This window comes from Melospiza georgiana, chromosome 6, assembly GCF_028018845.1.
Source record: "Melospiza georgiana isolate bMelGeo1 chromosome 6, bMelGeo1.pri, whole genome shotgun sequence".
NCBI lineage: Eukaryota > Metazoa > Chordata > Aves > Passeriformes > Passerellidae > Melospiza > Melospiza georgiana.
In genome coordinates this window covers 29,886,734-30,030,912 of record NC_080435.1, presented here as the reverse complement: position 1 = coordinate 30,030,912, position 144,179 = coordinate 29,886,734, and the positions used below count along the sequence as shown (strand labels likewise).

The 144,179-nt window shown below is 38.7% G+C and overlaps 1 protein-coding gene across 1 annotated transcript; it reads right to left on the bottom strand.

The window, feature by feature from the left end:
• Nucleotides 1-39,571: 39,571 nt before the first annotated feature.
• METTL15 (methyltransferase 15, mitochondrial 12S rRNA N4-cytidine) lies at nucleotides 39,572-120,140 on the bottom strand. Its single transcript, XM_058026410.1, is given in 6 exon segments — nucleotides 39,572-40,484; nucleotides 47,604-47,782; nucleotides 50,549-50,740; nucleotides 89,165-89,301; nucleotides 119,771-120,089; nucleotides 120,091-120,140. Coding segments are annotated over 6 exon segments (1,323 nt in total). The 3' UTR covers nucleotides 39,572-40,038.
• Between the last annotated feature and the right edge of the window lie 24,039 nt (nucleotides 120,141-144,179).

Below are 144,179 nucleotides of genomic sequence, written 5' to 3'. Positions count from 1 at the left end.
TACTGGAACAAAGCCACTCACAGTACTCTATCATCAGCATATTCTTTCTCTCTTAGTCTCAATGTTCACTTCTCCCAACTCCTGAATTTCCAGACACAAAGGCAGAAGTTGCATTAGATGTCAAGGGTGAGGCCCCAAAAATCTCCATCTGGTCCAGTGTGAAAGCCAAAGTGATGCCGTGGGTGTAAATAGAAATGCTCAAAGAGCTGATCCACAGAACATAATGTGTTGAGAAGGAGAGCAAGGCAAAAACAAAAAGAAAAAAAAATCAAATCAAATAAACCGCCCCCCCCCAAAAAAAAAAACAAACAAAAAACCACCCAAAAAACCAACAAAAAAACCACCAAACCCCAAGACCCACCTCCACAAAAATCCAAACGAAACCAAACAAAACCAAACCAAAATGAAACCAAATGAAACCAAACCAAACCAAAAGGTGCTCACCATCTTAGTCTGCAAACAGCAAGGACAGCTCTTCTTGCTAGCCAAGCCTGGCACTTGATTGTGGCTGCTCATGAGCTGTCAGTTCACAGCAGGACTGTGCTAAGTGACAAACATGGGCTGGTTTATCCCAGCCATGGGGCACAAAGGGGGATCTGGAGCACAGCACCATTAAGTGCACTCAGCAGAACACTGACAGGCTGCTTTTCTCATGAGAAAATGGTGAAAATACCAGGCCCTAAAAATGTTCCAAATGGTTTCTCTTTTCTTGCATTCATAAGGCAGCACATCTCTGCACTATCCTATTACATAACAGTGTCTTTTAATAGCATCCTCTTGTCCAGCCTCATGAGAAAGGAAACACATTCCTTTATAGGACAGTGGAATGCCAGTGATTAGCTCACATCAAAACCAAAAGTTGATGATCACTTGGTAAAAAGCACGTGGCTTTGCACTGCATATATACAAGAATACAGTAAATTAAAGGCTTCATTTATTGCAAATGTACTACCAAGTCCTATTTAATGAATTAGTAATTCTAAATTCTCAGCTAAACTGCAAGTCTATATTTCACTGTTCCAGGCCAGATAATCAATATTTCAGAGTACGCACAAGAGATGATGTAATATTACAATACAAACATCTCAAATATTAAGTAAGAGATATATATTTATTTTTATATTACCTGTTTCCATTCCTTCATATGTTTTTCTATATGTTATTGGAATAGTATTAGACCTATATTCAAGCTTGTTTTACAAAAAATATATTCATTTATGGGATCTAGTTCTTTCAATGGCAACAACCTTTCATGTGAGAAATAAGGGATGTATGACCTAATACAGGTGGATAGGCACAGAAAATTTGAGACAGAGAGGATGGTCTAAATCTGCCTAGCCCCTATCAAGAATTGTCATTAAATTCTGTAAAAAAATGGCTTTGCTAAACAGAGAAATAGAAGTTCCTTTTCTCATGTTCATTGCTCAACAACAATAAGTTAAAGCATGATGCGCAAAACCAGAAAACATTCCCCAGTTTATAGAAACAATATAAGGAAACTTGACATCCCACATGCTTTTGTGTACTGTCATTTTAGCCAGCATTAAAAATCAGTTCTCCCATAAAAGCACTCCACATCAGTGTTTCAGGTGAAGCTGCATCTCCATGCACAGCCCACCAACACCTCCTGAAAATGGGGAAAACTGGGCTATTCCAGCTCTTTCCAAAGCCCACTCTTCCTCTTTGCTCAATTCCATTTATCCAGGGGCTGCCTGGCGATGCAGACAGGAGAAGGCAAGTGCAAATCCCAGGCACTGCCAACCCCACCTCAAGCACAAGGGAACTCCTCCAAAGGAGCAGTACCTACAAACTGAAAAAAATATCAGTGTATTTCAGCTATAAACTGAAATAAACCCGTGGGAAGCTGCTAAATCAGTGCTCTGAGGAGGCAGGTGTGTAAAATATTGATATAAATAGTCAATAAATAGAAAGGTGAGTGCTAAACTGCTAAATATTTAGAGAAACTCACCTGGGGAAGAGAAGGCTCCAGGGAGACCTTTAGCACCTTTCAGTGCCAAAGAGGGTCTAGAGGAAAACTGGAGAGGGACTTTTGACATTGGCATGTGATGGCAGGACAAGGGGGGAAGCTTTAAACTGCCAGAGGGAAGGTTTCTATCAGACATCAGGAATAAATCCTTTACTCTGAGGTTGGAGGTGGATCTCTCCATCTCCTCCTGGATCTGTACATCTCCCCTGGATCCCCATGGGCTGGGGGTGGATCCCTGCATCCCCCCTGGATCCCCAGGGGCTGCAGGGGCTCAGCTGCATCACCCTGATCATCCCCAGGGTCTGCAGAGGAATCCCAGCTCTGCCCCTGGAGCACCTCCTGTCCCTCCTTCCCCACTGCCCTTGGTGTCTCCAGGTTCTTTCCCTCTCGTGTTCTCACTTTCTCCTCCTCCTCTCCTCTGGCTGGAATTAACACTGGCCCCCAGCTTTGCTTTGATTTTTCCTTCACTCTGTTATCCCAGAGGCATTCCCAGCACCTGTCCCTGTCCCAGCATCTGTCCCACAGCAGGGACTGGCTCTGCTGGGCACGGGGGAGGCTTCCAGCAGCTCCTCACAGGAGCCACCTCTGTGGCCCCCACTGTCCAAACCAGGCCATGCAAAACCAACATGAGCATATTTACCTGTAGGACCATGTAGTTGTTGAAAAGCAATATTATTTTAATAAATTTCTTTTTTCAAGGGTTAAATTTGGAACTGAATGCATGTGTCCTTGTTGTTTGCAATGGACTGAAACCAGCCCTGACCAGCAGCCCCAGCCCCAGTTCAGATGGTACCAATGCCTTGTTTCCAGCCCAGGCCCTAGATACTGAACTATCTTACAAGAAACTGAGAGAAGTTCAACTTCATTCCCCAGCACCTTGGTTCAGTAAAGATGAAATTTCCAAAAGCCTGGATTGACCTAACTCCAATCTCACACTAGACAGTATCAGCTATCAGGAATTGTAAAGCTGTGCCACAAAACTGTTGTAAAATACTCATTAAATTTCCCCAAACATACAATTTTACATCAAAAGCATTCATTTTCCTTAATGCATGAGGGGGGCAAAACTTACAATCATTATCTTCACAAACTTATAATCATTCTCTTTAAATAAGCAACCAAACTCTGAAAGGAAACCACTGTTTTCCTCCTGCATTTTCTGTGTAATCCCAGGCACAGTTATCAACACATTTCATCCCACAGAAGATGAAGAGAATAAAAATACAGAGAAATTCAAATGAAGAGTTTTCAAATTTTCTGTTTTAGAATTTTGCTCCTCTCATGCCTGTGAAAGGTGAAAATAAAAGCTATGTAAAAAGAAAGAAGCTGTTCAGCATCCTCCCCCACAATATGGGAAAATGATATGTTTCTTCTGAGAGCAGTGTTTTAGCACAGTAGGATGTTCTTGTGTTGTGACAAGATAATGTGTGTGTAAAGCACTCCTGTAATTTAGCTGTCACGCAGGCACAGCTACTCAGAGCATGTGTGCCGAGGGAGAATTAGCTTTGATCTGAAAAATGCATCAGATGGTTCCCTTTCCTAACACCAAATCAATTCTGCTGGGTAAGAAATTAATCTGGCCATCTCACACACAGCCCCTGTCAGAGTGTTTGATGATGCTGGGACTGCACGGAGCTGTTTACACGGGGAAAAAAACTCATGTCAGTACAGATAAAAACCACTTTTTAAGGGTTTTTATCTGAGTACTTCCACTTTGGAGCATCCTAGATATTTAAGGGCCATCAGGGTAACAATCTACCCAGTAATTTTTTCTGTGAAGGAAAAAAAAATGGAGTACTTCATCTTAAATAGATACTAAAGCTGGGAACTGAGAAACACATTTTCTGTAGCTTTTGTAACTTCAATATTAGAGATACAGATGTGAAAACAGATTTTTTTTTCACAATTGTGCCTGCCAACATTATAAAGACCGACTGCAACTCGCTGTAGTTTAAAGTGTTAAACAGCACAGCTGGTTTTAGGTTTTTTCACTAAAACAACTCTCCCAAAAACTATTTCACTTCAGCCTCTGAGTTTTTCAGCACATGCCTCTTCAGACAAACAGAAAACAAAAGTAATTCTAATTTCACCTCCTGCACATGCTCACTGGAAAGCACAGAGCCTTTCCAAGAAGTCCCAGTTTCTACACTGAGAATGCTTCAGCCTCTCAAGTTTAGCTGCTGCCACAATTTACCTGTCACTTTTCCTTTGCCACATGGGGAAAAAAGGCTAAACACCAGATCAGAAAAAAAATATCAACTTAAATAAGGCCTGACTCTCCAGCATTCCTTTCTGCCATACACATCTCAGCTGCCCTGAGTCTCACTTCCAGGCATGGACACATCTTTAATTCAGAACCAGAGACTGCCCACAGCCATTTAATGCAGCACCAACAATGTAGGAGCCAGCACAACAAATGAAAATTGCACCCAAAATCGTCCCTCAGTAAGTACAAGTTCGGCTCTTCCAGTTTCTGACTGGTTTCTGTTTCTAAAGACTGCTCTGATGGAGTGAAAACATCTCTCTTAAGGAATTCAGTCTTTAATGCCAGTGCTCCACTGCTGTAAATGGGTATCCCTCACTAGCTTTCCTCAGTTAATGAAAATAAACAGGGAATTTGTGCACACAGATGGGTTATTTCAGTGTTCAGGGCAACTCAGGCATCAGGGCAGGCCAGGGGGAATTTGCAGTGTTTTTTAAACCTTGCAGCTGATAGAGCAGGAGTGTAGGAAAGAATGAGGGCCTTGGTGAGCAGCCCAAACCAAATAATTTCACAGGATTTTACATCTCAGTATCTCTGACTGTATACATGTATGTGGCCATGAGCTGTACTCCTGAACAAATTATACCCTGAGCCCTGAAAGCCCCATACTCACACTGCTTTCCAAGAATTATTCTTGAATGTGGAGTGAACACACATTAATTGGGCAATGACCACACATTGTCTGCGTTTGTCCTTTCAGCCAGAGCAGGGAAGGCAGAGCAGTATTTCACAATCCAGCCCATGAGATTATTTTTCCAAGCCACAGGAATTAACAGCTCTGCCACCAATCCTTCTCTCAGAGGATCAGCTCTTTGCTGGTGTTCTCTAGGAAAATGCCATTTATTTTCCCCAGTGACACCATTTTCTATTAACTACTTATCTGCTTTCCCTCAGGTACCTGTGTTCTTTCTTCCTCACTCTGCAGCAAGAACAACCTCTTTCCCTGCAGGAAAAACAAAACAAAACAAAACAAAAACATTCATATAAATAAAATAAAGTAAAATTTCAAAAAAATCTCTGAACAGAAGAAAAAAAGGAACTTTAAAAAACTGTGTATGCCGTAACAGGTGTACATAGAACTATGGTAGAAACAGCTTTTTCCTTTTTTAAAATTTTTTATCTCTGAACAGAAGAAAAAAAAGGAACTTTCAAAAAACTATGTATGCAGTTTTGGGCCAGTTAAAAATGTAGCATTTGTATCTCCAAAAGTTTATTCTATATAAGCTGAAAACCAGAAAATGACAAAGTCAGAATCTGAATCAGAAATCAGAATCTGAGTAGGCAGAAAAATCTCACCAGCTCTGTCCACATTAGACATCCAGAAACAGAGTTGTTGTTTTTACCTTGTACAAAGGGTTTAATGGCTTCTAGACACACAGCACTGCCCTGTAATCAAAAAGAATTAAAGTGTAATTAATTACACCCATTGAAATGAATCTATCAGTTGCTCAATGGTACCATTTCCATCCCTAATATTCTGTGAGCTGGGTAACTGAACCAGGAATTGTAACCACAGCACGACTTGCTCTATGCACAGTGACCATCAGCTGCCTTTAATGGTTTGCACACCAAGAAAGGGCTGCAAGTATTCAAACAGCACACTACAATGAAGCTGGAAACAGGCATTCCCTGCTCCCTGGTGGAAAGGCAACTGCAGGAGCTGGAGAAAAACAACTTACAGGACAAGAGAACCTGGGCTAACTCACTAAGCATGGAGAACATTCAATAACCAGTGTTTGGTGAAGATTTGAAGTGACCAGCCAGAAAAGGAACCAGTCATTATTTGCTCCAGAATGCAAAGTTAGTTTATTTATTTTTTTGTTATTTTTAAGTAAAACAACACTCATGCACACATGGATGGATCTTTTAGAGTCAGTAGAGAGTAAAGGATGGTGTTGAAATTCCCAAATGATAATTCTTATATTAGCAATGTTATCAATACATTCTAAAACACCTGCTCAAACAACAACTTCAGAAGCAGCACCAATTCTTCCTTGCAGGGAAAGCTCTACCAAGCAGTTTGCAGTAAAACATATCTCAGGACAGTGAAAAGATTTCACTGCTCACGAGTGAGGGCTCAATGCTCATTTGGGAGAGCACTGCATATTCACAGCTCCCTGGAACCACCCTAGGAAATCCTGGAGGGCTAATCACATCAAGCATCTCATTTAAACAAGCACCTAGGGAAGGAATTCCTGTTCCCCTGCCCTGGGCAGCTCATGGCAGTGGTGTCCTGCTGAAACTATCACACATCTCTCCACCAAGCAGAAATGGCGCTTGTTTATTTGCAACGTGCAGTCATAACCTCACCAAAACCCCCACCTTTCCTGATTTCCTGTCTTTTGACCTTAAAAAAGCCCACCCCTAAAGGGCTGTGGCTATGATTTGGTTATCCACATTACAAAGGACCAAAGAAGTTTCAGGGCTTTTCCTTCTGCCTTTTCAGAGGCTCCTGAAATGCTTGAGCCGATGCCTTGTGTTGAAACCTCACATCTTGAAAAGCTTTGTTTTGTCTCTCTAAGTTAAAAGAGTAATTTTAATTTCTTCCTTCCCAGCATTTATGTTCCCTCTCTACTTGTTATAATGGCATTTCAATGTGTACATCAATAGATTAATTTAATTTTAGTGTCTTTCCCATGGCACAATCAGTAAAACTTTGCAGCCCTGCACTTTGCAAACAGTGCCAATCCTAGAAAAAACCTGCATTTCCTATCTGACAAAATTGTCCAATTCCAGGAAGAGCTAAGGGCTTACCACTTAAAATGGGAACTTTTATAAAAGACTTCCATAACTAAACTAAATATTATCTGGGCTTGCTGTCTCCTCCCCACGGCACTGAAAAAGTCTTCCTGCTTTTGTACTATTTAACTTCCTTTTTCTGAAACAGTTGGGAGAGATCCCTTACCTAAGGCAGCTACTTTCTGTCCCAGGAACTACCAGGGAAAACACTGTCTGAGCAGGCCAAGTAAAACAGGCCAGGAATACTTCAGCAGGAAATAGCTTAGGCAATTGAGATTCCAGTTTTGGGAAAGGTTCCCTGTTACTGCTGGACAGGATTTACATCTTGGCACTGCTTGTAAGCCATAAATCCCCATTTTGTGCACAATCCCTTTCCACTACGTTTTTGAGGCCCAGATAAGCGCTTTTGTAAAACTGACACATGAAGTGCTTCTTTCATTAGCATTGCAATAAACTAATATACAGGGGGAAAAAAATTATTATTACTTCCTTTTAAATGGACTTTTCTCTTGATCTAGGACTCATGAGATCTCTGAACTAGCTTCAGATGTGCTGTTTGCAGCCTTACATTATTCTCCATTATACAGCAGAGCAGCTTGTTCCATCTCATTCTTCAGTTACAGCTCTTCAAAAGGACCCAAAAAATTGGATGGAACCGTGGGGGACTGAATGGCAACCAGATCCTTCAATATAGTAGGAGTGTGATTTTCTCTGACTAAAGCTATAAAAGACATATATACACACAGATATATAAAAATATATAAATGCATCATGCAAATGCAAATCTTAGCACCAATGAGAACTTTTTTAACCCACTGAGCAGGCATGCACCTGGTTGAGAGGCCCACATTACACGTTCAATGTTTTGGATCTCCATTACACCAGCACATAACCTAATCCCAATTTTGTTTATAAAACCCCTAATAAAAAGCCAGGAGGTTGCTCCTCTGAGTCTGCTGTTCCACCTTTTATCCTTTCCTCATTCCTCTCACTGCAAGCCAAATAAAGAGCCATGATTTCATACCTGCCTGCCCCTGGTGGGTTGCCACCTGCTTTGCAGCTGGTGGCTCTCTTCCTTTGCATGGAACAGTTCTCAAACCAGCCCTTCCTTCTGGCACCACGAGGCAAATTTCAGTCCCACTACAACTTCGTGTCCAATTGCCTTCACAAAATCACAGCCACAACCCCAAGCCCTCCTGCAATTATTGCAAAAAGACGAAAAACCTGCAGCAGTTTGAGAACCTGCCTTTTTCGTCCAAGATTTAATGGTCTGTTTGCTCCTTCCGGAGACTGCATATTGTGACATTTTGCTCAGTCTAACAGATGCTACAAACAACTCTTCTTAAAGCTGTGACCCTTATTCTTGTTTACTGCTTTTGCATAATGTGAAAAGACATATTAACAGTCCCTCCAGTAACTGGGAATTAGTGCAATGTATTTATTCTTTACCTAAGTGTTTTTCCACATGCATAAATTTCCAGTGAACCTCAGCCCAATTGTAATGGAAACTCAGACTTATACCCTTGTATTCCTCCTGACTGTTGCATGATTTCACTCTTATTTTTATTACAGTCCTCTAACAGCAAATGTATTTTATTTGAGAACCTGAGAGGAAAGCAAGTGTGTTTTCAGGACAAAAGAATAAGGGCATTTCAGAGAAGATTTTACTGAAGAATCTGTTGTTACCATGATTAAACCTTCATTTAAGAATTAATGGGTATGCCAGCAGGACAAGTTCAGATATCATGACATACACTGAGATATTCAATTTCAGTGCATTAAGAGAATCTATATAATTCAGATTTGTTGCTTAGTATGTTCCAGTATGGGGGTCATTTTACACATGATTTCTAAAGTTTGCTGCTAAGATTTTCTTCCTCAAAACAAAACACATTAGCACCTTTTGGATTTCACCAAAGAAATAATTTAAATTAAGAGGGCAATTTAATTGTTTTAAAATTAAGATGGCAAATCTTGTTCCTTGCACAAATGCACTAAATAATGATGTGCAACTTGGACTCGTTAAAAGCACTTTGTAACAATTATCACCTTCAGCCTTGCTCACCATATTTTGCACTTATTGCAGCTGAAGTGCTTGAAGAGGCATCTCCAGTTCTGCTGTGATAAAGGCTGGAGATAAAGCTGGAAATAAAGCATGCTGATAAAGGAGGAGAGGTGCTGACACAGCCTGCTTAGCTGATTCTCCTCTCTGCCCTGCACCTGCAGCACCCACTTTATCCAACAAGAAACACCAGACTGGGCAGAAGCAGTCAAATGAAGTTCAGTCCACTGAACTCTTGAGAGAGCAGAGCACACAGCAAAATCCAGCACCAGGATGCTCTCCATACCTATAAATGTACCCCTTTACCCTCTTTGTCTCGCAGTCTCTTTCCTCTGACAGTCCTGTTGCTAAAAAACACTGTTTTGGTGTGGAATCTGCAGGAAAAGCTGCATTGTGCCCAGAGGAACAGATCCCTGAGCCACAAAAGCCCTCTGGAGTCTCCCTCTGCCTCCTGCAGCACCGAGGGATTCTCCAGAGTCAGCCAGGCTGAGGAGATCTCAGCAAATTTTTGTATTGTACCAACTGCAGGAGCTTCAAGGGGATTTTCATGCTAATGATTCTCTTTAATCTCCATATAATTCAGGCCAGCTAAAAATAGACCTTTCCAAACAATGAATCATCACGATTCCAAGCGGATGCAGTCCTGCCACAATAACGTTGAAATCTCTGTTCCAGAGCACTTTTCTTCACTCCCTGCATGTAGCCGCCACCCAACAAGCCACTGACAAAAACCAACACAGGTAATTTTTCCTCTCTCCTCTCACTTCAGATGTCAGAGACAAATAAAGAAACAAATCCAAGTACCATACTAATTTGCAGGCTAATTCCAGAAACTAAACAGGACTTCAAATTTTATTTTAAATTAAGAAAATTAATCATGAGATTGTCAAATCTCACAACAGTGGCCATGGCAATTTCTTTTTTGAAAGGAAAGAAAGGAGTATCTAGCCCCAAAGCAGGCTGTAGAGCCACTTTTGCTGCTGTTTAACCCTCCTGGAATGTGTAAGAACTCTGAGACACACACCAGCTGATTATGTGTGATTAATTAGCATCCATCTCACGTTAATTAGATCTGTCTCACAAGGTTTTGCACTGTGTAAATACACAGGTATTCCATGTGCAAAGACATCTCCTAGTGTCTTACTACCAGGAGACAAACAGCTTTGCAAATCTATCTCCAAAGGTCAAGCAGGCCTGTGCAGGAAAGGGTTAATTTGGTATTTGTTGTCTACAGCCCATTTTACTCAAAATACTATCTCCAAAGGAAGCAGAAACAGTCATGTTGAAATCCTAAACACAAATTTAACAGAAATTTTAAAAAATGAAAGACAATCTAATTGGTTGCCTTACACAATTCTTGTAGATGCTTTGAATTTTGCCAACACCCTTAAGGAATTCCCTTAAGACAAGTGCATAAGATAAAGGATTGAGTGCAATTTTCTTAGAAAGAAGGTGGAATAAATGAGCAACTGCAGAGCAAAGGCCAACTATTAATATCAGAGGTTTAAGGCTAAGGGAGATCCAGGCATTGGCTGATGAAAAGTAAGCATGAGATAAGCTTAAAGATGGTTTCCTGGACTTTTAAAAGCTTTCATGCATGAACTTCTCTGACATTTGCTTTTGGATCTTATTATATTTTATTTTGTTCATTTTCAATGGAAGTGAGCAGTGTGATCCCTGGGTTAACTCATGTACCTTGCTAGCAGTGAGACATATCTCTCAGCTTAGCCAAATTTCAACCTTCATGCTTCTTTAAAGGGTCAGTGTGAAAGGATGCCAGTGTCAGGTTTGGGTAGCAGGGTGGAAACAAACCCCCAGCAGTGTCCTGCAGCCTCTCACACACAGGATTGTGACCCACAGTCTGAGCTGAAAGGGACCCACAGGGACTCCCACAGTGAGTGTCCCACCTGGAGATGGAGCCCACAGCCTGGTGTTATCAGCACCATGCTCTGAGCAGCTGAACACATCTCAGGCTCCCTGCATAAGGAGGAGTTACAGACATTTCTAAGCCCACTCTGTTTTAAAATCACTTTTGAAAAGATTGCATTATATACACCAATGAAAGCAATGGGCACAGATGAAAATCACCAACCTGGAGACAGATGTCACAGCTGTGACACCTCAAACTAAACCAATTTCTACACATTCCTTTGAGTTTTCTTTCTCTGCATTACACATATTATTCACATATAATTCCCAGGTAAAGAAACAGATCCTAAAGGACACCAGGAACAGTGAAGCCCCCAAATAGAGGGCTTGCTACATCTCCCATAATGAAAAATGAAGCTTCCTAATGAAACTAGAGGAGGAGAGATTGGCATTCACAGGTGTTAGGAAGAAATTCCTCACTGTGTGGGTGGTGGGGCTGTGGTCCAGGTTGCCCAGAGAAGCTGGGGCAGCCCCATCTCTGGAACAGCAAGCTGCTGTGGTGGGTGGCATCCCTGCCCCAGGCAGGGGATTGGAGCTGGCTGACCTTAAGGTTGCTTCTAACACAAACCTTTCTATGTTTCTGTGGTTTCAAAAGGAGCCCATTTTCTGCTCAGCCATTTTTCCCAGTCCAGAGCAGAGTGGTCAGGGAGAGGTGTTAAGATCCAGTTGTTCAAATTGTCTCCGCCCAAATGAGGGTGCAAAAAAACCTGATATGCTGAAGGCAATACTAAAGATTTATATCTAACAGTAAATGGGGAGTGGGGAGGGAGTGATAGAAAAAAAAAAAAAAAAAGAGGGGAGAAGAGAAAGAAGGTGACAGAGAGATAATCAGTGGGTCCTGACCGCATCCCACTGGAGCTTCCAGCCCTCTCAGTGTGAGGGTGGAAGGGATGGTCAGTGATCCATCTGGGGCTGGAGAAGGCTGAAAACACAGAGTGCCCTGGGTTTACACTCACATGGGAATGCCCAGCCACCTCCTCTGGAGAGGCAAGTTCTTCTCTGGATGATTTATCCTTTGGATCAGGGCACACCTGGAGAGCTTTGATGGTCTATGACACCATGTAAAACATTGCAGCTGCCTCTTACAGCATCTCATAGGGGAGCTAAAATAATCCAGCCTGCACACAAAATATTCCAAACCCCTTACCTGCCTTTCCCCTTTGCAGCTATTTTGGCTTTCAGCTTTAGTTTCTTCCTCTTTCCTCTTCTTCTAGTTTTTCCTTTCCGATTATGGTTTCTTTCCTTTCTTCTTACTACCAAACACTGTTCTCTCTCCAAGCCAACAGTTCATGGAATTCATACCAATTCATGTGACATTCATAGAAGAATTAACATTCAAGTTTGACTCCAAAGTTTTGAGTTCCCCCAGACATTACTGCAGAGAACACCCAAGGAAGTGCAGTCACGTAGCATACCCCAAAGGCCTGAAGTAATCTGGCCTGAAGAATTCCCACTGAAGAATCCTTATTGGGCCTTACTGAGCCTTGGCACAGCCCCTCTAGAAAGGTTGCTCTTACATGAATAGCACACATAGGGACACACATCTCAAAGTCAAGTTCCAGCTGCCGGCAAAGAAGGGTAACAGTGAGTTCCTTCTGCCTTTCTGAAGGAGCAAAGACACCAGGGCTTCACTTTGCTCACCAGCAACTGAAACAAGGATTCTGTGAAATGTGGAAGAATTTAAGGGCCACCTAGTGCTTAGATGCACCTCCCTACTTTCAATTTTGTTTGTAATTTCTGAGGACCAAGAAATCCTCAGAAGGTAGGTATTCTGATGGTTTCTTGTTGTGTAAGATATAGGAATAACCATTTACAGAGTATGACCATAGGAATGACTCTTTAGACTCCCTTGGCTCAGACTAAGGATGATAATTTTAAAATTTCCAGATATTATGGCCACAATCAGTCAGAAAAAGCCTATGTGAGGTGGGTTAAGTTACTTTGTGTGTGTTGCACCTCAAGCACATCAGCACAGGGACCTAGCTTAGAAAATTCTGGTGAGCTACCATGTGCCTTTACCTCAGATGCCTTAATTTCTACATATTCCTTTGAGTTTTCTTTTTCAGCATTACCCATATTATTCCCCTGCATTACTTAAACCTGCTTACAAATTTAAACTCATACCAGGAAAGTCCTTCCTTACAGGTTTTTTTTTTCCTTTCCAGCTTTGTGTACTTACCATATTCATGCCATGATGTCCACGGATCATGACTGCAGAGATGAGTGGTTTGAATTTACTGATTATTTTCTATAAAAATGAACACTATCCTCATAATAGCCCTTTGGTAAATGATGTTCCATGTTTTTTTCAGCAGCATACATATCCCAGAAAAACACTAGAACACAAAAGGTGCCCATTTCTTTCTCACCTTACATTCCACTTTTCTTTCGTGGCATTTCCACAGTGCTGTAAGAAAACAAGATGCATTTTCCAGATTAAAAACAGTTTCTGAGTTGTGTCCCCCAATGGATGTTCCACTGTGCAATGTGTCACAAACAATCTTACAAGTAGCCCAAGAGAGAGAGAGGGAAATTCTACAATACCTTTGTCTAGATTAAATTATTTGTAATGGTGACATCTGTGTATAGACCATCTTAGGAAATATTAAAAATCAATCCACTTTGGTGAATTACTAATAAACATAAATAAATTACTCCATTCTAAATGAACAGAAATGCAAAAGAAAAAGGATTAGCCTGCCCTGCAGTACTTTGATTCCTCCCTTGTGCTCCATTGCTACCTAAACTGGATCAATTTAAGGATAAACCTCCTCCAACTGAAGGAAGAGCAAGTTCCTTTCCCTTCCTCTCCAGAGGGACAGCACAGCAACTGTGATGAACTGAACACAGCTCTTCCCACAGAAATTTTTGCTGGACATTGTCATTGATTCCTGGATTTGTAGAAAACCATGGTGCCAAAATAAATCATGTTAAATCTACTATTAAGGCACTTTCACTAGGAATGCTGTGAATCTCTCAGTCCATGGGGTGTAAAGAATAAACTCTAACAAAGATTTCCTAGAGCTGACCAGCAAAGAGGGATGTAATAGCTCTGGGACAACACAAGTAGTCTCCATCAGCATAAGTGCACCAACATATTAAAGATGCCTGAAATATCCCTGGTTTGCATCCATATAGACAATATCTATGTGAAATTATCAAGTTTTTACTTTTTCCTGCAAAAGTATATTCCTTTTTTTTTTTTAACATAAGAATGACATTTTTAAGCAATTTAAGATTTTAGGCTTCAGAAATCTGTATTACAAAACCAGCTCACATAATGTGAATGGAGTTTTAAAGCCCCTGATGAAAATTTCATAACTTGATTCCCTTTTGGAGGTGTTCCTACTACGTGCACATATGAATACTGACAGTTTGATTAAAAATCAGAATAACCTTTTTCAAAGCATTCTGGTCTTAGCAAAGGTGAACATATGCCTTGAGATGGTCAGAAAGCCACCTTCTTCCTTCTTGTCCATCCAAAATAAATGCAGCTTGCCCATTCTGAGTTTATTTTAATAATGCACTAACAAGAGCACTGGTGTGGGGAGCAGAAGCACAGTTTTGAGTGGTATTTCACACCAAGATACTACTGGTGGCCCTGTTGAGAGTTCCATACACCAGGGCATCTTTATCCGGTTGGCCTTATAGAACAATGCTATTTTTGGGGGGGGGGGGAAGGCAGGGGGAGGAAGAAATCTATTTTTCAAGTAACAGATGGATAAACAGATGGGTGGAAAAGTCCACTGAATAGTGTGTTGGCTGCCTGTCACTGCCTGTAGGACAGCCAATAAATATCATATGGATTAAACCTGTAAACTAACATGTCCCTATTTAATGAGTTCTTGCAGAACAGTGGGTGTCTTCTTGCCAATACCCATAGAAATGAAATGCCACCTTGGATAAGGGGAATTTTTGCAAGAAGACCAAACACCTAGGCACAGTTTACTCTAAGATGAATAACCAAGAGCAAACAGGGAAGGAAGCCCCGTGGTGAAGTGTGTGCATTTTTACAGACTGGCTGTGAGGTACTCCTTTTGCACATCTGGAACAGATTCCAGCAAATAACTTCACTTTCAGGACACAGTTTACACTTAGCATAATGTTTTCATCCTCCTTACACCTCTTTTTGTGAGGATTTTACCCTTTTTGTCTCAGGCTTGCATGAAGTGTTTAATTCAGTAGCCAGCCATGGAGGCAGCACCCCAGGCCAACAGCAGAGCACAGATTTCATCCTCTTCTGAGAGATTCTCTCTACTTTGTGCTAAGACAAAATTAATGGGAGAAAAGTGCTGAGGTGCCACAAAATTCCAGGTTTTCTGGCACTCAGGCTCCTCAGTGCCCCTTGCACTGCAATGATGACAATTTGCTGTGAGGGATGGGTGGCTCCTACTCACCTTAGAACGTTCATCAGCACCTTTGCTTTTCTTCCTGCCTAATATTCACTCAGTCATTTATAGGTCCTCTGAGACACAGCTGATAATTCTTTCCTCATTCAACAAACCATCCCTGATTTTACAAAGACTCTCCCAGGCTCAGCTCCACCGGCTGCAAAATGAGAGAGAGAGAGGAAAAGGCTGCACTGGAAAATCTGCCTTGAGAAGGAGTTCAGCTCTTCTGAGCAATGCCTCCCCACATTCAATCTGGTTCCTGAAGTTTTTCAGAAAATACAAAAGAAAACATTCAGGAACAATAACCACATGTGAATTTAAGCATTAACATCACTTTCAGTAATTTTTCATGATTTGCTGATTTTCAAAAGCTTCCTTGAAGACAGTATTCTTGAAGAGAAAGTGCAGGACTCGGTGCCATAAAACATAAAATATTTAGCTGTGCCTAGATGGAAAAATATAGAAAAAGAAAATGCAAAATATTTTTGTTCTGAAAAAATAATCTATAAATTCACTACCAAGAGGTGGGGTGAATTTAATTAAAAATTTCTAAAAATGTATGGACAGTTGCAAAATGCTGAGAACAGTATTTTGCAGCACTATCAGACGTGAAACTCTGGATGCACCCAACAGAATGTTTCATGACAGCAGGAAACTGATTATTATTGGAAAAGGGAATAAGAAATAAATCCAGAAATCCTGAATTGGTGATAAAAAAGATTTGACCTAAGGTAGATGTGGTGTATATTATCTTTGAAACTCAGAAGTACATTTTGGCATATGAAAGTATCAGCATGAAAGCTTCTTTGCCTTTACACATCACCTTTTCCTTGAGGAGCTCGAAATCCTGTAAAGAGGTTAACAGCTTTGTGACATTAATAAGTTTAATATTACTCTATTGATATGAAATGTAAAAAGTGTGACATAAGAGGAAAGAAACCATCAGCACTTTAAGACAATAACTTAAGAACTTTTTAAAAAAGCATAAAAGGACCTGATCAGTTTAGTGTCCCAAAGAGCTTGGAAAGGAGAACTGTGAAGAGCTCAGAGGAAGACTTGGGCTCCAGTGTTTGTCCTGCACCATCTGTTGGAGAGCCCAGACAAAGCCAGGGGCTCAGGGGTGCAGCAGAAGACTAAAGACAAAACTGCTCCAAGGTCAGCAGGTTCCTGTTGCCTACAGAACCACAGGGACACTGCCACAGGGTGCCCCTGGATCCCTGGAAGGGTTCCAGGCCAGGCTGGATTGGGCTATGAGCAACGTGGTGCTGTGGAAGGTGTCGCTGCCCATGGCAGGGGCTTGGAACGAGGTGACCATGGAGGTCTGTGCCAAGCCAGGCCATTCCATGGTTTTGTGCAAGGAAACACAAAGCACTGAAGTGATGCCATGGGGAGTGATGTGACCAGTCCCTGCTGAAGAAACTTCTCCGGACTCAGGTTCTTGATAAACCATGCTGAGAAAACCCCACATCCCCCCTGCCAGCTCTAAGGCACTCCAAGAAATTTGTTGGGACATTGGGGACTCGGAATTAGTTTGCATTTTTAAAAATAGTCTTATAGGTGCTTTTGATTGTTTTGTCATTTTGCGTTGATTGAGTTGATCCTTCAGAGAAGCTTTCTTAGTAATATAAAAAACAGGGAATTGTGCAGACCCTGGGTGGGCATTCCCTGGTTGAGGGAGACACAAGAACTTCCCTCAAAAAGCTGTTAGACCCCATTGGCTCCTTCCCCTGTTCCTATATCCCTGAGCCACTCTTTCCCTATTCCCTGACTGATCCTCATCTTTGCACTGCCCTGAGACCAGGGTCAGCCCCCAGGCCCCTAGGGAGAGAAAGCTGCACCCTCCTGTGGTGGTGTTCACAGGACTCCCAGGACAAGGGAAGAGATGAGAATCTTGACCCCATGTTTCAGAAGGCTGATTTATTATTTTATGATATATATTATATGAAAAGAAAAAGCTATATTAAAACTATACTAAAGAAAGAGAAAGGAGATACCAGAAGGCTAGCAAAAAAAGGAATAGAAGGATAATAATCTTGTGACTGACCAGAGTCCCAACACAGCTGGACCTGTGAATAGTCATCAAGTAGAAACAATTCACATGAGACCAATCAAAGATGCACCTGCCACATTCCACAGCAGCAGATAATCATTGTTTACATTTCCTTTCTGAGGCCTCTCAGCAGAAAAAACCCTGGAGGAAGGATTTTTCAGAAAATACGTCTGTGACACCCTCCATGTGTGTGTGCCTTGGACCTGATCATCTCACCACATGGCTGAATTCAACATCTGTGGATACCATGCAAAGGTGCTTTTTGCTTCCTTACCCTGGACCATGCCAGCAGCAATTCAGCCTGCTGCAGTGATGCCATGAGCAAACACATACAAGAGATTTCTGATCAGGATTTCCTGACTTTTCCTCCTCTGCCCCAGGAGCTTGCCCTAAGCAGAGGCAGGGGACAGCAGAGGATTTGCAGCCCACTGGTGCAAGGTGACCCTCACAGTGCTGCTGAGCCCTCAGTTAGAGCTGCTCTAACAGCCTGTGAAAATCCCTTTTTAGCTCCAGAGCCTTGACAGGGCTCCAGTGCACCCCCAAACAGGTAACTCCAGCTTTTAAAAAACAGCTTTCATTTTTCTTGCCTCTTTGGGCATGTGAGGCATGTGCTTGGATCCAGTCTTGCCTAGGGCTGGAGAGTTCCTCAGTAGCTGGGTACATTTCCTTAGGCACTCCAGCAGCCTTTGAGTGGCTGCACACCTGAAGGGGTGAATTAAAAGTAAAATATTCTCTTTTAGTGGCATGTAGCATGTAACCATGCATCTTGCTGTACATTTAGTCATCCCTCTATGTGTGAATAAGCTCTCCTGTGAAAGAGCTGCTCTACTCTGGGCATATTATTATGATTGACAGGATCTGTCAAAAACCATGGTGAGGTTTTTGGCCTCTTTTCCTTAACTTACATGTAGCAGAAAATGATTTTTTTTTAAGTAGTAGAAAAGTTAATAAAGCCACTAGAAAGATAGCTGACATAAAGAAACACAGGCACTATATTTTACCTCTCAGTACTGGAGAGTCTCAAATTTGGCCAAGCAAATCTTTGTCCAACTCATTCTTTTTTAAACAAAGAAGCTTTACACATCTGAAATAACTAAATAATTCCATAGAAGCTTAGATTAAAACTAAATGAGGCTTAGATGTGTTTCTGAACTGATTTTTTTCTCCTCATCTGGTTAGTATCTGGAGTCTTAGAAATGTCCATGTCCCAGTTGCTTAAGGCAATTCCAAGTCCCCAAATTTTGACAGCATCCAAGATTTCAAGCCACAATCATAGAGTAGGAATTTATTCTCCTGAATAAGAGCAACATGAAGCAATCAAGTGTTCTCAGCCTGCTGGGTGCATACAGATTTAAAGCTACTTCTGACTTGGAATTTTTGTGTCCCAGCAAGGATGGGTTATTCCATAGAACATCAGCCAAAGCAGGGCATGAAGTAATTGTTCACACCAAAGCACACACAGTGAAGATTATTGCTAGCCTTTCCATAGTCTTCTCCTTCTTTTTGATTGATTTTTTTTTTCTCAAGATCTATAGCTTTGTTTTCTCAGCTATCAGGATTTTCTCAGGTTTTTTGTCATTTGGCTACTTCAGGCTTACCTTTTCAGTGCATTGGGCGCCCCTAGTTTCTCCACCTCTGCAGCTTTCAGCCCAATGCCTGCTCCCAGCAGATGAGACCGAGATAACTCAGCTAACAGGTGATGAGATTGTTGTACAGGTTGATGCCATCTGCAGCTGAGCTCACCTGTGAAATTATTTCCCCAGAGATGTAAGGAGTCCCTCTGAAACTCAGCCACAGAACATACAGACACAGCACAATTCACAGAATATTCTGAGTTGGAAGGGACTCAAAGGGAGTCCAGCTCCTGGTCCTAGGCAGGACACCCCAAGAGTCACATCTTGTGCCCAAACACTTGGCATTGTCCAAGCCCTTCCAGAGCTCTGCCAGGCTGGTGCTGTGAGCACTGCCCTGGGGAGCTGTGCCAGTGCCAAAACACCCTCTGAGGGAAGAACCTGTTCCTGATATCCAATCTGAACCTGCCCTGCTTCCAGGCCATTCTCTGGGTGCTGTCCCTGTCCCACAGAGATCAGTGCCTGAACCTGCCCCAGCCATTCCTGGATGCTGTCCCTGTCTCACAGAGCAGAGATCAGTGCCTGAACCTGCCCTGAGCTCCAGCCATCCCTGAGTGCTGTCCCTGTCCCCCAGAGATCAGTGCCTGAACCTGCCCCAGCCATCCCTGGGTGCTGTCCCTGTCCCACAGAGCAGAGATCAGTGCCTGCCCCTGCCCTGGCCCTGGTGAGGATGCTGAAGGCCACCATGAGCTTTGGCCTCAGTCTCCTCCAGGCCGAACAGACCCAGGGCCCTCAGCAGCTCCTCACACTCTGCCCCCTCAGGGCCCTTCCCCGTCCTCGAGGCCTCCTTGGGATGTTCTCTAATGGCCTCATTTCTTGTTTATGTTGTGGCACCCAAAACTGCCCCAGCACTCGAGGTGAGGCCACCCCAGCTCAGAGCAGAGCAGGACAATCCCTCCCTTGCCCTGCTGGCCATGCTGTTCCTGATGTCCCCAGGTCAGGGCTGGCCCTCCTGGCTGCCAGGGCCCAGTCCCAGCTTGCCATGGACCAGGAGCCCCAGGTCCCTTTCCATGAGGCTGCTCCCCAGTTTACACATCCAGCCAGGGCTGTCCCCACCACGTTGTCTTATAGAGCATTTGTTGTCTTAGATATCAAGGGTTCTATTATCATTATAGTGCAAGGATTCCATATCCTCAGAGTTTTGTACCTCTAGATGTTTCTTGCAGTCATCTCCTCTAAGCACTGACTGCTCATGATCCTTACAGCAGCCGGATCCCACTCTTTTACACCACTGTTCTTATTGGCTACAGGTGTGGCCTGTTAAGATCAGGCCTGCTCCTAATCTTTAGTAATTGGTCCAGCTGCAACTCACTGGGGGATAAGATTACATTCTGCATTACCTTAATTTACCCATACTGTATCCCCCTACACCACCAGGCGCAGAAATTGGCACTGTCCTTGCTGAACTCCACATGGTTTGTGATTGCCCATCTCTTCAACACCTTGAGGTCTCTCTGCAGGGCGTCCCTGCTTTAGGAGAGTCAGCAGCTCCTTCCCATTGTGTGTCATCTGCAAACTTACCTGGTTTCTCTCCGAGTCCTGTGTGCAGCTCTCCCCAGCACTGCCAGCAGAGGGTCAGGGCCAGCGTTCCACACACACCATCACTGCCCATGTGGATCCTCTTCATGCACATCTCTCAGCACCAGGCTAGAGCTGACCAGCTTTGCAAGTGGTCTGGAGGACAGACAGCAGGATTTATGTGTCTGTGGTCACCCTGCTTTTCAGAACCCAGGACATTGCTCTGGCTGCCCTGGAGGACTCGAGACCCTGGCAGGGGGCTCAAAAACCTCAGCATGGAGTCACAAACACCTGTGCCTTTGATTTTAACCCATGGAAGCAATTACCAACTTTGTGTGAGGATTTACAAACCACAAGGGTTTGAATAGAATGATAGTGAATTTGTCACAAAGTAAAAAAGTAGAATTTTAGAGTTTTAGAAAGAAAGTTCAAAAAGCAAAATAAAAAAATCTAAGTGTCTCCTGCCTTGTTCTTGTCCTCCATCTTCTGCTGTAATGGTGGCACCTTTAGATTAGTTTAAGATAGAGACAAACTATTGGGAAATTATTGTAAATAAAGTACAGTTTTAGTATAAAAAGTTTATAAGTAAGTTTTAGTATAACAAGATAACACTGCCCCAAGGGCGGTCAATGTGCCTCAACCCGGCCTGCCAGACAGACCTCCATAAGTCTGAAAAAGAATGTATTAAAGAAGAGAAAATAAACAACCTTGAAAACCAAAGCTGAAGAATCCCAACTTCTTCAGATGCAAAGCTAAGAAAAAAAACTCTTTAATACCTCGAGAGCCACTTCCAGCAATAACAAACCCAAGACCTGCTGTCACACACAACTCCCACCTGAACCTGCCAGGAGTGTCCAGGAAGGACCTGGGCCAGGTTCTGTGCAGACACATCCAGGGAGGCTCCAAAGCAGCAGCTAGATCAGGCACAGCCTCACCACGTGAGGCTCCTGCTGTCCAAACACAGTCTGTTCATGTGTTTGGCCCTGAAACATCAAAGCTGCATTGCTGCAGAGACCACCTTCACCAGAATCCAGGTTGCAAAACCTGGAATATTTGGTTTTTAAAGTCTACTTTAAACACAATATATGCCAGTGCTATCAGTGCCTTGCAAAGGTGTGCAAGAGACTCTTATAATTTGAATGATCATAAAAAATACTTTCAAAAGTGTGTGTTATCATTTAGAAAAATTTTAAAAAGCCAACAAAACAAAAAGACACAGAAGAATGAGGTTGTAGTAATATACCAAATTATATAATTTAGTAATAATATACTATCTTACCACTGGATAAAATAAAAAACCTGATCAAAGTAGTCTTTGAAAAACACTGCTAAAAAGTTTGGCATTTAAAGTGACAGTAACCCCCAACATTGCTGGTTTTATTCCTACATATTTTTTTTCCTCTTAAAGCCATTGCAAATTTGTAGGACAAGATGGGAAGAACCTGCAGGAAAATACTTTGTAACATATGAGCAATGCAGGCTATGTAGGCTGATTTCATGTCTCTTATTTTAAAAGTCTTAGTGATTCACATTAGATTACTTTCTAAATTTATTTGTTGATAGAAGAAAAGCTAAAAAATCTCCAGAAAACAGCCTGCCACTCAAACCTCTAAAAATGAAGATAAGAGCAAGTGTGGATCATCAGGGTATTTAATTCTTAGTTTTTACCAAACTTTTGCCAATAAAATTTTAAAAATTCCAGCTCTTCCTTTATTTCACTTCAGGTTATTTAATGCTAAAAAATCATGACTGGAAGGTTTCATGTAGAGTGTTTCTTAACTTAATCAAATCAGCTAATGAGGAAAACATCCCATGTAAGTCTGAAACGAATTTTTGGGTTACGAGAAGTTCGACAGAAATTTTGAACTTCTGTGGTTCCTGTAAAGCTGAACCTTTGAAAGAAATTTCCAGATTACATTTTCAATGTACCAATAACAAATGTGTTTAAAGGAAAGTGCCAATTTAAGAATTGCACCTGAGATTACAAGCACGGTGCAGCGTGGTCTCCTCAAGCATCGCCCCGAACACATCCTTCCCTGTTCCACAGCTTTTCTGAGTCCAAGCTGTGATTCAGAAAGAGAAGAATAGTTCAGGGGCAAAGGCAAGGCCTGAGTCATGCAGGCTCTGTGGAAAGAGTTGGTGTATCATTAAGCAATAGAGGAGGAAAGAATAATTGATACAGCCATGGGAGGACAGAGCCCACATCTGTGCTCTGTGACTCAGCAGCGGCAGCGCTGCACACAAACAGCTCCAAAACAGGTGGGGTCTTTCCAGAGGAGATTTGGCAATTTCTTACAGCCCAGAACATCTCTGCAGCATCACTCACATGTCAGGGGAAGTGATTGCACTACAGGAGAGAGTTTGAGAAAACATAGGGCCTCTTTGTGACTTCTGTGTGCCATGCAGACTACAAACTTAGCACTACATAAACAAAAATCACCTCCTAAAGGGGAAAGAAAATTTGAAGCATCACAGACAAAGAAGCTGGAGTTTAGCAATGCCATTTGCCACCTCAGTTCTGCCATTTTAGTTGCAATAGTTCCATTATTTTCTCCACACCCCTGTTCACACATGGCTCTTTCAAACCACAGGCACATCACACTGCAGCAGAAACACAGACATTGACTCATCTTGATTTCAACTAAACATCAGCTGAACATGGACAGGAAACATAACAAACTCCTTGGCTTTCTGGGAAGAAAATGGGTGTGCTGGTTCCCACTATTTTCAAAAGAAAACCCCTACAGAACACGGCTGGGAAGAAGAAGGTGACTCTACCAACATTTTCCATTTCCAGCTACTGAGGAATCAAACATAAATACCAGAGGTCAACGCAATCTAATGACCTAAAATGAGAAATTGTCTTCTTTTATTTCATCCCCCTGTAGTACAGAAGAAATCTTTACATGATAGTTGCCATTTCTTCATCAAGTCTGACCGGAAAAGCCACCTATGCATCACCTTCCGAAAAACCTGGGCAGTGACATAACATTCACCCTTACATCTATTTATGCTAATTTTTTTTGCCTTCAAACCACCCCAGATTTGCTTCCATCTCTCTCTTTTTCCACGTTCCAATTATTTCTATTCCAACATCACAAATCTCTGCAATGGTCATTTGTGAGCCAGTCAGCTGTCACACGGGTACAGGTGCAAGACAATATTGTAATAAATGGATTTACAAGTGCAGTCCATTACTGTTGTTAGTGGCTTGTAAGCCCTTACATTTAAGGGCTTACAAGCCACTAATATAGGAACTTTCCTTCATTAGCCTGACTTCTTCCTCTTGAACTAAGGCCTTGTCTTCTCAAATACCCTAAGGATGGCCATGGTAAATAATGACTGTCACATTCATATTTTCTGAAAAATCCCTTCACCCAGGATTTTTCTCCTGGGAAGCTGAGAAGCTTCAGAGAAAAGGGAAAACAATAATTATCTGATTTGCTTCTCCTGTGTTTTGCTGCTTTGGAATGTGTTTGGAGATTGTTTCATGTGAATTGTTTTGACTCTTTGGCCAATCGTTGCCAAGCTGTGTCAGGACTCTGGAAAGAATAATGAGTTTTCATTATTATCTCTTTAGCATTTTCTAAGTATCCTTTCTGTATTCTTAAGCATAGTTTAGTTTAGTATGCTTTAATATAATATAGTATCATAAAATAATAAATTAGCCTTCCAGGAACATAGCCAGATTCATAATTTCTTCCTGCCATGGGGCACCACACAAATACAACAAATGACAAAATATTTCTTCATGGTGTGTGTATATGTATGCACATATGTCTGTATGCATACCACACCTGCATACACATACCATTAGTTTGGGTAAAACAGCACAGATATATGAACTTTGTGTCAGGTAAACAAAAAGTGCAGAATTCATCCAGAAAAAAATGAAACAGAGATGGAGGAATGGCCAAAACCTCCTCCACTTATTTTTCCTGTATCTTCATTTTGGGGTACAGAAAAAAACAGCAGAATTTTCTTTGCTTCTACTTAAAATCTGAAAAAAAACCCATGCTTGTTTTCAAACACATAGGCAACTCTATTTCAGCATTCTGACTGAAAGTATTTCACATTTTCCAATGGTCATCATTTGGAAGAAGTGCAATATTCTCATTAGCGACAAGCTAAGAGTTTCCAACAAGCTGTGCCTTAATTCAGTGACATGAAGGGAAGAGAGAAATAGAATTTATGCAGGGAAAAAGGAGAATTTGAGAAAAAATGCCCTGCCTCTTGGCAGGCAGCAACTAAATGGTACAACCACGTGAAAACTGCTTTGTGTAAGACAAAGTGTTTATCCCCTCAGTTTGCATCTAAAGACTTTAGCACCAATAAAGACTTTAAGAGTGGCAATTAGCATAATTTCAAATGAGTTACTTGAGCTTGCATTTCACTGCCTAAGTGATGCTTTACTCAACAGAAGGTGTTTCATACACACACAAACCAGAGTTTTATTAGAAATGTGGTGGGTGTTTTATATTACAGACAAAGTAACATGCTAATAAAGCTGGAGTTAGAGCTATAATACCATTTTGAGACTGTGCTGGTGCCACAAGAGTTTTGCAGCAGAAACTATATTGTAACTATATTAATAACAGCTCTGCTGTCAGTTAGCTCTCTGTGCTTGCCACTTGTAAATAGCTATAGATATGTGTAAGCCTACCCATATTTATGATCACTACATATTTCTGCTATTTACCCTTTTTCCTCATCAGAAATGACTAAAAGGTTAAGGAGATAAAGTGCACCAGAAGTTTCCTCATCCCCCTAATAAACACTGGAAGGTGAGGGAATTTAAAAATACTCTGTTTGCTATTTCAGATAACTCCAGCCCTGTGCAATAATCAGTACCACTTTTAGCAATGCCTCTCCACAGATTTTTTCCTCAATCTGACAACTTGACTTCCACTGTGAGAGGAGGACAAGCCCCATTACAGAGCACTGGAAATATCTGCAGCAGATGGATTGTTATTAATGGGAAGACCAGAATTTGTTTATAAAGGCAGAGGTGGCACAACTCTATTTTTAAATACAAATTTAATTCATTTAGAAAAGAATACCTGAAAGTTTAAAGAAAGTAGACTGCTGAAACAGGTGATAACACTGTTAGTTTTAAGACCTGGAAAACTTTAAATAAAGAAAGATACAGTTACTTAAACTCTGCCAATATGATAAAAGAAAACAATAATAAATTTCTGCACAAACATATTAAACCCACACATGAACTACATTTCAAGGAAAGGAATCTTTCCCAAAACAGCCACTTAGGTTAAATGGGAGGAAATTATGAAACTGAATCACAAATCTGTAGGCCTCCTGTTCATATTAAAAAGAAAAATAATAGGAACCAATCACCCACTCTTTGCTTTTTGTGATTGCTATTGCTTATTTATTTTTTTTTGAACCTAAGCAGGGAAAATTAAATTTTTCTACTAATGAGTATGTGTTGTTTCCTGTGAAACTCTAGTGAGGACTTCTCACAAGTGTTCACCACAGCTATTTTAAATTTACTGCGTGGGCTCAAACATCCTGAATGACCCCTTGAATGACCAATGAAAACACTCATTCTGAAAATACTTTTTAACAGTTTCAGCTTCTGTGCATCTTTAACACCCAGATAAGAGAAGCTTGCTAATAAACCTTTTTCCTTTTCCAATTTTCTCTTCACCAAATGCCTTGCTGTGGGTTGAGCGAATTACTGCCACATTAAAGCCACCTGCAGTGCTGGGCTGTACTTGAACAGCAGCACCTACTTACCCTGGCTGTTAACACCACTGAATATCATCATAACGCTCCTGGAAATATCAGTATTTAACCTAATTTATCCATTTGTGCAGAGATAGAGATGGGGACCTTTTCACAAGTCCCTTTCAAAGACCTGTGTTCATCCCAATGAAGTTTTCTAATTGATTCCCTGCAGAAAGCCAAATAAGGAACAACCACAGGCAAAACACTCACCAGAGCCCAACCTGCATTTTGCAAGCAGAACTGGTTACTTCTAGTAGAAAAGTTGGGTCAGCAAAGGTCTGGATGGACAAGGAGAAGGAGAGGATGCCTGGGTGAGCAAAACAGCCACAGGCAGCCTGCAGCGCAGAAAAGAGAGGTCATAAAAATAAAACCTGGCAAAATGCATTAAAAAAGGGGTTAAAATTTTAAATAATATGCTTATTTCTGCATGCAGACACACATTTCATAAACTGCTTGTTGAGCATCAGATAGAATCTCACATGGGTATTGAATTAGATTCTGAATATTTTTCCCTACACATCCTGGTGATCTGGAACATTTCCAAAATATTGAGATTATCAGGTATATATATATGGATATTTGGATATTTTTGCAAACAGGATTTTCATCTCATTTTTTCTGCATGATGGGCCTTGCCATGGACCCACTGGTGGAGAGACACACCTTCCATTTATTATTGCAACTTGTGCAGCTCATTGTGACAATAAAAACCAGCACGGCTGAGGGCTTTCATCCCTCCATAACCCTGGGTGGATTTCTCCAGGCCAGTGGTTAATTTTTTTTACTGAGACTTTGATACGTCTTAAGGATCTGTACTTTGTCCCTTAGAAACAGCTTTTTAATTAACTTATTTATTTATTGGTGAGTGTAGATGAGAGGAAAGAAGCAAGGGTAATAAGGGAAGCACACACTCCCAGCCTATTAACCTCTGCTATTGAGAAATGCTCCAAAACCCTCTTAACTTTCATCTTTTCTCTCTCTAGATAGAAATAACCCAATGTTTTACATTCTGTATGGAGGAGAACTGACATCTTTGCCAGCTAATATCTGCATAAAATGAACCCTAGATCAATAGGGTTTTCTATTTACAGACATCTCTCCCAGATGACTGATTCTCCAGCAGATAAAACTCAGGAGAGATGAGAAATAGTTGTTGAGATGCTGCTGGAGAGGGGCTCCATGGCCATTTCACATGAAAGACTACAGGGTTGTAACAGTCTTTAACCTTCTTGGACCAAGGCCTAAATCCCTGCATTTGCCAAAACTGTGCCTGTCAACTTCTTTCTGATTTATTTTAACGTGGTGCGCTCCTCTGCTGCTCATCACACACTATAAATCATTCTAAATAGAGGGATAGCTGCCATGACTGCTATAAAAAGACAATTGCAGGCATTGCAAAGAAAGCAGTTGAAGATAAAACATGAATTGGTATTTAATGACATTTTGACACACTTGCAAGTCAGCTGAGGAGCTATTTGAGTAGAATATCACTGATGGAAACCCAAGCTGCCCCAGTCAGGTTAGCCTGTTCAGGAAAAAAAGGTTGTGAGGGAGACATGGATGGTTTCCCCTGCTGCAACATAGCCAGCTAATAATTTTTTGTTGAATAAGGATTAACAGCTCTGCTTTAACTAAATTGCTCTCATTTCCAGGAGTAACATTCATCTGCGCAGCTTTTACTAAATGAGCTATTAAAACAAATTCACATCAAGTAATTACAGATTGTGTGTATTTAAGATCATTATTTTAAGTGAAATCACAGTTTTTCCTGTCACATTCAGGCATCTCAAAACCCTTCAGGCCTGCCTAAGCTTTATCCCTGGATTTTGCTGCAATAAGGAAAATGTTATTGTTGTGCCATTGCCCATTTTTGCCACCAAAGGCTGTCAGGGCATGCACTGGGCTGCAACTCCCTTGGGATTTGGAAAGGCAGCAGTGGCCGCAGTGAATGCAAATAGAGGTAATAAGAATTATTAAAGCCAACTGGATACCAGTCATACACATTCTAACATTTCTCAACTTTTCTCCCAACAACACTTGAAAGCCTTAGAGCATTTCAAGCTGCTGGATTTAACACAGGGACAGATCCCATATAATTGCCAACTGCCCACCAGCATAGCATGATTTGGGGGAAAAAATGGCAGCACGACTCAGGCAATTTGAATTCTGTCTCTGGAAGAGATATTCCCAAAGAAGCATCTTTCAAGTGAAACATTTCTCTCCACTGCAGAAGATATACCCCTGCAATTTACCCTGCCCAGGAAAAGCTGAGTAATGGACACAGCTTTTCCTGAGAGTGATGAAATGATCCTCCTCATCCAACAACAGCCCTCAGCCTTCATGGCTACCCAAGGTAACTGTAAATTGCACAATCACCAATTGCACCACGTCCTGTCAGAGGGATCCTCAGCACCACTGAGCAGTCCTGGCAGGCTGCAGCTGTCTCTGGCATTTCCCTGCTTTGCCATGCAGGATTGCTTCAGGGACAGCGTGAGGGGCTGCTCAACTGCAGACCCCAAATCTCCAGCTGTCCCCAAAGCCAGTCTGGTTCTGGCAAAGTGCCTCCTGTTGTGGTCACCAATTGTTGTGGTGTTGCTGAGGGTCCCCACGACGAGGCGAGAGATGAGAATTGACTCCAAGTTCTCAGAAGGCTGATTATATTATATTATATTATATTATATTATATTATATTATATTATATTATATTATATTATATTATATTATATTATATTATATTATATTATATTATATTATATTATATTATATTATATGGAAATGCTATACTAAAACTATACTAAAGAAAGAGGAAGGAAACATCAGAAGGCTGGACAAGAATGAATAATAAAATCCCATGACTGCATGACTGACCAGAGTCCTGACACAGCTGGACCGGGATTGGTCATTAAGTAAAAACAATCCACATGGAACCAACCAAAGATGCACCTGTTGGTCAGCAACCTCGAAACCACACTCCAAGCAATCAGATAATTATTGTTTACATTTCTTTTCTGAGGCTTCTCAGCTTCTCAGGAGCAAAGGGATTTTTCATAAAATACTACAGTGACATCCTGTCACTCAGCAGCCTCCTCTGGAAATGGATTGACGTAGCATTCAAGACTAAGGGAATTGCTCATTGGGAAAAATTGTGATTACAAAGCTGGATTGATAAATCTTTTCACACAGTCCTTTAAATTCAACAAGAACCTTACTAGGATATTGTTGGAGTCTGAAATGCAGGGAACTCTCAGAACTTTGGGCCTGTAAGCCAAAGCTTAGAATTAAACCCAGGATTTGACCTGAGACCTTGGAAAAGGCTTGCAAAGCTTAGAATAAACCCAGGATTTGATCTGAGGCCTTGGAAAAGGCTTCCAAACTCAGGTGCTGGAAAGGATTTATAATTTAAAGCAGAAACGTAAGAAGCTAAGTAAAGGAAAATTTAGAGTTTAAGATATAGAAAAAAGTAGTTACAGAGGTAAACAAGGAGTTTAGCACTGTAGGTTTGTGTGCCATAACATGACTGGCTAAGAAATCTTACACTGTAACATGGGCCCATAAGATGAAATTTTGGTGGATTGGGTCAAAAGTATAAATATCCTTGTTGGCAGTGTTTTATTGATCAATAAATCCTTAAAAGATCCTATAGCTGAAGATCTTGTGACCTTCTGAGCCATAGAGTGAAGTTGTGAGCCTTCCTGCCTATGTAGAAGGTAAGAAAAATAAATCCCATCATCTAAAAAAACTCAGAGGTCCTGTCTCGAATTCTTTGAAATCTCCTCACAGGAGATTTCACACAGTATAAGAAATACTTTCAAGGATGCATTTGTAATGGCTTACATTTAAGAGAGGCTTTTATGCTTCAAGGAGCAAAAATTGGTGTGTTGAAGATGACCTGATCAGCTGATAAATCACACATAAGCAGGATGTAGCAATGAGCCTTTTTCCTCCAGTTCAAACCTTTGCATACGTCTCCTGGCGTGGAAAACACAGGGCAGGGGAGGATGGAAAATCAGAAGCAAGGGGCCAAAAATCCTAAAAATCAGAATCAAGGGGCCAAAAATGCCATGGCCATCCTGAGGGAAGCCAGAGGGGATGGAGGGTGGAAAGGAGTAAAGTGAAACTGAAAGGAGGGAAGGACAAAGGGGGAAAATAGAAAAGGAAATTGCAGAAAGATTCTACTTGACTATCACACATAGTTCTGGGAAAGATAAAGGGCTTGAATTTGCATGGTTTTCTCTGCTGCCATGAAGGCTGGGATTCAGCTTTAATGTTTCAGGAAAATTGATATTCTCATGCCCAGGGGAAAATGTGGAGCACCATTAACAACAAAGGTAATGAGTGGTGTCAGCACTGAATCTGATGTGGCGACTTGAACACAGCAACAATTCATAACTTTACATGCAAGAATAAGCAGAATTAGAAGTGAGGCTTTTTCTCAGAGAAAAGAAAAGCCAAGTTCAGCACAGATACTGCACAGCATCACTATCAAACGAAGGGGAGCAAACTGTGAGTGCCTGCTGAGGAATGCCTGATATTCTGTAGGCTATGGGGAGTGCCAGGGATCAATGGCAGGTCAGGTGGCACCCTGTGTGAGGGGGAACATGAATGACAATCACTAGTTCTATTGAGCAGGCAGCATTAATTCTGCATCCCTAATACAAATAATGAATTACTTCAAAGGAGAAACCACAGCACGAATTCTTAGATGTTTATTTCTTCATCAAAGTTAAGAATAAAACAAAACCCCAAACAAACAAACAAACAAACCCCAAGCACTAAACAAAAAAGTGCAAAGTTTTCTTTGCTGAAGACTGTATTTGGAAAAAAAAATGAATTGTCTAGTTGTCTTTTCTCTGGAAACCCAACCACTTCGTAACATTTTATTCTGTACAAAGAGTGCTCAAAGGAAACAGAATCCTGAAAACAGCTAAAACTTGACTAGGTCAAATGAAATATTTGCCAACTGCAACTATGGGAGTGTATAAACTGTGAAAGGGCATTTTAAATATGCTGTTGAATTACTGAGCTATTGGGAAATGTGGTATTTAGGGAGGGCTGTGCTCCCTTTGGTGTACAACTGGATCTAATGGTCACTGCAAGTAGATTCATTAATTATTTTTGTCTCAGAGACAAATGCTGACTGCTGCTGATTTTATCACTTAATTTCAATAGAACAATACCCAGCTTGCCTGGAGGAACAAAAGTTACCAGGTTCAACCAGCAACCAGAAAAAGCCCCCTATGCTGATCCTGCCTTTTCCAAATAATTTGAGATTTATTAATAAAGCCTAAAGTCAGCGCTCTGAAAAGTAAGATACTGGCCCACTGTAGGGGAGGCTGAGATTTTAATCTCCCAGTCAGTCAGGCAGTCAGCCATCACACGGATGGCTCCAGCAGTGCTCCTGCCCAGGTGTGCAGGCTGCAGCCCAGAGCTACTGGGTTTGCTTCAGACACAGACCTGAACAATGGGCAGGGTGCTGGGGAAAGGCTGGTGTGACAAATCCCCAGCCCTCCCTTCATCACCTTGGCTTCTCCAGTGCAGTACAAATACATGGCAGGGCATTTGCCAAGCTCATTTAATTCATCTGCTGTGGTGGTGTTCACAGGAGTCCCAGGATGAGGGAAGAGATAAGAATCCTGACTCTATGGTTCAGAAGGCTGATGTACTACTTTATGATATATATTATACTAAAACTATACTAAAAGAATAGAATAAAGGATTTCATCAGAAGGCTAGCAAGGAAAGGAAAAAAATGGAATTATAATAAAATCTTGTGACTGACCAGAGAGTCTGAGACAGCTGGACTGTGATTGGCCATTAATTAAAAACAATCACATGAGACCAATCAAAGATGCACCTGTTGCATTCCACAGCAGCAGATAATCATTGTTTGCATTTCCTTTCTGAGGCCTCTCAGCTTCTCAGGAGGAAAGATCCTAACAAAATGATTTTTCATAAAATGTGTCCATGACGATCTACTATTTTACAATTTCACATCCCCTGTTAGTTTTTAACAGCCTGAGTAACAGGGATAACCACAGGATGTGTGCTGCTGAGGTACAGACCTCATGTTTTTTACAACAGTGGAAACTTCTCCTATCTGTAATAGGTGCAGCAACACCAGAGACTAAATACCCTTTTATCTCAAATAATTTTTCTGTCATACTCCTGCTCTTCCAAAGAGAGGCAGGAAAAGGAAATATACAAGCTTCAATTCCAAGGAATTTTTAAATTATAACTTTCCTAACTTTAGTTTTCTAAAACCCACAAAGCCATTCTAGAATGCACTATACACCTGTGAACCTGCCTCCACATCCACAACTGGTTCAATTCAACATCATCACGTTCAGTCACTATCACACACCTGCTGGCAGTCAGCCTGCACTGCCCCATTCTCAGCAGAGTTTGTTTTGCAGAGTTCCAAGTCCTTTCTGCTTCCAGAGAAGCCCAACATCAGCCTACTGACTTTAACCCCTGCTCTGCCAGCTCTCACTGCTCACCAATGTTCCAATTTCCATTTGGGCCACTTTAGAAAGAGGCATTCACATTGCCAGGCACTGGAGCAGGCTGCCCAAAGGAGTGGCTGAGGGATTTAGAGACATGTCACACCTGCTGTGGCACTGGGGGGACGCGGTTTGGGGATGGACTGGGCAGTGCTGGCATGACTGAAAGGTCTCCTCCAACCTCCACAGCTCCATCATTCCACAGCAAGGCTGCACCCACAGCTGTGAGCTGTGCAGGTATTGACAGGCAGGCATGTCTCATTTCTCCTGAGAATGTGACTTCTGCACTGTATTTCAAAACAGTTTCATGGAATCTCCATTTTCAGACACTTATCAGCCAAGACTGTCAATACTCATTTCAGTTCTTAGCAATGTCTACAAGAGATGCTCTTCAGTGTGAAACTACTTGATGAAAAAAAAATATATATCTATAATTCACAAGAAAGATGTGGAGAGATGAGCTTAAAATACTGTTCAAATTAAAAAAGAATCTTTCCTGGCCTGAATTGTTGATGACTAAGTGATTACTAAGCTTCCACAGATTTTAGTGTACAAGCTATCACGATGCTTTGAGTTGTTTTTTTTTTACAGCTACTAACTTGTGCTATGACCTTGTTAATGCTGTGTTTCTGTGTTAATATCATTAGTATAATTATAGCTAATAGAAAGTTCTAATAACATGGTAAGTCTAGCAGAAACCTATTCTGAGCTCTGGTGTACCTTCAGTACAAATATATACCACAGACAGATAATATTTTCTATAGTTTCTTTGCCAGAATCACATCCACAGACTGGAACTGAAGAGATGACAATGGAGTACATAAACCCTAAGTTTTTATTTAGGTATTCCAGCATGTATAAATTTTAAGATGTTATTTATTTAGTGTCATTTATTTTCATTCCAGTTTCTGTCATATTCAATAATGTTTCACTAATGTTTGGGCATATTTTTTAAATGAATGGTCAAAACCATGAAATGTATTTGCCACTGTTATGTCTGCAAAAATTGTATAGGCACTAAAGAATAGACAAAAGTTTTATACATACATATTTCATTCTAATAATAATAATAATCTTATTATAAATTTTGAGAAACTGCACAGGTTTCTTTTTCTGTGTTTTGAATTAGGCACCTCCATTGAAGTATTTTCAGCTAAGAACACGACCCTTTCACTCTTTTCAAATTCCAGTTAAGGTAACTTAAAACAACTACAAACTTGTAAAACAAAGTTATCCCCATGTTGTTGTCATGTTGGCAATAAAGACGCTCCCCCTGTGACCATTTGCAGGTGCTCTCAAAAGACACCAGAGGCACTCCCAGGACAGACAGAGGGAGCTGTATCTCCAGTTTTCCCCTTTAAAAAGACATCTGTACACAAGCTGTCAAGTTTGAACTTGCAACCATAAAAACAAATTAAGAAACACCCTCTGGCTTGTTTTTCACCATTACAGCCAATCAAATTAAACTTGTAAAAGCAACAGGAAGAATAAGATTTGCCTAAAGATCATGGTACAACGAAGAAAAGTTTAGCTTTTGTAAATATTGCTATGTCATTAAGAAATTTAGACAACTGATGACTTGCTCTGTGTTTTTAGCTTTGATTTCCCATGAACAAATATTTGCCCCTTTTCCTGATTTAATGATGTAATGGCAATACTAAAACACATGGCATGTCATCAGTGAAACATGTCAAGTACAAAAGTATTATCTAGCATTAGTTTGAATAAACTTCTAAGGACAGGTTTTATGCTTCACCAAAAAAAAGAAAAGCCCTTCCCTCTCATTCACCTGAAACAAGCTTAAAGAGGATCCAGAAAGGCAAACACAACTCTAACTGCAGAGGAGACAGAGGGAAAACACAGAGATCATATTTAGAAGCATGTATCCCTTGCCACTATTCCATCTTTGTGCATGAGGAGCCATGCTCTGCATCCACGTGCAGACACTGAGCTCTCCCACTGCTGCTCTTTGTCCCCAAACAGGCAAAACCCAGCAATGAACAGAAAAACTAACAGAATACTGCATATGTGAATTTCTGTTAAAATTGGAGATCAACCTCATAAAGAAAACTTTTAAAGACTTTTCAACTTTACTGCCTATATCTTTTAAATTCAACATACTTTTCCATTCTATCTTCTACACGGTCTGGGTGAAAGGGAAGGGTAAAAGCTGTTCTACATTCATTTAAATTATTTGCAAGATTCACTTGTAGCAATGAAGTCTTAATTAATCCCCAAAATCCTGCTTTAATTGCAGTATAACTCCAGTGTAAAATGGCCTCTGCATTTAATTATATTTCTGAAAGATTTATAAACTTAATTTCAGATTATTTTAACTCACAGATAAGTTTTAAGCAGGTGCTTTATGAACAAGGAAATGTGTGGATATAAAGACTGACTTCTATCTTCTTGAAAACCCTGCTGTAAATGGTATTACATCTACTGAAGGGCTCTTTCTTGAGAAGAGCACAAGGAAACCAGGCCTGAGCTCCTTTCTTGCTGTGCTAAAGATGTTAAGTAAGGTGGACAGCAAAAAACTGACTTATGAGTTCATTATTTCTCTGTTTATTCAAATTTGTCTCATTTTTCACCAGTACTTTTGCACTAAAACCAGTGAGTCACAACTGATTACTTAAAACAACTAAGTTATTTTAAAATTTAAATTAATCAAATCACCAACAATCTGTGTCTTGGGCTTCTTATTGCCACGCTCCCACCCCCTGCACATCAAATTCCCTTTGCTGCCCTTTCCTGAGGGCACAGCTCTGGTGTTACACAGCTCTCCAGTTAACACCATGCCTTCCCCTGCACAAAAAGCAATCTCAGAGCAATTAAATGAATCATTAATAACCACAGACACGCTGCTCTAGGAAGCAGAATGCCAAACACCTGATAGAACACTTGCTGCTGGAGGAGGCACTTGCTGAGGGCGCTCACTGAAGTCAGCATTTTCCCATTTGTGCCCCACTAGGAATCCTTCCCCTCCAGCTTCCATTGCTCAAATACCTCCACACATCCTCACAGAAACTCACCTTCCAGACTGGGATTTTGTTCAATCTAGTGGCAATCATAACTGTAAAAGACACCTGATAAAATACTGAACTGTGAAAGCTAAAAATAAAAAACCCCAAATAACCCAAACTGAAGAGATATTAATTCCTTCTATTACTTGCATTATGAAACAATGAAACTCATTCTTTTTCTTCAGGAAGCAATAATTGTCAGTAGGCCCTCACTGGCTGTAAATGCAGACAGTTGTGTTTATACTGTTAAATTATGTTTTAAATGTACTGATTTTTTATTTTAAATGTCATAGTCACAGGATAAATGTGCCTACTTTTCAAATAATTATTCTGTGCCAATTTCTTTACCAGGCAGGTACTTCTGATGGCATATCAACTCCTACAATAACTTGGATTAACTAATTAAATCCCATTATCTAGTAAATTCAACAGAAAGCATGTTTGCAATGTATACAAACAGTTTTATAGCTGGGTTTCATCCTTTTAATTTTTTTCCCACTCTTTTAAAGTACTAACCTGAAAAGATACACTCTTCAGCAAAGTGCTCTGCATGCACATATTGAATGGCACCAGAGCTGCCACATGACGCTCTCCACAATTATTGCATTTTTCTATATTATAGAATATTGGATATTTCTACCCTTCTTGTTGTGTACAGGACCACATTCTTGTCACATTCCCTGCAAACACAGCCCACAACCTTTTTTTCTTGATAGATAGATGACCTTGCATTTAGCTGTATGAAAATGTGCATTGCTTAGGTGGGATGGAAGTTTCTAGAAATGATCACCTGTACCTTGACAGCAAGCCTTGGATTCCAGCAAGCCATTTAAAAAGAAAATTATATTTAAGGATGCTGTCTCCTCCTTAAATATAATTTTCAACTGTGCCAAAAAACCAGTTAGTTTTAGTAACATGACATACACACACAACATCAGAAAAATTTAAGGTGTGCTCTGCAGACTTGTGTTCTGCCAGCAGGATCAGTGTCCAATACCCTGCACAGAATTTCATGTGGCTCACTAAGTCACACCATCACAGAGTGGTTTGGGTTGGAAGGGACCTTAAGGATCATCCATTCCCTGTCCCCTGCCATGGCAGGGACACCTTGGTCACTCTGATATTTTCTGGAAAAATCCTCTTTGCCCAGGATTTTTCTCCTGAGAAGCTGAGAGGCCTCAGAAAAGAATGTAAACAATAATTACCTGATTGATTTGGAAGGTGTTCTGGAGGTTGTTTACCAACAGGTGCATCTTTGATTGGTTCCATGTGAATTGTTTTTAATTAATGATCAATCTCAGTCCAGCTGTGTCGAGGCTCTGAGGAGTCACGGGTTTTTTATTATTCATTCTGGTCTGGCCTTCTGATGAATCCTTTTCTCTTTTTCTTTAGTACACTTTTAGTATGCAAATATAATATAATAAATATAATATAATCATAATATAATAAAAGAATATAATATAATTATAATGTAATATAACATAATATAACATACCACAAACATAACATACATAATATAATATTACATTATATAATATAATATGACACAATATAATATAACATCTCTAATATAATATATCTAATATAATATATCTATATGATAATAATAATAATAAATAAATCAGCATTCTAAGAACTTGGAGTCAGATTCATCTCTCACCTCATCCTGGGACCTTCATAAACACCACACACCTCCCACTGTTCCAAGCTGCTCAGAGAAAGGGACCCTCTAAAGGGGAAAAAATAAAATCAACACATTATGTACTGTCCTGGCTGTGCAACTCCAACCTAAAGGCAAAGAAAAGCCTCTTTTCTTAAATGAGGGAGCATTTACACAACCCTGTATGCAGTTGTTCAGTTATCCTAAGAAACTGTGCCTTTGAATTTAGCTGTGAGAAGTGTGGATTTTAAACAGTGTTTTAAGCATAAGGAATTTTAATGTTTTCATATAATTTCTGAGCTATCAATTCTACTATAATAATTGGATGGTCTTTCCCTGAAGTGTGTCCTGAACAAGGCACAGCATGGCACTACAACTCTTCTGAGCCTATGCTGGAGGCACAATTTTTCAAATCTACAAATGAAATACATTCCAGCGTGAAATCTCAGCTAAAAATAGCCTTAGCTATTTATATTTAATGTTTGCACAAAAAAAAAAATTTGTCTATTTAGGGTACAGTGTGTTGTCTCAAAAATGACAAGAGTAAGCAATATTATTTGAAGTGGAATGTTTTATTTAAGCAGCATGTATAATGAAGCTAGTGGAAAAATATTGAAATTTCAGAAAAGAATGAAATGCCCATCATCATTTAACTGTTATTTCAGGTTTGTGATAGATGTCATCATCTATTGTATTTGGGTGGTGCCCCATAGCAGGAAAGAATGATGAATGTGACTCCATGTTCTTAGAAGGCCAATTTATTATTTTATGATGCTATATTATATTAAAGAAGACTAAACTAAACTATGCTAAAGAATACAGAAAGGCTACAGCCAGAAGGCTAAAAAGATAATAATGAAAACTTGTGACTCTTTCCAGAGCCCTGACACAGCTTGGCACTGATTGGCCAAAGAGTCAAAACAATTCACATGAAACCAATGAAACAATCACCTGTGGGTAAACAATCTCCAACACATTCCACATGTAAGCACAACACAGGAGAAGCAAATCAGATATTTATTGTTTTCCTTTTTCTCTGAGGCTTCCAGCTTCCCAGGAGAAAATCCTGGGCCAAGGGATTTTTCCAGAAAATATGAATGCCACAATCATCTATACCTAAGAAACACATTATATGACTTACCTTTACTAAGGAATTAAATATCCAGCTATTTCACTATATTGTGTATTAGACAGTGAACCTAAATATCAACTTGTGTCAGTATGACCCAAAAAACCACCAGGAAGTCATCATTTACATCAACACAAAGAGGATGCTTGGTCAAAATCAAGTTCAGAATGATCCAGTCAGTTGCTCAGGAGCCAGTGTAGTGGTCATTTAGCTGAGTCAGAAATTGCATTTTTTCATTCTACCAACCAAGTTTCAGACATCACAAATGAAATCCTGGTACCAATTTGATTATTTAAATTAAGACTTTTTCCTGAAGAGATGAGTCAGAGGTCAAAGAAGTTGAAACTTGTTCCATTCATTTGTAGCAAATAAAACTAGAAAACCAGTGGCCTCTTAAGATAAAATATAAACCCCAAACTAAATTAAATTCATAGTAACTAAACAAGAAATTATGTTGAATGTTCTACAGCTGAGTATAGCACCCAAACAGAAAGCTAGTGTTAAGAGTGAGCCTTTCCTAAAATAATTTAATACTTACCTCTTAATAAATGATCACCAGCAAAGGAGAATACTTCGTAAGGCCCACAACATTGCTTTTTTGATGGATTAATTATAATTCCATCAGCACCTAAAAGTTTTAGAGGATCTGTGCAAAGGAGTTATGGCTGCAGGAAGAAATTCAGATGATCAAGTACAAATCTGACTGTTTTACTGTAGCATCCAAGTGCCAAAAGTGGATTTTTCATTACCCTTTTTTCACACCCAAGACACATGTATTATTTATCATTAAACAACCAGGTGATCACTCAGACATAAATACTTGCTTTAAAAAAGCTAAGAGTCCATTTACAAACTGCTGGACAGAACATGGGACGCTGAAGTCACTTTATTTCAGAATTACCTCTTGTTCCAATGGCATTGATGCAACAAGTTAGCTGGGATACAGAAACAGATATATAAACAATTCTTAGGTTAGTTTAAACTTACTCTAGACTAAACTACACATCTGAATCAGGTGTGTGAAATCCACCCCCATAAAAATATGTCTCAATTAGCTACTGAATTTAGACTCTTAATGCCAGGATTTTGAAATTAATCTAAAGGGAATACTATAAATACATCAAACCTGCAAATTTTATAAACTTGGTGTTTGATGGTCTTTTAAAAAATGATGTCTTTTTTGTATAATTAGTGACACCCACTTATATGCATATAGTTTACATTTTCATGCTCTATACTACTTCCTAAGCAAAGCACAAAGAAGCACAAAGGTAACAAAAAAAAGTTTTCTCACAGCCTTCCTTTTATTTTTTCAGTTTGACAAATATCAGTTTGACAAATGTCCAGTTAGCATTCTGGAAAACAGAATTTCAGGAAATGATACAATCACATAATCATATATTTTCATTTAGAGTTTAATAGCAGCTCTTAGCTTGGCCGACCTTCCTCTTGGGTTTGTTTGAATATCCTTGGCCTGGGGTGTGAGAACTTTTTTGTGCATAGAAATCCACTTGGAGTTGGATTTTCCACAGGGAGATCCTCGTGTGTCTTCTCCTTTGGAGGCATTTTTCAGAGCCTGTCTGATCTTCTGCTTTGAGCCAAGGTTGTGTTTCTCTGTCATGTCAATGCCATGAAGGAAACGTTTGATGATTCGATCTTCCAGGGAATGAAAGGACAGGGCCACAAGGCGACCTCCAGGCCTCAGGAACTTCTCAGCTGTCTTCAGCCCTATCAGGAGTTCATGGAGCTCGTCATTCACAAATATCCTCAGGCCTTGGAAAGTTTTAGTAGCAACATGCACAGGTCTCTGAAGCAAGTCCTTCCGTGCGTAGAGCGCTGATGCTGGAAAAGCACCTGTCACACATTTTAAAACATGCATGTTAATAACTTCTTATTTCTACATCTTGACATCCACTTGTGCAAGATGACTTTAAAGGAAAGCATAGTCAAAACTGAACCTTGAGCAGTGAGCTTCCTTCTTTGTAATACATCTTTATTTTATGTTTTGAATTCATATCTCTGAACACGATGTCTATTAAACTAATATGCTTTGTGGTTGGGTTTTTTCCCTAGAATCTTTTAGAGAAGTTCCTTCTCCAAAAGCATCACCAATTTAAACTAAAAAATAATGGCTGAAATCCAGATAAAGAAAAAAAAAAGATGGGACAGACAAGTCTCACTTTACAGCTCAGTGTAATCAATGTCAACTTGGAATTTGTGGTTGTGTTACACTTTTAAGGAAAAAAATTAATGTACAATGGACACAATCTTACCTGTGGCTTCCAGATAACTGCATTGCTTCACAGGCTGAAGAATGTCTACCTGGCAATAACTATCTTTCAATGAACTACCTGAAGTTTAAAAGAGGTATTCTTGTTTGGAAATAGCAATTGTTGAACTCTATGCCTGTGTTTCTTCAAATGTTCACAAAAACCCCTCGAGAAATTTAGAAAATGCAGCTGACACTGCTTTGTTTTCACGTGCCTACACAGCAGAATGTGTAAAGGTTTGTTAGACCTAAAATCACTAGCTTAAATATTTTTTTATTAGATGCACAAAACTCCCTCTTCTTTTTCTCAAAATTCTTATGAGTCAAGTTTTTGTAGAGACCAAAATTTTGATAGAAATTTTCATTTATCAAAATTTAATGTATTTTAAGCTTGAACTTTCATTATATGGATACAGAACAAAAAGCTAGAGAAGCCTGATTTGATGGATTTTAGAGGAACTAAAGGGCAAGAATCCTGTAAGATCTGTGAAACCAGAGTAAATTTACCATCTATTACCTAAGTGATCACATGAGTCTGGTAAAGATAAATTTAATAAATCATGCTAGCACATAAGTGGACAGTTATTTTTCTAAACAAGAGGCAATAAAATTGGTATCTATGCATTAGAATGCCCCAATTTCATGTCAGTGCTAAGTTACAACATATTGAAGCAAAGAGTTTGAAGTAAACACAGCTCACAATCAAGTAAGTGATATTCTACAGAGTGAAGTGAAAGAGGGGAATACTGTACCTCTGAAACTAGTTGTCTAAATTCAAATTTGCATGGGTGATTGAAAAAAAATTAATAGAGATATCATTATTGAGAGGCTCTCACAGAAGAATTTATTAGTGTAACTCTTGAGAGTTTTAAAGGTCAGATTTTTCTTATGTCAGAAAGTGTAAGAGTTCACAAATCATATCACAAACACAAAAGCAATCTCAGTCTTCAGCAAAGACAGAGGAAAATAATGGGATTTTAAATGTCAGTTGCTATTAACACAGCCATTATCACATATGCTATGTCCCTAAGATATGTTTCTGCATAATTGATTTTCCTACCCACCTTGCTCCTCTGATCTCCAAAGCTAACAGCTCCTGAATTCACTGAAGAGATCCTGTTGTACCTGTGGCTACTTCCAATCCTTATAGTCTGAATGCTTCAAGACAGAAAGTGGCAACAGGATTGACTTGTCCCAGCCAAGGAGTGCACGTGAATTTGTGGCTTGAAGCTGTCTCACAAAACAATAAATAGATGCAGCCTGCAGGAGTGAGGCTTCTCCATCATTTACCAACTCCAGAAAAAGCTACACTAGCTGGTCAGTGTAATTCCTGTCCCTGAGAACATAACTTGCTGTACTGACCATGAATCACAAACAGAATGTGTGCTCTCATTGATGAGAGGTCACAAAGCTCGTTTTGATGAGAGACCTCAATTAAAAGGAGAGCTAAAAGCCATTGAGCATGAGGAATCCCAAGAAACCCACACCAAGCTCGTGCCTACTGGCAGGCCTCTGTTTCCATGTCTCTTTGCACACCTAAAAATGGGTTCTTTGAAAATGGAGCCCTTGGAACAGCCACTGAGTGCCAGCTGCGTGTGATGAGAACTGTCTGATAGCATAAAGGAAAATCATGCCAGGCAAAACAAACACAACTTTGTTGAAAGGCCAAGTAACAGCCACCAGCACTGGTGGGATGCTCACAACTATGGAATGAATCAGATTAGAATAAATTCTTCCCTTTGTGGATAGGGAGGCACTGTAACAGGTTGCTCTGTAGATTCCCCATTCCTGCAAATGTCCAAGTCCAGGCTGGACACAGCTTGGAGCTCCTTGGTCTAGAGGAAAGTGTCCCTGTCCATGGCAGGGCAGTTGGAACTGCATGGGCTTTAAGGCCCCTTCCAACCTAAACCATCCTATCCATCTAAATTCAACTTCCAAAGGCTTTGTAAAAATGTAAATGGACATAGTATGCTGATACCTGGGCAGGTTTTCATTGGTCTGCTCATCAGCACTGATATTTTGCAACTGCAGTGCTGAACAGATGAATAAAAGAACAATGACACTGAGGCTATTAGCATGACTAGGACACTAACACTTTGGGAGGTTCTTCCACTAATCCTGCCATGGCTGTTGAGTGCAGTTTCCTCCTACAATAACCTTCTATGACAATTAACTCTGACATTAATTTACCACTATGAATAATTTATCACACACTGAAGAAAAATTAATTAAAGCCCAGATATATTCTGTAAGTATAACTCAACCTTACATGCCTCAGTTGAATATGCTCAAAGAGCACTGCAGCTCCTATAATACAGCACAGAATACTAGTATTCAGGAAATTGGTAAAGAAATGCAGCCACTTTGCAGTTTCATGGAACCAAAACCTCCCAGACTAAAACCAAAATCAAACTGTTTACATGTTCAAAGACTTACTGGTCTACTGTCAAAGACTGGAATTAACTCATAAATGGAATCTCTGGTTATTCCAATCTGGTTATTATTATATATTAAATTTAATTCAGGAAATTGGTAATGTTTATTATTATATAGTAAATGTAATTCAGGAAATTGGTAAAGAAATGCAGCCACTTTGTAGTTTTATGCAACCAAAACCTCCCAGACTAAAACAAAATCAAACTGCTTGCATGTTCAAAGACTTACTGGTCTACTGTCAAAGACTGCAATTAACTCATAAATGTAATCTCTTGTTATTCTGATCTTTTATATATTATAAAATTACATATTAAATAAATTATACATTAAATGCAATTTCTGTCACACTGGTCTCCAGCTTTTTAGCCAAAGCAATAGATTCTGATCTATGTTTCACAGGTGAAAAATTCCCCTATCACTCTTAATCCTCTAGTTCAGTTAAATCAAAATCTATTTGTGCTTTCTGCTTAGGCGCATCACTTCTCACCCAGGCCCCTCCAGTTACCAAGACACTTAAAGAAAATCCTTCTGGTAACTGGCTGTTCAATGCACAAAAACATTTTAAAAATTAAAAAAAGAATCTGTATGGGAAGCTTGTAAAATGAATTTCATTCATAAAAACACCACGCTTTTGGCTAGATGAGTGCTTTAGAATCCCAGTGAGAGAAATATCCATTTTTAGTTTCAGGATGCCCTGATGATGGTTAGCACTTTAAAAAAACAATCTAATAGACTCTCACGTTGAAACGTATTGAAATTTGAAAAGCTTGTGAATGGAATTAGCAGTGTGCTGTGCCTGTCAGTAGGAACTATGCAAGTCCCGAGAGTGTGAGGGAGTGGGAGAGTGTAAGAATGAATCCAGAGGCTGCACCTGTTGTCAGGAATTCGTCTGTTGAATTAGCTCTGCATTTAATAAGTTGCTGTGACACAACCAATGTCCTTTTGTCTGGGCTCCCTCAGCACAGTGCTAATTCTCACCCAGCTGAAATGCAGGCAATATTACAAATTCCAAACTGATAATTAAAGCCTGTAAAAGTGAGCCAGTCTGAAAGAAATTGACTTCACCAATTAAAGCTCTCTTTAAACTTTGAAAAATTTTTTAACATGTCATCAACTCCTTTCAAGTTAAGGCCAGAAGATCACATGATCTCAAAATTGTCTGTTCATACATTATGTGCCTTAATAATGCTCAGAAAAAATAAATTTTGGACAAAAATGAATAAAGATATATTGCCCCCTGAATAGAAATCAAAATAGACCATTAGTTGTACAGGAAAAGCATATGAAAATTACATCCTAAAAATTTCACCATTTTTAATGAGTTTTCCTGCACATGCAGTCAGAGCTAGTATTTCCAAACAGCTCAATGAAGTACAACAACAGACATGAGGAAGTGCTTTTTAATCAACTTTCACACATCTATTCACTACTCTTCAGCTAAGAACTACTGATTTTCACTATTTACAGAGCACTCAATGCTGTAAACAGCTCTGTGAAAATTAGAAACAGTGAGAAGAGTTCCACTGTGCTGCAGGAAAAGATGCTGTTCCCCAAACTCCTCCTACTGCAGATTCCACAGCTCCTAGAGATCCTATTTAACCAGATCAGAAGCTTTTTGGATAATATTTATAAACACCAGGAGGAAGACAAAATTTTTAATGCTGTTTTGTTTTCTTGGGGTTTTTTTTAAACTACATCCTTCACTTTTATCTCCCAGTGGATTAGGAACTGCAACATGTGTTCTAAGCTTTTAGGGGGTGGTAGGAAAGACCAGAAATCTAGCATTCTATCAAAAGAAATTAAATTTTCCAAGCTCAGGTTAGTCCAAGTCTAGATTCACTGTGATTCTGATGATCAGCTGGACCTTAAGATAAAACTTGGGAGCTCTGGAACATCTGAAGCCACAGTAATCAATAAGAGGAGAGAGAAATACAGGCACTATACAGATTCTCAGATGCTGACACCCAGCTTCATTGGCTAGATTGTTTAGCTTGTGTTCTGGTTCCTGTACCAGGCAAAAATGATGACCCTGCTCTGGAAGATAATCAGGCTTGCAGAGAATCTGCAAAATCTAAAACACAAGATTTTTCTCTTCTAATTATTATTTTATTTTTTAAAAGACATAACATTTAACTAATAGGTCACAAATCTTACTCTGGTCAAGTCCTGAATTAGTCAGTGGTTTTTTGGGCTGTGCCATCATGAGGTTTCTGTAGCTGTGGTCTCTGGCACTGTAGCTCTGGCTTATCACAATAACTTCACCAATATAATTCCATGTAAGAATATATGTTAATTACAGATGATAAATGAATCAAAATATTGATTATTTTGAAATAATCAATTATTTCAAAAAAATATAAAAATTATGAAAAATTTCCTTAAGGTTTTCTCAATCAGCTAAAAAACTGATAGGATCCACCACAGTGCTTCCTTACTGGATAAACCAAATTAAAACTGGAGGAAGTTTTATGCAAACAGGGATCAGTGTAACAGCTCTAAAATTGCTATATAATTACATGTGTACTCCCAGAAAAGCACACCAAACATACATATTTATTGTCTTGGATACCTGACTTGTGGATCAAGAAGCTCTGCAAACATAGCAGGGAATTTAAAGGGAGGACAAAAAAAGTCCTTCTCATTGTCACAGCAAGGGAGCATCAACTGCTGGCTCACATGAAACATGAAGGGATCTCCAATTGCTGCCTTGCATACACCTGCATTTTCATTCCCTTACTTTCAGCTATGGCACCAAATTATTTCAGAATTACTGAGTTGCTTGTGTGTAACAGGTTATCTCTTTAACACAGTGGGACATTTGCTTCCAGCTCAGGGGTAGTACATTGCCTTGTCAACACTATTTCAAAAAGCATGGAATATATTTGATAAAGCTCACAATTGTTATTTCAGGATATTGCTAATGACAACATAAAAAATTTAAAAGCTTATAAAAGCCTCATAGTGCTTTGTCTCTTTTATTTTTTATTTTGTTTTAAGATAGGTTATATTCACTGTATTTACAGCAGGGGCTTACAACAGCAAGCAGTGTCTTCAGGTCCTTTTATCACATCAGCTGAACTTTGAGCCTTGGTTGACTGGGCTAAAGCATCCTGACTTCTACAAATCCAGACTTTCTAATTTCTCCATCGTTAAATTTAAGTGCCTTAGACTTCCAGTTTAAGTAATACAAATTTTTAAGCATACCATAAAATTTTTAATCGTCTTCAGGATACCAATAAAATATTTTACGCTGTTCTTTGGCAAATGTTAAATTTGGATTAGAATTTTAAAGGTCTGTATTCAAAGTCAGCAGTTTAGACTTATTCGTGACAAGATGTGGTGATTTTCATCATTTGGGTAATAAAAAAATAAAAAACATCCTGATGCTACATATTATGTTAATGAACAGGATTCGCGTGTCTTATGAAAATTTTTACTTGAGAAAACAAACAAAGGTTCTTGATGCAAACATGCTCCTGCTTAACTGCATTTTCTTTCAGCTGTTTACATTGAGGAGCAAGGAAGATGAAGTGTTTCAATAGTCTCTTCAGGCTGATCTAGTTGGCATGCCCAAGGTGAAGCAAGCCATGTATTGCTTTGTGCTTACTGATTCTTTAAAAAGACAGAAATTATCTGATTTTACTGGTAATTGGAAACTGCCATGGTACCTCCCCTTAAAATATTAAAATACAGACACTTAAAACTAGGACAGATATGACATATCTGGTATTTGAAAGGATCAATAGCCAGGGATAAAGAATACCCAAGGCTGCTGTCATTCTGTGGTGTATGAAATGATAAATCACTTCATGTTAAATCTATTATTGAACTAATTGTCAAATTAAAATTTAAAAAAAATTTAAAAAAAAGAAAAAAGAAAAAAGAAAAAAAAAAAGAGATCTGACATCAGAGCAGAAGGGGCAGGATTAGACCCCGCACTACTCCAAGGACAAATAGATCCCTCTGCGACTTGGCAGGGATTAATATTTCCTTCCCTCCTGTGCAGAGTTAACAAGGGTACCTGTAGGGGCCTGAGTAAATATATGTATTGTAAATATATGTAAGGCAGTAAAAGATCTCTGTATTGTAGAAGTGACCCTGCCCTGATTCTAGTTATTGTAAATGGGCTGCAGCTGTGATGTGCTTGATTGGGCAGCAGCTGTAGCCTGTGGAGCTAGCTGGGATAAAAGGGGGTGAGGCATTCAGGGAGGGCTGGAGAGGAGCCCTGACTAAGACAACAACACTGCTGTGAAGATTACAACAGGTACCTGCCACGATGCTGGCCAGCTGCCTGGTGCTGGTGATGGGGTAGATGCTGCGTGCCTGCACGATGGCAGAGGCAATCCTCCTGGCGTGCCGCTCCTCGCCGTACGCGCTCAGCACCGCCGCCAGCGCCCGCCGGTCCAGCGCGTTCACCACGTCTGCGGCCGTGGCCATGTCAGGACACCTACACACACAGCAGCAATGGGTCCAGTTAGTGCCCTGAGGGCAGCTGCCAGGCACCAGAGGTGAGCTTCCATGGAGCCACACACACACGCTGCCTGGGAGGGGTGCACGTTGGAAGGGCTAGCGCTGTGCAAACAGCTCGCGCCTTCTACATCCCCTTCTCTCGCTGGTTGAGGTGGAGTTTGTCCCTTAACTTCAGTTAGAACAGTTTTAATTACCTAGTGTTGTTATAAACCATGCTTGTGCCTTTAAAAACCCTTTCTCTCGCTGGTATAGGTAGAGTTTGTTCCACAACTTCAGTTAGAACACTTTTAACTACCTAGTGTTGTTATAAACCATGCTTGTGCCTTTCAAATCCCCTTTTCTCACTGTTCTAAGTGGAGCTTGTTATTCAACTTCAATTAGAACAGTTTTAACTTCTAAGTTTTATCACAAACCATGCTTGTGTCTTTTACATCCCTTTCTCTTTCTGATCTAAGTGGAGTTTGTTCCTTAACTTCAAGTAGAACAGTTTTAACTTACAAATTCTGTTATAAACTATGCTTGTGCCTTTTAAACCCCTTTTCTCTCTGATCTAGGTGGAATTTGTTCCTCAAATTCAATTAGAACAGTTTTCACTTCCAAGTGTTGTCATAAACCATGCTTGTGCCTTTTAAAATCCCCTTTTCTCACTTGTCTCAGTTTGTTCCCTAACTGTTCAGTCAGAACAGTTTTAACTTCCAAGTATTATCATAAACTGTGCTTAATAGTTTAGAATAAAGAATTTATTGTATGTTTTCTCTGATTAGTAAACCCACAGATGATGTTCATAAAATACCCTGAACTATTTTATGTAGCCAAGTGACAGAAATATAAATACATAGATTGAAGGCTTACACTGTTTAAATTGTACTGAGTTCTCTAGTTTATATGACTAGCTAATTTCTATTATCTCAGGAGAGTATTTGTATATAGATTCTTATGCCTTTTAGTGAAAAGTAACATTAAATTAAGAATAAATATATTCCAGTATCGTGCTAGGATGGAAATTGTGTGACCTTTGTCTTTAGCCAGATTTAGAATATGAACTTGCCTCTTATGGGTTCATTTCAGCCACCCTGCATCATATGTTGTTTTCTAGCCAGAACTGATTTCAAGGATCTTTTATTTCAAATCTCCTGCTATGAAAACAATTGCTAATGAAGATAATTAAGCATTACTTTTCACTAAAAGGCATAAGAATCTATATAGAAGTACTCTCCTTAGATAACAGAAATTACCAAGTCATATAAACTACAGGACTTATTACAATTTAAACAGTGTAAGACTTAAATCTATACCTATGTATTTACATCTCTGTCACTTTGCTACTGAAATAGTTCAGGGTGTTTTATGAGCATCATCTGTGGGTTTACAAATCAGAGAAAACATACAAACTACCTAATAAATTCTCTTCTTGGCTTTCAGGCATTTTTTAGTCCCCTGCAGTATCTTACAAAAGATAAAAAAACTTGGAGGCAAGTAGTATCATAGCAACAACCAGAGTGTAAGGCTTTTGTTATGCCTCAGGTACCCTTTGTTCTGAGGCTCCTGTTCTGTGTCTGTTTTCTCATGATGCATCCAAATTACACGTCAGCCTGAGGTTCAGATTCCTGGAATCTGAGGACTGAATCCCAGGAGAAACATGGGAGCATTTTGCATAGGACCAGAAAAAGCAAGTATCATGAAATTTGCTCTGTTAAAATGTAGCATTAATATGGTAAGCTAATTCCTTAGAAATTGAGGCTTCCCCTTGGCTCTTGTGGGCAACGAAAGAACAAAAGGCATTTCTTAAGACACCACACTCATCAAAACACCAAGAAAAAATTGCCCTTCCCTGTCATGTAATGTGTCATGCAATTACAGCCATCACCCAGACAAGACAGATCTTTGTTGCTTGCGCAAAAAGCAGAGTGCTGCAGAAACATATCAGGTTGTCTGAAGATGAAAAAGACTGCATAAGTGGAAATTATCACTCCACGACTAGTTTTCATGCTCTTGAAAGCACTGAACACCAATCCAAATTTAAATAGAGGTGATTTACTCAGTAACCATTAATTTGACAATTAAGTAAGCCTGATGTGCCTCCTACACAAAGAGAAAGGAAGCTTATAATTTTGCTGGCAGAGCTTACAGCAAATGCATGGCATGGAAGACAATATCACACCAGCATGCTAAAAGCAATGTGGCTATCTGATTTAAGCTAGCAGATAAAATGAAGAGGATTTTATTAATTTATTTTTATGATGTTCCTTTCACAGAGAAGCAACTGGATCAAATGGTCATTGCACAAAAGAGGGATGCCCCTCCTTTCCTGAGGGAGCAGCTGGACCTGCTCAAGTGAAGTTTCCACAAACAGCAAGTGTGGCAGAAAAGGAGAGGGACTGCAGCAAGAAGTTGTGAGCCTGCAGATCAAGTGCTGGCAGAGAAACTGTGGAAATAACAGGCCTCTAAAAGAGAGAGGTTCCTGTAACTGTGTACCACATACTCCAAAAATGCTACCATTTAAAGGTGCAGTTAATCACTCACCACTGGAACCTTCCCCTCATCTCCAAGAAGACAAAGACAACCAGGGCTGAGCACTGAGACAGGAAAAAGCTTTTTTGGCAAAAGACAGACAGGACACTCGTGCAGTATCAGATGTGGTTGGAGGATAAGAATTCTCCATTTTAAGAGGCAAGGAAACGCACAGGGGTTGCACAGCAGGCAGTTTTTGAGGTTCAAAAAGAAGCGTTCTATTACAGTGTACCTGTCATGATCCATCCTCATGTCCAAGGGCCCATCCTTCTGCAGGGAGAAGCCTCTTTCAGGTGTGTCTAACTGCATGGAAGAACAGCCAGCATCCAGGAGAACTCCGTCCAGAGTGCCTGGCTCAACCCCAGATGAGATTAACAAAGCCTCTGACTGGCTGAACCTTCCCAGGAGAGGCTGAAGCTGGTTCCTGTAAGAAAGGAACAAATGAATAGCCCCAAGTTCAGTTATAACCTTGCCCTCTCTCCCCCTTGCACAGTAGGAATTAGATAATAGCACTCAACTTGTCTCAGAAGCAATAATTCTATTCCCCAAGTAATAGTTTATGTCTTTTCTTATGCCAACATTAAAAACTGGTCCAGAACACCCCTCAGTGGCTACTTCAGCTTTAACTCTTCACTCTCTTCTTGCTTTATCTTGAAGTAATGGAAAACTGACTAACATTTAATTTTTTCAGTGAGCAGGAACTCAAGAGGACACCTTCAGCAGCAATGTCCTGACTACTGAAGTACCCAGCAGGGCCCTTAGTAAAGCTAGGCCAAGGTGCAGAAAAAAAAGAAAAGATCTAGAGAAGCAGACAAAATGGAACAAGAGGGCACAACCCTGTGGTTAGTATTTAACCAGCAGGAAATCAATTCCAAGCTCCTGTCATGGGACCAAACACATTTTTAGTGGCATTTGTGATTTTAAAAATAACTGGGAGAATGAGGTGCACTCAATCACAGGCAGGTTAAACCCTCAGTGCATTTTGGATTTAGGCACCTGATGACTGCAGAGAGTGGTTTAACATGCACTTTTGTGCTTACTGCTCTTTCTTGGATTCAAAGTGGTTGTTTCTTAATGTTCCCATGCTGACAAGGAAAAGAGGAATGGCAAGGGATGAAGGAACACACCTTGGGCACATGCACACACGTGTGTCCAACCACACAGAGCTCAGCAGTGCTGGGACAATGCTCAGGATGGAATTCCTGGGCTCAGTGATCCTGGTGGGTCTGCTCCAGGATGTGATTCCATCATCTCTCAGGTTTCCATTGCTCTCATGGGTATCTAACCCCAAACTTCTGGGTTTTGCCTATATATAAGGTGGCTTACAATTACACAATTTATTTTCTCTGTCTCTCAAAATCTAAATGGGTTTCACAGACTTAGAAAGATTAATCAACAAAACTGCTGCATTTTTAAGCAGTACCTGAAAAGCAGAACACATTTCTGGAAGCCACTGCCTCCATGTGGAGAGGAAAAGCTCCATTGAAAGGAAGACACTTACGAATCCAACCACATGGAAGAACACTCAGCTAACACAAGGCTCTCCTCATTAGAGCAGGACAAATCCACCCAGCAAACACAGCACAGAACCTGGGAAACAGTGTGAATGGACAGTGTCCACCAGGGATAGCATGATGGAGCACACAATCTGGAACTGGTTTCTGTCCAGCCCATAACTGAACACAGCTACTCAGCATAATAAGAACTGACAGCTCCTGAAAAGCACAAGGATCCACTTCAGGCACTTAAAACAATTTAAGCTACCTAGTTAGATAGTTTTGAGATTGTATTTCCTCCCCAACAAAATGAGGGGAATTTCCTTGAAAATGCATACTACTTTTTCCAACTGGGCAGTATTTCTACCTTCCTGACTTGTGCAAATGAATGAACTTTAAAATTCCATATGTGGGAAATGAAAATTAAATGAGACCTGGATAAAACTATAAATTGCCATTGTCCAGATCCCCAGCAGCCAGTAATCAATGTCAGAGGCTCTGAAGCAGTGCTCTGCCAACCCATCTGAAAAATTACTCTAAACATGTTTTTTTATTGCTATAAATTGTCTTACATTTATTTAAACAAGCCATAAATATGTGGATAGCTAAGATGTTTGTGACAGCTTTTGATTTGTGATCTGCCAAACTTTTGTGATAAGGCTAATTTAAAAAAAGGAGTAAATTTTGAGTAACTAGAAATTTACTCTTTGGTAGAGAGATGCTTCAGCTGAAAAAAAATCTGGAGCTTGCAAATAAAAAAAAGATTGAGAAATTATTAGGTTGACATTTGATGTCAGTCTTTCAGCTGTGTGGAATTACAGCTTCTGTATATAAGGTGTTTGTTATGCACTGCCTTGTGTGTACCAATGATGGATACAGGAATCCTGGTGATTATAAATTATAATTAATTATAATATAAAATATAAAATATTTTATTAGAAAGTAATACAATATTAATAAATAATTTATAAATTCTCACTAAAACCAGCTGGTTTTTATGAGGTTATAATGAGTGTATTACAAGGTTCAGGCCAACTCTCTGGATTCCTGTTCCTCTGTGGAACAGAAGACACAAAACAGTTTTAAGCATCTTGGCTCTCTCATACCCTTCCATTAATCAAACCAAGTGCACAGCAATGAAGGATTTATCATCTTATGAAGGGAAACACAAATATCAACTCTCTTTTTGGTCAGACAGTAACTATGATAGTGATGAAAAGGCCTAATCCACTAGATTATAAGCATGACATTTATTTGAAATAAAATATTTTACCAAGAGTTCAGGATATTTGTTAGAAGATACTCTCCCCTAGTCTGCCATTCTTTATGCCTATATTCAAATAAAACCTGCCTGTTACACACAGGATTTCTCAAAATATTCTTAATTTTCCCTCAACTTCCTTTTGAATTCAGGTTTTTATTTACGTGATCTGTAAATCCACTTTGCAGAAAAATCTCAAATAAATAATAAATTAATAATAAAGGTTAAAAACCTTTATATCCCTACAGTCACATGTCTTCTGCTCTACCTAGGTGTGCAGAATTCTTGCCACTTTCTTTTTCAGCCTTCCAATGTTTTCTGTGGTCAAGAGAAGATTTATCTTCTATGACATACTTACCTAGTGTGAAAATCTATTACCCTTTCTTGACTTAATTTATTGCAAAACCAGTGCTCAGTGGAAAAAGCAGGCAAGGTAAACCAGGGAACATCTGTAAACACCAAGAAAAACAGCCAAGCTTATAGTTCTGAGAGGCCTGAGAGGAGAGAGCACATCCAAACATCACAGAGCAAGACTGGATGGGGATTTTCACCACTGCCAACACCTTGGAAAGCTGCTGGGACTACAAAGGGTCCCTGTAATCATTTTAGGCAGTCTTAGAAGGTTAAAACCTGACTAAACCAAGTTGCCTTGCTTAAGAGAAAAGATTTAAACTTGGTACTTGAGCAGCATTTTATATATTCAGAATATTTTAGAAACATAAAAAAAAACTATGAAGAGCTTTTAGCTCCTCTTTTATAAATGGAGAAACAAGACTTGTAGAGCTTAATTTTTAATGACTTGAAGCTACCACGTAGAAAGCTAAGACAATTTCAGAAACCATGGTCTGAGGATGTAAGAAAGCAGAAAATACCTGTCACATTGGCTCTCCTTTTGGGGGGGTGGGTATGGGGTAACAGCATGGCAATTTTTCAGCAAATTCCCAACAAGCCATCTCTAACTTCTCAAAATATTCAACATGTTCACTCCCCCTTTAGTAATCCTGACATTCTACAAGAAAAACGTTTGTACAATTTCAAAAGAACACTGGCAATATGGACAACCTGGGCTGTTTAAAAAGAATTAAAAGTTATTCACAGCAACTAATGTTGTGGGGCCCCAGTAGATTTTCCTGTGCAACAATTTCAGAAGCTTGCAGAATTCCTGGGAAATAACACAGTTGGAAAATATTATAGAACCTTCGGGGTTCAGGTCCTTTGTTCAGGTCGTAGCACAGTATTTTATTATATTGTGACACACAGCATAGTAATTCTGCTAGCCAGGGCTTGATCCACACTTCTCAAGCACAGGAAAGAGCAGAATGAGAAAGAGTTCAACATCTCATAAAGTATTTCAGGCTCGGCAGGTTTCAGTTAATCTCTGGTATTCTGCAATGCTTTATAAAAATATTTATTTCTCATTTTACTCAGTTGAGAGGGATCCACACAGCAAAAAATAAAAATTAAAGCATTAAAACAGCTTTGACAAAATAAATGGAATCTTTTCTCTCATCTAATTTCTCTTGATTGCCACAGACATTGACATGACATCAATCATTCAAGGAATTTCACAGAGATGTACAATGATGCTTTGATGGTGCTTCAGCATTTTTTATGTATACATGTTAACACTTGCTCCTGATGTTTCACTATTACTCCACTTCAAAATTCAGTGTATAAACACAGGCCCACCCCTTGTGAGCAGTGAAAACTACATTTCACCCAACCAGAACAAATGGTTTCTCCAGGAGAAGAGAAAACCAAGTTTTCCAGCCAGCTCTTGGCACTGCACACCAAACAGGGAGACCAGTGTGGTGCTGGGATGCAGTGCCTGCACTGGGATTGCCATCAGGGTGTGACGGTGCTCACAGGGGCTCTGGGATGAGGGAAGGGGTGGAGATCTCACTCCATGTTTCAGAAGGCTTGATTTATTATTTTATGATATATATTACATTAAAACTATACTAAAAGAATAGAAGAACAGGTTCTCATCAGAAGGCTGGCTAAGAATAGAAAGGAATGATAACAAAGGTTTGTGGCTAGGACAGAGAGCTCGAGCCAGCTGACTGTGATTGGCCATTAATTAGAAACAACCACATGAGACCAATCACAGATCTCAGCTTCTCAGGAGGAAAAATCCTAAGGAAAGGATTTTTCATAAAAAGATGTCTGCGACAATCAGGGGGTCCAGCAGCCCCAGCTGTGGTGAGGACACTGGCACAGACCTGGTGTGACACTGCCTCCTCACCTGGCTGAGGTCACCCACAGCTGTCACTCTGCTGCCATTTTCACTCCTGGCTGCACAGCCCCAGGCACACCCAGAGGCAAACTGTGAAGCATTCCAGCCATAAATCCCAGCAAGTTCCAGCGCTCCTGCCTGGGAACTGCGGTGTGTTACTGCACCTCAGTGCAACATCCCTCTCAAAAAGTATACCTGAAAATTGCAAAAATCTTTACATTGCCTTTACCAAATGGAAAACTGGCACGGTTTTCATGCCTGCCAAGTGTATTGGTTTGCATGGCCTGGTTTGGGCAGTGGGGGCCACAGAGGTGGCTCCTGTGAGGAGCTGCTTGGAAGCCTCCCCCGTGCCCAGCAGAGCCAGTCCCTGCTGTGGGACAGATGCTGGGACAGGGACAGGTGCTGGGAATGCCTCTGGGATAACAGAGTGAAGGAAAAATCAAAGCAAAGCTGGGGGCCAGTGTTAATTCCAGCCAGAGGAGAGGAGGAGGAGAAAGTGAGAACACGAGAGGGAAAGAACCTGGAGACACCAAGGGCAGTGGGGAAGGAGGGACAGGAGGTGCTCCAGGGGCAGAGCTGGGATTCCTCTGCAGACCCTGGGGATGATCAGGGTGAAGCAGCTGAGCCCCTGCAGCCCCTGGGGATCCAGGGGGGATGCAGGGATCCACCCCCAGCCCCTGAGGATGCAGAGACCCAGGAGGGGATGCAGAGACCCACCCACAGCCCGTGGAGATTCAGAGGGGATGCAGAGATCCGGGGGGGATGCAGAGATGCACCCCCAGCCCACGGTGGAGGTGCCCAGATAATTTCTCCTGGTTCTTATCACAATCCATGAACCCTTTGTTAAATTTTCTCTCCTCTGTCCAGCTGCAGAGAGGTGTGAGTGGCTTTTGTGAGTAGCCGGCATCTGGCCAGGGTGAAGCCAGAGCAGCAAGAAAAAAAGGGAAACCAAAAAATTATGGCATCTATCACCTTATAAACCAACTGTGTCTTTGCATTTCTAGTTTTATATAAAATAAATTACAGATCTGTGGAAAGCCCAGTAGCTACTTGAGAGCTAACAACTCAGTCTTGGCTGTGTTTTGTGCAACAAAATTACAAACTGAAATCTCAGCCACTGATCAACAAAGTCCTAGGAACTGGAAGAAGCATACATAAAAACCAATTTCCATAGAACCAAGTTAAGATTTTCAGATTTGAGGGCTACAATGACAACTGTACTCTGTCTGAGAATCCCTGAAATGCCATTTCAAGTATTTTTAAACTGGTAAATTTTACTCACCACATATTCCCACTTAAGAGCAGAGAGCATTTAAAAGGCATGCATACATTTGAAAAGTCAGCTACTTCTCTCTCCATATAACCTGAAGACATCACAGCAAAAAAAATCCCAACAAAAAACAATCCCCCCTTTTTGTATGAACTTGTAGAGCACCGAGCACCTTACACTGTCAGAAATGCTATCCCAGGAGTGCCTTTCTGTGCCTCCTCTTGCCAGCTGTGTGTATTTCTTACACCAACCTCATGGACCTGGTTATTTCCTGCTTCAGTGGTTCTCCTCCAGCTCCCTGGAAAATTTCTCCTTCTCCTTTCTCTGCCACCTTCTGCAAAGTGATGCAATCCTTCACTCCTCCTTTGCCATTAGCACCAAATGAGCCCAAAACTTAATTTAGAGGTTTAATGTCAGAAGTTTGTAACAACCTCTCAAGCACATCTGCTCCAAACAGACTGCTCACTGTTTAAATGCTCATTTTTATTTCTATATGAAGTCTGGGTTCCACTGTTCTGTCCACTAACACAATTTCAGCAAAAAACTGCTGTAGAAGACACTGTTCCAACTAAAGGAAAATATGTAATTTGTAAACCAAGAGCACAAACATCAAAGATGGTTTCCATTGAGTATAAATCCAAAATCTGGCCATATTAGAAATCTTCCACAGCAGGTATACTCAATCTCATTAAAATAAGGATGAAAATTTAAGTTCATAATGGACAATGTGTCCTGCTAAATTACAGATTAAGGAGGCAATTCTTTTCCTTTTTCTGGGAAAATCAAAGACTAACAGAAAAAGACAATGGAGGCAAATTTCAAAATTACACGTCCCACCAAAATTTGAAAAAAAAAAGTTTTTTTTTTAGTTTCCTAAGTAACATAAAGTTTTGCTGCATAATAAGAGCAAACTTTATGCAATTGCATCTAGCCATTAAAGCCTTTGCTATAAAACATATATCATCATTATGAGTGACACCTTTACTACAGAATATTTGTGGCACACATAATATGCTGCCATCATTGAGATGTGCAAAGAAAACCAAGCTGTCAGAAAGATCTGCCTGTCACTCATAGGACACAACAGTTTAGAAAAGTCCTGGTTTCCATTGGGATCTCAGGTTGGCAATGGTCAAGCTGGAACAGCTGAGTTATCATCATCATCATCACCTCAGGACTCCCAAACACTCAGTGAGCCCCCACAACTTTATTGCCAATTTTAACCACCCCAGCACAAACCAGATGAATCTGCCTGTTCTTTCACCTCTCCTTATAAACTACTACCACCACTTCAACAATTACTGCAACAAGTTTTGTTGGACCTTTCTGCTGACAGTTTGCACAAACACTTTTAAAAGGCGAATATCCAACTCACCGCTCAAGTTCTAAGATTATTTTTTCACTGTAAGAAAACAGTGCAAAGCAAGTTTTCCTAGAGCTAATCAATCTTAATAATGATATTCTTTTTCTACTGGCATCTTAAAAGACAGCTGGATAAAAACTGCCTCTCCAGCCCACAACAACCCACACATAAACTCACAATTTCATTTGAGACACAATGGTACTTAATTGAACTCAAAAGCAATGCTGCTACTGGCCATAGAAGGAAGGAAGGAAGGAAAGTTCTGTTTAAATCAGTTACCAGTACAAAACAGAAAGAAATTCTGGATGTACACCAGCAGGTTGAAAGGTACAAATTACCACACATAAAAGCTGTGTATGAACACGTTTCAGTCCATGAATGTAAGAACACTAAAATCTGTAGCAACAAGCATTGTAGACAGAAGTTTTTCCAACATGCAGGAAAGAGGCAGATCTCTTTTTTCCAGGTTAACACACAGTCTCAGAGGAATCTGAGAAAATTGTATTGAGTGTTGCAGACTGGAGATAAGGCACAAACTCAGATTTATTACTCAATCATCTTTACTGATCAGTTACTGAATAATTGAGATCAGGTATGTACAACGACCACAGTACCACATGTTACAGTCTAAAAAGACAAGAACTTGCCTCAGTTTCGTCTCATTTGTTGAATGAACAAAAAAAAAAAAAAGTGTATTTCTCTAGTACCTGCTGTCCCCCACTGCAACATTTCTGTTTCTGAATATGTTTCTGTCTTACTTAAATCAGTAATTTGTCACCGTGATATTTTCTGGAAAATCCCTTCACCAGGATTTCTTCTCCTGGGAAGCTTCAGCTTCTCCATGTTTTGCTGCTTTGGAATGTGATTTGGAGAACTGTTTACCCAGCATGTGAATTGTTTTAATTTAATGACCAATCCCAGCCCAGCTGTGTCAGACTCTCTGAGTCTGTCACAGGTTTTTATTATCATTCTTTTCTCATCTTCTGATGTCTCCTTTCTCTTTCTTTAGTATAGTTTTAGTATATAATTTCTTTTAATATAATATCATAAAATAATAAATCAGCCTTCTGAGAACATGGAGTCAAATTCTCATCTCTCACCTTGTCCCAGGGACCTCACACCACCACAAGTAATTAACTATTCTTTCTTTGACAAACCATTTCCTTGTTTGAAACAGCACTTAAACCTCAGAACACTGAGGATAAATACATCCAGCATCAAGAATTCATTTATTACAGATGAAACAAGTAACTTTTTATTTCTTCCTGCTCTTCTTTTCTAAGCTGAGCCATAGAAGAAGATATCTACAATTGGAATTGACTCTCACCTCAAGCACAAAACTTTCTGCCTGTTCCTTGGACAGCATCCCGTGCTCCTGATTGCGGGGAGGAGAAATCACAGAGGCAAAACGCAAGAGAAATGCAAATTAGGAAATGGGGCATCACTTAGCCACAACTGCAGTTTGCTCTCCTGTGCCTTGGCTCACACCAAGTCTTTGCCTTGTCCAGACAAAGCAACATGAGCTCTGCATAACATTACAAATTCCATCACATCATGGTGTTAAAAGACAGGCCAGCAGGCAGTATTTTGTTCTCTGTTCCTTTCCCAGTGGCTTTTAGCATGCTCCACTACCCAGCAGTGAACACCACCAGTCATTAAGGTTCCCAGGACAAGCCCAGTGTCTCACCTGCCTCTGGTCAGCTCACAGCCCACACGAGTGAACCTGACATGTTTTGCCACACCTCTTAACTCTGAGTCTTTCCACCTGCTGCCTTGTGGGGTTCTGCAGTTCTCCAGAAAAAAAAGCTTCATTTTCCCTTTATTAGGTAACATAGCCTAAAATCAACAACAAAAAGTCAACGAAAAGTCAACCAAAAGTTCAACCAAAAACCATGCCACCCACCAATATACTGGCTTATTTTGATAACTGATGAATAACTAAGTTGCATCCTTGTGGCACTGCACTGCTGAGATCATCTGAAATGAGGCCAGAGTGACCCCTATAACCAGGCAGAAACTCCACACCAGGAGATTGCTTTGCTTCCACTACTCACTCTCTACACAACTTTACCATGTTAAATTGCCCTTGCTACTTCTGTATTTACCAACTCTTAAAATTGCTCCAAAGTATGAAACATTTGAAAATCAAAATTAAATCTATATTTGTTTCTCAGAACATTGCAATCCAATCTTGGGAAGAAAGTAATGTGCTTAATCCTACTAAAGGTTATAATATGTATAATACTGTAATCATAATAAAGATTATAACATGTATAATAATATAATCCTGCTAAAGATTATAACATGTATAATAATATAATACTACTAAAGGTTATAACATGTATAATAATATAATCCTACTAAAGATTATAACATGTATAATATAATCCTGTTAAAGATTATAACATATATAACAATATAATCCTACTAAAGATTATAACATGTACCTGCATAGTGAAAAGATGTGTGTAAAATATTGTAAAGTATTTTTTTACAGGTAAAAAAAAAGTGACTTGTTCATCAAATGAAAACCTCCACAAAGTCATGATTTCCAAATCCTGCATATGCAAACTTAGGTATATCCCTCAAGAAAACCTCAATTGCAACAGTAAGCATTAAATTTTGGAAATTAAATTTTGGAAAACTACCGAGGGTACACAAAAGATTATTATTATACATTACCAACTCTAAGAATGCTTTTGATTGAAAATGCTTTCTTAAAACACAAGTTGGCAGCTATCCACTTCCCCAGTGACCCTGACCCTTTTTTCTAGTTTAAAAATGTCAATTTCAGAAAGAAATCCTAACAATAAAACCAGTTTGTTCAGGAGCCATGAGCATCTTGGACACCACCAGTTAGCATCCACGTAGAATTGTACAGACAATTCTATATTTAAGTCTCATTCTGTTACATCATTTATTAAGTGCCTTGTTATAAGAGCTGGGAAATTTAAATACATCCCACCAGTGACAATCTATTCTGACATTCAGTGTTCCCTGCACTGACATTTTTACTTCATAAAAGTCATGAAATGCTGCATTCAAATGAACTTCCCTCCTATAAAATGAACATCCAGAAATTGTGCACATTATCTTTTAAGTCAATATCAGAAATAATAATTTTTTTTACTGAAATACCCTAGTCTCAACAATGTTATTTTTTCTGCACAGAGACTACATGCAGTCTAATTACTTGCCACTGCAAATTACAACATAAAGTCTGAAACTGTAAGTATTTGAAGAAGTAAGAGAACTTTCAACTGAATAATATTTGCTCCTGAAAGTTCACATACAATTTTAAATTACTGCTCTGATTGTCTCTAATGGGAAAATATATTCAACTGAGATACACTGAGAAAAAAAAGAACAAAAAAGCACCCCATTTGTGAAATAAGACAACATTCTGAGGGAAAAAAGGAAAAAAAAAGCTCTACCAAATATGCAAGGTAAGGAAACAGACACATAATAACCAACACAATCACATAAACAACAGTTAAAAAGATACCATAAAGACACCTTATAGAAGAAGTAACATGAAAGTATAGAAGTATAGTATAGTACCGTATAGTATAAAGTAGTAATATCAAAGTATAAAAGTGTCGCAGACCATGAGAACAGAAGGTGTTGCATAATCCCACCTAAAGTATCATGAGATATAATTCTTACAACTCCATAGACAAGAAAAAAATATTTGCAGCAAGTTTCTAGCCTAGAAGGGGAAGTGTCAGCCCAGCTAAATTTGTTGCACGTGCCCCAGTAAAGGAGGGCAAAGTTCCTAAAAGATTACAACGGATAAATGTGATGAGCTCAAAGCACCATGCGTAAAAATATGTACTAAATATGTTAAGAAAACCTCTGAACAACTGAAAAAACCATTGCCTCAGCTGAAAGTTCATCACCTGGACATAAACATGAAAAAAAGGAGCAGCAAGTTTCATTTGGCCATATGAACAGTAAACAGCTGTGAAAAGGGAAACAAAACCCTGCAATATGCAAGCCAGAAGTCTCAATTGGAATAGAGAAGTATTTAAAATAGAATAGTAGGACTTATCCAGAGTTTGGTATGACATTACAGGAGCCTCGTCTAAAACAGAGGAGCTCAGAGTGGAACTGGCACAGAGGAGCTGGAACAGGACGAGCAGAAGTGAGAGATTATGAAAAGATTAAAAAATCCCAGACTTGTTTTGCATGCAAAAAAGGAGGGCAAGAATAGATGTCAATATTCTACAGCAAGTATTTTAAAATGCCAATGAGAGAAAAGAGCTAAGAGATATTAATAAACTATTACTTAATTTTCTTCAATTAAAATTAAATTAGGTAACTGCTTTAACTGGAAATTTAAAAAAAAACTTTCATATAATGAAAAATTAGACTCTGGAATAGCTGGAGCACTGCATATAGAACTCCTAATTACTTTTAAGATAGAGCACAGGGGAGGAGATTAAATTATGCAGTGGCTTATAACACCATGCAATTGGATTCAGTGCTGTAAGAAGTCTCTTACAGCATGTTTATATTTGAGCAGCTATTGTAATTCTCCTCTGAAAAGTTCACCCTGAAAATGTTTATGTAAACTTATCACGACATATACACATTACACATTTTACATGTGTATAAACATACTCCAACCTAAGAATAACTTACCCCTTAGGTATAAATGGTTCCTTTTATTTTTAGAAACCCCTTAACTGGATGCATAAATACAACATTGGCACTGAAAAGGCTTCTTTCTCTTAATTTTATCCAAAACAGTTACTGGGGAACTTTTAAACAAACATAACCTTGATATTGACTGGCAACTGCTATTTTCTGATAGAAAACTCAAAAAATACATTGCTCTCAGATGCAACTTTTTCTAGCATATTTTTTATGCCCTTATTCAGAAGATGAGAAAGGAACTTCCAAATGGAACTTCCAAACCTGCCACAAAAGGATAATTAGGACCCCAAGATCAACAACTTTTGATTGTTATTGAAGGAAGAGTTCAACAGTTCAAAAGTTGAGTGTCTGCTTTTCCATAGGGTGCAATAAAATACTCTAAACGCATTAACTTAATGTGATATAGAAGGAGATAAAAAAGAAATTCCCAAACAAAATCCCAAGTTATTTTAGTGCTATTTTTAAGTATAGTTCTACCCAAATTGAATAAAAAAAACCAGGCACCTCTAAGAACATTTTAGCCCTCTGCTCCATGGCTTGGGACTTTGCAGGCTGTATTTATTTCTCCACGCTCATCAGCAGGTTCCCATCTGTTTTGTAAAGCAGCTGATTGCTCAATTAGACAACTACTTTCTAATATGTCCCTACAGGTTAAGATCCCATAAGTAAAATAATTACAGGCAATTTTCACATCAAGATGAACGCCCTTCCAGGTGCTAGAAAACACAACGTGATCCTGACAGCCTTCAGAAAACAACTACAGTCCACTCCAGCATTTATTTAAACTCAAGTTTTCCAAAACTGGAATTAGGCAAGAATCCATTGGATCCACAAATGCTCAGACTGTTGCAGGGAATTTTTTTCTTTGTGTGCCATCTTTTTACCTAGTGTTTTGCGGAGAAAAGAAGAAAACCCCACAACTTTGTCAATGTTGTAAAGCTTGGTATGTTTATTACAGCTCTGGACGCATGCGGAGATTGCTCTCCTCAAAAAGGCATGAGTACCTCTGGGAACTTCAGGTCTCTTTTTATCTCTCTCTCAAATACATATGCATACAGCTTCACAATAGGTTCATACATGTTCATTTTTATGGGTTTCGTGTGACTTTTACCGCTAGTTCCTTTTGATCAGAAAGAATTCTGAGGTCAGGCTGACTTGCCCTTACAGCAGTCTCTGTCTCCTTCTATCATCTTCTGTCTCCCTCCCTTTATCTCTGTCCTTCACTGAAGTAACTTCACTGAGCTTAGGCCTTGCAGTCTGGCTAAATAACTATGGTTTCTAACCACAGACTCTACTCAAAAATGTACATTTCACCTAAAGTAAAATGGATTTTTATCCTGGAAAATTTTCACTTTGCTTCACTAGGAATCACAGATCTAGGAAACAATTTGCCAAAGAGGCCTCCAGAGATGTTCCAGCCCAAAGCTCAGTGCAGACCTAACTTAGGTGGGCTCCCCAAGGCCAGGTCCAGCCAGACACCTCGAAAGATATTTCACAGGAAACCTCTCCCAGTTCTACAGCCCTTCTGGCCCTCTCCTTCCCTGACACCTGTAACTGGAATTTCCTCTTAACTCGTGTCTCAGAACCCCCACCAGACTCCAGCTCTGGGCCAGCCCTTCAGGCAGGTGTAAAACTCCAGTGCAAATTGTTCACAAAGTTGGCAAAGGGTTTTCAGTTGTTTAAGTCTTCAAAAAATACTACGGATCGCTGATCCTGGTTTTAGTTTTTTTCCCTAGAATTACCAAGACAAACTTGAGATTAGGATGTAGTAACTGTGTATTTAATCAAAATTATCAAAATCAATTAATACACTACATAAATCAAATTAATTTAATAAAAACACAAACTAATAAGAAATTAATCAAATCAAATTAACAAAATAAAATTAATAAAAAATATAAATGAGCAGTTTGACATTCCCCTGGAAAATTCATTGTTAGCTGTGTTTTGTCACATAGAAAGCTAAACAGTTAGTCTTGAATCATTTACATATTTACTACAAGCAGACTCATTTTCCATATCAGGCTACTATTTTATGACTTAAGAGTTTTTGATGTTGGGTTTTTGGCAGGATATAAAATAATTGCTTATTGTTACCTGATGCCATGAAAAATTTAAGAATCAACTCTAAACACAAGCTGGTTTACATCTCAGTATTCCTGCATGTTCCCAAAATAGATGATTTTTCAGTTCTATTATGGTTTTCTTTGGAAGTACCAGTAAATTGAATTTCATTGCTCTCCATTTGCTACATTACTTTAAAAAAAAAATCATTATTGAGCAGAATAACTCCCACTGGAACAAAGTCTCACTTCTGTTACTATACAAACACATTTCTGTTCCTCTTCCCAAGCTGAACTACCGAAATCATTATAAATACAAATACCAGCACTTCAAGTGGAAAAAAAAGACCTTTTATTTAGAATAAATGCCTCCTTGCCAATGCAAAACCATGAGTAATCCATTAAATCCTTCAGAGTACTGCAGATGGCTCCACTGGTGTTCCCACTGTGTGCTCTGGTAACATTTCAAATCACCCATGGGAGATGCTAAGGAAACACTGTCTATTTCATTTTGGCAATATTATGATGCCTTACCTGGAAAATCTCTTCCCTAAGCTGCCATACCATAAGAGTAAGTATATCTCCATTTGAGAAGCTCCTTTACAAGACCTTTAAAAGATCCCACCTTTCCAACAACAGAATATCAAATGAAGCCAAGCAGAATTGCACAGAAGCATCCACTGGAAGTGGTCAATGCCAGGACAAGCCAACCTTCTGCAAAGCATTGCCACCAACCTGCTGCAGCAAATTTCATCCCCACACACCACATGCACCACCACTGACTCTTGTGTCATAGCCACAGTGTGGCTGTGGGATTTGTCACAGAGTGCATGGCTCCATTGGATTTATGAAAGTAATCCTCAAGTGATCCCATCTCGGAATCTCTGCTGCTCAGAGTGACCCCGAGATGAGTTAGAAAGTCTCTTTTCCCAACCCGGTGGTTGAAGAAAGAGTCAGAACTCTTCTATTCTCATTCTCAAGGTTGTTTATTGTTTCTTATCTATAAAATTCTTTCTCCTGTCCAGCCAAGGTCTGCTCAGCAGGACAGACAGAGGCACTCTGCCTGCCCTCGGGGCAGTGTTATCTTTTTATACTAAAAACTACATGTACACTATTTACCATAACTTCCCAAAATCTATTACCTATGTTAGACAGTGAGCTTCTACTCTAAACCAATCTAAAAATGCCAACATCACTATCACAGACACATTTTATGAAAAATCCTTTCCTTAGGATTTTTTTCTCCTGAGAAGCTGAGAGGCCTCAGGAACAAGATGCAAACAATGATTATCTGTTGCATTCAACAGGTGCATCTGTGATTGGTCTCATGTAGTTGTTGCTAATTAATGACCAATCACAGTCAGCTGGCTCCGACTCTCTCTCTGAGACACAAGCCTTTGCTATTCATTCCTTCTTTTTCTATTCTTAGCTAGCCTTCTGATGAAATCCTTTCTTCTATTCTTTTAGCATAGTTTTAATATAAGATACATAATAAAATAATAAATAAAGCCTTCTGAAACATGGAGTCAGAGCCTCGTCTCTTCCCTGTTCCTCAGACCCCTGTGAACACTGTCACAAATCACAGCAGAGGATGGAGGTCAACAAGAAGAAGGAGAAAGGCTGGACACGCCCAGATCCCTCCATCTTACCCCCTGAACCCCCATTCTAAAACCCCCAAAAAATCTATTTCTCACCCTGTGCCAAACTATTATTCTCCTTATACTTTTGTGGCTTTTAGATCTTCATATAAGGCAGGTAATTTGCTCCATGGGTCATAATCAAAACCACAGGGGCATCTTGGGCTCTGTGCCAGCATCTCTGAGCCCCTTGGCAGGGGTCCTGGCAATCCAGGACAGCCAGAGGGATGTCCTGAATTCCAACAATCCCAGAGCTATTGTTCTGTCTCAGAAATTGTTGTAGTGTGTTCGTTAAGTTCATTTAATTCCTCCCCCATTTTATGTATCTGCTCCCCCCCATTTTGTGTAAAATGGTTCTGCCCTCCTCAGTTTTCCCACCACAGCCCTGCCAGTTCTATTGTCAATCTTTTAGGTTATATAATTCCTCCTCCCCCTTTTTCCCTTATATGTATGCTTTTTCTCCTCCCTGGGCCAAGTCAATCACCCCCCACTCCACCTGGTATTCCAGAAGCTTCTCCTCTTTGGGGGTTGTGGTTGGCTGTGGTCCTGGGACTCCTCCCATACCTGGTGCCTACTGGGCTCTCCACTATGTCATTTGTGTTAAGCTCATCCCCTCTTCTCCCCCTATTGGTCTTCTGTAAACCCGTCCCGGGTCCACTCCTTCCGTTTATAACCGTGAAGCACCCTTTGTTCTGGGTCATTCGCTGATACATCGTGGGCTTTCCAATAAATCTGTTTAGCCTCCACTGAGTGTCCAGCTCCTTCCTTCTCGTCGTTTAGCAGCGATCCAGTCCGCAGCCAGCACAGCCTGAGGCCTTACGACGCCGAGGGGTGCTGGCAGACTGTGCAGCTGGGTGTCGGCCTTAACCTCAGCTAGCCGGACTCTGACCTTCTCTGCCCTTGAAGGACAAATACACCTCGCCGCAAGAAATGAATCCAGAAACCGTGGCCCAGAAACCTTCCACCGTGGGTCTGACTGCTCAGCACCTCCTGCATTTCTGCTGACTTCCCTATCACAGCCCATAAAATGGGTGAATTATCTGACACACGGATTATTAACACCTTGTGGAAGACACTGCCTGCCAAAAGGGGTCTCAAAGAGTGCTGGTGCCATCAGATGTGGGGGATAAAAAGCCTGTTCACCTCTCTGTAGCTGTTTGGCATCATGCATTTCACAAAGGAGGAGCTGAGCCAAACAGCTCAGGCAAAGGCTTAAATCACGGCAAAACCACACTGGGGTCTTCTCAAAACATGCAGATCACTCTAACAAATATTAGACAAATACTCGGTATAAAATGGAGAAAAGAGTAGAACCATGTTCTGCACATTAAGGGTGTGGCACAGCTTCTTTACAGATGCATCCACCAGGAAAAAATGCTAACACCTTCACAGTATAATTAGCAAAAGTCTGATAATCAAAATTAAGTCAGGTAGCCAATGTGTCAGAGAGTAATCAGGTATCTCCTCAAGTACTGGGCCAAATTTTACAGCAAGCGCTTTAAAACGAGGAGTCAATAAGCTGAGAGAGATCCAGAGAACAGCAAAGAAGCAGACAGAAAACATGAGTCACGTGGAAACACTGGAAGCTGAGCTTTTGGTTTGTTTTTCTTTGTGAATAAGGAGGCTGGAGGGGATCTGATGGTTATCTCTGTACCAAGTTACTAAAAAGGCTTCAGCATTCAGCCATTCTGCATGCCAAGCCAGAGCAAGTCAAGGAATGCTTGACTGAAGTGGCAGAAAAGGAGCTCTGAGCTGGATGTTGGGACAATTTCTTCATGTATAAACCACAAGAAATCACCAAGAGATATTATTCATGCAATTCCTGTTATTATGGAATGCTTCTAGGAAGAGGAAAAGCAAACAGTGTTTAGGAATTCCAGAAGTACATTAGATTTTGTTCTAATTTTGCAATTTATTGACAGTGTTTAAAGCCCTTGTTTCCAACATCCATTATTTATTTTATTTGAATTTTCTTTTGGGAATCATTCGGGGTTTAAGTTGTTTCATTGCTAAGTTTGATCAGGAAATCTGCAGTTAAATTTCAAGTTGGCAAGTTAAATTTCAAGTTGGTAACATCTGATTTCACATCTTTGGAAAAGTGACTGATGAAATTTTTGCCTGTGTCACTCTGTTCTTGTCTTATCTCCTGATACTCCTGTAACTGCATCAGGGCTTTCTTTACCTTACCAGTATTTTTATTTCTTTGTATTACAACAAGGACACAGATAGTTGGCATGCTTGCCCATGGAGCAGGGGTTGGAACCAGACAATCTTTAAGGTTCTCTTCCAACCAAAACTATTTTTTGAGTCATTATTTGGGGTATTTTTGAACAGGTATAACACAGAGAACCCATGTTTCTTTCCGAAATTGAAAATTTTGGCTCAAAGCTGAACGTATGAACATAGATGTTACAAAACAAACAAACAAAAAAATAAAAGTGGGTTATTTCCAGTCAAATCTGAAGGGAGCAGAGTACACTCAGAAGCCTTTTCACTGATTGATTTAATGCTGAAGTGGACAGAGAGGTGCAAAGCCACAGCTCTTTCCATGGCAACTCTAAGGCATGCCACATATGTTTTGTAGAGCAGAAGCAGCAGCTAGGCTGTAATGCACAACCATGCACAATGTTCAGGTTTTTCCCCTCTAAAAAAACTACCAAAACCTGTCTTTCACTCAATACATCTCCCTGAACTGCACATTCCTGAAGATGTACCCTGAAGCTCACATCAAGCTCTTTTTTGGCTGTCCCTGACTTACTCATCAATTTTAACTGCTGCTGTCCAATGGCCAACTGATATTTAATTTCTGTTCTTTGTATTTTGCCTGTCACATCCCATATTTGCACCTCTTCCATTCCTTTTATCTCTTTCTCATAATACTCCCTTCAATCATGAATTATTCAAACCACTTGTTTTCTTGGTATTTTTCTCATCAGAACTTACACATAGCTCTTGTCCTCTAGACTTGCTTTTTACCCTTCAATTGCTCTATTTTCCCAATTCTCCACATGTTCATTCATTCCTTGCTCTCTTCCATATTCTTCCCTACTGCTTTTCTACATCTATCAAGGCAATCCCATAGGCATTCTTGCAACATAATAATTTCCATGGTCTGTGAACAATGAAGAGGTGTTTACCACAGAAAGCATCACATAGAAAACTTTTCTCACTTCCTAGAAATAAAATTTGTCTTAGGATGCTTAGTTCTTGCTATTGTATCTAATTTACCAATGTATAACACAAATAGTTATGAGCCAGGCTTCTTTTCCAGTATGATACAGAGTGATCAAATTGAACGTATTCATGTTCATTACAAATAAATCCCACCTAAATGATATGAAATCACTGATATTTTACAGTTCTGCACAAATGAAAATCAGCTTTTTTAGCTCATTAGTTAAGCCAAGTTTTACCAACCAGCCACTGGAACTGGAGGGCTGAAACTCTGATTTGTAGGTATGATTCAGTTCTTCCCAAAAAGCTCTCCACTACAAGAGCTCACAAACTGGAATTTAAATAATCACTTGTGAATCTTGCACGTCTAGCTCAATCCAATTTCTCATGGAACAGCAAATGTTAAGAAAATTAATCTGAAATTAATTTGTGTATCATCAGTGTCATGTATTAGAGACTTTGTTCATTCCTGTGCCCATGAGAATACAGGGTGGCTGAATTACAGATATTCTCCTATACAGGGTAATGTATTGAAGGAGATTAATATTGTCAGGCAGACTACTCTAAGAAGCCAGCATTTGTGATAAAAGTACCTCTTTGGGAGTGGGGAGGAAGATGGAAGGAATGCTGAAAAAAATCCAGCAATTAAAACTACAGTGAAACTGTGCAACTGCTGCCTGTATGATGACATACAAGAACCTTAGCTCATGATTTTTAAAAAATCTGCCTGTCAGGGATATCCACATTGCAATTATCTGGATTTTCTGCAGGTTGTGAGAGCCTAAACACAAACTCATTTTGACCAGTTAATTCAGAACTTTAGCAGTCATTACCCTGATCTCTTTTTTTACAACACGTTCTCCAAGAGATCTTTTCTTCAATTTTTGCATGTGTAGTAGCAGGAGAAGGTCTACAATCATTATTCAGATATCTAAAAACTACTGTTCCAAATGTTGCCTAAACACCTGCAAGCACCCAGGAAAACCCAGCTGAAATAGTGAATTGTAATTTAAAACTGGATTAACATTAGAATGTAACTCTTAAATCTGAGATTTAAAGTCACTTTCCATCTTCCAGAAGTAGTCAGCCCTGTATTCACATTCCCAGTCAGGCACCACAGGCAACCAGAGAGCTTCAAAAGGTGACTGTTCCAAGGAGAAAAGGCTGTTCCTACTTTTTTTAGAGAAAATATTGGAAGGATCATTCAGAAAGACAACTGAAATTTTTGATGTGACAAACTTTCACTGCCAGGGCAATGACTGCACAGCATTGAAAGGAGATTCAGGACAAATGTGCACCCAGGAGGAACCAACAAGGCTTTCTGGGAGACTTAATGCCTCCTCCATAAAATTACCAGACAATTAAATCCTTTCTCCCTCTCTAATTGCCTTCCTGTTTTCCCCAAAGAAACTGGAAACACTTCCTGCAGTTTTCCTTCTCTTCTGGAATATTTTCTCCTTTTTGTTTCAATGGTCTCCAAATTTTGCCATCTCCTGGGCAGTCCCTCCATTCAAACAACCCCTTCTGTCACGGGCCTCACAACTACTTTCTTCTACCTTCAACAATTTTCTCAGCCACAAAGAAAATGTTTGTCCCCATTAACTTGGAAAGGTTACAGCTTGGTAAAACACAACAAAAGTAAGGTAAAGAAAAAAAGACAGGTAAAAGTCTCTGAGGTGCTGCACCCAGAATATCCAAAATACAGCAGTGAGGGATGTCAAAGGTTCCACAGATGCAAAATAAAAGAACCAGGAACAGAATATCCAGAAAGTTTCCCTCTTGTGGCTGCTCAAAAAACAATTGTTGGCCTGGAAATCACATTACAACTAAATTACACATAAATGCAGATAGCTGATACTTTAAGATCAAGCAGCTTCTATTTGCTTGGAAAATCAGGATGTAGCTGCTAAATTTAGATTGCAGCCACAACCTTTAACACAACACGTTAAAGTTGCCCTCTTAAAATAAAGATCAGAGCCTTGAAGAGAAGCAGTTTTTGCAGGGAACAACATACGACAAAAGCTGGTGATATTTTCACTACTGATACAAAGAACATAGTACCATTAATAAAGTGCAGGAATGGAATAATATCCTTATATAAAAGAGCATTCCCTTCCAAAAAAATCCACAGCACACCAGCAAAGCAACGAGTATAAACAAGCATTTTGTAACTTCAGTCAACAGGCAGCTCTGAATTCATGCCTGAATGCTCAGTGCAGATCACCAAGCCCTCAGGAGAAGATCACTGAACATCACACAGAAGGAAAACACATCTGGTGTTTTCCAAGTCCTGCTTGCAGACATTTCTTATGCAGTGAACCAACAAGGATGAATCGCATTCCACAGCACCTTCTCATGCAGCTGCTCCATCCCTCTTGGTGTGTAGGGTCTACAAAGTTGCTTAAAAAATATGCTACCAAATGTGCTTTAAAAAATATGCTACAAATACACGTAAAAAATATGCTACAAAACCTCTTAAGGGCTGCTAAAGTTTAGCTTTTAGAGGAAAAAGGCAGCATCAGAAACCTCCAGTGGAATTGCTCTCCATTTGCAACCAGCCCAGCGCCTCCACACCTCCTGCATTGTCACGTTTTCTGAAAAATCCCTTTGCCCAGGATTTCTTCTCCTGGGAAGCTGAGAAGCCTCAGAGAAAAAGGAAAACAATAATTATCTCATTTGCTTCTCCTGTGTTGTGCTCATGTGGAATGTGTTTGGAGATTGTTTCATTGGTTTCCTGTGAATTGTTTTGACTCTTTGGCCAATCAGGGCCAAGCTGTGTCGGGACTCTGGAAAGAGTCAAGAGTTTTCATTATTATCTTTTTAGCCTTCTGTAAGTATCCTTTCTGTATTCTTTAGCATACTTTAGTATTCTTTAATATAATAATATAATAAATTAGCCTTCTGAGAAACATGGAGTCACATTCATCATTCCTTCTTCCCAACGGCAGGCGACCTCACAAATCCAAGATTGCATCTTCCCAGTTGTCCCTACCTGGCCCCTCCAACATCCTGCTGGAGCTCTCAGGCTGAGCTGAGAGGATGACTCAGCTGCAATGACATTAAATCCTGATGATGAAGGCTCCTGCCTCTGACAGGGCCAGACCCCTGCCTCCCCAAGCACACGTGTGCAGCCAGCAGGAGAGCCCAGGTGTGGCCCCACAGAACCTTTTGGGAGCTCTGAGTGCAACAATTCACTCTTTTTATTTATTTTTTTTTATTATGTTGTTTCTGGAAAGCTGCATTTAGTAAGTCATAAAAAAGATCCCTTCCCTTATTTCTATCTTGAGAAAGGATCCTAATTGGCTAGAGCCAGTCATAAAAATTTAACCGTGTTTCTGAAAACACGAGTGCCAAAGGGTAATGCATCTCTAATGGTTGCCAGTGGAATAAATAGCAGTTCTGACGTCAGAACTTTGTTACACTCCAATAACTGGCTCATTTGGGGTTTCAGGTACAGCAAGTTACATGTCAGTTTTAAATAAAGTTATAAAAATAGAACGCACAGTGAACCATATTGCCACTATGCAGCCTGAAACTACATGATTTATGTCTAATGAAATATTAACAAAGGTGACAGAGGTTATAAAAATAGTATTTTCTATCTCATAATATCCTATTACTTAGATTTGAGAGGGCAAAATGAGGCAGATACAATTTTTCTTTTGTTTTTCAAAACATATGGCCGAAACCAGAGTAAGCAATTTTGAGTGAAAGTGACATTTAAAAAGTATTTATAGTACCTTTACCCAGAAGACAGCATAGTAAAACCCAAGTTGTAAAAAATCTGCATCTCTGAGTCCTGCTTGAATAAACACATTAGGCAGCAAAGAAGCTTTGTCTTTTCATTCTTTCTGCAGTGCAGCAATTAAACAAATTACCCTTTCATTGTGTACAAGATGACACCTTGGGCTGTGCCTGTACAAATAAGAGTTTAATGGTTCAGGGATTCAGCCACCCAGCTGATGGACAAAGCTGTGGTGCATGGACGGAGCTGAATATTTCAGTTTAGGAACTCGAACACACAGTACTTAACACTTGGAATTAGGGGCATGGTGGAGCTGGCAGTGCTGGGTTAACAGTGGCACTTAGAGGTCTTTTCCAACCTAAGTAATCCTATAATCCTTTACACAAAAAACAAGAAAAGTTTTAGATGTGCCAACATGGCTGCACTCACAGGGAAGGAAAGGACAATACTCTTAGGGTAACACAGAAAGCCAGAAAAGTTTGAAGAAATCACGTTAACTCCAGAGCAGTGTAGTAGTAGATACAATTGTCACTTTTGACCTGTAGGCTCTCCAACGTTCAGCTCAAGGATACTGAGACATTTGTACCACTCCATACAGCCTCCAAAGCAAAGGGAATTCAAGGAGCCCCCAGCACTGCAGATCAGAGATCACACACATGAAATCCCATCCTTGTAAGACACACGAACCAGAACATCCAAAAAGTTGTAAAAGGCTACTGAAACACTCACAAGTTACCTACACTGACCTAATCTTTGGGCAGGAAAGATTTAATAATTATAGGAGCCTGTAAAAGAATGGGAGTAAAGTGTGGCACCAACTGAAACAATCTGCATTTGTAATCAAATTATATAAGTATCAGAGTGGGAAATCTAAGACAAAAATTTTGGAGTGAGAAAGGAAATTTTGCCACAAGTCTTCTTCAAAAAAACCAAGATTTGCCTTCATATAATTGAATGCAGTCAAGTAACCTGGAGGGGAGTATGGCAAAAAGAAATAAATTAAAAAATCCCCTTGTTTCACATACAACAAAACTTGGTCTCTTTCAAAGGCACTAGCTATCATTACGTAAAGGTTTACTAAATATTTGCTCTGATTTGAAAGGATCACAAGGTTTAAGAGAGAAAGAGACCAGAAGAAACTCTACCCTTTAGTCAGAAACCTTCAATAGGTCGTAGAAACGCATGTGCTCTTCTAGTCCTGAAATATTTGAAATATTAAATGCCTTCCTGCTGTAATGGCAATCTTCAGAGTGACTTAGAAGTAAGAGAAAAAAAGGAAACAAAAATTACACAATGCTAACATCCATTTGAGTGGATGTTCTTGAGCAAAAGCAATGCAGTAACATTTGATAAATTGAATAATTTTTGCATTAAATATAAAGAGGAAGGTTTAGGTTTTACATGAAATTACCAACAAAAAATCTTTATTTGAATTGGTTCTTTGTATTCCTTACAAGAAAGCAATTTTTTATAGTATGAAGTGCAACCAGTAATACTTATTTTTGCTTCTACAATTTATTTTCTTTGTTCATCAGCATCAACTGCACCTCAGGCTCCTGCTGCTTATTGTCCTGGTCAACTTTAAGCCCTTAGGTGACTTGTTAGCAAATGATTTGGAAATAGAAGGTGACACAAAGGCCATGTAAATCCTTATTAATTATTAACTCAAACTCCAAACCACCTGCAGTACCTCCTAAAGTTGATTATGGGGCAGAAAGACATCAGAAAGCCAAAATAAAAAGAACATCCTGGTTCTAGTTAAAGGGTGCACAGTTCTTTTTCATACAAACTCTTATTGAAATTGTCATTCAATCAAGACTAAAATATTCCAAGACAAAAACGCATTGGATATGTGTATTAAAATTGTAACAAGCTGTGACTGGATTGAGCATTGCAGATGAACTGTGTTGACTTAGGGTATGAGTTAAACCAGTAAATGATAATTCCCTTTTCTATTTAAATCATTTAACTCTAGAATAAAGTCAAATACAAGTATGGAATCCCTCTTAGCTCAGGTGAGAGCAGAGCCCAATACCATACCATGTGCTGCTTTCAGAGAGGGGCTCCACCTCCCCATGCAGAAATGCTTGCTAAGAAACCGTGAACCACAACTCTTTTTTCCCAGACCTTATCACAGACAATATAGAAACAAACTTCTAAGATGCCATTCATTCCCTGCTTGACTTTTACACAGGAACCTTCCAAAAATCCTTCCAGTGATTCAAAGGAAAAAAAAGTCTTATTTAAACATTATAACCTTCTTTGAAAAAATGACTTTGAATCTATCATCAAGTTGCTTATTATTTACAGTACAGGTTTTGCTTTTCATTGGTTTGTCTTTGTTTTTGTTTTTTTTTTTTTCTTTAGAAGGCATATTCAAACAGTTTCAAGTCAGCTATAATTATTAGAGGGTTTGCCATCATTTATATTCACAATACAAACAATATTTTTAAAAGAAATAGAAGCTAAGTCCAACTTCATCTCTGATGAGGATAATGCTCTCTGATGAATTTAAACAAAGCTGTCAGTGACACAACTGACTGAAATTCATCTAAAGAGATAATTTTTGAAATTTATCTTAAGAGATCATGTGTTATGCAAGTTACATTTCTCCTCTGCAGCATCTTTCAAAGACAAACAAATAAATGACAAGTTCTATTTCTCAAAAGCACTTGAAACTTTATACTACTAAGAGTATCAGAAACTATATTCATATTATAACTTGAAAATGGAATTGAACACTTCATGAAATGAATCAGTAAGAAAGTGCTAAGCCAGGTTGACACATGACAAGCGGGAACACTTGTAGTAAACTACACAACACCAAAAATAAGGAGTTGGTAAAAACCTTCTGGTTTTAGAAACAAGTATTCCACAAAAATTTGACACCTCAGGTGTCAGAGCTCCTGACACAGCCTCAAACAGATTTTGGAGGAATAACAGTGAAGGGTGCATCAACAGATTCTTTTTCATGGAAGCAATACAAGAATCTAATAATACTTTTGACCATTGATGCTAGATACAGTGACACCCTGCAATCCAAGTCTTGAGGCAAAACTGCAAAACTGGTGATGGTAGCAGAGGAGACAACAAACTAGAAACCACAGGATCCAGGTGAAAAATGCGTATTTTATGATTGGCTTTTCACAAATATTAAAATGAATGCTATATGTGTTGTGTTAGAAAGTTATGATGTATTAATTCCCTTAAGTAGTGTGTTAAATATGGTTTTAGGTTATAACATAATGTTAAAATAGAAACGATGCTATGTAAGATACTTTTTTAAAGGAAGGACTTAAAGGAAAGCAAGATAGCAGCCACAGGACACCTCTCACTCTTTCAGGGAAGAGAATTTATTGCTCCATTATCAGAAGAAATTAACTTCTTCCTGCCTTGCTCAGCCATGAAGAGCTGTCAGGATTCAGAGGAAGAAGTTGGCACTGACCAGATGGAATCCTGTGTTTGAATGGAATTTATGCACCATGTATGAGGTGTATGAATATGCAACAGGCTGGTTTTTTTAAAGGTTAATCCTTTGTTAATGGGTGCCCTTTTTCAGACTCATGCTGCCCAGAAAAAGGTACCCAGATCATCTGTAACTCTTTGTTTCTATTGTCTCATATTGTCCTAATCCAAATTGTCCAAATTATTATTACTCTAATTGTATCACTATTTTTATAACCATTTTATTACTATTAAACTTTTAAAATTTTTAAAACAAGTTTAGCACACAGGAGACCTCAGCCTTTTGAGGGAATAGGTAAACAGGAGGCCCTTCCTGGCATGAGAAGGAACTCAGGACAACAGGTCAAAGCCCAGGAACAATTCCTGCCATGTGCAAGGGAATCCATATGAATCCACACCCATATGAAAACAAAAAGATGCCAGCTTGGTTGAACAGGGAAATGCTGACTCTGTCAAAGAGAACAGGGCCAAAAGGAAGAAGCAGGGCGAAATACTTTCAGAGAAATCCTGAGCTGGACTTAAGAATACTTTTAAGATTGGATTTAAGAATGGGTTTAAGAATCTGTCTGAAGCAGAAACTGCAAATGGACATACCGTGAAGATCTCGAAGAATGGCCCAGACGACCCAGTAATTAACTTCACTAAAAAGGCTGAGACAATTAAAGCTTTGGCTGAGTATTTCCTGGCAAAATGTGCCCACTGTCCTTGCCCAGGAGGGAAATGTGCAGCACCACAGCACAGGAGCACCAGTGAGTGTCACACAGAGCAGCTGGACACGGACACCAGGCCAGAGCGTGTCAGGAGAGCCGGCTCGTGTCACAGCTCTGCCAGCTTTTGGGCAAATCCCTATAACTCTGACAAAGCCAGTGCCATCCTAACTTCAGAAGAGCATCAAGAAGGATTTTCCAGAGAATCACAGGCTGGCAGAGCTGCCTTCATCATTACACACTGCATGAAGTCTGCATGAAAACTATTACCCAGAACTCGAAGAGCTAAGATGAGAACAGGCAATATCGGAATAAATGAGGTTTATCCAGGAGTGTTTTACCTTAAATAAATCTAACAGGCAATATAGAAATAAATGAGGTTGATCCAGGAGTGTTTTACCTTAAATAAATCTAAGACAAAGTACCTGCCTCTGTAGGTAGCAGATAAACAGTATATTTAATTCCATTTTAATACATTTCCTCTGTTACCTTGGTAGGCAATGTTAGACCCACAAAATATGGGCAAAAATCTGGATTCAAGGACTGTTGGTGCATTGGATCAAGGTGTGACTTGGGCCTCAAAGTCTAGCAGGAGGAGAGAGTTTCCTTCCAGAGACAAAAACCTGCCTGAACGATCCAGTTTTGAGTTGACAATTCAAAAACAAGATTCAGTAATTAAAGGGTTTACACTGCCTCTCTGAATGTAGAATTAATGCATAAACATTTTTATGTACCATAATTTTATTACATATTTATCTATTTCTATGAAATGTGCAACACCAAATCATTGAGAAGCTTCCAGATTGGCACCCAAATATGGACATTTCTTCTTATAGTAATGGAGATAGGGGAAAACAAGACATTTTTAGTTCTGCACACTTCTATTTTTCAATGTTTAATATCTTATTAATTATGATAATTAAAAATGGAAAAATATTCCTTTGAAAGAAATTCCCCTGATTATACAATGAGATTCAGTTCTTGTTTTAAGCCATGAAGTCATTGCACAAAAGGAGTAGTGAATTTTAAGTTTTTAAAATTCAGTAACATTTTTTATTCACAGTTCTTGCTACGACTGAATTTATAATAAACTAGTATCTCAACTAAAGAGCTATGAAAAAAGACATCAAATTAACACCAAAAGCCTACAGAGATTTCCTTTTCAGTCCATTTTTTTAATCTGCAAAATATCCAAGGAAATACTACTCAAGATTTCCTCCAGACATAGTTTTGGTGCCCTGTCCATCAAGTACGTGACCCTGCAAGACAAAGAAACAGATGAGACCAAGAAAACCAATGTCTGCTGCTCTATTCTGCTAAATTCCCCCATTTTCTGTCACCAGAATAACTCAAGAGGTCTCATCCACTTTGTTCTACACAACAAATATTACAACCAGCTCAAAGCCTGGTTTTATGACAGGTCATATCATCTCCTCATTATTACCAGCCATTTTAGCTAATATCTAGTTAATCTATTTGAAAGTTTAGTCTTTTTTAATCTTATTTTTAATCTATTTGAAAGTTTTAAAAGTCTATTTCAAATCTAAAATCTATTTGAAACCCAATGGGTTATTTTGAAGGCAAAAGAGAAAGCTATTTTGATTATGCATTTTATTTTGGGAAATCTAAATATTTTTCAAGGCATGGCATGCTTTCCAAACAGGCAGAAATACGATGATTTAAACCACACAAGTCATACCATAACCACATATACCACAAAAATCCTACCTTAAGCATGCTGTAAAAGTAAACATATTTGTGAGGTTCCCCCTCATTACCATGATAATTACCATGATAATAATTTCATTACCACACTAGCATTAACCTTTGTACTCAGCCTTTTCTTAGCTGAGTAGTATTCTTAGTATTGACACATATGCCAGATTAACCTGAAGGACATAAACTCCTGCATAAGAAAATTTCACTTACATACCCAGATTTTGTTAGCTTGAACTAAAAAGTTGCCCTTTATACTCTCAGAGCAGTATCCAAGATGGTGAGTGAAATAAGATTTCTTGCAGCATGAAATTTAACAAAGTGACACCACTGATTATTCAAATTGTTCACACAACATTCAATACTCACACATTTTTGGTCCTGCTGTTTGGAAAAGTAACAAACTACACATTCAATTCTGCCATGACACATAATTTTTACTTATCTATAGAAAATTAATTTTACTTATTTAAATTTAGAACACCAAAAGGTACTAGCATAATTTCATGCATCACCAGATTTTGGCTTAAATACTACTGAATGCCAGGAGGTAGTTAATTTTAATATTGTACTCACTGGGTGCTAACATCCACCTAAAAGCAGAATGCATAAGGGGTGGAATCCACTCACACATCTCTCCAACCTCAGTCCAGTCTGTAGTGCAAGGAACCAAAACTTACCCTAATATACTCAGGTGAAGGAGATTTTAAATATTTAAATGGAAGTAGCCTCTAACATCTCGTACCACACTGACACTGACAGAATAAACAGCACCAATAACACAGATTGTTTGTGCTGGTGAGATTTGACACCCCTATTATTCCTTACAAATCTCTCTGTGTCAACACCACTCAGTCAATATTGGTCTCAAACATTTGCACCATTCAGTGGTGGCAAGGCCACAGGAAGCTTCCATTCCAAATTGCTGATTTTGGAATTTTACACCAAAAATCTTTTGAATTTCACACGGAATTTCTTCTGAATTTCACACGGAAATTTCTTTCGAATTCTACACGGAAATTTCTTTCGAATTTCACATAGAATTCCCTCTGAATTTCACACAGAATTTCTCTGGAATCTCTCTACCCAAATCTTTGCTTCTTGATCAAGCTAAGCTGATGTATTTTTCAGGCAGCCAAATACAAAGCAGCAATTAAGTGCCTGATTTTACTTTCAGCCCTTTCAATATTCTGTACAATAACTGGCACAGCTGAGTCACGAAGACTAGAATCAAATTAAAATGCAAATTATGTTTATTATCATGACAAGGAAAAACCAGAATTATGTAGTCAAAGTAATTCATTTTTATGGTCTGTGTCACCTATATGCATGATCCTGATGCTTCTAAGAATAACAGTATCTGAAGCCCAATGACTCAATCAGAAAAATAATCTGGATTTCTCTGTACAGTTTTATATTTCATAGTTAAGTGTGAAGCTCAGTTCTGATACAGAAATCTGTTTACAAATATTTTCATTTAGTTACTTCTTTTCCTTTTTATCAAGTAGAAGAAATAAGATTATGAATCAGAGACTATCAGCTTTTTTCTTGGGTTAATTTAGCCACTTAGTAAATCATATGTTTATCTTAAATACCAGCATGACTTGACCTTCTCTCAGTAAGTGACAAGCATCTTTTTGTCCACACATTTATATAATTTATATAATTTCCACCTTCACAGGAAACTGCTGCTGTCTTCCATCCCCAATGATTATCATCTATCTACTGATGAAACCAACTTTTGTCTGTATTGTTTGATACAAGGAGGAGTATTTTAAATCAGTTTATGTTGTCTTGATTTGTGCAGAGTGCTTTAATGCCTCCCACTGTCAGTGTGAGCAAAAATAAGCTAAATATGCAGCCTGGTACAAAATTGCTAAGGAATATGAAAGTAGTATCTCTTTATCTAGACAAAAAGATATGTAGACAAGCAGCCACAAAAACCTCCTGATTGGAAATTATTGCCTTCCTCTCTGCCTTCCCATCAGAAAGAGTTTTGCTGTTATGAAAAACTGAATTTTAGAAAACATGAAAGCAGCACTGTGTCAGTGTCCTTTATGAAACAAGGATTATTTTCATAAAAATCAAACTGTAAATCCTTGTTACTGTAATGAAAATAAACCCAGAACTCAACTGTTCATCTGGAAAAAAAATGCTTCAGCTGTTTATACGATATTTCTAAATATTTTTGAAACATATGTTATAAAGTGTTAATAATTAGAATTTAAGTTCTAATAATTAGAATTTAAGAATTTTAGTAATGAGATAGTTACAAAAGTAGTATGAAAGTCCTTAAGTCATCCAAACACCTATATGAAACTTTATCATCAAAACCAAGGAGGAAAATTGGCTGAAAGAAAAAGCTGATGTCTCCTTTACAGATCAAAAAAATGCAAAGATTATTTCAGTATGGTAACTATTTACTTGATGGGTATTGAAAACACTTCTTCCTCTTAGAAAAAAAATCTACAACCCAAATTAAGCCTCAGAGAACTGTTCTTAGAAATACTCCTAGTTTAAAACCTGTAGCAGTAAGCTCTAAAGATTTCCTGAGCACTTTCATACCACACTGATAGAGATGACTTAAAGAATGAGAATATCATGAGTATGTCTGAAACTACCACTGGTTAAAGCAACACTTGATATTGCAGTCCATCAAGCTGAGGTAACAGGTCCTTAAAAATAAATTAGGGATCTGGACATTTGTAGCAAAAAGGAACTCAAATTACTCACATTCAGCTCCATCTCCTTAACCAAGACACAGAGGGTTTTGCACTTGTTTGAAATTATTTCTGAGACTTTTACCCCTCTCTTGTGGCCACAGCTCTCTTCACAGAGAGCAGCAGGCACAACTTCCCAAGGACTTCTCCTGGAGAAGCACAGAGAGAAGAAAACAATTCCCATCTCTATTCAATGCTCCTGTTGTTTGGCACGTGTGGAAGGTGTTATGGAGATTGTTCACAAAGTGATTTGTCAACTGGATTCTGCTGAGGGTTGTTTGGATTCCTTGGCCAATTGGATCAAAGCTGTGTCCTGGCTGTCTCAGACAGTCATGGGTTTTTCTCTAGTATCTCTTTTAATATAGTATCTCTTTAATGTGTAATTTAATATAGTATTACTGTAATATAATATATTTTAATAAAGCAATTGTATATAATAAAATAATCAAAAATTATATATAATATATATAAAATATTATATTATATATTAGTATATAATAGTATATATTAAAATTATTACAATATTATATAATAATATATAATATTATATGTATACATTATAAATATATAATTAATATATATTATATAAAATATATAGATATGCAATATTTTTATATATAAATATAAATATGTGTATATAAAATAAAGTATAACATGTTCTTATAAAGCCTTCTGGAGGGAAAAACAAAAAAACAGGTGGAAAAAGCTACCATTTTCATTGCCTTCTCCGGGAAAAATCCTGGGAGAGATAATTAGGTCTCTCTCTCTTCAGAGACTATGAATACCACATTCTCTATTACTTACACGATGGTTCTGTCATTCTGTAAGGGTTAGAACCCTCAATACTGAGAATTTTGAGCTTTCTGTGCTGAGAGGCACAAACTCAGAAGAGAACATTACGTTTAACCTAAAGATACAAAGGAGGCTTCCAAAGTTGGTTAGTGGCACTAAGATTATGGGTTGTAGTTGGTTAGAAGTGGATAAGGTCACAAAGTAAAAAACCTAAAGTTTAGGGCTTTAGAATATAGTAATAAATATGAAGCAAAACAGATGTTTTAAAACAGAAACAAATTATTCTTCTTTACTTTCATCTTCCTTCTTCTTCATAAGTTTAAATAATATTTTATAATTAAAAAAGTCTGCATTGCGGACTTGAAATAATCAATTAAGTTTAAAAACAATTAAGTATAATTTCTTAAATAACTTAACTTCAAAAAATCTTGTAACAAAAAGTAATTAACCATTTTATACCTTACTAATGAAAAAACTGCAGAACTCACTGCTGTAGAACTGTAACACTAAGAAAAACAATAAACACTTAAATCTGAAAACAAACTATGATCTCATACTTTCAATCCTAAACCCAACTAAAATAAAAGAAGAAACCCAACAAATAAAAACCCCACATGTAAGGAGTTAGCATTTCAGAGTATTCCTAGAAAAACAAACTGTGATGGAAGAAAACCAACTCATCCTCATGAGTGTTTCTTTGTTTCCTGATCTCCACCTGTGCTCTAAGAGGTGCAGCCTCTCCAGCCAGACAGGAATGGAGCTGCCTGACCTGTTCCTCCATTGTCTGAGGACATCTAAAGCTCTCCGGGATAATCCAGGTCCATGGGCAGATGGATCACACTGATGGGGCTGATGTGTGAGGCTGGACCAGACCACATCCTGAGCTCTCTCCCTGTGGGACTGGTTTTGGGATTGTGGCACAGTTTGGGAATGGCACTCCCCAGTTGGGTGCTCCAAACTATCCACTGCTGGCTGATGCCTCAGGGTTCAGCTTTTATAATTTCACATTGTGCTGCTTTAGTGTGAGGGTCTGGGCTCCACATTCAGGGATGGTGAGCTCTGTGCACAGAGCAGGGAGACAAAACAATTCCTGCTCCAGCTGGGCACCAAGGACAAATGATCCCAATCTCAGCCCCAGAGCACAAACCCCGTGGGCTGCAGAGAGAAAACAAGCAGGGTGGGAGTGCCTGGGCTAAAGCTGGAATGGGACAATGAACTGCAAGGTGCAAATGGAGCACAACTGATCCCAGGGAGAGAGCCCGGGAGCGCTCGTGCATTTTGGGGCCATTTTGGGTCATCTTGGGTGCAGCCCTGGCTGGGCTCTGGTGCTGCCCAAGGTGGATCCATGGAGGAGATGCTTTGAATCAATCCCTGCTTTATTCTGTAGCTCTGTCCTGCCCCTGCAGCCTCCCCAAGGCATCACTGCCACCCCTGTCCCTGCAGCAGGAGGAAAAGGAGAACTGGAGGCACAGCAGATGAAGATCACAGGCTGGGCTGAGAACAATTGACTGGAAGCAGCAAATTAAATAAGAAAATGAGCAGCACTGGCAGCAATCCCAGTATCAGGGTGCACAGGAGAGGTAAACAATTCACACACAGGCATTTGTGACCATGTGGAACTCCACAGGCTCCCCACCCACACCTGAGGGAGACCCCTCCCCTCCCCACCCTGCCCAGGATGCGGGGTGCTGGGGAATCACATCCAGGTCCTGGCCACGCCCCTCCTGGCAGCTGCCAAAGTTAACCCGGCTGGAACCAGGATATGTTGCAAGAGAAACTAAACCAAAACTGATAAATGTCAGTTACCCACAAAACTAAACCTCGCTTGATGTAAAACCTATCTCTTCTAAGATTTTTCTACCAAAATAATATGATTAAGCAGCTTATTCAAAAGCACTCAGATCAAAATGACATTATGTTTTGGTACAGAAATGTGCTTGGCTTTCCTACTCAAATGTTTTGGGAAACAAAATAGAAGCCATTAAAGTAATATTTTAATGTTAATGGCATTTGAGGGTCTTTTAACTACCCTCAATTGACTTTTTCCACTTCATATTTAAGGTAGCTCGCTTCTCTTTTTTGCCTGCATTTGGGAGACAGCCAGATGTTGACATACATGGAGAATTCTTTAGAAAGAAATAACCCTATAACTATTTAAGTTATACTTATATGCAGTCAAGGCACCATTATAATGAATATGCCTTGATTGCAATTAGTTGTATTCCTTATACAACTACAGTTAAAAGCTAAATAAAGAGAAGCACCAATGTATGATACTCAGCTGCGACTCATAAGCACATAAAAAAGCTTATCAAAATTTAAAAAAACCCTGTTTTTTCTAGAACTGGAAAAAAAAAATCTATTTTCCCCAGAGCATACAATGCCCAGCTGATCTATCACTTCTTCCCTGCAAACTTTGTATAATTCTGAAAGCAAAATCCACAAGCACGCCCACACCTCAAAATCACTTTACCTTAAAAAAAGGCATTAAAATTTAATGATGAATTCTATACTATTTATCCATACTTTTGGGGCACAATTTCTCATTCTGCTCAGAGAATTACAAAGTACACATTTTTTTCCCCTCTGCACGAGTTCCTCATACTTAAAAATTTTCCATGCTGTTGGTTAATGGCCAGATTTCAGCCACCTCTCCAGCCTCTTTCAGCCCTTTCAGTGGGCGTGATAGGGTTTATTTGGAATATCTGGTGCTACTGCCTGAGTTTTATCTTCTTCTCCTGCATCCTCAGCAGCAATTCCCAAGTTGGTGGCTTCCCCAGAAAGCACGTCAAAGGATTCCCACCCACACACTGAATATCTAACAGACCCTGACCCATTTTTGCCTTATTAAAGCAGCACTACATGTTTAAAAAAAAAATAAAAATAATAAGCAGCAACACCAAATGAATGTGAGAGCTGCAGCTGGAATTCCTCTGCCCTCTTCAGATTTCAGCTATGATAAAACCGCTAGCAAAAAAGAGAGGCACATTTAAAGTGCAAACATCAAATGTAGTTTTCCTCAGTTTTCTCCTCCAGTGACTTATTACTCCAGCTGTCTTTCAGTTAAATATATGGAGGATTTCATTTATGAGTTCTGAATATAGAAAAACCCCTTAATTTAGCCACATTTATCCACTGTTGCCACAATGCCTTTGGGTTTATTTCACAGAATCACAAAAATAAATGCTGAGGTTGGAGGGAGCTCTGGAGACCACCCAGTCCAACTGCCCTGCCCAGACAGGCTCACCTGCAGCAGGTGTGCACCCCCAGTGTACACAAGTTCCTCCTCCTGTCCAGGTGGCACTCGCTGTGTTTTAGTTTATGGCCATCAGCAATCCAAGCCACACAGTGAGTAACCATGGGAATTATGTGATTTCACTAAGTTTACTGCCATCTAACCAGAATAACCAATAACACGCGTAGCATTCTGGTTTAAGCAGGGAAAAAATGGCAACAGAAAACTCAGCTGAAGCATGGCTGTCAGTTTGCCCATTGCATTCACAGCTTCAGCCAGTGAGAATCAGATTTTACTGGTGATGGGTACACAAGAGCCTCTTCCCCAGCTTGATGCTGTCATCTCCAAAGCACAGGAGCACTTGAGCAAGTCAAACAACCTCTCCCTGAACAGGAGTGCCACAAAGAGGAGGTGGAGAACTATCTGGAAAGTGGAGGATGTTTCCAGCCCTGTGCTGCAGTTTTTCAGTGAGGTACATGGAGGGCACTGCCTCTCACAGAGGGACAGCCCCACATTTCTCTCAGACTGCCACTGCCATTCCTAAGGTAGCACAACTATTTCTGTGGCTCCCTGGTGAGCCAGGCTGCTCTTTCACCTGAGAACAGACCTGACCACACACAGATGTCTCCTGGATCAAATCCCCAAGCTTTTGATGCCCATATGGATTTGAACTGAACTGATGCAAGGTTTGTTTCTAACACAGTGCAGAAAATAGACAATAAAATCCCATAATGTTAGACCAACTATCTTTTAACAAATATTGAAAAATATCCATTTATTAAAGCTCTATATCTCAGAAATAAATCCCTTATACTCAACTAATTTGTAAGCAAGCACCAGCTTTACCTGTTTATAAATTATATCCTTATGCCTCCTTTCTCCTCTTAATTTGACAATGGTTTATGCAACTGACTTCCCAGGGAAAGCAAGTTTATAGTTAGCACATATAGAACATTGCTGTGCCATAAATTCTAACACAAACCATTATAAGAAAAGATAGTATTTACCTTATGAACAAGGACTCACCTGTTCTTTCCAATAGGAAGGACAGAAAATGAGGGAAAAACACCAGAGCAAAGAAGAATATGGCTTATATTATTATATCCAGGTGACATGCAGTCATCTTTCAATGATCAAGATTTTTCACCAACACCATGTTATTTAAGGATCCACTTCATTCTAAGGATAACTTGCATCCACTAAGGTAAACACCAGCATCAAAAATTAGACCCAGACCTCCTTTGTCTATTAAACCATCATAAGTTACATCAACTGCTATGCAAAGTTCATCTTTTCTAAGCAAGCAGAAAATTACTGGAGTCAATTATTGTCAGAAAAGCACCCAACACTTGTCAAATGTCCTCATCTATCTGGAAAATGAACTTTTCACATCCAGGTTTGCAGAGGGTTCTTTGAGATAAACTTATACCGACTCACAGGACTGTTCATTGTTGGTTTATGTTGTGGTAATGTTTCTAAAAGACTGGGGTTTTTTTTCCATGACACAAAGAACAGAAGACTTTACAACTCCCATGACACTTGGCAGAACATGTTTGCAGGCTTAGCTTAAAAGAAAATGGACTTTACTTGACAATACTCTCCACAGCATTCTGTCAAAAAGAGCATTCTCTGGAGAAATAACGGAGGGGAGAGGCATTCCACAAATTTGTAAGTATACACTGCATGTCACTTCAGCCCAGAGAGAACTGAAAATTGGGAGAAATAGATGCAAGTGGTCTTAGAGAGCAAGATGGCTAGAAAATAAGCTATGCACATGCCTGCATTTCTCCCACTGGGTCTCTGTCCAACACACTTGAAAGGAATGCATAGTTTAGCCCTTTATCTTAGAAAAGCTGAGGAACACCTTCTGCATGGCTTAAATATTACTGCTGCCCCAGAACTCCTCTTTTTGTGGGAAACATGACTGAAGAACCAGGTGGTTTTTCATCTGCCTCTTCCAGATCTCTTCTCACTGGAAATATTTGCTTTTCTTCATTTTAAAGCTCATTTTGAAATAACGTTTTCAACCTGACAATGAATATTCTCTCCTTACTACCTCACCTAAATTTCTGAAGTCTTGACTACTTCGCATTATTTAATTTTGTATCTACACATTTTTTCAGATCTGAAAATGTCACTTTCTGAAAAGCTCACATTCAACTCCATATATTGCACACTTTTGCACCAATGCACTGATGTTCTGAGTGGGTTCTTTCCCGAATTAAATAAAGGAGCAATAACTTTGCATAACTAAAAAAGATGTGAAAATTTGCACTTAGCAATTGTTCATTTAGCAAATTCAGCACTCTTATTTAAAAAGAAAATTGAAGCATAAGCTATACACAGAAATTGCAGCTTATTAAATTGTTCAGTAGTTTCTCAAGCCAGTGGCAAAATACTTAGCAAACCCAATACTGAATTACAATTATTTTGAGGTTTTTAAAATTAAAATATTCATAATCCATATTTAAATGACCTAATTATTTTAAGACCTATTATTCCATCATTTTTGTGAAATTCATACCACCAAGATATGTTTTTGTGCTATTTGCAATCAGAACCATCTCAAGGCAAACAGAACACATGAATCTTTTTAAAACCCCCTTTTAAATATAAAATCAGCTACTTGATGCTTGCTTAAAATGAAACCCACAAAACACACGTTGAACTCCAAAACCCCAAGAAGCAGCTTCATGCTCTCACAAACAAATTGATTTGGATCATCTCCTATTCAACAGGGTGCACACAGCACAGAACACTATTCCACAACAAGACATTAAAACTATAAAATATATAATATATATTTTATATATATTATATATTATACTATATATTATATTTTATATACTATATTTTATTATATAATATATAAAATAATATACATATTATATATTATATTTAATACTATAATTATATCATAAAATTATGTTGTGTTATGTGTTGTGTTATGATATGATATAATACATTGTATTATATATTATATTATATACAGTTATAAATATATAATATATATAATATAATATACATATTATATAAAATATATAATATATATTATGCCTGTATAATATAATATATATTATAACATAATATGTAATATAATATGTAATATACAATATATTATATTGTGTAATATATAATATATTATAATATAATTATATTATATAATATACTGTATTGTATATTATATTATCTTTTCTATCATATATTATTTTATATTATAATATATAAAAATATATTAAATTACTGCTAAAACACCCAAGTACCAGCCTTATCCCAGCCATTTTTATAGGACAGGAGGAGATAACTCACGGGTAGGCTGCTGCCAGCTGCTGAGCCATGCTGTGAGCTGTGGGGTCCCTGTCCAGGGCATACACTGTGATGTCTCTGGCTCTCTCCAGGAGAGCTGCTGTGTGACCTCCAGCTCCAAATGTCATATCCAGGAAACACTGGGGAGGGAAAACACAAACACTTTCACCTCAGAGCACTGACAAACTGATGGATGGTGCAGAACTTAAGTTTGAAATCCCCCTCGTGTACTAGAGGAAAACACACCGTTGCCTTTCTGGAATTGTTTCTTGTATTCTGACATCATTGCAATTCTGCAAAAAATAACCTCTCACCGTAACAAAACTAAAAACAAAAAAGAAAACCAAACACCCACAGACAAACAAATAAAAGCACCAAAAAAAAAACCCCAACAAAACCAAAACAAACTAAACCAAAAAACCGCCCCTCCCAAAAAAATATCAAAAACACCCCCAAAAACACAACAACAGAAATACCCCCAAACCTCTTAATGGAATTCTTTAGTCTAAGGAATACATACTAGCAAAAAGAAAAGAAAAGGATTGTTATTGTTTTTGTATCTAAACCAAAGTACATTATATCTAAACCAAAGTACAAATGTCACTGCCTCTCTGCACCTTGCTATTGCCATAAATCTTTTCTCTCAGCCCTGATTGAACTGATCTCTGTTGTTGAGGGAAACTCAAGCTACACCTGAAAAACAAATTCTCCATATACTTGAATATTAATATTAATATTTGCATGGGGATTTTTTCCCACTTCTCAGATTATTTTTTTATGTGAAACAGGTTTTGAAAACTACTTACCAGTTACAATCATATTCTGCAGAAATTGATATGAACTAAACTTATTCTCACAAATTATAGAGCCCAAGGGTAAAAGCATTTTTTTAAGTGAATTTTTTCAATCTAACTCTTGAAAGAACTAAGATTCAACCAAAAATTCCTTTGGATAAGAAGAGAAATTTAAAGGCAATGAAGAAGAACTAAGAGTCAACCAGAAACTCCATTGGATAAGAACAGAAATTCAAAGGCAATGAAGAACAGCTAAGGTTCAACCACAAACTCCATTGGACAAGAACAGAAAATCAAAGGCAATGAAGACCCAAATATCCAGAACCATTTTTTAGAAAACAAAGACTTCTATATCAAATTCCCCTCCCCAAAAAATAAATAAGACACTTATGAGACTAATAATCTAACTCTACTGTGCCTGAAACAATTATTTAACACAATTTCTTCATGCTATACTATCACATTTCCTAAGCTTATGTTCTAGAAGCAAAAATTTCCCACAATATTTTACAAACTTGATGAAGGAAACAAAATTTAGTGGGTGATCACCCAATATTAAGTTGCATCACTCATATGAAGAAATAAAGCACAGACCCATAATTTTTTGTAAACAGTATCTGTAAGACAAATCTGTGTTACAGAGAACACATCATCCATTCTAAACAATCTATTTAAGCATTCTGATTTATCTTCTGCCAAAAACAAAAGCATACTCCTTGAAACCAATTTATAAACACAAAACTGAAGCAGTTAAAAAATGTGGTTGTTTCTTTAACTCAACTGAACATAAGAATTTAGCTAAATTTTAAATATACTTGCATATGCTAAAAACTCCAAGCATGTTCTCTCTAAGTTCTCACATACTTGTAAGATTCAGAGAAGCTTTCTTATTAAAGACTCCCATCACTCTGGGTTTTCTTTGCATTGTACTGTTACTTCTACTATACTCATAAAAATGCAACACTGGCTATTGAGTGAGATATTAAGCGAATTAGCTACTTTTTTATTATCATCCTTCAATGAAAATGAATATAAGAATGTAATTTTTCACTCTGCATTTCGCTTAGCAAATTGTAAAAATGAACATGCATTTTAGAAAACTAAAATAAGAATCCTAAAAATAAACTAAAATAAAAATCCAGAGTAGCTAAATATCTAAAATACAAATTCTCCTAAATTACTTTTAAAATTTCCAGGGTATATATGTTATGCTTTGATTTCCACTCAAGTTATTTCCATTTAATCCTTACCAGAACTAATGTACATAAGCAATAAACCTCTAGCTTTTATATTCTAGTTCTGTAGGGAAATCCATTTAGAAAATCCCTTTAGAAATATGTGGAGGAGCAACAGAAAATTAAAACCAGCTTTTTTTTTTTTTTTTTTTTTTTTGCATAAGATTAACCCACTCAGAAATGCACTCAAAAACTTAATCACAGCAGTCCCAAGTGTCATTTAGGATTACACTTATTGTGCAGCAACACATTACAATCAAAACCAACCTAAACTACATCATAATTCCTCTTGGAAAAAAAAAAGTTTCATCAGCATGAGTCACATCTTCATAGTTGGGTTTGGTTGTCTTGTTTTCTTTAAAAAAAACAAACAAATGCTCTTGTTCTTTATCATAGGTACAAAACTAGGATGAAAACTTTGAAAAAAATCAGTATTTCCTAAAACAGACCTACAGTGTTGGCAGGAAGAGTCACGGAAGGGATACGAAGTGTCAGAAGACCTACTTCTATCTTTAAAATAAAATACATTGAAATAATAATTTTATTCCACTTAAACTCACTAGCAAATTGACTTTCCAGAAAATAGCCTTTTCCCACTAATATGTTTAACTACTCATTTATTTCTTGCATGCCTGCTTGTCTTCTAAACATCTGACTCTTCTTTGGTCATCTCTACAAAGTACTGAACACATGTGATGCTTCTTTCACCACCACTCCTACAAAGTCCTTGGTTCCATCAGGTTTGAACAGCAGAACATGAAAAAATAAATTAGGGACCTTTTTGGCCAAGCTTCCAGACAATTTTGCTTTTTAAGCAACACATAACACTGAGATTTTTATTTCCAGATGAATTTTTGAAGATGTTTACAAACAGGACAGGAATGCTGTGAACGTGCCTTGAGCTGGTTTATTTTCCAGCATCACTCTCATTCCATGGTTATGACAATGGGAAGATGCCACAAGCTAAAATCCCAGGCAGCATATCAAGAACTTAATGCTACAACTCACTTTAGAAGTTTTTTGACCAATCACACAAAGCAAAAGCACATTGACAGCAGTTCTATCCAACCACTATAAGCACACATACCTTTGGTTAAACACTGCTTGCTTATTTCAAATACGATACCTGCTTGTAAGCCTTAAAACACAAAGCACAGAGCGCCATTATTAAGCTTCAAACTTCCTAATACCTTCTAAGATAAACTTTTCTGTAGCTTGGGGAGCTTTTCTAGACAAGCATTAATACACAGACCATCATTCTATTTGTCCTTGCTTTTCTCCTTACCATAATTTTTCTGCTGACCAATCTCATGGCTGCTGCTTAGCTCCAATCACAGTTCTGCTGTCTCTGAGGCCTGCCTTTTGCAGCTTTCTCAAAACCCTCTGATTTTATGGATTCCCACAATGTTCTAGCTCATTCAAGAACACTTATATTTTGTTTAACAGTCTTACCTTTCCTCACAGACATCTGCTTCTGCTTTAATTCATTTTCAATTTGATACACTTTAAGGTTGACAAGTCCTTTACACACCCTGCTTTTTAACAAACCACACAGCACATGTTGAAGATAAACCAAAATAAACATTGGCATTGCAAGGTGGAGAAGAGAGAGAATGGGGTGGTTGTGCCATGGCACAGTGACAAACTCCCAGCATTGTGACAGCCCTGGGAAGCTTCAGTGAAGAACCCAAGCTGTGAATGAACACAAACTCACTGAATTCCCCTTTCTGAAAGAACCAACACACACCACCCCAAACCTTTAAGCAACACCAGCCATGGTCTTTAACCTGAGAGCACAAGATTTAATCCACATCCACTGCTGTCATCCTATTGCAAAAGTTCCGTACCTCCTTGGTGATTTCTCAAGGTCAACTCCTCACAGCACTGACTCCAACTCCCTTCACAGCACAACCAGGAAACTCCAGCTCCCTTCTCACCCAGCTACCCCACTCTTTCATAGCACTCATCCTCACTGGACACAGCTGTAGCCTGTTAAGGGCAGGCCTGTTCCTAATCTTTGGTGATTGGTACAGCTGCAACTCCTCAGGTGTAAGACTACCTTCTGCACTATCTTTATTTTCTTACATTCTATCCCTCCACAATCCACCTCCTCATAATCCAGCTGTTCCACTCAAAAGCTACACTCTGCATCTTGGATCTGAAAAAAAAAGCACAACAAAACCAAAACTATCACCTTAAGTTATCAAATAGAATGATTATGATATTAACATGACCATTTTGGAGCATTGGTCAGATTAGAAATTAATCACTGTAATATCCTGCTCCATAATATGCTTCTTACATATTCCTTCCATCTTTCACGCCTGAAATAAAAGATGCATCATTTATTTTTTTCCTTCCTCTTTCTCTCTTGCCTACTAGTTTTTAATCAAATGAAATTAAATGACATTTTATCCTCCTGGTCCTATAAATACTGGGAAAGATTATTACATGAATTTCTCCTGCAGTGACTCACCATTCCATTGTTAAGTTATGATAGTCCCATCAGGGTCCCCATGGGAATTTCATAATCAGTTTGTGACTGCAGGTTTTAGAAAGCATTTGGCTCTTTCATGACACACAGAGAGCAACAAACTAAAATTTCACGGTTTTCATTTTCCAGCTAGCTCTACTACAGTTAGAGAGACACAAAGAGTTGGGGCTCACCATTTTGGTATACAAGACTTGATACAGAAAAGTTCTCATAATAAAGACCTTTTAAGCATTTCATTTTACTATGGCTGATTTGGAATTCCTGTAATGATTATGCTCCACATGTGATAAAGTTTACTCCACAACACTTGACAGCTTTTGTGATTTTGTGATTATTTTTCCTTTGCTGTGTAACAAAATGAGATTGCAGAACTTCCACAAAATTGAGACTCAAACGTGACACATAAATTGAAACATCATAATGCTGGTTTTTAAAAGCTCACAATTCCAGTATTTTCCACTCTCTTCTTTCTTTACATTTTAAAGGCAAGAACTTTATATTCTTTTTTAAGTAATTTGATCCTTTAGATGTATGACTTCATTTTCCCCTAATTACTTCAAGCATTCCACCAGATGATCTTCCAAAAAGTGTTTTTTCTTCCTCTGACAACCCTGACATTGTCGGAAAGAGGACTCTGACATAGTGGACAGTATCTCCAAAAGATTGTGGCAAATTGTACAAACCCCCTGAGACATGCTGAGTTAGGATACAGGACATGGCAAACAACCTCCTGTCCTGGGCATCAGTGCCCCATGAGCAGCCTCTCTCTCCCCATCCCGTGGGACAAACTCCTGCCATTCCTCTTTTTGTCCAGGCAACCTCTCTGGCTCATTAATACATTGTGATAAAGATCATTAATACATCCTGATAAAGATCATTAACACATTGTGATAAAGATCATTAACACATTGTGATAAGCAAGCACACATAAGGCATTTTCCATGGCTCTTTCCAATAAACAGAATTAATTTCTTCTAAAACCAGAAAGGCTGTTATTGCCCAAAGAGTGACCTTGCACTGCATTACTATTTAATTCTATTAACAGAATTTATTTAGTTCTATTAATTCTATTAATTAATTCTGTTAACTGAATGCATTTAATACTATTAATTATATTAATAGAATTTATTTAATTATATTAATAGAATTTATTTAGTTCCATTAATTAAATTTATTTAATTATATTAATTATTTAATTTGATTATTTAATTCTGTTTATATTATTCAATCCCCAGTCCTGTTTATCCACTTTTTTGATTAAATAAAAATTAAAAATCCATATTGACAGTGACCATCTTGGGCGCCTTCAGTAAGTGTAATCACCTAAACCATTTTACCTCCAAGTTCTTTCTCTGATAAAAAAATAAAATAAAGAAAAATCAGTCTCGAAAGAACCTTCCCAGAAAATGCTGATCCTTCCTCCAATGGTTTAATACACAACCACAAGGGACAGCCCCACAATTACTGCCCTCTGAAGCTCCTGCTGTTGGCACTTGTCCCCTTCTTGCCTAAAAGAAACATTTCATTGAACGGCAGCCATTCGAGCACAGTGAGTAAAGCATTTTGCAGTACTCCTCCCAACTTAAATGCTCATAAGAATCATCCAACAACATGAATGCCATGTTTAAAATATGAGCAGAAGAAAAATTAGCTTGCAAGAATCCCATCCTTAGGCAGTACCACATCAATGCCATAGAGAACATTTTAATTTAACAGTGATCCATGCCTAATGGAGGATTTCCATCCAGAACTGGGCTGCACAAGTGAAGAAACCAGAAACCCAGAAACCAGATTTATCTGAAAAAATCACAAACTAGAAACCCAGAACTTAGTTCTGGGAGAAAATAAATACAGCCACAAACCGTGCTGCAACAGCTGAGAAAACAGCCCCAGCAACCCACCACTCATTTTTCATCTCCCAGAAGAGTTGCAAAGAACAAAAATGATAAAATTAGTATAGTTTAAGTTTTAGCAATGATGAAATAAGTATAGTTTCAGTTGTAGCAATGATGAAATAAGTATAGTTTCAGTTGTATCAATGAAATGAATATATTTTCAGTTGTATCAATGTTGAAATGAGTATATTTTCAGTGTTAGCAATGAAAATTAGTATAGTTTCAGTTTTAGCAATGATGAAATAAGAATATTTTCAGTTGTACCAATGACGAAATGAGTATAGTTTCAGTTGTACCAATGATGAAATGAGTATATTTTCAAGAAACTTGCAGAACATATTTGTTTTGAAAATGGCACTCTTACCACTTTTTGCAGGATTGTAAAAAACACCCACAACCAGAGTACTGATTTATTTAAAACATACTACGAAGGAAAAACTAAAGAACAGCTAGCCAGCATCCAAGCTATGCTGCCTAACATTTCAGCTCCCTAGAAGAAAAGGAAATACCTGGAAACTGCTGCCTGAAGAAAGAGAAATGAAATGGGGACTCTCATGCAACTGGCATTCACACAAATGTCGAAGTAACAATCTTTTTTCTTGGAGCATTATTATTATTACACTGAGTAGTCTAACACAGGAAAGTGCACAAAAACACGATGAGAGAAATAGGTTCTGTAGTATTTCTGTAATATTAAAGCCACCATCAACCAGTGTATTCCAAGCCAATCAAAGCTAGATCACAGTGCTCCTCTCTGTTTTTACTGATCTTTCTCAGTGGGATGACAAGCCAACATTTTTCACAATAATAAATTTTTCATACTTGAAATGAGAGCTGGTGTTTGCTTGAAAATGCAAAGAAGGTCAAAGTAAAAGGATGTTTGTTAAGGCTAACAATAAATATTTATTACTGCATTGCCAGCCACTGTTGGTCTGTATTAAAGTTTTTGTTCTTATTTTATTTGTATCTATTCCATCTCTTTGTGGAAAAAAAATCCTGAGAGCAGAAAAGCAATATAAACAAAACAATCAACACATTGCAAGATGCTTTTTGCTACTTCATTTTTCTGATGTTCCTACGATGAGTCATGTTCTCGAAACTCGCTGTCTGAATTTCCTTGGTATTCACAACAGAAATTGGTCATTGTCACAACACAACTTGTTTTCCACTCTGCTTTATTTTCCAAATATCAACTCTAAGTGCAATAAAAGACATCTGACCTCTTCTTCAAACACCTTGGGTTTTCTACAGCATACTATTTTAAGGCACTCAACTATTTAATATACACCAGGCAGAATGAGCTGAATTGAAGTGGGGAGCATTGACAACAAATTCTATAGGAACTTTTTCTAACAGTGATTTTTTTTTTCCCAAGAAATAGTTGATCTGCTTTATCCTTTTATTATTACATCTTTCACAGCTAATCACTGCAAAGGTATGAATAGAGACATGGTAAAAATAGTTACTGTTGTCAGTGTTTCTTCAATAAAGTACACAGACTATTGTTTGGGCACATATTTAAAGTCCACTGTGAGAAAAGGCAATCTCTTCTCAGTCCCTCAGGATTTTATTTTCCTTCTGCAAAGCTCAAAATCGAGAATTAATGTTTAGTGCTGGCCTTTGTCAAGACCAACCTCACTGGACCTATAGTTTCAATAAACACAGAGAGAAAATTAACCTGAAGGACAAATGAAATCTATACTCTTTTCCTTCTAAGAGTAAGGAAAAATACATCCAAACTTCACCTTCTTTTCTTCCAACTTCAAGACCAATTTCAGCTCCAGTGGATGAGCAATGATTTTTCATCCTAAAACACATCAGGTCTATATGGCAGCAGATAGGAACAGAAGTTCTGTTGCTTTGAAATCCATAATTTTCACCCAAATTCAGTCACTAACATTTCATTCAGGCCTTTTTAACAGCTATTCTTTGGGAGATGGCCAAAAGGTACAAGGATTTGTATATTGCTGAGGTTTTTCTTTAATTCCACTTCTTTATTACATCATCAAACCACTCTGGATTGACCACGATGCACCTTAAAAAGCAGGAATCTATGGAGATATTGAAGTGCTTTCATTTTAATATAATTGCCCAAGTGGACAGAGAATCCAAATTTTTTTTCAGAAAAAAACTTCCCATGTCAATGCATGCAGCAACATCCTACATGACAATTATAGGAACAGAAAAATATGATTATTCCCTTTTTTAATGCTATTTGAAATGCACAAGGAGCCGATATAGAAAGAGAGTTCTGTTCAGGACATGCTTACCCACAAACACTAAAATCACCATGTTCAGTAATTTTAAGTACCATGTGATGATACAATTACAAAATCAGTATATTTTCAAGAAACTTGCAGAACATATTTGTGTTGAAAATGGCATTCTTTCCACTTTTTACAGGATTGGAAAAAAAAACCCCAACATATATTCCATATTTCTATATCAACAAAGAAAAAGCAGACAAAACCATTTTGTCCAAGTTAATTCACAACCACCAAAAACCCAATTTCACAACTCCAAAAGCCCCGGAAGAGCAGAAATGGGGTCTTCATGGCCATCAAGCCAAGCAGGGGCCAGCACACTGAACTTCTGAGCTTTGGGGCACGAGCACACAGGTTCAACAGGATGAATTCAATAGGATGAATTCATCATAGGATGAATTCAATGGGATGAATTAAATTTGAATTCACTACAGGATGAATTCAATAGCATGAGTTAAATTTGAATTCAACATATGATTAAATCAATAATATAAATTCAATTTGAATTCATCCTAGGATGAATTCAATGGGATCAATTCAATGGGGCCAATATTAACCTTCTCTGCCCAGGGAGGGCTGAAGGCTCATTGGAATGGTTATGCAAGATGTACATAGGGACGTGCCAAGTGCTCAAGGGGCAATGTCTGGCAGCAGAAAATGCGTTTTAATTAACAGAAAATACATTCTCAGAGGATGCAATGCTCTAATTCAGACATTTTCACAAGAAATTAATGAAAGGAAAAAAAAACTTGTTCTGTAGCAAAGTGTTTTAAAAGAAAGCAAAAGTATCATGTTTATGTATTTTCACCCTAATAGCTGATCTAAACCTCATTTGCTGCTGAAGTTGTTCACCAACAAAATGAACACTACATTTCTCCTGTCCTTTTTCTCCAGGTCACCTCCAAGGCATGCACAACTCAAAGCTACAATCCAGATTTCCACAAACTGCTGATTATATATATATACACATATATATATATATATATAAAAATATATAAAATATGTCAGTGTATATATACACACACATATATGTCAGCATTATATATATAATATATATAAAATTTAATGTATTATATATTATATATATAATATATAATATATTATATATTATATAGCATATAATAGATATATATATAATATATTATTGAAGCTGGAGCTCTCTGACATGCTAAACATGTCAAAAGTATTGTTTAGATATGCTGAAAACAGCAATTGAACAATCAAGTTTTGCACATTAAAGAAAAAAAAATTCTAAACGTTTACCACATATTCAACATGCGCATTTCTTACAGCACTACATGTGCACTACACATAATTCTGTCCATCATTTCCCACTAAATCAGAGTCACCATTTCATCTTCTTTCTTATATGGACTGTGAGCTTTTTCAAAGAAATCTCACTATCAGTTTTTGAAAGCACAGCAAAACACATGAGTCTAAAATTATTATATGAGATACATGCAGAAAATCTTGGTTCTGCAGCTCATCACTTTTGAAGCCACATGTCTTGGAGCAGTTTGGACAGATCATGGCCAAATATACCAGAAACAAAAAAGAAAAAAAAATTGGGACTGTCTTTTCCTAGCATATGCTCTGAACAAGTCCAGAAAATTGTAATAACCAACAGGAAGCTAAATTTTAATTCTATAATAACTGTAAGGTACAATTCTGTCAGAGATAGAAAGGGAACCATTCCAAATCTCCTCACATAGATTCTATTTCAGGCATCATTTTGCATTTTAAGTTGCTCACAATTATTTCTGAACAAACTTTAATAGTCAGTGTGTGCAGCAAATAAAAGAACTTGGCACAAAAGGAAATTTGAACCACTCCCTTAGGTCGCTGTGAACATATTTATGTATGAATAAAAATAAAATAAAAAGCAATTATTTCAAAAGCTAGGTAAGTGAACACTTCCAAACCAAAAAACCCCAAAGCTATTAATTGCAGAGGCAGTGCAAAGTCACAGCCAGGTAAAGTCCCTGACAGCAGCTCAGTTACACAGAGCTCAGTGTTGGCTTTGGGACACCTTATTATGGGAACAAACAATCCATTGGAGAGAGACTAATGGAAGTGGGATCACTTTTCCTCTGAAAGACACATGGAGTCTTTTTTCTGTCAACTCAAGTTCATGGCTGGACTCAGCTTACAGCTCTGATCAGGCCAGCATGCTTAAAACCTCACAGTGTGTAGGAACCTCACAAATATTCTCCTGCCAATAGCTAAAAATTACCTTTATTCTAAATAATTACTATAAAAATAACTGTTTATTATTTATTTATTATTTTAATCATCATTATTAGTTCTTCTCACAATTCTCAATTTATTCGAAATGTAACAGCGTAAAAAAGCTCCAACCAATTAAAAAAGAAAATCACAAACACACAAAAAAAAATCCCAACCCTCACCCACGGGCCTCTCCAGAAGAACACATTCTGCTTGAAAAATTATGTATTTTTACTGTTCATCTTGGGCTGAAGTGTAAATCCAAGATCATAACTTGTACAAAGTTGCCAATTCAATTATACTATGACTCAAAGTTGCTGTTAAGAGTAATTTGCCCTTCAACATCAAAAAAATCTACTCATCCAAACATTCTAAACAGTTCTCTCTTAGTAATATTATTTCACTTAACATTCCCTACTGAATAAGTAATGGCTATTAAAAAAAATCCCCAAAAAAAACACAGAACAAAAAACCTCAGCATATTTTCAAAAAAAATTTCAAATACATTATTCTTCTCCAAGAGAAAGTCAAAAGGCAGGAATTTGGGAATAATTTGCAATTTGATTTTAACATATTTCATGCAATAAGTTTAACTGTTTTTCCAAAAATCAACTCAATGAATTCTTTTCTCTCTCCACTTATTTTCGTTCTCTGTAACTCATGGAAGAATACAGGTTACATTAGTTCTCTTTTCCAAAAACTCATAGAATATTTTTGCATCATGGTAGAATTCAGCCATATATTTATGAAATACCGACAAATATTTTCAAAGGCTTTACTTTATTTTGCATTAAAATATCTCAAAATAATTTACAACAACCTTATATTTTTTGCAATTCTATAGTATATTTTACAGCAATTGTTTACCATATTGTAAAAAAAACCCTATAACCTTACTGATAAGATAACTAACTATAGCTGAACACAGTCACACTCTAAAACAAGTGGCAGCACAGCTCATTTTTCATTATTTAGAAATGCAGTGCTACTAAACTTCATCCAACAGGGAAGATTTAATGACCTCCAACACACTGTAACTGGAGATGCTCATATTCTCATCCAGCATGCAAATACTATACACTAATACATAATTAAAGAACAGGCAGTTACTGATTTATATTTATGTGAGATCAGCTTTACAAAAAGGAACATACTTCAGGCTCACAGGCAATTAAAACCAGATTAATTTCCTACCACAAACATGAGTTCCAACTCCTAGTCAGAACAGCAGGACTTGTAATGTGCTTTTATACGCTTTATTACATTAATACAGCAATCAAAACAAAAACTGTCAATCACCCCTGACAAAAATACTGAGAATACAAACCTTGTAAAACTGTGCAGTATAATCTATATAGTATATTCATATTTATATTTGTTTTCATATAATCTATTGAGTAGAGAAGTGATCCATTGATTACTTGGCCCTTCAGAGCACAAAATTCAAGACCAGGAATTCCCAGCCTCTTGTGGAAATTGCCCAGGTGGTTCAATAGTGGCATAAAAAGTCTCAGCAGAATGCAATTATAGCAATGAAATAGCTTTACAATGTTGATGTAAGCCAGTGGAAAAAAAAAAAAACCACAGGCATGCACAATCTGCCATCTGAACAAGGGTCCCTTTGCTTCGATTTTAAGGCAAAAACATCCTCAATTCCACCAGCTGTGCACTTCAATACAGAATGCCATGGTGCAAATCCCAGAATGCAATGGCATGACGAAATCAATCAAATTTTTGGAGTGGAGGATTTATTGTCTAAAAAAACCATGATATTCAGCTGTGAGTTACAAAAAGCATAAAGAAGTGGATTAAGAACATATTAAATCACACCTTGGGCTGAAGCTGTTGAGCTAATTGGTTGTTTCCATGTGACAGTGAGATGCTATCATGAACCAAAAGCTGAGCAAACTCCACTCTCTGATAACACTCTTTGTTTACCAACAGAGCACTGCCTGTGGCAGCACGCTGCACAAGGAGGAGCTGCTTTGGCTCACACCTGTTGGTTCCCAGTAGCTGAAACAAGGATTACATCTAATTACACAGATTAGATAGAGGCAGTATTTTAATCAGCTGGTTCTAACACAGCAGTGCTGCAAAACTCAACAAACGAGCCCAATGACACTGAACACCCTACTGTAAAAAACTGCTCTAAAAATCCCTAGGAAACACACAGAAAATAAGACAGCTTTTACCACAAGAAGAGTATAAATGCAGTAAACTTGCTTGCTCCCCTTTGTCTGGTATTTATTGCCTGCAAACAAGTTGGTTTACACAGTTTTTTATGGTGATGCTTGTATGCCATGATCCTTTATTAGAGATCAAAGGAATTATCACTAGCAAATCTACCTTGCTTTATGATCTGCACACACAGAGGATGCAGTTCTTTTCAAACAAACCTGTTATCTAACTCAAGATCAAGCAAATGAATATGGCAGAGTAGGGAAGACCATGCAGATAACAGTATCAATTTGATGCAATTACAGATAAGCAGTTGCATCCTTCAGCACAAAGCAATTAAACGTGTTGATTTAACTATCTTGGAATCAACATGCACAGATAGATGGGCCTGTGAGTTTTGTAACTGTTAGCTTTACCCTGTATTTTCATCCAAAAGTTAGTTACACAAGAAGAGAATAATTAAATAATTATAGTTTTAAATCATCTCGTCAACAAGCAGAACCTGAGCCACCAAGTGTGCTCTAATCCATGTTAGACATTTAACAGCTCCAACAGGACACAGGATTAAGAGTTTATCTTAGTGGGATACATTTTCTTCCTATTGAACTTCACATAATTTCTTATGTTATTAAGCTTATTTTAAGATGGGAGCACTCTTCTGTTCTAAACACACAACATCCTCATGCAGGTGGGTGTACCCAGGCACTCTGCCTATACCAGCACCACACAAATGAGGGCACACCAGAGGTGCTGCTGACCCAGCTGAGTTGTCTTCCATGAGTGGAACCACTCAAGAATAGTCATGTCTACTCTAAATACATGTCATCACCCTAAAAATCTCTGTATGGAAAGGTTTAATGCCTTAATGCAAAACCCAGCACCATTATTGCTTTTCTTGTTTTTCTTTCAATGCCGTTGTTGTTTTTGATAACTTGGCCCTTGAATTCCACTCTGTGGCTTTCAGCATGGATATATTTTAATATACTACTCAAATAGAAAACTAGCAACCTGACTTGCTGAGCAAAAATAATGACATTCCTCAACTGTATAGGAAAATGCTTTACAGAACCATAAAAAACATAGGACTAAGAATATGTTTCCTAGTGTACTTAATGGACTGCTTGATAAATTATTTTAACTATTACAGTATTTGAAACTATTCTAAAGCTGGTACCTTAATTGTTTCATGCCCTAGTAGGTGTTAAAATTTATTTTCTGGATTTTCCAAATGCCAGGTTCTGAGCACTTATTCGTGCCCACTCAGAGCCAGGTCAACAAGACAGAATTTTTTATAACCTTTGCTGAAATGAAGTCTTGAGTCTCTAATTATTCTCTCCACCAGCAGATAAAAGACTAACAAATACTTCCAAGACTGGTGCTGCTGATGCCACTTAGTGATTTAAATTTTTTCCCTTCCTGCCTGGAAAAACAAAGTAACCCACTAGAAATTTTGTGCAACATTTGTAAATTTGTAAAAGCAATCTATTGACCACAGCGAGGCAAAACCACTGGCTGTGACATGCAATGCGTCCCTGTACACAGAACACAACCTCTGAACACTCAAGTGTTCTACTAAGTACATCATCAGCATTAATTTGGTGGTGTTATGAAGAAAGCATTGTCCCACACAATTCAAAAAACATTGTTTGTTAATTAGTGTACATAAACACTCCTGAAAAGTTACTCCACCTAAAGCAAATGACAATCCCACTACTGGTGAGATTTTCCAGACTTTTGTACTGAGATACAAAAATCCCATTAACAGGTGAGGAATCTTGTTTCTTTATCTCCAGTACTCTAGCTTACAGCAGACTGATTCTGCCAAGCAAATTCTGCCTAATCCAAAGGATTTTGAAGTGCTAAAACCCAAAAAATATATGTGCTAATGGTGTGTGAGAAATGGGATGAGAACAAATAGATTATTATCACCACTTTTAACTCTATTACCAGGATTACATGAGTAATATTTTACAAATTTACCAACTTTATCACCAAAAGTACTGCTGTAGCTTGTACTACTGTACGAACCACAATGCAACAGTTCCCAAATTATTAAATTCAAAATCCAAGCTACAACTTTCCACCACAGCCACCTTCTCTTAAATCTCCTACACAGAGCAAGAAAAAAAAAAAAAACCAAACTCTTTCATTTCAGCTAAACTTATCTGATTTTACCTAGAAACAGAACACTTCCAAGTAGAGCTTTATTCTTCTCAGGTGAATGCTTTGCTTTAAATCTTTACTGCTGTCTTTCAAATTGAAAAAGATGCTTTGAAATATGCTGCATTTTACTCTTCAAGAACTAATTCTATTGCTAGTCTCTCGGACAAATATGATTTTGGTGACCATATTCAAAATATCTAAGCTTCTTCACAACTGATGAAACAGAACTAATACCTACATGACAGAGTTACAGCCCTAAAACTACTCAAAAATTTAGTTTTTAAAATGTAGCTAACATGCAAAATCAAAATACTAAACACTTTAATAGAGAATAAAACTAAATTAGGGAAACATAAAAACCTGTTAGAAAAGGAGCAAAACCAGATAAAACCAAGATAAAGATAACAAAGGAAAAATGCAGGAAGAAGGAAATCACTTAGAAAGGAGGGAGGCTGAAAAAGAACTGCACCAGTAAAGCTCACACTCCTAGGAGAAGGTTGGTATGAGGGAAATCTCCAGTCCAGAAAAACAATAAGATCACATTCAAAGAACAAATTTCAGAGCCAACTGATCATTTCAGGAGAGAGCAGAACACCTTCCATCACTGCTGCTTTATATGAAACCAGGCTTAGATGAGGACAAGAAAGTAGGAAATGTGGAAAAGAATTCCCTTAGGACACATCTCTCTGCTCCAATAAAACATCCAAAGGCTGCAGCAGTTTTCTGTTGAGGACTATTAAAATTGTTTTTATACAGCTGCAGCAGATGGTATGATTCACTTATCTCAAAATAAAAGAGCTCAGGGAACTTGATGATATTATCAAGCATCAAGTTAGAACAAATAAAAAAGTGCCTTTCATGCAAATATTGAAACCATGAATAATGTGAAGAGAAGTCCAGTACGTAACATACTCTGTAGAGAGATGGAAGTAGAAAAAAACCACAGTGCCAGTGACTGTCCCAGCACATGTCACAGTCAAGAGGGCCACAATGCACACCAGAAAACTTCAGAAAGCTTCAACTCATAAAAATAAACACCTTACCTTTTCAGGAGGCTGCAAGGGTCAGTCCATGCAGAGTAACACCTCACCTCTTCAGGAGGCTGCTAGTGTCTGCTCTTTTGGTTCTTCAGCCCAGCCTTTTATGACCTCCTGTTGATGCCCTGCCCCTGTGGGCCCTCTGCTCCCTGTGTGATTGCTCAGCACCCCTGGGCACCCCATGGCTCCTCACCTTCAATAGCATTCACCTGTCCTGCACAGCTGGAGGCAATTGGGGATCAGCCACAGCCCCACTCCCAACCACCACAAACTCTGTGCCCACAACTGCACTCTAGTGAGTGCACTAGTAATTAACCAACACTAAACCCACACTGTGCAGACCTGCAATCTATTAAAGCATTAAAAGAAATTTAAGGAATTAAAATACTTCAAATACTTGCTTTTTATGTACTCAGCCCCACGCCAAATCACCCCAAACTCTGTGCCCACAAATGGTATTATACAAGTACAACCCCCAGCCTTCCCCCTGCAAGGGAGTCCTTCCATGACTGTTGTCAGGTGAAGGTAGCACCAGGAATAGAAAATAATCATTCTCTCCCTTCCCCTTTTCTCAGGCTTCCATCAGCAGCTGCAGCAATGGAATTTTGGAGTGCCAGGAACTGGACACCTGGCCAGGTGCACTCCTGATGTGAACCAGTGCTGTGGCACTGATGCTCCCGTGACTCAGCAGTGTCCTTCCATCTAAAGAGCTTCAGTGAGAAGAAAAACTGTTCAAGAGAAAAAGAATTTATCATCAAAGAATCTTCCACCTCCCTCCAATCTCTAGAGAGGCCTTTGTTCACCATCCCAGCTTCAGCATTCATCACATTTGGAAGTCGTACAGCCTTTCTTACAGATAAAAATGATTGTCTCAATAGCTTCTAGAAATAAGAAACTCAGCTGCAACCAGCCATTCATGTTCTCACTCCTCTGCTCTCAGTGGGGACAAGCAGGAGTCTTGCAAGGTTTGTTTTCTCTAATAATGCAAATGACCAAACCAAAAAAAAAAAATAAAAAATATATATATATATAAAATCAAACCTTGCTTTCCTCCCAGTGCTTTAAGGTAGTTTTATTTTCCTTAACGAAACAGCTTCAAGACATGTCCTGTTGTCCCATGTGCCCCATCCAGCCCTTTGCCTCAAGCTGCATGGTGGTAAAAACCACACACACACAAAGGAACTGAAGAACAGGAGAAAGAAAGGCTCAAATGCTACTGGAAAACACTGCTCATTACCTGGGGATGGTGGGCTCACACATGGACAAAAAAACCCCACTTATTATTATAAACCAGGGCACAACACAAGATCAACACTAAACATGAAAATTACCAACACTGAAAACGTAATTGGCAAGACAACACAAAAAATATATTTAAGTTTGAGTTTTAAAAGGCCTTGAATGATGCTTTAAAGAGTTTAGGAATAGTGAAGAAACATCAATCAGTACTAATAGGACAGTTCTTAATGACTTAAAGTTTAAAAGGTCCTCAAAGGATTCTAAACATCTGTAAGTGCACAGGCATGGTAAAAAGCATAATTACTGAATATGTGACCTAACAGAGAAAAAAATCCAAACTGAGTACTATAAAAATCAGAGAGGATAGTAAAAGATAATGGCAACAACAGGTCTATTCAACAGAAACATCTTACACCACACAAACTTTAACAGCAAAGAACAATTAATCCAAGTTGCTAAAACCAAAATACTTCAGTGGGATGGCAGTCAGTAACCCAGAGCTGACAACTGTGCTTTAATTACATTTGAGACTGTTACCAATTAGTTAGTCTGCAGCACTACAGGCTTCATGCTATGACTCAGTGCACTGACTCATTCAGGAAAACTTTCCTACACAACTACCCGGGCACCCACAAGGATGCAAGATCAAAAGGAAAGTACTTACACTGACCTTCTTAGCAAAAGTCTTGTTTTAAATTTAGATGACCAAAAGCAGATAATGACACAAGTGCTCAAGTAGGCTTTTTGAAAGGGAGACTTTCAGGAGCACTGTTTTAACTCCATTTCAGATCAACATCTCAAAAAATCAAAGTACAAATAATGCTTTGTACAGTTTGAGGCTGAAGAAGCACATTCTAAATCTGGTTTGGTTTTTTTTTTTTTAAGACGCTCAAGTAGCATTATTTACTATTAATAAAAATATCTACCATCAAAAATCCTGTTTTCTGTCACTTAAGAGTCCTGGCTGATTTGAACAGTTGAAGGCTGAAATTTTTTCTGTGTTAGAAGTTGGAAGCTGATGGAAGGGGGTGGCAAAGAGTGACAAAATATCTTCAGCCATTTCCTTGTTTTGGGGAAGAAAAACAACCCTGTGGTTAGATTTTTGAATTTGAACAATTCTACCATTGCACTAAACAGTAATGGGATTTTCAAGTTTGGCAGTGAAAACAACAGGAAGATAATCCTAGGTGAAAAATTCTTCTATTGATATTCACACAGATCTCCAAAAACTTGTTAAGATTTCCAAGTAAAACTTCTGTGCCAGGCTCTGATGCCAAAGCTGCAAGTGCAGGATCCTGGAAAAGGATGTGTTAATTATTCTCATCTGATCCAAGAACTTGAGAGTTTTATTTTAGGCCTGGAAGGAATTGGAGGAAGAGGTAAGGCTCTTGAGGGTTAAAATGAGCATGAATATTGCAATTAAGAAATATTTTTAAATTAAAGCATGTTTCCTCCAGAACTACACTAGAACCTACAAATCCCAGTATTTAACATAAGGTTTTAGCAGGTGAAAAAGCTGTAACTCAGAACAGGCACATGTCATCTTCTCACAGCAAAGACAAAGAGGGACAACTTACCTAAGATTGGAACTACACCAATCAGTTGGACTACCAAGTCGCACAAGATGGGAAGTGGTAGGCGTAGGAGTAATTAGGCATTATTTTCTCCTGTGTGTTTTCCCTTTTGCAGTTAATTTCTCTCAGCACAGGTGTTTACTGTGTACTTTCACAAGCCAATTAAACTCAGCAACATGGCCCAAAAAAAGAGACAGAGAAAAAGCTGCATTTTTTTCTGGCATGGGAGTGTGTTCAACTGATGTGCAGAGGACAGGGAGGGACAGGAGCTCAGGGAGTGTTGGGACCCAGGACATCCCTCTGGCTGCCCAGGAGGACCCTGGCAGGGGGCTCAGAGACCTTGGCATAGAGTCACGAACACCTGTGCCTTTGATTTTAGCCCCTGGAAACAATTACCAACCTTGTGTGACGAGTTACAGGCCACAAGGGTTTGAATAGAATGATAGTGAATTTGTCACAGGGTAAAAAGTAGAATTTGGGGGATTTAGAATGGGGGTTCGAGAGGCAAGATGGAGGAATCTGGGCATGTCCTGTCTTTCTCCTTCTTGTCCTCCATCTTCTGCTGTGGTGGTGACACTTTTGGATTGGTTTAGAGTAGAGACAGACTGTCTAACACAGGTGATAGGTATTGGAAAATTATTGTAAATAAAGTATATGTAGTTCTTAGTATAAAAAGCCAACACCACCCCAAGGGCAGGGACTGTGCCACAAACCAACCTGCTGGGCAGACCTCAGCGGGTCAGAGAAAGAATGTAACAGAAAAGAGAAAATAAACAACCTTGAAAAGCAGAGCTGAGGAATCTCAACTTCTTCTTCAGTCACGGGGCTGGGAAAAAGACTTTCTAATACCTCAGGAGCCATTTCAGCAACACAAAACCCCAGAAAGGAGGTGGTGACACAGGGTAGAGCAGGGATCCTGGACCTGTCCCCTTCAGTGGCATCACTCCACTGCCTTTGTGCTCAGCTTGGCTCCTCCAGTAAACCCTCAGGAACAATGCATCACCTCCATTCCAGCTTTCTTTCCCAAAGTAACACTGGAAATGGCAACATCCAGGCCAGTAACTGAGAAATGCAGCCAGCTGACAGAGGGACACTGGAACTTGGGCCACACAGCCCCTGTGACACTCAGGAGGTCACCACACCAAGCAGGTAGGTCGTGCTGCTCCTCCTTTTTCTGTCTGTAAGACGAACAAACTCTGGATCTGCTTCCCAGGCACGCTGTGACCTCACCAGCTGCAGGTGGATGTCCCTCCAATGTGCTGCAAAGCTCTCCACCAAAATGCTGACCACCTCTTGGAAAAACCAGTCAAAGAGGCATTTCTGCTCAGGCACCCAGAGCACAATTTCAGCATTGCTGCCTCTAAATTCTGCTAAGCAGAAGCAATACTTCTGTGCTACTTTATAAGAGAGCTCTAAACATAAATTCTGTGTAATGAAATTGAATTAATTCATCTATAAAGATAATCTGTGGATGATTCGAAGGTTGTAGGGATATAGTTTAAGAAACAGAAGTCTAAATTCAAAGCAGAATTTGAACAGTAAACAGCATATAAGACATGTCCATGAACAAAATATTTTGTTTATTTCCCCAGCACTGTCTGGCTCTACCTACCTGAACAGGCCAGTGGCAGGAGAGTCTCAAAGGACAGAACCACTCTTTTGTCTGGGCCCCTGCACAAAGGCCAGCAGGTTTTACTCCTGATCATTTCCAAGGTCATTTTCTTTTTTTTTAAAGTGTCCCTAGATTACAGTTTGCTTATAAATTAAATGCCAGCAGAGGTCAGCATTCAATCCTGCTCAACCATTACCCATGTAAAAAATTCTTCATCAAAAAAAGTGAGAAGTCAAACAATATATACAAACAAAATACACACTATGTATGCTCACTCCCAAACTCACAATTAGAAGATTTAGCAATTGGAGGTCCTCTCCTTCTGAGCACTTCAGTCCCCATTGTAGAAAACAGAGTTTCCTTGGAGCTTCCTCCCCTTGTGCTCTGCCAGTCAACCCTGCTGAATGAACAGGGCCTGTGTAAGCTGAAATACCTGCAGCTCCTCACAGCCATTGAACAAGGACTGCAGGCTAAATCTAACAACTCAAAGCCTGCCCATCCCTGGCCAAATCATGTGTCTACAAATTTCCATTACGTTTCTCCATCCTAAGCACTGTTTCTTTGGTTGACTCAAGATGTGACTTAAAATGGGTAAGTATTCTGTGTCCTCCCAATTTATCTCAAAATTATTTATTGCACCTACCACTATGTCCTCCCTAATGCATGCACAGACTGACCATGTAGAGAAAAGTTTCTATTTTAATTTTTGCATAACAACCCAAGAATGTGTCTTCAATTTCCATTAAATATACAAGAATTAAAACTGTATACTTGTTTTATGTCTGACAATAGACAAGGTTTTTAAAATTACATGAAATAAAGCAGATTGTTAAAAACCATCGGCATCGTGAGACATGATACATAAATTACTTGTGAGAGAGCAACAAAGATTTGTTAGTAGAGAAATGTACTTTTAGAGAAATGCTGGAAGAGTTGTACTGTTTTTCCAAATGATCTAAGACACTACACACACTCAAAGTCTCAGAAGAAAACATTATTAAAACATACCTTGCTGCTATTCACATGCAAAAAAGAAAAACTATCGCAGAACTAAGAAAATGAGAGGTCAATGAGACCAAGTTATTCTTGCATTTTCATACTGTTTTATTCAAATTTAGTAAAGCAATATTTGGGCTTCAGCATGCTAATAACCTTCGCTTTCTCTTAGGAGAATTCAAAATATTTTGCAAATAAGTTCTGTGAAGTAAATCAGACATAGCTGCTTTTCAACTGGAGCACTTTGATTTTTAATCACCCGCTCAAAATCAGAAGGGAAAATAATATTGCAAATCCAGTGAATCACACACTGTCCACAGACACCTTGCTGTGCTATGCTCCCATCCTGAGAAGCTGTAATTTCCATTTGCATTCTGTTACTTCTGTAAGAACTCTAAAAATGAAAGGTGACGTTCTGATGTCATCTCAACATCAATCAGTAACAGCACACTGCCTTGCTGCAATAAAATTCCTTAACAATAAAAAGGAGCAAAAAAGGAACTTCTGGAAAATAAAAACATCTGCAGTAAGAAGTGGTTGAGGTTACCCTGTAGAGCAAAGCCTCACTACAGGTTTCCCTGCAGTAAACTGGAAAATGTTTTAAACCTATACAAGGTAAACAAGCTTTATACAAATCTCTAGACCCAGAACCAATAAGGTGCTTTAGATAACACCACTATGAAAATTATCAGCAGCTACTGACCTTTACAGGCATAATTCCCATCCAAAGCTTGCTCAAGTATCCAAGAGCTGAACTTGTCAGTGAAAATATTATAAAGGGATTAAAAGGCATTTTGCAGGATGACATGGCCTGCCAGAAAATAAAGTTGACCAAAAAAGCAAAAATTTACAGTTCTACGTTTTTGCTAATGGTAATAAATTACACCAAAAAACCTGTTTTTTTCTAGTACCTATGAAAAGGAAATGATCAAATTAAGTACATAGCAAAGAATTTTGGTTGCAAGCAAAAGGTGTCTCTTATCAGTTCTATACAGTTCATGTCTTTCACCTATGTAAAAAGTTATCACTTGTATTTTCAAAAAATAAGGCCTGATAGGTAAAACATAACTGGACTAATTTTTCTCCACAAGTAATTTTTGACAGACTATGAAATGATAAAAAAGTTGTTTACACACCAAGTCTAACAACTTACATCGCAAAGAGAATATAAATGAACAGTTGGCATTTTGCAGGCAAACAGCCTCCTCAGATCACATATTAAGTACAATATAAAATGATTTTCCAGTATTGGCCTATTCAGCAATTCAATGTAATGCAAGCATCAGTTCCCATTTTCCCCATTCATCCCATTGGTACATCAACAGAGGATGCTGCTAGATTATATTAGTGTACAGCTGAAATATCTGTAACATCACTAAGTAGGCATATCCAAGAATTTCAGAGACTTGCACCATCAACCATCTCTTCATCATTTCACACAGAGGAGAAAAAAAAGATTCCTATGGACACATTTTGCAGCACCCATCAATCATACCCACTTAATGCCTCAAAATCATTTCCAATGTATTTTCTTCACAAGGGTTCCACTTTCTGATAACAGCTAAATATGAGACAACACATGAACAAAAGTGAACAGGTTTTGTATGAAAACACAGAAAAAGGCATTTTACCTCTGCTCTGTTTTGCACTTCCCCTTTGCACAAGAGGTAAGAGAAGCAAAAACCACCACCTGTCTCTGCCACCTGCTTTTAGACAGCACTGGCAGACCTTGCCTCACTATGCATTATTTACTTCACTCATTTTCCTAAGAGTAATGTTGTCTGGAATTAGATTTAATGACGTTATGACTCAAACACACCATTATTAACATTTCCATAGGAAATTAAAAATTCAGTGTCTGAATGACTTTAGATAATCATCAGACTTAACAAGAAAAAGCTGACTTCCTCTGCCTAAACTCAGAAGAAACTTCTTTCCTCAATTATAACCGAGGAGATATTTAAGATGTAATGACAATTTTACAAAGGCTCAAGTAAAAATCTAATTCTTTATCATTAATGGCGAGCTAACCCCAAAAATGCCATGGATGTGGTTTTGGTAAGCCTTGGCTGCCAAGTTCCTACAGCAATTTGACATTAAATAATACCATTTTAATACAGAGTCAGCCTGAAACAATATTCGTTTATTTCAGGGACATTATTAACACAGATGAATTTGTCATTTATTAAAACAGTTATTAGAAAAGTATTTTCCCAAGATGCTGAGCATCAGCAAACATCACTGGAATGAAGATAACATGCTCAGGAAGTCTGGGAAAAAGAAAAAATATTTAAAAAAAAAATCAGATCACATGTATACATGCACCTTCAGATACCTGTTTAAACAACAAATTTAGTAGCTTAACCTCTTAATCATCTCTTTACCCAGGTTAATTCTGTGCAAAACTACTCCCAACAGTATAAAACACAAAATATGAAAACAAAACCTGCAGATACCTCCCATGCTCTACCTCTGATCTTCAATCGCTGGTAATATTCTGTGTGATAGAAAAAAAGTCTGCATTTCTGTTTGCAAACTCAAATTCAAATATTTAATAAGAAAGCTTAGCCAAAAGGCTGACTAAAGACACACAGTACTAGATGAGGAGGAAATGAGTAGCTACATATATTAATTATCACCCTTTCTGAGAACACAGGCTCACTCAAGTTAAAATTTAAAGGGCTTAGATTACTTTCTGGTGAATTTTATTAGTTTTCCCCAAGAGGTGCAAAGACTAATGCTGTCACAACAGCCAAGGAGAGCATACACAGCGTCACTGCAAGCTGAGTCACCCCAAAGCACTGAATCTTGCTTTATTATAACATAGCATCTTAAACAGCCTCCTGAAGGGCTGTCATTTGTTATGTGTAGAGCAGGAACAGCAAACGAACCCAGCACCACCACCAAAGCAGATGTGCACATCTGCAGAGCTGTTTGCAGCAGGCAGCCCCTGCTCCCTTGCTGGTCTCTCTGGATAGAGCAGCTGCAGGCTGTCCTTCCTTCCTCTACTGCCACAGAGAAAGATGCAGAAGCAAGCTGGTGAGAGGTCTTCTGCTTGTGGCTGCTGGTGACATTTGGGTATGCCTCCAGAGAGCCGGGATGCGGCTGGGGAGATGGGGAGGTCAGGCAGATGTGCAAGAACTACAACCTGAACATTCTTTTCTCTGCAGCTGTAGCCATCAACTTACTCTTCCTCTCATCCAAGTATTCTAGTTACTTCCTCTCTGAAGACCTAATTCTGGAAGGATAAAAAAAGTAAAATCTGAAGGGACTTCTTCAGCATGCCTCATTCATACCCTGCCATCAGTCAGCTCCAAACCCACGGACATGTTTAATTTCCTGGTACCACAGTCTCATCACTCAGCAGTACCAGCTTCAACACAGAGAGCAGTCATGCAGTGCTCTCAGATAAATCACACACGTTTTCAGTCACCTGCCAATATGGAATTTAAATGCCTGTACTTTTGGAGGGCCCACTAGGGAAGTCAGTAAAACAAGCAGTTGAGGAGCGAGACCTCCTCTGCCTCCTCAACTGGCAAGCTGTTCCTGAGTATCACCTCCTGTCCTGTTCTCTTCCCAGTCCCCTTCTGTCCTCTCTCATGCTGAGATGGCACTCACACAGGTGCAGATACTGTAAAACACACATGACATTTGTTGCCATTACACTGTCCAATAACACTCCTTCTCCCTCAGCACATTTTGTTTTGCCTGCATGTCACAGCAGAGAGCAATTGGTACAAAGTCAAGGAACGTAAGCAAATGGGGTCTGCTTTTCCAAATCTGCATGCATACACTACCATTGCAAAAACAGACAGTATCAGTATTTAAAATAATAAATACCTGAAGCACTATCTCTTGCACATCTTAGTCAAAACTATTTTGAGAATGTTTTCCAATTTCATGCACTAACTTCAAATGCTAACTTCACTAAAATCATCCCTCTTGAAGTATGATTTTAGCCAAGTATTTTAAACAGTGCTATCTGATGAGAATCCATTTAACTTTCTTCTAAGTAGACACATCCAAAAATAAAGATATTTTGCATAGATACACATTCTATTGCATGGACATTTTATTACACACTTCCACACACGGCTGTGATCTGAAGCCTGGCTAGCCACTTCTGTAAATTTACAGTATGTGCAGCCAGGACATCAGGCAAGGTAAGAGTGACAGAAAAAATACACAGGAACTACATGATCAACTGAAACAACTCTCAATATGCCCCAGCAACACCCAAGCACCACAGGAAAAAAGTATGTTCTGGAATTCCTAGAGTATTTTCAGAATTACTCTATGTTAATTTATTGACTCGCAAGTTTCTCTTACTTCCTTTTTTACAACAATCACTACAAGGCTCACTGTGCTGCTGACAGAGAAAAATTAGCCAAAAAAATTTGCGTATGGAAAGATATTTTCAGCATGCTTCCCATAAAAAATAGTGGTTTCTACAATAAAGAACATTATGCAATTTGGCTGCTTTATGTCACCTTATTCATTTTACAAGTCCAGTGAAAAACAGGCTAAAACAATAAAAATTTTTACTACATCCACGTGTCTGTAGTGCTTTTCCAAAACAAGTATTTAATAATTTACCTCATGATGCAACTAATATTCCCTTCCAAACTTGGTATTTTGGCTGCACTTTACCAAGCACTCATACAACCTGAGAAGTCAGAATTAATTTTTCCAGATCCCTTTTCAATTCCTCTTTACTTTGGGCACCCAGCAGAAAAGTTCAGTTTTGAGCACCTCTAGCATAAATGGCTCACTCCAGTTAGAAGTGACTTGCAGATGGCTTGGGAGGTGCTGTGAGAAGCCTGGTCACCAGCACCACCTTGTAACTATTTATACAGCACAACACTTGGAAAGCTTTGCCACAGAACAGAAGTCCCCTCTGCAGGGTGCTGCACAGAGAAAGGTTAGTTCTGCCTTCCACTTGGTACAAGGCAGAGGGAATACTGATGTATGGACAATACACAGAAAGTAAGAGAACAATTCCAGAAGTGACTCTGCTTTCTCCCAGCAGCAGTGTCCCTCGGCTTCCTTCAGGTGTGTTCTATTGCCTGATTAGCTCTGCAGAAAAGGAAGGAAACAACCATGCTCCAGATCAAAACCCAAGAGTAGCAACAGAACCTCCAGGATGTGCAAAGCTGCCTTCAAACCTGAACCCCAGAGCTCCAGCAGAACCTCACTCACAACAAAACAACGTCTGGCTGGCAGCAGTGTCTTTTCCTGTTATTTTACAAGTCCATGCTCAGACTCCTTCTGAAAAGAGAATAATTTGATGTTTGGATGTACGAAAATAGTAACTATCCTGAAAACAAAGCAGTATGTACCTGAAAGAGTGAAAGGAGAGCTCATGGCAAAGCTGCATGTTCTCAGGAAATACTTGTCTCTTTCTGGAAACCAACACATGACTTCCAAGACAAAGAAATAATAACACAGGGACACACACATGATTTCCAAGAAAATAAAATAACAACATGGGGACCAACACGTGATTTCCAAGAAAGAGAAATAGTAACACAGGGAACCAACACAGGGAACCAACACATGACTTCCAAGACAAAGAAATAATAACACAGGGACACACACATGATTTCCAAGAAAATAAAATAACACAGGGACCAACACATGATTTCCAAGACAAAGAGGATACCTCCTTCAATGAATGCCAAGTAGCAAAAATAATCTGAATAACATCATGGAGAATCAAAAGGGAAATACCCCAGTAAGTCCTGGCTAACTCAAGATGATGTCAGATGAGATCTCTTTGTGGAAAATTATCTGCCTTCTTGTTTTTTTTATACAAATTAACATCATGAAGTAAAATAATCATCTACTATTAATGGCTTAACCACTCAAACACTGGAGGAAATGGAAAGGTCTCATTCATTATTTCTCACCTCAAGTTTGACCACCTACCATTTCATTTACAGATACTAAAAAAAGCCCAGCTTCTAGAACTATCATAAAGCAAATCATACTAGCAGAGCTTATAGTATCTCCATTATAGTCTCTTCTAGATCATACTCAATCATGGATAAAATCAATCACATAAAACCATAGATGTCATCAGGTTACAGGCTTCCCCATATAATCTGAATAGGGTATAATATTTGCTTCTCTTCTAGTTGGAGTTTAAAGTTTATATATAGAAGTATTTGTTGGTGGAGCAATATAATTTCCTAGAGCTTTGCAACTCAAAAACCTTGAAGATTCTCATAAGAACAGTTACAATTTCAGAGTTTCATCCTCTGGCATTCATATTAGAACTCATTACTATTGAAGTTATTTTACTTAACATTATGTTAAGTAAAGCCACAGTATGTGGAAAAGATCCACATCTCTAGTTAAAATAAACATGAGTATTGCAAAGGAAAAAAATAGGAAAAAGTAGGTTGAAAACTGGGGAAACATGCTTCTGGATGTCCAAACATTGATTCAAAATAGGTTTGGTTCTTTAAGAGAACAGAGAATTGTCCAGACTACTGCAAAACCACTGGTCAGGTACTTGCAAACAACACCCATGGACTGAGAAGACGGAAATGTAGTGTAATCAATACAGTAAACTTAAAGAGGAAATTACTTATGTGTGGACTGAGTGCAACAGACTTTTCATTGAGCAGTGAGGTGGATTGGTGAAATCTAATTGGTAGTCCTGGCTTCAAAGACAGAACTACTACAGGGACTTGGTGAAACAAGGCAATAAATGAGGATTCAAAGATAAATAGAAGTATTATTGCTCCAACTCCTGACACACAGATTCCCCAAAGGAGACAGTCAACAAGAATATTCAGTGGGAGGGCACTAACATCTTTATCTCAGTGGTGACTCACACTTAAGTAACATTTCCTTTCCTAAGAACCTCTGGAAGTTAAATGAAAATCCCATTCAGTGACCATAACTATAGAGAGAACATCATCTTTCTAATTAGATTTTTTTATATTGGTACCTCCATGTCTTAAGACACAAGAACCAGAGGCCCAAATCAGCTATTTTATAACAAAGAATATAACTCTATTAAAGCTGAGCAAAGGAAATCTTTATGTGTGAGGAGAGAATAAGGCAGAAAAACTGAATTCCAGATCAGAGCACTGCGTTTCCTGCCCACAAAACAAAGTGTTCATAGACTTCCTGTCATGACTATAACCTTAAAAATATAAATTTCTGTGACCCTCCCAGTTGACATGCATGTTAGCACAAACTGATTACCACCACTAGGGTTAGTGAGGAACTGTCTCAACCTGTGTTTAGACTTTCGGTGACACTAGCAAAACTCAGCTGACACATTGCATCCTTTTGCACACTGCTTATTTTTCAAGGCTTTAGACAGTGCTGTGAATACATGCAAAAAAAGAAAACCAGAAGTGCAGAACAGTTTGCAGTTGCAGTCCTGCTGAACAGGTTGGCAGCATTACAAATGCTTGTGTTTGAGGTAAACACACTTGGGCTCTCTTATAGCAGTCATAAGTAGTTCACTACCAGTTTAGGAATCTGAAAAACCTGTACACACAGACCTGAAAAAAATCCCACCCCATAATAAGCTATTTTACAACCATAAATATTTAAATTAGAAAAAGTCTTGATGGGCAGTAATAGTTACTCTCCACAGTTCATAACCTTGGAGAATTTCTTTTACAAGTTCTGTTGCCAAATAAGATTTTCTACATCAGCAAAGAGAGTCTAATGGATACTGACTTCATCAGGCTCTTCTTATCAAAGTCAAAATTTACACAACTGGAAAAAATATTTCACACAGTGTATCAGTTTATGTGTTCATTTAACGTGTGAAAATGTCATCACAGTTCTGACATCACAATGAAATCTGAACTCCAAGTTCCTTACATATTTCTCTAATTTAGGTGTCTTCAACAGCAGAACACATGCAATTAGAGCAATTTGCATGCTAATGTGTATCAACACTATTTGCATTTTCAGTGCTTCTTCAAAGACTTAAAATTGATACACAAGGCAATACAACAAGATTTGACTCCAAATTTTTGATCACTAAATCCACCTCAAACTTGCTGTATCATTTTGCCACTGTTGGACCATGCTGTTCCCAAATAAAAATATCACACTTGGACCTTTCTACTTCTGTGCCTATTGTTCCACTCTTTGTAGCAAAACTGATAACTGTGAAGGCAGTAAACTTGAGGCAGCTCTTCAGTTTCCCATTTCTGGACAGTTTGTTCCTCTAGTAAACATTGATAACCCTAAACTAGTAAGGTTCTATGAACCTAAGATAAGCACTAAAATCACAGATCAAAGTACCTGAAATGTAAATGTTATTTAAGAATTTACATTATTCAAGAAATCCTTTCACGTCAATACTAAGACCACCCAGACAAAAAATTTCCCTGGGTATAATTTTTTTTCCATTTTTTTTCAGGTGTTACCATTTACTACCCCAGATACCAAAAGCAGAGCACTCACAGTACCACCCAAACCAGAAGGCTTGAAACAGGTTCTCCATGCCAATGAGGCTAAACAATTTTTAAAACTTACATACTTACAACCTCTTATCCAGGAGGAAGAGGGCTCTTCAAAAACTGATGAGATAACCACACATGAGAACTCTCCTCTGAGTTATTTACATAACCTTAAGAACACACAAGTGCAACTCAGAAAGACAAGCACAAAAGCAACAGAAGAGTCAAATATGACAGATTTAATAAACACCACCTACCTGGGGATTCAGGCACACAGACACCAGAATTTTATTAGTTTGAATACAGAGTTTCAATGTGAACTTCAAAACAATTAAGAACCTTTGAAGGATACAGCTGATTGTTTAAGAACATCCCTTTATTCCTCTAAACAAAAGTCCACACTCCACGAATTTTTCTGCTGCACAGTTAATGGATCAGAGATGTCAATTAATCATTTAACTCACCTGACCAGGCTGAGGGGATAAACAATTAACAACCTCCTCCAGCATCACTGGTATGTGCAATCTTCCAGAATCACTGTTCTCTGTATTTTGAGGCAGCTCTTCAGATTCACATTTCTGGACAGTTTGTTCCTGTGACTCAGAGTCAGAAAGCTTTTGTGATGAAGAATGGATCCTTCTGGCCAAACCAGCCACATTTACTGAGTTCAGTTTCAACTTACTCAGAAACAAACATTTGCAAAGTTGGCACAGATTTTGAGGTACCATTTTGGAGTTGATCAGCCTAGAAGAGCAGTAGATGTTGGGAATTACTTTCAAACAAATATTTGTTTAAATAACATAGAGGAAATGCTATAGGCAAAGCTATACACATTCCAAGTTGGGCAGCTTTATAATTATGTCACATCAGCAAAATGTTCCCAGAACTTAGATTATCCACAAATCAATCATGTTCAAGCAGTGAGCAGATTCTTTTCACCATCAGATTTTACTTTTGTTGAATTGCCCTTGCCAGAGGCTACCAATACTTTGCCCGCATAAGGATATGCTGAGAAAGTTACTCTGCTGATCATTTAGGCTTTAACAGGGCAGTAATTCCCCCACCTTCAATTTGAAAGTGCACATGGCTAACTTTGAGCAGAGACACAGATGTGTGCTTTGCAACACTCCCCAGTGTGCCTACAGAAAACGTGTAGAAAACATGGGCATTACCACGGTGTGCTCTGCTGGCTCTGGCTGGGCTGCAGTTCATTCCCTCCCCAGGGGCTGAGCTGGGGCTGCTTTGGGTTCCTGCTGGGCACAGCAGCGAGGAGACATAGCTGGGGCAGCGACCCAGGGGACTGAAGGGATTCCCCAGAGCAAAGGACACCGTGCTCCAGACAGAAAGGGGCAGAGCAGGATCGGGGTGGTGGCACCGGTGTTCCCAACCATGGTGACCATTATCACCTGAGATGGGCCCTGCTCTCCGGAGATGGCTGAGCCCACGGGAAGGCTTTCCTTGCTCTGCCCTGCTTGTCTGCACAGCTTCTGACTCTCCTGCTGAATTCTCTCCATGGCACCGCTGAGTTTGTGCCTCCTGTCCCTTGCCCTTCCGTCCGGCCGCTCTGCTGAGGGCGAGGAGCGGCTGAGCCCCGGCCGTGCCCCCATCCCTGCCCTGCCCTGGGGGAACGCGAGGGACGCTGCCCACAGAGAGCCCCCTCCTCCTGCACCCCGGGCATCTCCTCCTCCTCACGGCGAGAGCACAGTTCGTGTTTTATTTCATTTCACACAGCGCACGCCCCCGGGGCAGCCTGAGGGGCACGGCTGCAGGCCGCCACCTCGGGCCGGCACCGGCGCTGGAGCAGAACCAAAGGCGGCGGGGACAGAAACCCCAGCCCGAAGCGCTTTGGATCGGAGGCGGCCGGAGCAGCGCCGCGAGGAGAGCCCGGGGGGCTGGAGCCGGAAACGCGGAGCCACAGGCGGCCGCTCCTCGGCAGCCCCGGGAGCGCCGCCCTTCCCTCGCGGCCGCCCTCATTCCCTCCGTGCTCCCTTCCCTCCGTGCTCCCTTCCCTCCGCGCTCCCCTGCCCTCCCCGCGGGCCCCGCCGCCGCCGCCCGCGCCCCTCAGACCCCGCGCACGCCGCTGCGTGCCCGGCCCCACGCACTCACCGCCGGCGCCGGCGCTCTGCTGACGTCACGGCGCACAGCCAATAAGGAGGCGAGGAGCGCGGCATGTCCGTGTTTGAATTGCGCGTCCGGTGGATGGCGGTTGGTGCGGGACAGGGACCGAGACGAGCGACGGGGAGAGACCGGGACTGTGAGGGCACGGCGGGGGCTGACACCCGAGAGGAGCCGGAAGGGGCTCGGCTGAGGGAGGCGAGCCGGCCCTGGAGCGGCAGCAGCGGCGCTGGCAGCCCTGCTCGTGTACCTGCCAGGGGTGAGCCGGCAGCGCGCTGCCAACAGCAGCAATGGGCTGTTTAAAGGGAATTCCGCTTTGGGGCCGGTTACTGCATCCCCTGCGGGGCACGGTAACGCAAATCCCGCTTTAACTCTCTTTAAATGTACGCGCGACGTGCCTGGCTCAGTCCGGGGAGGGCGACACGGGCAGCTCCTCTTTGTGCTGAAGGACAAAAAGACTGCTCGCCTTGGTCCGCAGAAATGCGGTGTCTCCTCTGAAAGCTTGGTCTGTATGAAGGAAAGCCTGTAAGCCAGTTGGTAGTTTACATTCTGAAATAAACTCGAGAATTCCCTGGGGCAGTGCTGGTTGGTTCCTTTCTGGAAGCTGCGCTGAGTTCAGGCACCTTTCGGTGCATCGCAGAGTTCCCAAAGTCTCCTTGGGGCGGCCCTTGGGCCCAGCACAGGGGCCTGAGCAAACGTGGGAACTGCTGGGAGGAGTGAACGGCTCCTATTGCAAATAAAACCTCTCTTGTCTGCTGCAGAAAGGATTCGGCTGCTGGACCTGAAAGAGCGCTGGGAGCGGAGCTGGGGGGCAGCAGGGATGGCTCCTGCCAAGGAAGAAGATGTGTGCAGCCATGTCAAAGTGGTGGTGCGAGTGCGCCCAGAGAGCCAGAAGGAAAAGCAGGGCAGCTTCAGCAGGGTGGTCCGTGTCATCGACCAGCACGTGCTGGTCTTTGATCCTAAGGAGGAGGAGGAAGTCACCCACAGGCACAGCTTTAACATGATTGCACCCATACACATGAGCACCTGAAAGGACCATCCAATTCCTTCCTCCTAAAAAGCTCCAAAAATGCAGGTTGTGTAGGGGACTGTCTACACGACATGTAGTTCATTCTAAGGCTATACTGGAAAAATAAAATCTTTCTTTTTTAACTAGGAAAGAGCCAGTTTTATAGCTATAATGGGTTCCCCATAGGGGAAACAGTACTGTCAAAGCAGGAATAACAAATGGAATATTTTCTATTTATTTGCTTTACTATGAATTCTTTACATTCCCACAGCCTGAAAGTCACAGCCTGCCTTCAAATGTCTTCAAAACTACAGGAACAATTTTGTGAAACCCCAACATGTGAACTTGGTGTCTTCTGCATACTTTCAAGGCCTTTCATGTATATATCTCATCCATCCATCCATCTTCCTCTTTTCCAGAGGAAAAAGTTTGTTTTACTATTCAGGTGATAGAAGCCAGCACTCTACATTCAGGAATGTAAGAAAAGCCATAACACAGAACTAAATAAATGCAGACAGATTTTAAAGTATTTTAAAGTTACAGTATTTCATCACCTTATAACTTTTTAATGATAATGATCCTAAATTTTTAGAAAATTTAAAAATTAAAGTTGCAATTCTCTTTTACTGCATAGAAATCAGAATCACATAATTTGTTGAGGCTTCCAAACTCTTAGAGCTGCCTTATTTTACAAGAAAAAGTTATGAATTGACCACATGAAACTCGCATTTAATGGAAATAGAGACTGACTCCTAATTGCCTGTTGCAAGTGAGCACTAGAAATTGGATTTATTTTTGCATATTGCAATCTAAATACTGTACTTTTTGATATTACTTATATATTATTATATATTGTTATATATTTTTAATTAATTTATATTATCAGTTTTTCTAATAAAAATATCAGAAAGTATGGAAGAAGACTATTTTTATTTTTTCATACTATTTACTAGTATTATACTATCAATATTTCTGGTGTGTGTTTTCCCAGAGTGTTACCATGTTTTAAAATGAAGCAAAAAAAATGGTATTATCAACTCCTAGTTCCATTAAATGAACCTGAACTTGAAAGAACACTCTGTTCTCTATAAATGAACAGTTTTAAGTGCTCAGGAAGCTCCTAGTGATAAAAAGCTTTTATATGATACCAATGAGTTAGAAACTAAACAGTGTTGACTTTGATTTTTAGCAGCACAGATAAATTTTATTTTCATTATAGAAGTTGAAAGGATGATGAACAGGATTTGCTTCAGGAATTTTCTATATTCCTTTATATTGTTTCTTTTAGGAAGAGAGATTTCCTACTATATTCTTCCTATTCTACAAGTCAAATCCTCTTTCAAAACAGAGAACATCTCATATTGGGCAAATCAAATTACTTTTTTTTTTCCCTTTCTTACTTATGGTCTCTGAATATTATTGTTGACTTATGGTCTCTTTATTATTATTATTATTGACTTTTTCACAAGCATGGTCCAAACCCTACAGATCCAGGTGCAGTCAAGTGCCTACACTTTGCACATGGCAGAGAGTGGGAATGGATTTCACTCACTTATTTAACTATTTCTGTGGCCAGGGGCTGGGACTTCCAGCCATCCAGTCTTGGATTTCTGATCCTTACTGTTTTCTGCAGTGACTCTGTGTTGCAGAATGCCTGCACAAACTGCAAGATACAGTACAGCCCAAGGTGGTTTCCTTCCAGATTTGCTGGGAGGCAGTGGGCATTTTGTCATCTTTGAACCTTGTGAGGAGCCTCATGACTCTTTGTAAAAAAAAGAATAATTTTTCATGTTGAAGAAGCTTCTTTGGAAGTAGAGAATCACTCACTTAGCAAATTTATTTCCAAACAGTAATAATAAAATAATAATAATAATAATAATAGAATCCTTGTTTTTGAAGGAAGCATGGAAAGGATTGGAAAAGAGTGTTTCTCAAAGCACAGCGAAGTATTTTTAGAAAACAAACCCAGAAAGAGAACTGGAAAAAGCACATAGGCAATGGGTTTAGATGCAGGCATCTCAATTCTCATTTCTATCCTAGACAGCTAAGGCCTTTACCAAATTTGCCCTAAATAGATGATGTGTGTCAAGCTGGAATTTAACAGGGCTGGGAAACAGGGCAGAGGAAAACAAATAGAAATTTATCAGGAAGCATCAGGGGCAGGGCAGAGTGTGCCAAGAGCTTTCCTGATAAAACAAAAAACAACTGTATTCAGGCCAAAACATATGGAGCAAGGAAGAGGAGGAGCTTTCTGCAAGCCAAGCATAAAGAGGCACTGCTCCTGAACTTAAGGAGCAGCAGTAGCTGGGATAAGAATTAAAATGACTTTTCCTCTGATAATTTAACAAATATTTGCAATGATCTTTCTCAGAGCAGAAGGGTTTATTGGAAGAACACTGTGCTCAGTGTTTCTTAAGAATAATTCCTTTTTTTTCCTATTCTGATGCTATTTTGGCATCGTGGAAGGTACAGCTTGTGTTCAGTCTGTAATTTCTGCTGAGCAGAGTTGTGAATCTCGTGACAAACAGCACCAATCAAACTGCCCAAATGAGAGTTTCTACCACTTATTCAACATCCCTAATTACCTACACTAGGGTCTGCAGACAGCCCCACAGCACAGGACTGAAGCTGAAGGTAAGAGATCCCAGGTTTGCACAGGAATTTGGCTGCAAACATCATACTATACATAGTATACTATACATACCATACTCCAATCTGCTTTCTATTACATTTTATTGTGCTTTGCCTCTCACCATATGGATCTGGCTGACATCCCAAGGAACACAGAATGATATATTTAGGTATATGGTGAGGTAGCTTCATTGATGATGGGATATTTTGAAATTAAGGTGGTCTCAAAGATTTCCACAATTTGTTATTTTTCTGGAATATATAACATTCAAACAACCTTTGCCTGGAATACCTTCATGGTCTCCACATTGTTTTTAAAATGTTTGCTTTATGAATAAAAATTTAACTGTTGTTTTTTATTTTTAGTACATCTAAATTAGCTTGTTAAAAAAAAAGATGACTTGAAATTTTGACTTCTTTAACTGCATATTGCTGTGATGCCACTTGTGAAAGAGCCTAAGTTTTGAGAAAACATCTGCAAGCTAGCCACCTCATAAAATTGCTGAATTTCACTTGCTGATGCAGAGCCATGATGGAGCAGCACACCAGGCAAATCACATCCCTCCTAGAAAGAACCAGATGCATTTTTAAGCCACTGTGGCAAAGTTTGCAATTCAGTTTATTACCATCCACACTCAACACAGGACTGACCTTCTGTTAAAGCTTTGCATTCTCCTTGACCATCACATTCCATCTCTTCCTCATGCTCTCTCCTGTTACTTTAGATCACTTTGGTTTTCTTTCCAAAAGCACATCAGCAGTAGATTGAATGTTTTCAGTAACCCAGATGTGATAAAGCTGTAGGAATTTCTGAGTTGAGCCCCTGCTTGGTCACTTCTTGGCAGCTGGGGCTGTGACAGGAGTCAGCAGAGTTCTCCATGAGCAAAAAGTCCAATTCCTTGGGATGACTTTTTCTTGCAGCATCCCTTGGGAGAAGTTACACTTTTCATTTCCAGCTCTAATAAACACAGCCATGACGTGAGTGTTTGAAGAGAGAGAGCCCTGCAGTGATGCAGGCAGAGCACAGGAAGGGCAAAGAGCTCAGAGACAGGGCTGGCACAGAGTTATTGTGGAATTCACTGTGCAAACAAGAGATGTGGGGCAAAAAAAGCCAAATTTATTGAAGTGTGTGTATGTGGGGAAACTGCCAGCTCCAAGAGTGGCATATTAGAACAAATTCTACATGCACAATGGGGAATAAAAGCCCCAAGGTAGAGATTTCTGCCTCTTAATTTTTAGTGTATTATGTGTTTTTTTCCCCTTTGGTTGAAGGGTTTTTTTTATTTACTGCATATATGCTGAAAAATGTGTGTACTATCTAATGTGCTGTTTCTCTCAAAACAGTAATTTAAGATGAATCTCATTAAAGCCCTTCTTCCTGAGCAGATAAACAAAGTGCTAATGTATTTTTAATGAGGTAAGGTGATTTCTTGCTGTGAAAATGGGCCTAGACCTGTAAAAACACCATTTTCTTTCTACCCAATGAGGATAATGATGAGTTTTTATCAATGCATCATTGTCCTATTTGCTGCTAAGACTGACCTAGTGAGCTACATACAAGAACTAGGGACTCCTCTGCCAATAAAAAATTCATTGTTGCCCTTCTGAAATTGAATTGTTTCATTGTTTGAATTGCTATGAAGCCATTATCATAAATTTCCACAATCTTGTTTGAATTACAGATTACAATTTGGTCATGTTTCTTTTTTTTTGTTTTTAAATTTAAGTTTCCCAGCTATTGTTGCTGATCCCATTCAAAGGGATGCCCACCAGAACTGGGGGGCATTTATTTCTGGGGGGTTTTCTGTGCTCTGAATAATTTCTTGTGGTTGGAACAACACCTGACCCTTTCTTTCTAAAAAAAAAAAAAAGCAAAAACATTTTGTCATGTTGAAGAAGCTTCTTAGGAAATACAGCATGTCTCCCATAGTAATTTTATTTCTAAAAGGTAATAATAGTAGTAGTAGTAGTAGTAGTAGTAGTAGTAGTAGTAGTAGTAGTAATAATAATAATAATAATAATAATAATAATAATAATAATAATAATAATAATAAATCCTCATTTTTGAGGGAATCTTTGGTTTTTTGTTCCACCTTGAGGGAAGCATGGAAAGGATTGAAAAAGAGCATGCAGAGTGTTACTCAAAGTACAGCATCACAGTATTTTTAGGAAATAAACCCAAAAAGAATATGGAAAAAAATATGTGAAATGCCACTCCTGAAACACAGAAATTTCCGCACAACTGACTAAAACCAAAAGAAAGTCATGAAGTATATTTTACCCTTTATCCAAAACCTTCAGAACCTCTTTGGTGCCATTTAACACAGAGCAATCTGGGTACTGGAAATTTATCTTTGTATATCTGACACTTCAGATTGCATTAAAATAACACAAGGGGAAAAAAATCCATGATTTTGTGTATTTTTACATTATGCTGAGGTATTTCAAGTTTTATTCCCTGAATTAAATTACTTTCTGACATTTGTATATTATTATTCAGTAACGTTTTGGGTTGGGCTTTTGTTTTTTACCTTTTAGTCATGTTAACAAATATGACAGACCTGTTGCAAATTTGTCTGTGGGGACTATCCTGTCTTTTACACTAAAAAAATTTCATGTGTTCTTATAAATACTAAATAATATTATAATAAATTCCATATTCTTCTTATTGCCTCCCTAATTTTTAATTTATAATAATCATTGGATTCTTGCTATACCTAAATCTAGCAAAGCTCTGAAGTATAGAGCTGTCTAATTTTACACAAGGCATTGGAGAAGTTCAAATTTGAAGTAAAATCTCTGCTTTTGATTACAGCCATAATGTAAGCAGAAACTTCTGAGGAAAAGATATCCCTTCACCAAAAGGCATTTAAATTAATATCTAAATGGTTAATGTGTGTTGCTTAGAAAAAAAAATAGATCTGAGACAATCTTGGAAACTATTTTTCTTTAATTTCCTATTTGTAGAAAAACTGCATCGATAAAATAATTATTGGCTTCAAATTGAACCTCAACAAGTGGCAAGAGTAATTTGTGAATTATTGGCACTTCGTTTTTTTTCCATTTGGGACTTTTTTGGAAACATAGATATTTTTAGCAATATCTCAGGCCAAATTATTACTTGGTTGATAATAACAAATACTGATCTAAGTGTGCAGATTCTAGACAAAGACAAGGGAACTTTTTTAGGAGCATTTAATTTCAATGAATGGAGATTAGTTTTGAAGAAAATTGAGCAGTGCCATCTTTTGTTGGAAGAGTCGAACTGCAACACTCAAGTGACAATATTTGGATCAGTTTTGGTTTGTGCACACAAATATGTTTTTTTTATCACTAATAGGACAGAGATTTTTTTCTTACTGAACACAGGAAAGAACATTTGCTGCATTTGGCGATTTTTTTCTGAGAAGAATTCAAGAACAAACACTGCTACAAATAAAATAATACTAGACAGGTATCCTTCTATAAATGAAAACATTCAGGTCAAATCCATAGCAATTGGTTGTGTCTTTTCTAGAATAAAGACAATGCATTCGAGTTGGCTGCAGCTGACATTTCTAAGAAAGGGAAATAAAATAAAAACACTTACCTGTAACATTTTCTGCTGCTGAATCACACTTTTCTGAGAAGAGAGATCGAGTCAAGGGTGCTCAGAAGGTCTTGGCTTGCTGTTGTGCAGCTCAGGGAGGAAAGAGTAAAATGAAAAATAGCAGGTGAAGAACACAAAAAACATGGAAAATATTTCATATCTGGTTTTATCCATTCTGTGTGATGGGGACTTAGCAGGCACTGGTGCTTTATGAGCAGTTTTTAAGCAACTCAGTGAAATTTCTTAGTGTCTTTCAAAACTGTGAGTTCTGGGGTTTTTTTTAATCAATTCTATCAATTCTTCATTTCCTTAAGCATAAACACATGTCAGATCCATACTTAGTATTTTTTATCTATTTTTGAGAATTTTTGCTTTCTTATAATACTCCTGAGAGTTCTTTCTGTAACTTTTGTAGCTGGTAAAACCAGGACTCCTAAATCTGGATTTGACGGTCAGTCTCTTCCTGGAGATGAGCAGTAGATTACCTACAGGCCTCTGCAGCTGGATTTCAGTACCTCAGCAGGAGAAGAAGAACGTTTTTCAAAAAGAAGAGTAGTAGAAGAAAATTCTTCAAAAATAAGTACAAAAGTAGAATATTCTTCAAAAAGAAGAGAGGAAGAATATTCTTTAAAAAGAACAGAAGAATATTTCTCAAAAAGAAGAACAGAGGAAGAAATATTCTTCAACAAGAAGAGCAGAAGAAGAATATTCTTCAACAAGAAGAAGAGAAGAATATTCTTCAACAAGAAGAAGAGAAGAATATTCTTTAAAAAGAAAAGAAGCAGAATATTCTTCAAAAAGAACAAAAGAAGAAGAATATTCTTCAAAAAGAAGAAGAGAAGAAGAATATTCTTCAAAAAGAAGAGAATAAGAATATTCAACAAGAAGAATAGAGGAAGAATATTTTTCAAAAAGAAGAACAGCATAAGAATATTCTTCAAAAAGAAGAGTAGGAGAAGACTATTCTTCAACAAGAAGAATAGAGGAAGAATATTTTTGAAGAAGAAGAATATTTTTCAAACAGAAGAAGAACGTTCTTCAAAAATAAGACTAGAAGAAACGTGCACATTTACATCATATATTAAATGGATTTAGAGTACATACACTGCACCACAGCGGTCCTTCCTTCCCACCACAGAAGAAATTCCCATGTGGAAGTGCAAGATGATGGAAAATGCTGGTGGGAGAGGGAGAGAAGTACCAGAATAGGGGAGAGCCCTCAATAAAACCCTCCTCCTAGGCTTAAACCATCCTTTCAGGTGAACATCCAGTATTCCAATATATTCAGTTATTCCAATATAGCAATTATTCCAGTATATCCAGTGATTTTTCCTGAGCTGGGAGAACTGCCACCAGCCATCACAAACTGCAGCAGGAAGCACAAGACTTGGATCATCCTCTGCATCTGTGGCTGTAAAAACTCCTGGATATTCTCCGTCCAGATGCTGCCTGATCTTGAGCACTGAACTTATCTGAAGTGACAGCCACAATAATCCTGCTCTACCCAAGCCCCAGATCATCTAATTTCTTAGGGGTTTTTTCCCCCCCCACTGGGAATATCCAAATCTTTACTAGAAACATGTCACTTCTTTACAAACAAAATGGTTTCACAAACCACTATCAATACTTTAATATAAAATATATCTTCCCTTGGTGTCTCTAAATTTACTTTCTAACTTACAGTTCTTGACAAACATTGTTGAAACTGATTTATTTAGTTCTTTAGAAATGGTCCACTTCCTTTAAAAATGATAGCATTGAACACTTCTTGTTGCTTTAATTATATTTACACACATAAATTTATGTGCATATATACACACATATATGTATATATATACACATATAGATTTAATATTTAATATATATTTTGTACATATATGTGTTATATGTATTAGTATATACATATAATAATGTATATGTATACATTATATGTATACATATACATTATTTTATATATAATATATATTATATATAATATATATAATATATACAAATACATATATATTTGTATATATATGTATATATAGGTATATATACATATATATGTATATAATACATATATTATATGTATTATAATATAACATTATGTTATAGCTTTTAGGAAGCAGCTTTGGAAAATGAATTATTTGCCACAGCTCATCTCATTAAAAAAAATCTTGTAAAAATAGATATCAGAGATATAATATTTAGATAAGACCTAGACATATTAATCCTGCTTATTTCAAAATCCAAAACACGATTTGCAGAATAAATCTCTCCCTCTAATTCATTTTGATAAGAAATAATTCAATCCAATGTGTTAATAAATAATTAACACATTAATATGTTAAATCAATGAAATGATAGTATAGATTTTATTCTTGGTTTTCCCAGCAGGCTTTGCTGATTACAGTTTCACAATCTCAAAAAATGAACTGCAAAAGATTTCATCTGGTTCTAGGAGTAAGAACTGTACTCAAACAGCAAAATGTTAATGAGCACACCCCTATCAGTCTGTGTCTTTTGTGGACAGAACTTGTTCACAAGGTTTCACATGGTTTCCTTATTTCCTTGGATATGTGAGCACTGAATTTGGAAAGATCTGAGTGCCACTCATTTAAATCTTCTCTAAATAACATCTCTTAGAGGTTTGGCCATGCCAGTGCTTTTATCAATATTGGTACAACCACACATTGACAGAATGCCCTATTATTATTTTTTTTACCAAAATAAATTTATTGGAGGTAGACCTTAATACATTCTGACTTTCCAAGCAATTTCTGCATTACATAGGGTGGTGATGTTGGTGGTCTTTAACCGAAGAACATAAACACATTTGAGTGATGTAGGAAAAGTATTTTTGTCCGCAGTCAATGGTCAACTAAAAACAAAACAAGCAAGCAAGATAAAAACGAAAAAACCCCCAAGTTTGTGCATGGAATGTCCCTTTGTAGAGCAGGAAGAGTTATTTTCCTCTTCTATAGAAGAATAGAATTTTCAGGGGGGAGAAAAGAAAAAACAAGAGCATGGTAAGAGCAAGGACTGCCCAAAAGTCCTGCCCAGTTTTGGGGTTACCATGAGAATGGTGATGGCTTTCCTGCTGAAGTGAGTGACAGGGGGCATTGCTGCCTCTCAGATCAGTTTTTCATGCAACAAAATTTACATTAAAGTTCCCAGCTGTAGTTTGTTAAAGGTTCCCAGAGTAAAGTCTTAGACTGAGGGAATGTTCTGGGCATTTTTTTTTTTAAGAAGTAAAACCTCATAGTTTTTGACACTGAATAGAATGAGCTGTTCCTGCACAATGCAAAACCCTCCTTATAACAGCAGGTACATGAAAAAGCAGTAAAATCAAGCAAAAAACGATAGCACAAATCTCTTTTTCAACAATTCTAATGTATTTCCTTTCAAGACTGGAATTTTCAAGCTACCCCTCCATAAACACTGTTTTGAGAGGCCAAGTATATCCTACCGTGCTTCCAGAGCATCCATGGTCTTGCTCTGCCCTCACTAAGTTCCTTTTCCCAAGTAATTAGGTGGTACCTACTTACATGCAGCAGACCAACCTCTGTCTCACACATCCATGCCTCATTTCCTCATTTACTGCTCTTTGCAGCCTTGTTATTTATTTTCTTTAATATTACACTTCCAGCTCTATAGCCAGATGAGTCACACTCATTGCCATCCACAGCAGCACTCTCCAAGGCCTGTGGAACAATAAAGTCATTTATAAAAGCTTCTCCAACAAAGTTACATACAGGGAATCTAACCTTTAGTTTAGTGGCACTTGAATTATGATGAAGCTCCATCCAGAAAAGATTATTCATAATAAGAAATAGAAGAACATAATGTATGTATACTATTAAAAAAAATTAAAAAGAAAAGAAATGAACCCACAACATCACAACATAATGGTGTGAGACGCAGAAGCTTACAATCACAAAGTCTTCTTCATTCAAAGCCAGAAAAAAATAAAATAGACTGAAAATTTCAGAGCATTTTCCTTCCTTGCCATAGAAAAGGGGAGATGTAATTCTTAGAAATTTCTTCACTAAATACAGAATGACTGATTTATTTCATTACAACAGGAGAGCATCTTAAAATGTTGTCTCTCTTTATGCTGTTCCCTGTTCAGCTGCCATTATTCCACCTACATTTATTGCATTTTGCCATCAGAATTTGGGATAAGAAAGTGATTGCAACCTTCCTGAAAGTGACATCAACAGAGACAAAAAAATGTCTGTGTGGGATAAAAGAGAGGGGTTCTCTCCTATACTGTTTCTAACACAAAAAAAACAAAAAAATGTTTCTAGCCAAGAATGAAGAGATGCAGAACTCCAATAAAGAAGGATATATCAATATAAAGAAGAATATATTTACCTGTCAGAAAAGAGAACTCCTGTACTTTTTCCATGAAGAAAAGTACCATTGTTTCAATATAGAAACATGACTTGTGAAGGCATTGTGCATTCATTTTCTGTCATTTTAGCCACAAGTTTCATCACATTGATAATGAAAGGAATAGAGGAGATGGAAGAATTGTAATTTATTTACATTCATTTATATTGACTTATATTCATATTAATTGTGGCCTGGCATGTTTACCTCTCCCAGTTTACAAAAACATAAGATGACCTGTCCTGGTTAAATTTGTTTATGGGAGAATGACACAAATGCTCAACAGCATTCCCATGTTAAGAAAGCAACCTCTTATTACAGGTGAGAATTTTCCAAAAATTCCCCAAAAACATCCCAATTTTTTGGCCAAATATCCCAACTTTCGTCCCAACAATTCCTAATTTTTTCCCCAAAAATTCCCTTTTGTTTTTTTGCCAAAAATTCCTGAAAAAATTCCTTACAGTTCCACTTGCTAGGAAAATAAAAATTACTCAACAATAAAAATTAACAATTCAGAATTCAGAGTCTAATGTTGTGTAGCTCATGAATTCTGTCAACTTGGACTTAAAATGACAAATAAAAACCTGAACAGACAAGCACTGCAGAAATGGAAAAATACTAGGTTTTGGTTTAATTTTTTTGTTAAAAACCAACCAAACAAATATACAAAATTTCCTTTATGCAGTATAAAAGGGGGCAGTGAAATTCAGGAACTAGACTCCTACACTCCTCATCTTAAGTTTACAACACACATAAAATGAGAGTATTTTGTCAGAGCAAAAAGATGACTAGTTAGGCAACACAAAACCACTAAGAATTACAAACTGCTGTTTTGTCTATGGGAAGAACATCCCGTTCACATTTAAGAAATATTTGTTTCCTTCAAAATTAAACTAGTGCTCCATACAAATTTAAATAGCATAAATTTTCACTAGCTTAAAAAAAAAGGAACCCAAACACAACAAAACATTAAAAGTATCATTTTAGTACCACTGCAATGCTATCAAAAATCAGAGCACATTTAATGCTTGCAGAGGAAGATGAAGAGGAACACGTAATTTATACCACCTTAAAAATTTAGTTATAAGTTGTGTCATGGGAATAATATAATAAAGTTTCATTAATATTTGTTTTCATACCTGCAGATTTCTGGAGACCACGGCACGTTACAGACCTGTGTAAATGTCACATACACAATTTTCAGCCTTCCTGTATGGAAAACTTGAAATTTCTGTAGTATCCTAAAAGGAAGATAATTATCTTTGGCTGTGCACTAGCATTTTTAACAAAGTCCTTCACAAAAAACTGCACATTCTGTAATTTTCCCCAGAGCTGCAAACTCTATGAAACGCTCACCATTCAGGCAGCACTCTGGGGAAGGATGCTGTGAGGCTGTGAATGTTGGGGACATTCCCAGGGAGATCCTCCTGGAGGGAGCTCAGCCAGCGTCCGCTGCAAATTGTGGGGATGCCTTGAGCAGGCTGCCCTAGAGCAGAGGCTGGACAGAGCTACAGGATAAAGCAGGGATTGATTCAAAGCATCTCCTCCATGGATCCACCTTGGGCAGCACCAGAGCCCAGCCAGGGCTGCACCCAAGATGACCCAAAATGGCCCCAAAATGCACGAGCGCTCCCGGGCTCTCTCCCTGGGATCAGTTCTGCTCCATTTGCACCTTGCAGTTCATTGTCCCATTCCAGCTTTAGCCCAGGCACTCCCACCCTGCTTGTTTTTCTCTCTGCAGCCCACGGGGTTTGTGCTCTGGGGCTGAGATTGGCATCATTTGTCCTTGGTGCCCAGCTGGAGCAGGAATTGTTTTGTCTCCCTGCTCTGTGCACAGAGCTCACCATCCCCGAATGTGAAGCTCAGACCCGCACACTAAAGCAGCACAGAATGTGAAAAATAGAAAAGCTGAACCCTGAAGCATCAGTGGAACAATGGTGTTGTCACCTTGCTGAGGTAGGTGATGTTTCCAAAGACATTGCTCTATGTTGCCTTGCCAGCTTTGAAGAGAAGCAGTTCTTCGCATTGGCAAATAGAACCAGGGTTGCAAAATCCACATAGGTAAAGCTGATAGTACCCCACTCAATGATTTAAAAATGGATCTTGATCCAAGGCTTATTTGCTCTTTTCCATCCAAGTTAGTTCTATATTAAATATCGGTTATTCAAAATCAAACACCAACCTGTTTACTGGAGAAGCACCAACAATAAACAGCTTTATCTCAGCACTTGAATGATAATTATGCAGCCTCTTCTAACTTAAAGACATGCACTCAGCTCTTCCACCTTCTTTGAGGAGCTGGCACTGCTGTAATTGTACCCTGTGTTTGGAAATCTAACCATGTGATAGGACTCATGGCACCTTCAGTAATTAAACACTTATCAGAAGCAGGAGAGAGCACAGGGTGGCAATAAAAAAAACTAAATAAACCTGAATTCAACATAAATAATTTACTTCTTTGTTCAAATATTACCACCCTTCAGGGAAGCTTTCTTCATATTGGTGGTGCTTCTTTCAGTTCAGGCTTCATTATTGGGCTAGATGCTGTCTCAGATTTCTGATGGTTCTGCTAATTTGTGTCAATATTGAACTTAGTTAAGCAAAGAAAAAGAAAAAAGTTGTGGAATAACGTTTTCAAAATTCTCATGTTTGAAACAAGGATTAAGAATATTACGAATATGAGTATTTCATAGGAAGAAACTTGAGGACACGTTCAATGCTCACAGAAGGGATGAAGACAAAGAGTTGATATTTTGTAACAAGCATGCTAAGGAACTGTTCTTATAGGACTTGATATAAAGCTGTTTTTTCCAAAATTGTGTATGGTTGCACTTCCAAAATCCCTTGTCCTGTATCTCTTTCTGCTTCAGGTGGTGTTGCAGTGAGTTTAATGAATGATACATGAAGGGTTGTTAGGAAGTTGTGCTGTAGGGAAAGACTTTTCTGAGTCACCAGCAGTGCTCATCTGTAGACTCATTAATTTGATTAAAATCACAGCTTGTTATAGGCTGCCTGGTTATGCAATTTTAAAGTGTTCTATAGTCTGAAATCTCATTAAATGAACTTTTATTTGTTAGCATGACTTTTCCATTTAAACTGCCACATTATTGTATTATTTGCATCATCACATGTGCCACAGGTCATGCATGTGTAAATCCTGCACCTTGGCAAAATAATCCTTCTCAAGCCTACAAGGAATTTAATTCAGTTTGCAGCTCTTTGGCAGGGTTTGGAATTATCAATCATTCAACACATGCAAATATTACATAGCTTTGGTGCTGGGCCTATGTCATAGTTTTGAAAAACTGTACTCTATTTTGAAAAACTCTCCATAGAGAGTTTTTCATAACATTAACAAAAAAAAAACCCCAAAAAAACAGACCAAACTTCTCTAAATAAACTAAAAAAAAAAAAAAATTAAAAATTATAAACTAAAATTTTTAAATTTTACTTATTTACATTGTCAGTAAAAATTATTTTAGAGATTCTAAAAAATTTACTCGAGTTCTTACTACTTTTAATTTTAATTGTAATTCTAATTATTAATGATTTTATATATAGTTTAATAATAAAATTATTAATTCTTTAATATTATTAAAGTTTTATTTATGCCCTTTTAAAAATTTAAACCTACTTTACCTTTTTCCTAATCCTATCTCACAACAAAAAATAAATACCCTAGTAATTAACCAACACCAAACCCACCACACTCATTGCTACATTAAATCAAAAGATCTCAAAATTAATAAAATCTCAAATTAACCAAGGAAAACCACTACAGGCCCATCTCTGCATCCTGTTTGAAAAATAAGTACCTAACCCAAAGGTACTTCTGATAAAAAAGCTTGTAACAGAATTTAAACAATCATTTGAAGCAAACTTCATTTCTCTTTTTCAAAAAGTAAATTAAAATAGGAGGCAGCTAAAAAAACCAATCTGAACAATTAGTTCCATAACTGCTTTCCTGAATGTACTTCTTTCCCTGGTGGCCAAAGTTATTAAGGTCACAGTGATAAGATTATTCTTTCTATGAATTACTCAGTATTACAAACCACAAGGCAATCAGCAATAAATAAAATATTACTCTGAATCATCTCCAGACATGCCAAGTCAGTAGGTAGCAGATAGGCCATTACAGCTAAAAAAACCCCAAAAACATGAGCAAAGCCAACTCAGTTCAAAGTTCCAGCTTGTATTACTCTTGTACCATCTATGAGCACCATTTTTAGAAGGAATATGCAATGGTTTGAGTCATATCCAATCCACTCTCTCCAGTGGCTGCAGGAGGTTGCTCTGCGTCATCAGAGAGAGAACACCACAAAGATGCTGCCAACACCCTGGAATGTGACTGTGTGTGAGCAGAGAGCTGTAAGGGAACATTTCCTTCCAGACCTGAGCTTTGGTGCTTGGGGAACCCTTGCTGACATGCCTGTCATGACCTGGCTCTCTCCTGTTGGGCTCCAGTTCTGCAGGGAAGAGCTCCTAGCTCCAAGTTCACTGGGAATATCATGCTTGCTAATCAGGAGATGTGAGTGACAGACAAATTCCAGCACTGGAGTGGGCTCCAGACCCTTCTTACCTGAGTTTGATGGAGTTCTCTCTCATAGACACAGCACATGCTTTTTCAAAGCTTGACATTTTTCCCAGTCACTGTAAAGTTGTATCCTGAAGGTAAAACAGAGAAAAAATTTTTCGCTTGCTGCATGGATCTTCTAAACAAATTCTGCAAATTTAGAGACACAAATGTTCCATGAGTGTTGAAAAGGAACATATAAAGTTTAAAAAATCCCATACTAACCAAGCTTCAATAGAAAGCACCTATTGCTGGTAAGGTTTTATTCTGAGCATGGAGCTTAGCTCCGTGGATTCATCTGAAATATGTCACATGGGACTTAAGCAAAGGGAAATCACTTTTCTGGGAAGTGACTATTACACCAGCTAAGAGGTTATCAGAGCTGTAAGCAGAAGGGTTTACTTGGGTTATTTTTTGTGAAATGTGATGAAGTCCTGTTTTAAAACCTGGGCCATCCATCCCCATCAAGGTAATCAGGAAGGAACACCACATGGAGGAGCCAGTGAATGCATCTTTCTGGAGCTGAGGCATTTTGAGTTTTCTAGTACACACACATTCTTCTACCTGAGCACTGCTCAACTTACACCAAGAACAAGAGAAAGCTCTATCAAATAACACGTGAGAAATTTGGCAAATGCCCCACCAAGGCAAAAACCTTACTGGGATGCAGCTGAAAAGAGAAGTACAGTAGTTATAGGGCAACAGAAATGTCTAAATCACAGAGCTGAAAGTAATTTTGAACCAAAAATTAACAGACACAGAAATTAATTAGTGCAATTCAACAGAGGGATATTGCTCCTCTGTCCTGGCTCACAACATACTGTTGCATCTCCATCCAAATTAACTTCTTTCTTTGACACTGTGATGGACCTTTCATCTGCAGCTCCTCTGCATTTCAACAAGACAAAATCTTGTCTCTGAATGAGGATGAGCTGACCAGGCAAGGTTTGAGAGATTCATCCTCATGGATCTTGGAGCTGAGCAGCATGCAAAGTCATGCACAAGGCTGATCAAGGAATCAGGATTTTGAAAATGTTGGTGGTTTAGAAGTATTTTATTAGCTACTTCAATATACAGCTACAAAATATTGTAATTCTCAGGGTTAAAAACAAAAAAACAACCAGGGTTCATTTAGCACAGCATGGCCAGCTGGGCAAGGAGGGATTGTCCTGCCCTGCTCTGAGCTGGGGTGGCCTCACCTCGAGTGATGGGGCAGTTTTGGGTGCCACAACATAAAAAAGAGATGAGGCCATTAGAGAACATCCCAAGGAGGCCTCGAGGAAGGGGAAGGAGTGTGGGGAGCTGATGAGGGCACCATATCCTGAAATTCTGTGAACACCAAAAATAAAAATCTGACTATGAAACAATGTGTTTTCTCCTTTGATGTGCATGACAACATCTCTCTCATACACATGGTTATTAAGTGGATGATCTTAACATTATATATTGCTTTTATTTTAAACAGGCTTTGTCCCTGGAATCATGAACTATAAATCCATGGGCTATGGAATGGTTCCACCAGGAGGCCCCTCACCTGTACACTCACGGTGATTTTGCACCTGTAAATCATCATGAGTTATGTAGCACACTCATTATCAACTGATCAGAGTTTACAAGTAGTTCTAGTTTACAAGTAGCTCTAAATTTGCTCCAGGGAGCTCAGCTGAGATAGCTGCCAAGCTGTCTGACAGCAGCTGGTTGTGTTTTGAGTCTGCTTCTCCACTAGGCATATTTTAACGATTCTTTTTTCCCCCCTATTTCTGCTACAACTCTTGGGGGAGCATAGAGTTGGCCTTTTCATCCAAAAAACTCCTAGAAATTTACCTGCCCACCACTACTTGCAATTGGATTGTTGAAGGTGCCTTCCAGCTGGAACTATTGAAGTCTATTCTCTCCCATCCTGTTCTTTAAATAACTTATGGAGTTGTAGGAAATAACTAGGTCCATACCTAGAAATGACTTGTAAAATATACCTAAAAAATATCTAAAAGCTGTATTGTCCAGTTTCATTGATACTAAAATTAAAAAGTTTTCCTTGTGTGGGATCTTACCTGATTTTACCGGCTCCAAGTAGATGTTTTAATTCCTCTCCACCACTGAGAGCCTGTTGAGTTTGCATGATATCTAAGAGCATAACACTCCTATGAAATCCAAATCCCGTAATTGTGCATTTCACCCATCACTCAAATTGACAAAGAATTCACCCCAGAAAAACAAATAAACCCCACAAGCAATAATTTTGCAATAAATTCTCAATATTGCACAGGAAATAGCAGGAAGAAGAAGAGCTCATTGATTGGTAAAGAACTAATCCTTTCAAAACCAGTTTCTAGAAGGCAGCAATTTTGGCATCAAAAGCTGGAGCAGCGAGTTAATGAACACAAGATAATCACTTTTCACTGGCTCTGGCTACTCTGTTCTTCAAAAGAAGTTTGGATGACTTCTTTTTCCTGGAAAGTAGTGGAAATGTGAAGCAGAAATCAGAAAATATAAGTTTCAATTTCTAGTTTGGTTTTTTTCCTTCAAGTGAAACATCAAAGTACGTGTCTGGGGAAAAAAGAAACCCATTAATTGAACTCACTTTTTAGCAAAATTTGCATGACAAGGGGAAAAAAGTGTCCTCAGCTCATTTTGCATGAAAACTCAATCATCCAAGCAAAGAAAAAAAAATCCCAAGATAAAAGTCTCACTAATGAAAAATACTGTAGGAAGACATTCATTTTTGAGAAAAAACATTTTGCTAGCTGGAGGTGGCTGGACTTGGATGGAAAGTCTTATGAAAGGAAAACTGACTGGCATCAAAGAACCATGGCTCAGTATTTATATTTACTTATTTTATTAGAATGAGCTTTGGAAAAGTTGTGCTTAGCACAGTTACATTCTTCTGGGCAAATTGCTATAAAAAATACATCTTGGAAGACAGAGAGAATTATTTTTAAAGCTACAGATGATGTGGACTGCCTGAGTTCAAGAAGTGTTTGGCCAATGCTCTCAGGCGTGGAATTTGTCTTATGGTCTCTAAGCATAATTCTACCAATAATGTTGAACTTTTAGAGAAGATATTAATTAATGAACATCCAGAATTGTAAAGAAATCCTTATTTTTCCTAAAGAAACTGCAAATTAATTGATATTCACATATTATTAAATGAGGCATACAAACTTTTGGCTTTGTACATAAAACATAAACTAAGATCACAAAATGATGGAAACCATACAGATATTTGTTATCACTGTAGCATTGTTCCTTCCAGAGTATCTCTCAACTTCTCAATGTTGTAAGACTTGACTTCTGGGAGAAAGAAGGAGCCTGTAACCAAAGGCACCAGAGAATTCTTGAATTCTTACTTTTTTGGTACATGCAGAGCCTCTATTTAAAGTCTCATACAAAAGGTTTCTATAGAAACCTGAAGGACTCAGCCAACTGGTGCTGAAAAGATGGACCCTGAGGCCTACACAAAACCCACATGAACATTTATCTCTTCCACTGGTGCCTCAAGTCACTGATCTCTATCCTGCTTCAGCATCCATCCTTTATGCACACCATTGTCCCTTACACTAGCATGCCCTATCTCTGGAAATAAAACATTCTGGTAGCTGTTAAAAACATGGCTTTGACTCAGATCCCAAGGCTGGAGAATCGAGTCTGGTCTCCTTTCTGGCATGCACCATCTCCCACAACAGGTACTAGGAGCTTTCCTTTTTCCAAGGAGCCTCTTGTCCCATATAGAGTTGTGCTTTAAACTGTTACTCGCTAAAAGAGCAAGTATTTTTGGTTGCTTCTGAAAGTCATATTTCCATAGTGATGCTGGCAGAAATGTGCTGCACATCATGGTAAGTGAAACTTCACTCACTACCACAGACACTGCTCCCAGCTACCATTTCAAACCCAGTCTGTAGTATTATAAGTGCAAAACTCTTTTTTTTTTTTTTTTCCTTGAACCCTATTTTAAGATTATGTTCATTATAAAGCATTCAGTCTCCTTAATGCTCAGGTTGTTCCCTGTTTCTGGGTTGGTTTGTTTGTTAGCTGGAAGCAGATAAGGGCTCATTTCAGGGTTCAGCCAGCTGAGGCTACACCAGGGTTCTCTGCCTCTTTCCTGAATGGGGAAATACTCTCCTAACTGTGCTGCAGCCCTACAATTGTCCTTTCATAATGCTTCTGAAAGCATTCCTACCCTTGCAGAATCTCTTTCCATCCTGCTTGTTTTCATAGTCCAGATACACCAGGATCCTCGTTCCTAAACACTTTTCCCTGTGTTTCTCTCCTGGATTGCCTATAAATGTGCATGTTTTGGTGGTTGTCAGGGCCACGAAGAAATCCAGAGATACACTGGATTTTCCAAATCTGAAAGCTTTCAGTGAGAAGAAGGTGCAGCACAACAAAGGTGGGAGGCAATTCACCTCTGCCACTTACTTGGGGCAGCTTTTCCATGTGCTGGAGAGCACAAACCCCACATTTCTTGTGCCTATTTAGTGGGAGATGACTCTTGCACAGAATCTTTTTATTCCTGGGAATATTCTCAGAACTGCAGATTCCTTCATTTCCCTAATTTCTATTATTTCTTTGTGTCTCAATTCATGCTGAAAAACATTTGGACAAGAACTTCTTCCCACTACACCCAGAAAAACCTGCAAGGAGGAGAGAACTTCAGAGTTCAACAGAAATGGCAATGTTTGACAAAGAACCATCTCTCCAAAAGACATGGAGCATCCGTTTCTCACAGAATTTGCAGATCTCCAATAATAGGACACACCAGAGATCCAATCCAAAAGATTATTCATACCATGGATGAACAACTCTCACAAGTGCTATGGAGTTTGGGGCAAGTTTATCTTTGTAAAGAATTCATGACATCCCTCCTTTCAATCATCTCAGGTCCACCCACACTGACATTTCACAAACCAAACTTCTCTGTAATACCTCTCAGCACAAGGCATTTTCTACACATCTGTTCAGGTCAGCAGCAAATGTTCTCATTTTCTAGCCTGAAAAAAAAAAAAAAACACCACCCTCCAGAAAAGAAAAGAAAAGAATATACTCCCTCATCCTTATAATAAAGACTACTCAAGGTCAAGATCAAGATCAAGAAAAAAGATTTTTCTCCTCATCTTCTGTCCTCCCCTTAGCTTGTGCAAGACTTTCTTTCACAGGGTGCACAATACATTTCCAATTGGAACTCTGCAACTCTTGCAAGTTCTTTTTCCCAGGGATAACCCAGAGCAGACAAAAACAAAATGACAGATAGTGAATATCTTTGTTTACTTCCCACTGCAAAAATAGGGAACTGCCTGTTGTGGTGTTGTTGTGAGGGTCCCCAGGACGAGGTGAGAGATGAGAATTTGACTCCAAGTTCTCAGAAGGCTGACTGATTATTTTATTATATTATATTAAAAGAAAATTATAGACTAAAACTACACTAAAGAAAGAGAAAGGAGACATCAGAAGGCTGGACAAGAATGAATAATAAAAAACTCCTGACTGACCAGAGTCCCGACACAGCTGGCCTGAGATTGGTCATTAAGTAAAAACAATTCACATGGAACCAATCCAAGATGCACCTGTTGGTCAGCAACCTCCAAACCACACTCCAAGCAATCAGATAATTATTGTTTACATTTCTTTTCTGAGGCTTCTCAGCTTCTCAGGAGAAAAATCCTGGCAGAGGGATTTTCCATAAAATATCACAGTGACAGCTACCACCACAGAATTTAACTCTAAATAATTAAGTTATAGACAACAAAACAGTCTATTTCTTAAATTCCCACTGTACCTAACCAAGAACTGAAGCATGAGTTTTTCTCCTGTTATTACTGCAGATAAATACCACATTGGACTTTCCTGCTGTATCTTATTCGCCGGCTTTGTCTAGAGCAGGCTGTGTTTTTTCAACAATGCTGAGCAGTCCTCCCTGCTGATTCTGAGGCAGCAGTTGTGCTTTTCACACGGATGGAGCTCAGTGACACACTTCACTTCCCAAAAAGTGACAGGAGAGACAAGCAGGGAGTTGGAGTTGCCAAGGAGATACATGTCTCTGCTGCAGACAAACTTCTGTCTGTGATACTTGCTATATTTGATGAGCTGCCTTCAATGTTGGAAAACTACTCATGGAAAATACTTTGGTGCTTATGCAAAATCATTAAACATGCAAAAAGATCCATATCACTGTTTCTCTCTCCTTAGTATGATGCAATGCTAATTCACAATTACTGGTTCACCAAGAAAATTATTTTACAAGATTCTGTAAGTGTTAAATGTATCATTCTCCAATTTACAGATTTTTGTTTTGGAAGTAAAGTCACTTGCAGCTGGCTACTGTTTCGTGGCATCAACTGCATTAAAATTAATTTATATTAAAATGAACTATTACCTCTAAACAAAGTAAGAATCCATTGCTGCTCTTTCAGAGAAAATCCCTCATCAGCTTCTGAATTTTATTACTGTACCACTTCAGTGCTGTGCAGAATTACTCATGAAAGAAAGCTGCTTTCAAAAACCCATGTCAAAGAATGCTGAATAAGGATTTCAGAGCCTTTTAATTAATTTTTAATCTTTGTTCCTGAGTATGGAGCTGATGTCAAT